Genomic DNA, 107,518 nt, shown 5'->3' with positions numbered 1-107,518 from the left:
AATTGTAATTACTTGATTTACTAGATCTGCTGTGGTGAATTGTCCTCCTTCATTCAAAACTTTATCCATAATAATTTATGGTAATTATATTTTGGGCTGATTATTCTGAAGTTGGCAAATACATGTTGAGTAAAAAGCACACTATTTGCTTCTGAGTTGCAGTGGAGTGGAAGTATAGAAGAGCATCCAATGGAAATACTCAAATAAAGTCCAAGTACTTTAACACTGACCATAAATGCAGTACTTACTTTCCACCACTGCAAATACAGGCTGTCATGACAGCAAACACCAGTTTCATCTCCAACATCTTAAACCTGTGGTTTCCCCAACAGTTAATGTCTTATGTATATTGATTAACATTTGATCACACATAAATGAATACATAAAGTATTCAATATGCTGTGCTCTGTTCGCATAGAACAATACGCATTTTATGAGACACATTCTACAGAGCCATAACACAATAAGTTATCTGCTTACAGATCATACATCTGATATTCAACGTTTAGTGTCTCTACGATAATGACATTTGAAACCATCAGGCATCCATATTAACACAAAACAAAGAGCAGACATGGCAACAATTATCAGTTTTTTTTTCTCATGCAATCATTTATATATGTGCCCAAACTCTTTACTATAAATTAAATGAATGTATAACACATTCAATGTATTGTGGCATTTGCCTATATGTTATTGTGGCCTTCAGCAGGCAGTTTTAAGCAGAAAACACTTAAAATTCAAAGCAAGCCTTTTTAAACACCTAAGTATATTGATTGTACCTTTGAGGTGAGAAAAACTCACTGAACACGTTCCCTTCCCTCAACAAATATGTTTATGTTAGATATGTTTAGGTCAATATCAATCACCATCACCTTTAAACTTAATATTTTCATAGAGAGGGCACAATTACAGGAGGACAGATTGCATACAGCGACAGTAGCAAGACATTTGAATATACAGTAGAGCTGTGTCACATGTCAGAAGCCGTTAGTTTAAATGGGGAAGCCAACGCTGTAGTCTGGTGACTTTGCATTTTATGTGCCCTCAGATTTATGAGGGCGTTACTGGGTCTCTGGCTTCCAAGATACCAAACTCCCACTTCAAACACTCGTTAGAGACAAATGATTGAGGCCTTTGGTAACAAATCAGAAAATATAAGAAAATTACTTCCTTCAAAGGGAAACTATAAACAGGGAAAAGAGGGTCTTCAGCTTAACGCTCACACGTTCAGCTTCCATCTTTATTACTTTCTTGGACCGGCAGCTGAGCTCTAATAATTTTCTCATAATTATGGTTTTCATACAAAGCATTTGTTCTGCTTATTCATTCACTCCAACGGTGCTCCCGTCACAAAGGGAAATCTGCACCCTGCTGGGCTCTACAGGGAAGTGGCCAATTTTCCATTTCAAACGTACAGAAATGTGCTGAAGTCGGTTCCTGACAGTCGCAGCTCTACAGTCGGCTGTGAAATATTTGTTCCAGCTGCAGGGACGAAAAGGACTCTGGGCCCCAATTTCTTAATAAAATAATCCCGTTGGAATTTGTGTGAGCCTCTCTCCAGCTGCGTACACCTGTAAATGTCACCTTTAACCCCACCTGCAAACTGCAATGTTCATGTGAGCAAGTAGCAGTCAGGTCAATTTACACTCCGGTTGACTATGTCGCACTGCACTCACCTCACAGTGGGGAAGCCTGACAGAAATATGTAGCTGAGTGATGAGTGGATACGATGCAGAAACAACTACACAGTATTACAACTGCCTTCGGTTCATTTACACCGTTGAGACTCTCATTATGGCTGAAACAATAGAAGACATACCGAGGGCTAGTGTGTAACAATTATGTAAATTGAGAAGTCAGTAATGAGAATATGGAGATTTCTCACCCCAATATTTTTTGCAGTTTTGGAATATGTTATGGGATACATCCCACTTACCACTAAATACATCTTTAGCTCCATAGAGATCTGTTGAACAAGTGCAAGATTTCCTCTTGAAATGACAAACACTCAAATGACAAATACCCAAAAAAGATATTGTCTCAATAGTATTCTTCAATTTAAGAATGAACCAAATGAATGGAGTGGATGAAAAGTTGCATAATTAAATCTGAGATTAACAATAAACAAATATTTTTGTATCTGAACATGAAAATATCAAGTTTTTATTTAATCCGCATTTTTCAAAACACAAGACATTTTGCATGTTTCTTTGACAAGATGTATCTACACAATCCAAGGCAAGCCTACACCACAAACAATAACCGTGTTATAGTCTTTTCTAATATAATTGTGGGGACGCCATATGTGTTGTTTGTCACGTTGAACCACATCCGCCATGGCTCTTTCAGAATTTTGTAAACCGTTGAACTAGTTCATGATAGTGAATCTCACCCTGACCTCCTACAGATTCATTTTAAAAATATTTCTCGTCCGCTGCAATAATGAAATAGTGAGCGTGGTAGCAGTAATTATCTCATTGTTAAGAAGATATCTATTGAAACTGGTGCTGTAAATAACTATCTTATTGAGCAACTCTTTGAGAAATATGACTTAAAGTCATTGTGAAATACTAGTTTTGATTGATCCATAAATAAAAATGACGTTGACCTAACTTTGCTTTTTGTTTGTACGGACCAAAAATGTGGTAGTTTATACAAAGACTAGTCTTGCTTGATCTACGTAATAATAATGAAAACGTTGCCTTCATTTAATTAAAAACATCAGTCAAGCATGATATTATACTATTATACTATATATTATATTATATATGATACTTTATCAGTGTGTTCAATGTTGTCAAGTCCACAGTTTTAGATTTTCTTTTCAATATGGGGTCAGACACCTCTTTTAGTTTTCATCACACTCAGAAGAAAATGCAAACCTTGGACTCCTGGTAGAGGGCTCCACCTGCTGGACAGGCCGCAGTACTGACGAGGGATTCAGGCAACAACCACAGAGAATGATGCAATTATGTTTCATGCAAACACCTTTTATTTTCACCTTGCAGCGATTAAATAAAAAACGGAGTGTACAATTTAAAAAGTTTTTGGTTTTATTTACATTGTTTTAGTAATAATTATGGAAGCTACTCGTGATGTTTTAAGGGTCATGATATTGTTTTCTTCATCGTCTGCATAACAGGGAGGTCAAAGGTCATGTCAGCATTAACACAGCAGCTGATGTGCATAATGATTTAGTTAACAGACACATTTGGAATAAACACAAGGAAATCAGTCAACTGCAAAATGTATTAATGCCATCCATCCAGTATGAATAAAACATTTTTCAATAGTTGTTTATTCTTTCTGTGTATACAACAGTGCTATTGTGGATTATTTGTACTGTTTTTATTACTGTTTTACTGTTTACTTATATTTATTACTTGTTTCTTATTTTACTACTATCTCTTGCTGCTGTAATCCTGAAATTTCCCCACTGCGGGACTAATGAAGGATTCTTTTACACTTGTCACCTTCACACTACGCTTACATTTAACCTTAAGTACTGTCATCTGTTGCCTGTGCACTTTATTTTCATTTTTATATTCTACTGTAGAATACTAGATTACATTGTAAATATCCCTCCCATTGTTACACTTTGTCTATCATTAAATGTTATGCACCTCCTGCCAGGACACATTCCTTGTATGTGTAAACGTACATGGCAATAAATGGTTCTGATTCTGATTCTGATCTTATTTTATAATCTTATCTCAGATGGTTATCCGGGTCAGGTCGCGGTGGCAGCAGGCCCAGCAAGCTGACCCAGGCTTCCTTCTCACCCGCAACATTTTCCAGCTCATATTAATGAAGCACCTCAAATAGTGAGGATGAACACATGCAGCATAATGTAGCCATCAATTAATGGCATCAAAGAAACCATAATTTACTGTCATAGACTGGTCGTCTGCATGCACAGACATGGAAACACTCTTTGATTCTTCTCCAGAAATGTCTCGGAGGATAGCATAAATTGTTTTATCACTATGAGCGACGGGCAAACTTTGGACAAACAGTAGAGTCTGATGATGAGCATATGTGACGCCCATGAGTCTGAATAGAGTGAGATGGACTGCACAAAGAGCGTGTTTGGACTGATTCATTGAAGAATTTACATGTTCATGACTGTGACCGGATTCCGATGTGTCTATTTCAGCTATGAAAGTGGAGAACAAACACTGAAATATGTCATGTAATACGTTACTTTTGAAAAACAAAAAATATTACCTATATTTGTTGATTCAAAGTGTCTAAAAAGAGGTTTTAGTTTGCCCCAGTCAAGTGGAGAAACAAGTTCAGAAACTCCTCTAATGGGAACCCTTCAACGTTTTTAAATAACTGACAGATGGTCATGTATTGCAAATGATTACTCAAATACTTACAAATAAAAAAAAACATCTGAGAAAATGATCTTAAAAGAGAAGAGTTACAGAAGTATGATAAATCACATGTGTGCAAGAAGATGTTAGTAAAGAGTTCAGCAAAATGTGCATCTGAAACCCAACAGATGACATGAAGAAAGTTACTTCTATGCCAAAACATATTCAGTTACTCACAACTTAATCAACGGCGTACATTTCAAACAATTGAAAGTGTCATTCTTATTGTGCTAACTGTCGGACCAGAATCTCTCCACATGTAAAAAAAACCTGTGCCTGATGAAAATGTGCCAAAAAGTGTCACTGTGATCAATCTTTGCCTTCCTCTGAAAAGTGTACAACTGAAGGGAATATATTTAACATCTAATTCCTTCCAACTACAGCCAGTTATGTTCATCTGCAACAGAAATGCCTTTTTTCTTTTGTTTCAAATTTCTCTAAAGAGCAGTACATTATGGGAACTAAAAACTGCTTAAACTACAAATATATTTATTACATTTAGAAAAAACCCTCAGAGCCAAATACTTTCTCCGTCTCACAGTGAGCATTCCTCTCACTCTTAAAGTCAGAACGGATTCAACCCAAGAGACGTTTGTGGTTTGAGAACATGAAGAGTTATTTTAGTTTCCAACATTTCAGTGAGTACAACAGGCCTTTTTCACAGCAGACATTTTTGACATGTAGCAGAAAAAGCACAGGTGAAAGGTTTTCAATTTAAAGGATGATTGTAAGTGTCACTTTTCTCTGAAGTAAAACTATTTATTATTATTAGTAAAACTATAAATATTGCACAGTAAGTCCTGCATTAATTTTTTACTTCAAGTGAAGAGGGAAAGAGACACATTAGCAGCACCAGATGTGCTTAACAAATTTAGTTTACTCTTTTTACTGTCTTCTTTTTTTGTAGCTTTTACTTATGTAGGTTAGTATAGTACCTCGCTACATTTTGCATAGTGCAAAAATCACCAGGAAAAAGTCTTGAAAAATCATTGAGAATGGAACAGAAGAAGCAGAAGCTGCAGGTGTGTGTGCGGCCGCAGGAGGGCAGAGCTCCAGAGATATCCATCAGATGTGTGAGAGGTGGCACTTCGTATATGATAGCTTATGAATGATGATTGCTCACAGGCCGAGTTCACAGTGCCGGGTCCACTTCAAGCACTGTCAAATAAAGGCCGTAGTCACAATTAGCATTAGGACTTGCACCTCAGTGTAGTTAGCAAAACAAACAAACATTGCCTTTATCTTAATTAATGATTTAATGCACACGCACAAACACAAAACCGGTCACACACAAGTCTTGTTTTCATGATTGTTGTACATAATCTTTCTTGGGGGGGACAGTCGACAAGTGGCCTGTATGAATTGTAAACAAAATGGTGTTAATAATGAGATAAATACAATTGTTTCAATATGGTTCAATATGGAGGATGATGATTTATGATGATTTATGTTCGATTTATGTCCGTGTTTTTCTGTCCTTGTCTGATTGTTCGTATAGTTGGTTGTTATGGTGTTATGTATTATTTTATTTATTTGTTGTTGTTTTTTGTTGTCTGGTAATGATTACAATGAAATGATTGAAAGAAAGTCTTGTTTTCTATGTATATTTCATCTTGTACACTGAGTGACACACTGCTGATGGGAACGTCAGCGACCACCTTTTTGCCTAGTGTGTGTGTGCACATTTCTGTGTCTCAAAACCTTAGATATTTGGTAAAACTGTGCAGTCTCTCCTTTACTGTAATGTGTTTGTGGCTGCAGCCGCTGTGAGTTTACATTGTTTACATTGTTTACACATTCACGGTGTCTGCTTTTGTGATGTATTCCTCTTGGCTCCTCTCATCTTCTGTTCTCGATCATTTCTGTTTAATTGTCAGAGTTTTGTCTGTTTGCGCGGCTACTGTGATGAAGGCATTGTTTCCTATATTTATAATTGATGATTGTTTGACTGCAGGGTGCCCGTCTGTTGGTTTGGATAGAGGGGGTCTTGTTGCTGATGTGTAAGTTAAGACTTATTGCAATCTGTTATGTATTTCTACACCATTTTTACATTACTTGAGTAAACATTTTTTTGAGCAACAGTACTGTTATTTGAGTACAATATTCTAGTACTATTTCCACAAATGATCAGCATAATGTACTTGAATGTACATAACCTGTTCAAGGTGGAGCTTTCAGTTCTGTTAAGTTCTGTTAATTTGGATATCGTTTTTAAAGTCTTTGGGGGCCTTTTGTAAGTTATTTCGGGGTATAATGAGTTAGAGTTAAAGTTAGATATAGTCTCGTTATAGTTTAAAAAATGTTAAAGCAAAATATGGCCCTTTCAGTTGGGCTCACTACTGCGGAGGCATCTCTGGGGGGTTTTCCCATGAACTAGAGTGTATTTCTTGGCCACCATTTGTCTGTATGATTGAACTATGTCATGGCAGGGGGACCCAAGGAAGTTGAAATTACTCCAATATGATGTCCAACAATGTTTTTAGTAACATTGTCCTGTTTGCCGTGAGGAACATCAGTGGTCAATTCCAAAATGTCTAGTTTTAATATTGTAACTTGCAGACTTTTGAACCAATGTATAGCTTGATTAATCCAGATGCAATAATAATAATAATGCATTTTATTTGTAACGCACTTTTAATTCAAAAGAATCTCAGAGTGCCAATGACAATGCAACAACTACAATAACGCCACTTATGCCATGTTTAATTATATATGTTTATATAGTATATTTGGATAGATTGTTTCTCTGCCATAAGGCTTTTGTTATGAAGACTGCTTTATGTGTGTGTGCCAAAGGTTTTCACTCTTAATGATCACCAAGGTGCTTTTTGGCAAACTTCAGACAAGCATTCATTTTTCTTCCCAGTGAGCAGTGGTTTTCCGTTTTGGTACCTGGCCATGAATCTCATTTTTCTTCGGCTTCTTTTTGATGGATGAATGCTGACCAAAGTCAAGAACAAAAAGGATCCTGCAGTTCCCTGTATGATGTATGTTCTTTTTGACTTTTTGTATGATTTTTATACATTGCTCTTGGAGAGACTTTTGGCAGGACGGTCTCTTCTTGGAAGACTCACGAGTGTGTCACGAACAGTTTCTCCACTTGTATGGCATGTAGTTGGCTGGGATTCAGTGGAACCATGCAGCTTTTGGAATAACTTTGGAAGAATTTTCAGACTGACAGGCGTCTGAATATGTTGAGGGATCATGTTTGATCTTGACGTGGCATGTTTCTCAAACCAGTGTGCTTTTCTGGTCAATGGTCTCAAGATCAATGTTTCTCAGATGTGTCAGGTCTGCTCCAAATCAGAGAGCACAGCTGGCACTTTTGGGAAAGAGTTGAGAAACAAGACTTGGCATTAACATTTAAAAAAAGAGGCACAATATTGTATTTTCTCTTACTCCCACATAACTAACCAATCTCAATGTGAGAAAATGGGCTAACCACTATAATAGTTTATTACAGTCGACATTTTTGGAAACACACTTACCGATATTCCTTTCTTGCTGGGTTTAAGAGAAGATTGATACCACTTTTATATTTTAATGTTTAATGGAAGGATATAGCAAGCGGAGAGGTAGCTTAGCTCAGCATAATTTCTGGCAGCAAATAAAGACTTTTAGCATGGGATTGTCTGAACATCTCAACATTACATTACATTACATTTAATTTAGCTGACGCTTTTATCCAAAGTGACTTACAAATTACAATACAAGTGTCTACTATGAGTACAGATTCAGAACAACAAGAATCAAGAAAGTACAATTTCTTCAAGGAAGCAACACTACAAAGTGCTATAAGAAAGTGCCATTTAGGTGCTAAGTCTCACTAAATGGACACGCTATGTCTTTGTTTGTTTAATCTGTACCAATGCTATTTTAGGAGGGCTTTTGTGATAATTACTTGAGTGAGCAGTAATTTCCTGGACTCGCTGCTGGTTGCCAGGCAAGACAGCATGTTAGTAAGTGAGCTTCAGAAGTGCTGGAAGATTCTCCTGAGAAAGATCCAGGCTAGCTCTTTCCTGCTTCAAGTCTTTGCACTAAGTTAAGCGGCTGCTGTACTATAGCTTCATATTTACCATGCTTCTAATTTTCTGTCAAACACAAAATGCATACTTTCCAAAATGTCTAAATATTATATAGTACAAGGCCACAGTCAGCAGCTTGTTAGCTTAGCTTAGACTAGGGGGAAACCGCTGGCCTGGCGCAGACCGGATGGTCACAAAATCCTCTTACCAGCACCGCTAAAGCTCACTATTTAATACTGATAAATCTGTAAAAAATAAAAACGATACATTTGGGTTTTAGGGAGAGTTATGTTATGTGCCGGACTATTTCTTGGCCAGGTGCAGCGACTTCCTGATGTGATGGGAGGCAGGTTTTGAAAAGAGCCAGGCTAGCTTTCCCCCTGCTTTCAGTTTTAGCGCTCGGCTAAGCTAACCGGTTGCTGGCTATAGCACATTTATCCAACAGACATGAGAGTGGTGTGGATCTTCTCAGCTAACGTTTGACAACAAAACAAATGAGCACATTTCCTCAAAATGTCAAACTATACTTCTACTACTTATAAACTAGAGCTATCAAAGGTCTCATATGACTTTTTGTGCCCATGTGTGTGTGGTTCCAATTGACCTGAAGCCCCTTTAAAAGCAGCCCTATGATGCGGCTGCTGTTTGACATATGGAAATTCCATCTTATTAGACCTAATTATCATTCTTCAATCTGTTTCTACTTAAATAAGGTCCAGACAGCAATCAGTGAAAGCACACACACGCACTCTCAAACTCAATGTGGTCTTAATTTTCATGAATGTAAAGAAGGCTAGTGGTTTGGCAAGGAGTCTCACGATACCTGAAACATAAAACATATCTAATCCTGTGATTCCATTAGCAGAAGACCATAACACATCATTTTTCTCAGCTTAAAACTACACGCAGGTGGTCAAACGCACTGCTGAAGAGTCATCGGCCGCTATAGTAATGCTCACTGCTCACCACAGGAGGGCAACAGAGGCCTATAAAAACAGCATGGGGCTACTTTTTACAAGAGAGGTCTATTTAACCTCTTTAACTACTGGCCAATCATTTAAGAAACTGTTCTGTGAGCTGAAACAAAACAGTTTTCAGTGAGGTTATTTACCCTCTGGTGAGATTTGGAGCAGGAGTTTTCTACTTAATGTAATCCAGTGCTCTCCTCAAACACAAAAAACAAAGCATGAATAGATATTTTATATGGAACCAATACATCGCCTTGGTTCCAGCTTTTTGTTCCCCTCAGTATTTGGGAGGCTTTTCTACTTCTTCTCTGTCTAAAGCCATATAACTCTTGCCTTATCCAACTTGGAACACGTTTTCCATTCGTTCTTCATTGCACTGATTCTCAGCAGTTGCTTTATTGCAGAGCTTCATACATCTTCCATAAGTGGGTGCAAGCTCGTCAGCCCTGTAAGATTAATGGATTTACCAAAAATCATTCTCACCAGTATGTGTTTTCAACACGCTAATGCACACCTGACAGTAATTTATTTAGACAATGATGGACAAGGTAACAACAAAACTACATGAGGAACAGATCACTTTAAAATGTTTTTGAAGTTGAGCTGAAATTTAAATTCATTTAAATTCATTTAGATTACATTAATTTAAAATCTCTTCTCACTCTCTTTCTCTCTCGACGTTCATGTCATATAGTATATACGTAGACGAGAAGTGACTGTGAATATGTGAATCTCAATCTTGGTAAAAATTACAATACAAGTGTCAATAAACAGCACTGACACTGCAACACTGACAGATACACCATTACAGTCAATTCAGTAAATTTGAAAGGATATCTGATTTATATCTGGTTGCACATACTGGTAAACTAAATACAACAAAAGGTAGTTAGGTAATTTAAGCTATTTATGTGACCTCAGGGTTGTGATTCAAATCAGAGGTTATCATATTTGTGAGTGTTCTGGAGCTGTATATTTTGCCATCACCCCATTAAAGAGAAACAGTTAAGACCCCGCCTTTGCATTATGTGGGACAAACGCAACACTATACAATGGCCCTCAACGGGTGTTTGAATAACAGCAAGTAATGGGAATCATTCTAACTATTAAGCTAGATATAGCTTGGCATGAAGCAGTCCGTAGAGTAACACTGAAGTTGACAGTGCGTCTCAAAGCAAAGTTGTCCATAAAATGTCAGTCAGCTGCAGCTGGAAAGGAGAAACGAAGGCTTGAAGCTTTGAAACTAGTTGTAGCAGTTTTCACAGACATTTCCAAACACAGGTTTATTCTCTTTTGAATAAAATGTCCACACTTGCTGCATTATATTTCCATCTACAAAAAAGGAAGAAAGTAGAAATTGTTTTATTATCCTTTATTACAGATCAAGCAGGTCCTGGGAGCTTTTTAGTTTGTTTTTTTGGAGCGAATAGCCAGGCATCCTGGCAAGAAAGATGTAAAGAGATTTATTATAAGCAAATACGACTTTGGTCAGAATTGAAAGAAGATGTGAAAATGGAGTCCAGGTTGAACGTGGCCCGGGATATGCTTTCGAGAGGCATTTGGACCCTCAGGGCATTCGGTGTAGACCGTGATTACCCTCCCTGCTGGTTCTGTGCACGCTCCTGCTCTGAAGCTCAATGGGCAGAGCATGGCACCAGCGGTGCTGTGGTTAGGGGTTAGACTCCCACTGTGGCTCCTCAAATTGAAACTGTATGTTTGCACAGTACTGAAAGACCAATAATAAATTGTATCCTGCAAATTGCTTATGGTGCATTTGTACCCTGTGAGGCGATGCCTTAAAGTAATTAGCACATTCATTGTTTGTCTGAAAACGACAGCCTCCACTGAGAACGGTGAAAAATCAAAGAGATCCCGCTGTGCCGTTGGGCCCGTGGGCCAATCAAACGTCTCCCTCTGGCTTGAATTATGACATGAAGCTTTCCAAGCCAGGAGCATGGAGTCACAGGAACCCTGAGTGTGCATAAAACCAATGCAGCTCTAGTACAGTACAGGCATATTCGCATAAATATGAGATAATTACACGACAGCGTCACAACCGCTGGCGACAGCACATGATGGATGAGCCAGGGAAAGAAAACATGTACAAGGCGAGCGGAGAAAGAGACAGGGCTACTGGTGTAACACAAACTGTGTTCGTAGGGATGGGAGTGAAAGGCAAAACAAAAGATGGATTGAAGGAGGAGGAGGGAATGGTGGAGGTCTTAGTGTCTCAGGCCTCAAGTATTACCCCTCTTCTATTTCTGCCTTTTAAGGAACTCCATAACTTCAAGTAGATAATGAGTGCCTTGAAGCAGGCTGAGTAAATCAGGCAGAGAACAACGGAGGGAGAGAAAAGGTGTGTAAGGGGGGTTGAGGGTGGATTGAGCGAGGCTATGGGAAACAGTGGAAGGAAGGAGAAGATTAGAAGTGATAACAAATGAAGCGAGAGAGGCAGAGAGAGGAGCTGAGCTGAGTGGAGATGTCTGATAAGATCTTGCATTAACTTAAAAGCATACTTTAATGAAACTCCACCAAGGGCTTTAGAGAGGGAGAAGCCAAGAAGGTTAGGAAAATACATGTCCACGGTAGATGTTTTTCAGTTCCTGATTTTTTTGTTTAACCCTTCCTCCCTTCATTCTTTTACACTCAGCATGTTTCTCCACTCACCGTCTGAACAGCCACAGTTGGATTCCCGTCTTGCTTTGCCGTTCTTTTCCAAATTTGCAGAAAAAGCAGTCTTGAGAGGGCACAGCTAAATTCAGGATTCAAGGAGGCTGCGGCCTCATCGCTGGGTTCAAACCAACAATTGAGTCAATTTTCTACTTTGACCCTTATTGGAATCATATGTTTCAGAGTAAAGGTCTCAGTATGCTTCAAACAGAGGCTTGTCAGGCTGTCTGTTTCAGTCTTTATACAACTGCTAAAATACAAATATACCTCAAAGAGCATTATAATATGTACAGCACAAGACAGACACCAAAAAAAACTCCCCAAATAAATCTATTTTACAGAGGAAAAAGGGAGAAACCTCAGGAAGAGGAATAGAGGTGGGATCCCTCTTCCAGTACAAATAACCAAATGTTGTAAGAACTACCTTCAATGTTTGTGTGTACATCTGAGTGCAACACAAGGAAAGCCTTTTGAGAAGAGACACTGAAAATGTGTGCTGTCATCTCCATTTGTACGATTCATTCACGTACAATCTAGTTTATTTCTGAACCCTTATAGCTGCTCTAATCAATATTGTCATGTTAACAATGGGTTTGATGACTATGTGTGTACTCCCCTCAGGTTTTCGGAGTGTTTTAGTGTATTTTAGCTCAAAAAGTTGTGATTTTTGTGGCCCTCAATTTCACAGTTTTGAAAAAAGTAAAAAAATAACCAATGCCTGTTTAGAGCAGCTCTAGTGCTTCATCTAAGCTTCTGCTGATGGGATCTGAAACTGTGAACAAAATGTCATGTTCAAGTAAAGTAAAGAAAGTAGGCACTATAATAAAAGGCTTTTCTCGGTGGCTCTGTTGACTGCAGCTGCTGTAGATTTTGAAACAACTGTACATCTCTGTGGTAAAGATCAATTTCCTACTATTCAGTCACCCTCCCTGTCAAAAATAACAACAGTCAGTATAATAGAAAACAAATAGCACCCAAGCTCCAAATAATACTCTCATGTGACGTCAAGGAAAAAAGAAGTCCTCTTCTTTACCCGTATTTCAAGCTCTGTCTCTGTTTTACAGTGTGTCTCTGTATTTAGCTTTCCCATTGGTTCACTTCTCTGTCCCTAAACCACAACAGTTGTGGCAAATAAGTCCCAGCTGTCAGCACTTTGATTTGATCGTAGAATGTGTCAATCAAGCCGGGGCACGTTGCGCAAAATCTCATTCTAGTCGCTCGTTATTTGGTCTCCCACTGAGGTCTTTGCCGAGGGATTAACTTTGACTGTCACACAGAGCCGAGGAACCTGGGGCGAAACTGACCAGCGCATCTGATCTTTGTTCCATCGACAAGTAAACCAAACATGAAAGCACACACTTATTCAAAACAACTTGTTCTGGATCCCTTTGAACGTCCTTGCTCCTAGCAGTAAATACTTGCATGGCAGCTCTTAGATTATTCTTTTTTATATTCAAGATGTAAAAGCTTTCTGCATTCAAACTGCCAGCACTGAGAGAAACAGACTCAGAACTTTGTGAATCTTTCCCCTGGATATGTGGTGTGGTGGTTTTGCAGGTTTGAGAGTTCAGATCTCTGTCAAACATCAAACTGGTGTCACAAATAGGATGTGAATCAAAAATGCTCAGACTCATTCATCCGTCTGGTCAGAAAGAAAAAAAAAAAAGCAGAATCCTGGCTCTCTTTTTCTAAACTTTTCTTTCTAGCTCATCCTCGTCCCTCCTGCCAGGCACCCACAAGCATGCCTTGTTTGTTTTGGTCCAGTCTTGTCTGAATGTGCTCAAATGGTGAAAGACCAAAAAGGAATTAAATGAAAACTCAGACAGCGTGACGGAATGAAGAAATAGTATTATATTACCGTGAGGTTCTTAAGAGGACCGTAAAAAGATATGCACTGTGAACTTTCCAGGCCTTGAACGGGAAAATATTTGGTTCTGCCTTTTCCTCCGCTTTTGAAATGGTGCACTGTGGGAGAGGAAAAATAAAATGGTCCAGTGTTTGTGAGAATTTCAGGAGGAAGAAAAGAGGAAGCTGGGAACTATATGAGTCTGAGAAAATGTGTGTTATGCGGAGGTGTGTATGAGGCATTGTAGAGGTGTGAGAATCAATTGGCATATACGAATGAATGTCTTTGTGTATCTGTGTTTTTTATTGTAATTACTCATGTTGTGAGAATGGAAATAATGTCACCTTGTGGCCAATCAGATAAAAAAAATCTAAAATCATACCATTACATTTTAAAGTTTAGGTTTTGGTTAAAGTTAAGTTGCTTGCACCAAGCCTGACGATTGTTCCTGAAGATGCAAATCTTTTCAAAACAGGTCACAAACATATCCTTTGATTCTTTAAAAATGCTTGAATTTCTTTCTTTTTTATTGGGCACTTTTAGCAAATTATAGGACTAAATAGTGCATTTGTTTGGGAGTATTTTACAGCTAGGCACTTAAACACATTGGTGCTCTTGCTGGATTGTTGGAGAAGAACTATTAAAAAATGCTAAATAAGTCAAACTAACTGTAAGATATGCCACAAACCACTGTATGAGTCCAGTGCAACAGTGGGGCTCATTGTGTTTTTAAGACAATGGAGGTGTATACGAAACAGAGAAATAAGATATCCGGATTTGGCTACACAGACAATGGTTATTAGAAGGTTGGATTCTATATTGGTTTTCTTAAGATTGGTTGACAATAACAAAAATGTAGAATATAAGCCTGAGTTATTTTGGGGGGTTAAGGTGGGGTTGTGGCATGTAGATTTGAGATTGTAGGGCAGGTCTCCAGGGAATGAATGTAAGTCAACGTCTCTTCCTAAGTGACAAAAACAAGTGTGCGACTGAGTGTGTATGTCTGAGGGAGTCTGTAGTTCTTCTATAATCTCCTGTCTTTGTGCGACCCGCGGACAGTTTAAAAGCTTTCTATTTACCTTTCGCACCATTCTCCCATTTTCAGGTCGCAGATAGAGGTGTGTGTGTGTGTGTGTGTGTGTGTGTGTGTGTCTGTGTGTGTGTGAGAGAGAGAGAGCGAGAGAGCGCGAGAGAATGACAGAGCGAGACAGAGCACTGTATAGTCCTCCTGGTGTGGGTGGACAGCTGGTCCAAAACAGGCATTTTAGTCTTTAACAAACCGTGACACGTCAAAGATATAACGTAGACCGCAACACAGCAACATGTAAAACGCCTCATTGACTCACACCCAAAGCCTCGGGGAAAAGAAAAAGGGGAAAAAAATATTTTTGCTCACACACAACTGCAGCCATTAATCATAAATGATTTTTTTACGAGTGATGGGGAGGAATATGATTGTCATAAATTGAGCAAAACAAATGCGCGGCGGGAAGTTCCTGGCTACAACTGCTGAAATCACCTCAGGATAGCTTGGCTCGGGGAACAAAGGGGCTGAGATATACCTTGAGTTGGATGAGTGTGTTTACCCCTGCTGTTTTGAATCTGTGCGACTGTGCTTTTGCCAGGATGCATGTCAGTTATCAGACTTATTAGATGCCATCAAACGTCTGCTCTATCATTTGTCTGTCATCTGGCTCTGCTTTCTCGCAGCCTTCCTCTCTCCTTTAAAGTAGCTGTTTTCTCTTTTCATCACTTTTCCCACAAACACATACAAGCATATGTTGAATGCAAACATTGGCAGACAAGCAAGAAGAAAGAGAAAGAAAAGCACAAGCACAGATACACAAAACTACAAGAAAAACACACATTGCTTCTCTGAAGCTGAAACGCCTGATTTTCAAGATTATTACACCGAGTCTAAACTGTTTTACAAACCGCATGAAGAGTCAACACAGTTTGTCTTGTCATATGAAGATTTCATCAAACGTTGAGTTTTTATTGGACTTGAAGCGGGACAAATCTGAACATGATACTAAAGTTTGAGGTGATTAAAGATGTAAATCTACACTCAGTGTAATTGTTCATGACAGTAATCTGCAAACGTCTTTGACATCATCTCTCATCACCCATCAAGTGAATGAGCCAAAGGTATTTTTCTTCGGCGCTCACAAAATCATTTTTGTCAACTCCTACAATGTGGATATGGGGCAGAGTCTTGCAGTGGTGAGGGAGATCACTCTGCTGGATGTGTAAATCATGTTGAAAAGGTATTTGTTGTCACATTACCCATATGACGTTGATAAGTTGACGTAGTAAATCAAATCTTGCGTTTGTGTCCAAGGCCAAGATTTGCCTTAAAAATGTGTCATGTCATGCTGAGTCTTCTGTGAGACACCCACACAACCGTACACGAACATCTACCCATACAAGCCATTCAACCATCCGATGAATGAACGCCAAGCCCCAGTTCTCCCTAATTGCTTTGGAAAACATGTCGGGGAGCTGAGCAACATGGGCAGTGACAGCTCCTGATGTTATCCTACGGAACTAAGTCAACAAGCACAGACAGTGACATGAAAGAGCTCACCCACCTCTGTGGTTTTGCTCACTCACACGGACGACCAATTGATTAACTCATAAATCATCCTCATTCAGGCCCCAGGCCCTGCAGCGCCCCTTCACCTCCCCCCAAAAAGAAAAACAGCGGTGAGAAGCTGCAGCCCAACCCTGTGCCCTCCAGCTAAGTAAGTGGAGGCGGGATGTTTCAGCTCATGGCAGAAGCCCAGCAGGAGGGAGAGGCCAGGTGGGGCAGGTACAGTGGGTGCTACTGCGGAAAAAAAAAAGAATTAAGGTGGGGTCATGGAAATGACAGGTATAGGATTAGTGTGTGTTATTTTACAGACATGGACGGGATGTAGAAAGAAAACAGAGAGGGGCTTAAAGAGGGATACAAATGTGTTAAGAAGACAAAGGAGAAGATCTGAATGAAAGGCTGTGTAGTGCTGCCAAAGCAGAGAGAAACAGGGGGAGACAGAAATGGAGAGAAAGAGGGAGAGAAAGCATAGAGGAATGCAGTAAATCCCAAAGCGACTGAACAATCCTCTGGAGAAAGAAAAGAGGAATTTTTATGTGCTGCAGGTGAGCAGAACAGAGAAGGAAGAGGAGACGAGGAGATAGACAGATGGAAAAAGAGGGAGAGGACGCGGGGGTGGCCGAGGGAATTTGAGGAAAGCTTGAAAGGGTTCGATTGTAGCAGAGAAAAAGGGACACATGGGGTGAAAATTAAGCGAAAGTGGCAAGAAATGACACAAAATGGCTACTTGTGCAGCTAGAGAGAGGATGACATATGGATGGACATCGGGGAAAAAGGCAGAAAGACATATGGAGAAAAGATTGGGAGACAGAGTGTGAACAAAAAAATAAAAGGATAAAAAGGAGAGAGACAGGGAGGAAGTCCAAAAACGAGCGTATCTGTGAATCCTAAAGGCATACACGGCTTTCGGGAAGATTGGTCAGCTTCAATGATGAGATCGCACGCACCTCAAAGATCACGCGACACAAAAACTATGTTAAATGATATCAGGGTATGAGGAAGATTACCTTATAGGCAATAGATTCTTCATTTGTTTGGCCTATTGACAGATGTATCATTACTTAATTTTTGTTTTCAGGTGTTTTGAAGGAGAAAGTGCAATCTGGTACATTTCAGTGCATTCAAACTAGGCTACTTTTTTTACTTTCTATAATATAACATAGATATTTTGTTATTTGATTCCCATTGTTACACAAGCACTGAGGCCTTTCTAAAGTGGTAACAGGTGTTTTACCTCTGCATCCAAGCAAAACCGCTTTTAGAAACTTATTTTAGGTTTTTGTGCCATGACATCTTCAATGTTTCTCAACATAAAAACAAACACATCTTCCGTATAGATACATTAAAGTATAAGATTACCTTCTGGCCATCAATCAGAATGATATACAGCCTCCTTTTAATACCACTGAGAAGAAGCCTTTCAGTAGTAACTAATTAAACTGCCTCATCATTAAAAATAGGAAAATAACACAATACCACACTCACCAAGCTCCTTCAAAATTTACTCAGTATATATCTATATTTCGACTGTGTACAAAGCCTAATCTTTAGCTTCAGATTATTGTTGCTGTACATGTGCAAAAATAAACAACTTGCGAATAGATGTTCTTCCCGAAATGCTTGAAATTTATTCTGACATTTATTCAGATATATCTAATAACATAGGTCTAAAAAAATCCTCAAAATATCAGACTGAAGTATTGGCAGTTGAGTTACCATGTGGGTAATATAGGTGCCAGGTTTTCAAAGCATAGACCGGGCACATGGAAGAATTTCACACAAAAAAGAGGTGAAGTGTGGAGCGATTGAGCCAGAAGAAATAGCAGAAGAGGTGCAGTGCAAGAGCAAATCAAAGTTATTCAACAAGATGGCGCGCATGTCGACTCCTCTGGAGGTCATCAGTCCTATATGATGGCCTGCTGGTGGGACAGACAGGACTGTCTGGGCACCAAAGCCTTTTTCTGTCAGCAGCTGCCTGATAGACCGAACAAGCCAATAATGTTGAAGCCTGTCACTGACAGTATGCGTTATTCTCGCAGGACTTGCCAGCTGAGTCATACAAACGGAGCTTGGCAATCCTGTTACTTATTAGTTACAGCAATTTGTCTGTGCTTAGCTGACAGAGGGAGAGAGACACAGAGAGAGACAATGCTGAGTGATGGCTGTTAGATAGCTATGACAAGCCTTATTCCAACAAAGTTCTGACACATAGAGATAATGATTCACACACGTGCTGCGCTTGCAAGCCCACACAACAATACACACACACAGAACAAACCCACACACACAGACAATACAAAGCTGCCTTTGTTGACTACTGGCGGTCCATCAGTCTTTGCTTACTAAATGTAAAAAACATACAGCGTCTTGTGTGTGTGTGTGTGTGTGTGTGTGTGTTAAGTCACGTCTCCGTCAGCGTTAACCCTTTCCCCCACTTAGTCAGAGTGTGTGTGACGATGTGTCAGCGTTGACACAGTCAACCTCCTATAGAAGTCACTTCCTGCTCAGCTAATGTTGCTTTTCAAGGTTTGTGTGTCAGCACATGGTCCACATTTGTGTGTGTGTGTGTGTGTGTGTGTGTGTGTGTGTGTGTGTGTGTGTGTCAGGGTGGACATGTGCTGTTGTGTGCAGGTGTGTACCTCGAAGGTGATGGAAAGGAGATTCTCATTGATCCTTTAATAACCCGGGGCGAGGAGAGGGAGCCAGTGAGCTGCAGAGCATGTGGGGGGAAGCAGTTGAGATAAATAATGCCAAAAAAGAATGAAAGAAAAAGGACAACAGATAAAAGAATCGTTGTGTGGTAGACAAGAGCATAGATGAGGCAGTGACAGAGGCATTGAAACACAGACACAACAAGAGAGCCGAGCGGTTGGTGGGATAATGTGGGGGTGGGTTTGTACCTGTGCCTTCGTGTAAATCCCTCACTGTCACAGGGCAGAGATATGTTGTTTTTTTTTGGGAAAAGGAGCTTCGTGAGATAATGTGATGAGAAAAGAAAGCAAAGTGGGAGGAGGTATGATGCTGTGGGAGGTGGGAAGAGAAAGATGAAAGGAAAAATGAGAGATCGTAAATTTTCACCATGACAGACAAATAAAAACTGTCTCTCATACCCCGCCTCTCTTGCTTTACTTTTTGTCATGAATGTGAGCCAGCCTTTGTTTCCCCGACCCCAAACTCCTCTCCCCTTGTGCCAATCACCCGAAACCAGCCCTATAAAACTGAAACCATTGCAAACAAGAATCCCATAAGCATTTGTTTTTTTTGTCTCCCCTCCCAATGGGCTCCCAAAAGACCAATAACACCACGCTCTGTACAAAAGCTAGTATTTATTCTCTCTTGAGTTACAATACAGTATATTCACACCGTGGAGAAAAATAAATAAACATCTTTTTCAATAAATATCATAGAGATATGATCCATAACCTTTAGCTACATCATCCAAGGCACATTGTAGAGACATAACAACTTATTTATTCTGGAAAAGAAATTAAGACATCTGTAAGTTTCCAAAGGAGAAAGTGTCTGATTTCATGTTCTAAAAGGCACAAAGGATTCACATCCATGTGTCCAATGTTTTGTGTTGAGGAGTGTGAAGTTACTGAAAAGAATAGTTCGACAATTTTTGCGTTCTTTCTGAGCGTTAGATGAGAAGATGTATTTCCACTCTCATATCTGTTTTAAGGATATGAACATGGTTCATTTTAAATACACATAACATTTTAAATACACATAACTCTACACAAAAGGACTTTACAGAGGGAGTTACATGCCACAATCATCTGTCCAATACAAGTGTAAAATTAACAGACATTGTTTCTTAGCTAAAAACAATATGTTTCCAAGACTGCAACATGCCGATTTCACCCTTTTAAACAAACAATATGTTACATGTTAATTAGTTTAGAGGTGCTGAAGGTGGGCTTCCAGTCTCTATGCTAAGCTAAGCTTACCATCTATATATTGTATTGTACAAACGTGAAAGTGGTACTGATTTTCTAATTTTACTCTTAGCAAGAAAGCATATATATTTCCCAAAATGTTAAACTATACTTCTTTTTACAGAAAACACAAAAAGGGGGTATTCTTTTAGGGGAAATTATTCTATTCTAAAACATTTTAAATTAAATATGTGTTGATATGGAGTTAAATCATTAAAAAGTGGCACAAATGAGTGCACACTGAATCAAAAGCAGCATAGAAGTGAATGGTTAGGGCGCCAAAAACCACAATTAGTGCATGTGTGCGTGTGCGTGTGTGCGTGTGTGTGTGTGTGTGTGTGTGTGTGTGTGTGTGTGTGTGTGTGTGTGTGTGTGTGTGCGTGTGCGTGTGTTTGTTTGACCAACTCTCTGTCTGGACAGTATGTGTAGCTCTGTTGTAGAGTTACTGTAACTGACCAGCCAACTTCTGATTACTCAGCAACACCCCTCTGCCCGTTATTTCCAGTGCTCATCTCCTGACTCACGCCTCCTCCCGTCTTCCTCTCCTCTCCTTGCCTCTTCATCCCCTCCTCTTCATCCCTTGGCCATTTCCTCCTCTCCTTTTGTCTTTGACCCATTCAGAAGTTTTCTTCCTTTCGAGAAAGTTTGCTGATTCACACATCTGGAGGTCACTGAATCGGTTTTCACTCAATGGCTGCACTGTTTGTCTCTCTGACGGTCACTTGGCTTACCCCCGTGTGCAGTGTGTGTGTACAGTGTGTGTGAGTGTTTGGTGTGTCTAACCACCTACAGTGGTATTTCTGTTGATCTATGAGCCGTGAAGTCCGGTAACTCAGCCCAGTCTCAGTGTGTCTGGCTCAATGAGCTGCTATGTGCATCAGGCGGGCGACAGTGCTGGTAATGTTTTGGCTTTATATTCCATTAATGCTTCTGGTGACCTGCCAAATCGTCCTTCATTCACTTATTGCAGTACGGTATGAATGAATGCGTTAAGAATGTGTTTATGTGCTTTTGTCTGTTTAACTTCTCAATTTGTTCCCACTCAGATTTTATGCAAATAATAAATTTTCCGATATACTGCACTTGTGTGTCTTAGTGTCTCAGCCTCTGAGTCTCTTCTTGAGGCGGTTAAAGTCCTTCGCCGACCGCCACAGCCAACTCTGCAGCTCCCTCAATATCCAAAACCCCTCCACCTTCCTGGCAAAGTCGTTCATTGTCGGCCGCACCGACAACAGTGAGGAGGAGGCAGAGGAGGCAGAGGAAAGGATTGGATTTAGAGGAGGCGAAAGGAGGGAGGTGCCCCTTTGTAAAGACAGAGGAACCGGCTGGGAGAGGAGGGTGTGCTCCTCACCTGCTCCAAACTGGTAGAGTAAGGAGAGGGTGGACAAGGGAGGTGGGAGGGTGGGAGTGAGGAGGGAGCGAGGGGGCCGACGCTGATGATGGAAAGTGGAGAAAGAAGCCTCCATGTATGTTTGCTTCTCCTCCTCCACCGTTAACCCTCTTCGTCCCTCCACAATAAATCCGTCTTCTTCTCTGAATGTGTCAGTGTGATGTGAGTTCAGGTTGTAGCTGTATTGATTGTTGTGGGTTTGGATGTTTGGTCGTCCAAGGGAGCTGGAGCCATCTGTGCCCGGGTACGACACTTCCACCCTGGGTTGAGGCTGACTCTCCTTCTCCTCTCCATCCTCGATGATAGTCAACAACCTTCTCCTCCTCCATCCCTCCTCACCTACTTCTCGCTCCTCATCTTCGTCCTCCCCTACTCTTTCTTCTTCGCTCGCAGACCGTTTCCCGCTCTCCGGCTCCTCCCTTCTCCCTCTCCTCCCTCTTTCTCCTCTTCCCCTCTCCCTCGATCCGCCACTCCCTCCTCCAGCTGCGGTCGCGTCCGCTCTCCTCCCCTCTCTCCCTCTCCTTTTTTCCACCAGGTCTACTCTGACGCCGTCCTCCCTCTCTCCTCTGACCACCGCCTTCCCGCTCCGTCTTTGGTTGTTACGCTGAGCCGACTCGGTCCTGGTCCCGGCTCTGGACCTGTAAAGGCTCTGGCTCATGAGGGGAGCAGGTCGGTCGCTCCCTGCCCCCCTCAGAGGGTACTGCAGCTCTGCAGTAATACTCCCCATGTTAGCAGAGGGAGGAGGAAGTGCGTAACCGAGGGTGGTCATCAGTGCAGATATAGAGCCCAGCAGCCCATCTAGGCCTGTGCAAAAGTGCAGCAGGGAGGTCTTGAGGGAGGGGCAGAGGGTGGAGCGGGCCAACTCCCTGACTGCTGCCAGCAGGACAGAGTAGGCCTTCTGGTTCTGGGCGAGGCGAGCTTGGTTCTCCAGGCCGTGCCACAGCTCCAGGCGGGTGGCGGCGCTGGGCAGCAACAGAGCGGTACTGTTGGGTCGAGGAGGGGAGAAGTCTTTCTCGTTGAATGGAGGACCTAGGTAGGTCAGCTGGAGGAGATACACACAAAAGAGATGAAAGGTTCAGACGGTTTAATGGATAACTCTGGTTTATTACTTATTTTCAAAGTTTGGGCATTCACCATAACACTTTCTACAGCTTCCTTGCTGCTGTTAAGTAGCCCAGAAACAAAATAGAAGTGTGTTGACAGTTTGTCAATTAGCCAACAGTTTAGATGATCTAAACAACTTTATTTTGGGTTAAACTGAAAGTGAGTGGTTCTGTCATGTCTGTAATAATACATCAAACACAACTGTGCTAGGTCACATACAGTTGATCATCATTAAGCCAGGAAGTCAACTTCTAAACTGTGATGGATTTTTACAACAATCACTTTGCCATTTATCTTTCTGTTCTCTTGGAATTAGTTTGGCTAAGTCCAATATCAACTCTCTTTCAGCTTCTACAAACTCCTGAGGACAATATGTACCTCTTTCGCTGCTTAATGCACCATCCACTCTGTTCACCAGCTAGTCTGTTTGGTGCTAAGTAGGTAGTGTACTGAGTGATTTTCAAAGTTTCTCACTGAAAACTAACATAAAGCAGAGAGGAGCTGCGGATTCAAGCGATAATTTATATAGATAGATAGATTTTGAACAGTTTTAGTGGGACCTCAAAAATAGATCTGAAACAGAAAGGTCACAAAAAACGACTCACATATATGTCTTTGATTTCCTTGAGCTGATACTCCAGGTATTTGGTCAGCTCGTACGTGCTTTCTATCGAACTCCTCTCGCTTGCCAGGTTGTGTGAAGAATCTAGGGCCGCCGCCATGACACCAGCCAATAACAAGATGAGCTGGTGTTGATGCACTGTGGAGAAATTAAAAATGATTAAAACTCAGACAGACATATGAGATGTTTCTTTAAGGACACTGGCATCATGGGTGTCCAATTGATAATTAACACACACTGCCGAGGAATTTGTAATCATAACAAGGAGGTGAACTTTATCTCTGTCATTATTTTCTCAACATTCGGTGATTTATATAACTTGAATGTTTGGTTTTTAATTAATATGATGATTTGAGAGCTCAACAGACAAAAATCACCTCCGGCTACGTTTCCAAGCGTCGCTCCGGTCGCTGCACCGTCACACTGTTTATAGTATTTTTTTATTTTTTACAATATTCTGGTGTATTTCTTTGTCTCTATGGCGATGGCCTCCTCTGTTTACATACTGCCAGGTCAGAGTCATCTGACACTGCCAATAAAGCTTTTTCCGTTTCCAATCTAATTTTAGAGGTTTCTGGCTGTCGGAGGTTTACTCTGGCTTCAAATAAAACCTCACTTAATAGCTGCAGACAGTCAGACAAATGGCTCCTATGTTCAATGCACCAGCCTGTCGGGCAAACAGCCTGTCGGGCTTTACCACACACACACACACACACACACACACACACACACACACACATAACACACACACACGCACGCACGCACACGCACGCAAACACACACACACACACACATACACACATACACAAACACATGTTCATATGTATGTATGCCAACAACACAGACATGTGGCTTTCTTTACGATCGCAAACATTAATGTGTTTGTATCAGTTGTGTGTTTGCTGTGGACTTCTTGTTTAGGTTCCAGAGTGTTTGTGTAGGTGTTTTATGTTACTGTGTGAGTGTTTGTGAGAATGTTTGTAGCCGTAATTTTATATGTGGATTTCACATTGCTGTAAGTTTATACAATGATTATGTGTGTGTGTGTGTGTGTGTGTGTGTGTGTGTGTGTGTGTGTGTGTGTGTGTGTGTGTGTGTGTGTGTGTGTGTGTGTGTGTGTGTGTGTGTGTGTGTGTATGTGGAACACTGGAAACCTTTTAGTCCCCTCATCTCTGATTTCAAACAGAGTAAATTGGAGCTGAAAGGTGGTTTTCAACATTAAGGAACCTCATGTACGTCCACTTATCTTTGTCCCCTGCTTGCTGTCTCTGCACGACTTCCCTATGCCACTCCCTCCTTAACTTTCTAACTCTCTCTCTCTCTCTTTCTCTCTCTCTCAACGCGTCTTTAGCCCTTCGCTCGAGCGCAACACACATTTCTTTCGTTTGTCTCTGTTCTCCGTCAACCTTTTCCATCCTCTCTGCACTCTGTCATCCTCCTGACACCCAGACGGTAGGCAGTAATTCATGCTTGTAATTATGGGCAAAACATAGGTGGGACAGGTGGGAAATAAGTATTGCACAATGTGTGTCAACTTTCTTTCTATCTCTCTGTATCTCTCTAACTCACCTCGGGCTTCTCGTTGCTTCATCAATTTAATCCCTCCCTCATCTCAAACTAGTCACTGCACTCTTTCTTTTCTTTGTCATCATACCTTTCTCCTCCCCACTTTTTTCTCCCGACGCTTTTATCTCTTTTCCGCCTCGGGGTAAAATAACAGCAGCCAATTAACCCCGATTAGCTCTCCTACTCTCCCTCTATTGCCCTTTTTTTTATTTTTCTTTCATCTATCCATCAAGACGGGCCCCACAGGATATAAATTAAATGATTTAAACATTCAACACGTTTTCAGTGTTTCTAGGAAAACAAAATCTGACCTAAAACAGTCAACACTTTTTTCTTCTGACTCAACCACTTACATTTGAAGCATCAGTATGCCAGGGGTTGGGTAGAAACGCCATTATGAACTCTGTACTACTTAATACACAAACATGTGTAGTCTGCTGTGTTATAATTGCATCGAGCATTACAAAATATGTCACTGAAGAAATTGTTGTCATATATGGTTTTTTATCTTCTGTGCCTTTACCCAAACATGTAAAGTGATCCGAAAGAAAGCAAATCATCAGAATACAGTGACGTTAACACCTTTGATTATGTTACGATTTGCAATGATGACATGGGAACAACGAGTAACTGTCATGACAATTTTAGCCTAACAAGCTCAAGCTTGCTGAAGTTGTACTCATCAATTGACTCGACAGATTGAATGACAGATTGGGAAACCGGCAGTTTGAAATTAAAACAGGACTAGAAATGCTTGTCATTGGAGTGACACGGACAAAACCTGAACAAACAACTGCTTGATTTAAAGAGGAAAATAAGTGCCTCATTCATGGCTGGTAGCTCTTCCATTACCTGTTGACCTCAAGTTATCGGCTGCATCAAAGCCCAGAATATTTTGGACCCAGTCAGCTCTCACATGCCCCTACACACACCTTGAAATCAGTCAACTAGGACAACCCCCGACAGCCAAGCCCTCTCCAATCTCCTCACCCTCAAAATCCTCATCACCCGTCAGAAGCAATAAGCATCTTTCAGCGACGCCTGAACATTTGGAGCTCATCAAGCCATGGGCTCCTCCCCCATTAGCATCTAAACACTCCGAAATCAACACAACATCTCTGAGTAAACAGCCCTGAAGGAAAAGGACACACACAAGCAACAAGGGTTGCATTCAGAAGGAATAAACAGGTACCCAAAAAAAAAGGAGCCTGGGACGCAGAAAGAAAATTCTCCCGAGCAAAAATCAACCCAAACTGTTGCAAACTGTTTCCTTTCGTCTGCAGCCACATGTTCAGAGATGATTGCCAGACGTGAAAACCTCTTGTTGTTGCGATTGAGCGCTGACATATTCTGAAAGCATCCTCCGCTGTGGCTTAAAACAACCGCTCTTTTGTACCAGTAAACTGATAACTCAAATCCATTGGGCCAAGTTGCTGTTATATAACATTACATTGAGCAATATACATTTTAGTCGGCGTATCGCCCGACTTCAAGGGGAGCCCTGCAGGCGTTGGGCTGTGTACCTGGCAGTGGAAGCACACTCCGCAGGGTAGGGTTGAAACCAGAACATTCTCCGTGGGAGGATTGCATTACAGCAACAGGGGTTCCCTACAACGGCCGACCATGACCCGCCTCTGTGCACTTATGTGTGTGTGAAACGTATTTTGGCACACATACCCATTAGGGTTTCGCAAATTATGCACACACTGGGAAGCTCCATTATTCACAACAGATCATATTTTTAACGTTCGCTGGTTTTAAAGTCAGCTCTGGCACTCTGGAGTCTGGCTGCCATCTGCATTACAGAGCTCAACACGAGGTGCGGGCGCCAGAGCTTCAGAGCTCCTAATAGGTCAAAACTAAACATCAGCGCTGGGTCAGGGTTCAGAGTTGAATTATAGGGTGCGAGGTTGCGTTCAGGGCAAAAAGAGCCTTGTGACACTCTTGACATTTACACTCCAGACGGTGTTTTGGTAAACCAGTGACCCAGAGTGTGAGGGCGTTGTGCTGCCTCCATCCAAGTGGACTAGTATTTCATCTTTTCCAACATGCACCACCACTTGAGGTTTCAAACAAGCGCTTAAACAGAATTTGGTATTGTGGGAAAACCATGTGCAAGTTAATCTTTCCAGTCTGGTCCAGGAAAAACTAGCTCCAGAGCCAAAAGAGGTTGCCCTTCATTGCTCTAACCACTTGAAAGAAGTCTTAAACAGAAAGAAAACATCAGTATCATGTCGAAGATGTTAGAATCCGGCCCAAATTAGATGTTTAATTGTTACGTTTTCCAGTGCAACAGTTCTTAACTTAACGACAGTTTAATGTCCAGCCATACTTTTGATGAGCCTACATTGTTAGACGTTGACATGATTTAACATTAATCAAGCGATGCAGCCTGATTTTGGAACAAAATGTTGAAACTGCAGCAGGTTTTTGTAGAACCAAAACAACAAGCTGCAGGCTACGTCCTCTCACTCCTCACTCTTTAGTGTCTATTCAGGACTCCTCTTCTACATCAGAGGACAATTTTAGACATCATTAGACAGAGAAGTGATGTATCAAGCTATGTTTCATGCCACATGCACGTTATATGCCATGTTGGGAGTAATTATGAAGACAGATTTGAATCTAATCATATAGTCGGGAGACACATTTCTTTAAATTAAATTGAATTCAACCCGTTAATCAGATTGAATCAGATTTACATGTAATGTTTTTAATGTGTGTTTTTCAATCCAGACTGAAATAAATCAGAATACGATCTGATAATTGTTGCAATTCTGTTCAGTTCATTTCATAACATGAGTTCATCTCCAAACTGCTACATGTTTAATAAATTGCTTATTTAGGCGAATTAAATTATCTGACTATCAGTGGGTGTGAATGCACCATAAACTCAAGCTTACCTACTAGCTTTTTCCAGAGGTTTAAATTGTATCCCAGACTGTTCTTCAGTGGTGTCACTAACCAAAACTTTGCACTGACACCTGGCTAAACCGGGAACATTTTCCAGACGGTGGGACACGGTTGAACACTCCAGAAAAAGCTAGCAAGTGAACCTGATATTCAAGATAGTTTATCACAGATTTGTGTTCCCAAGATTGTTACTTTTTGATTGTTTAGTTTATGTGTCTTTCCAAGAATGTGCACCCGTCTTGCATATCTGTTGTCATGTAGTTATTTTGTCAGAGACGGAGCCGGAGGATCATTGAGGCTCGTTGTGGCTTTGTTGACAGAAATACTCATCGCAACCAAACTCATACGAGCTGTTTGTCTCTTGCATAGTTATTTAATTATGCTGTGTTACTGTACCTAGTGGCAATTGTGCCTTCTGTCATAATGCTAATCCTAAACATAAACACACCTGTGCCGAGTGCCTGGGACATAAAAGCATCGGCAGGCTGATGTGAGGGATGAGCCAAAGTGGAAGTGGACGGAGACGCGGGTTGGATGCGGGGGCTGAGGAGGGTGGTGGGTTTGACAGTCTGGGGTCAGGGTCGGTGTTTTGTCTGTGTACAGTTATAGACCAGATTTATGTGCAGTCTGTACTCAATCAAATGTGCATTCCTTTACTAACTCAACACACACAGACGTGCACATACACTTGCATCCAGATTGTGCACTGGAGCTCCATGTATGCACAACCTTATCCTGAATAAATGCATATAAACAAAGACATTTTCCCATCTCTTGTCCCATGAAATTCCTTCCTCTGGAGTTTATTCATACTGAACTTAAAATTGATCCTCTTGGCCCCGGCCAGACACTGGGGTAGCCAAACAACATCAATGATCCAAAAAACAAAGATGAAAGAAAACAATTAAAAAATCCAATAAAATTGTTGTTTATGGCCAGAAACTCTCTGTGCAACTATGTCTCACTGGTCGTAAAAGCAATGTCCTATGTTTACTTCTTCTTCTTGCCCCGATGTCTGTCTCCCTCTTCACCTTATAAACCAATCCATCCATGTATATATATTTTTTTAATCTGTGGATTCCAATCACTCCAAGCTTTATCGCCATGTTTGGTTTCAATTTCATTGTCCCTTCATCCGTCCCCCTCTCCCTCTAAATCTTCCTGAAACATCAAACCTCCTTCTTAAAGTCTCCTTCCTTTCTCCCCTAATTACCGTTCCCCTCTCTTCGTTTCACTAATTGGCTCCACTCGTTCCCTCCATCTACATCTTTCACTCCCTCCTTCCCCTTTTTCAGACCTTCGGTTTTTAATTTACAGCTTAAACCCCCCTCGTGTCCCCAACTACTCCCTATATCTCAAACTCATGGTTTTCTCCTAAATAATACTTCAAAATAGAATCAGACAAGATTGAATTTCGTTTCACAGAAAGTAGCAAAGAAACTAAGTAATGTACTTACAGCTCAAACGTATAATGAAACAATTAACAGTCGACAGAAAATAAAATAACTACTATCCTGATAATGGATTCATCATTTAAGATTTTTTGTCAAATAAGAGGATTTGCTTCTTTGTCTAATTTGATATTATACTGAATATATTTCAGTTTTGGACTTTTGGTGGACAAAACAGGGGATTTGAAGTTAACTTTCTTCTGACATTCCCGACCAAGGAAGTGATTGGTTAACTGACAAAGCCATCGGCAGAATAATTGTTGTTAAAAATATTTCTTAGTTGTCCTGTAAAATATTTGTTAAAAATTGTTAAATGTTTTATTTAATATTCATTGCTTGTTTTACTAAGCAATTTATGTAGGTGCATCAGTTATTTTATTTTATCAACTTAAACATACTTTTAAACTTCCCAGGAGTAGATAAAAACTTTAAATTACCCCCACCATGACCTACTGGTCAATATTCCGGCATAATGAGTACTTTTGATGCTTTTAGAGTATTTAGCTGATTATACCGCATGAATCAATGAGAGACTTGAGAGTATTTTACGTTATGGTATTCAGGATCTGAATCGGGAGAGTGAGGAGAGATATCTTGGGGTCTTGAAGGATAGAGACAGCAGAGAGGTGGAGGAGGAAGAGAGGATTGAAAGGAAGGAGGGAGAGGAATAGGAGTTGGTGGAGGGGAGAGGGAGAGTTTTCTGAAGCGAGGGGCCATGTTAATTTGGGAAAAATGTAAACAGCATGTGTAACTGTTCAAAGCGTGACCGACTCATTTTATATCAGTCCCCCCTACTCTCTCCTCTCTCTTTCCCTCTGGGTGCTGCTAACTTCTGTCAATCGGGAATCTGCACTGCATTAACCCCTCTACCGCCAGTTCCTCTCTCCCTCTCTCTCTCTATTTACTTTTATCTGTCTCTACCTCTCTTTACTGTCTCTCGCCCCAACACACACCCAGCATCCACCCCCACCTCCACAAATCCTCCTGACATCCATATATATACCGTGAAGAATTGAGGATGGTGCTGAGCGAATCAAAAGATGTGAAAGGTTCACTTTTTCTTCTCTTTTCCACATACCCTGCTCTTTCTCCCTCTCTCTCTCTTTCTCTCTCTCTCCTTTCACTCTTCCTTTGTTTCCTCCTTTTGGCGGGTGTGTTTTAGGTCGCTATTCCAACACACACTAACGCTTTTATCTGAAGCACACCGACACTAATTCAACCCTCCCAGCAATAACAGGCCTTGCCTGTGTGTGTGTGTGTGTGTGTGTGTGTGTGTGTGTGTGTGTGTGTGTGTGTGTGTGTGTCTGTATCTGTTTGTGTGTTAGAGATAGAGAAAGACAGAAAAGGCTATGTGTATTTAAAAAGAGAAAATAACATGTGCAACTATGTGTGGGAACGTGTTGTATTGTGTATCTACCTGGTGAGGGTGTGTGTGTGTGTGTGTGTGTGTGTGTGTGTGTGTGTGTGTGTGTGTGTGTGTGTGTGCGTGCGTGCGTGCGTGCGTGTGTGTGTGTGTGTGTGCGTGTGTGTGTGTGTCAAAGGCAGAATGTTCTTCAACATTTGAGCTCTCGGTGTATTTATTTGCGCTCAGTATCAGAGGGAGAAGCAGTTTGTAGTGTGCTCTTCCTGTCTATAAGTGGTCACGTCACGCCGGCCATCAGCAAATTCGGCCTCATGGTGTGACCATCTAGAGGAGAGCAAGGAAGGGAGGGAAGGGAGAGGGGAGAGGAGGGAGAGGGGGGAGAGAGACAGAGGAACTTGGTGATCTTTAGTTCAGCGCATCATTTAATCACGCAGCCATCCTTCTGTATTGTCTTTCTTTCACCTCCTTTTCCTTCCTTTCATAGACATGGAGCAGCAGCCGCTCCAGTCCCATGGGGAAAAGTGTGTGTGCATGTGTGTGTGTGTGAGAGTGTGTGTTCACACCCTGACTAACGTGAATCATGTACTTTCTCATATCACTGACAGCTAACTAGACAGAGGCTTTAGCTGCCTCTGACCTCCTCAACCCCTGTCATTTTTTACTGTGAATAGGAGCCCCCCCTCTCTTTTTAACACACACACACACACACTCTCTCTCTCACTCTCTCTCTCTCTCTCTCTCTCTCTCTCTCTCTCTTTCTCTCTCTCTCTCTGTCTTTCAGTCCTTTTACTCTTGTCTTTGTTGTCTGTTAATCTCACATTCCCCCTTCACATTTTTTTAAAGAACAAAATCTCTAAAACTAAAGTTGTGTTAGTTTGTTCAAGTCTGTTCAATATTTTTTTTTTATGTCTATTATTTCTTTGGTAACCTTTGAGGTGTGTTGATGAGCCACCAAACCCATCTGTTTCTTCATCACACATATTTGTATGTAAAGAAGTTATTTGCATTCATATTTAAACTATTTTGGGATGTTAAAAACATGAATAAATAAAATAATTTTCCAGATTTTTTAATTTCTTTTTTCTAGATAACAAAAACAATTTGAATGGCATATACGACCATTATTGTAATTATGTATGTATCCGCACAATGCGCAAATAAACAACACGATGATCATATGTGCAAAAACAGCAAACACATAATTGTCTGCATCCAGTTTTTTTTTCACAATTTACTAAATTACTTCTTCTTTTTTTCAATATTGACGAACGACAGGAACATTGCAAAAATAATAATAATAACGTAAATATTAGAGCAGGACAGATGACTGAAGTGTTTTTTCTTTTCTTTTTTGATAGATGTACTTACCTCCGCAAAGCATTTTCATTTATCCCAATCCTTTTATTCCGTTCAGTTCGCTCTCACAAGTTCATCCAAGAGCTGAAATAACCCGATAATAATGTCTTCTTTCCTTTTGTAGATTAGTTCGCTGTCTTGAAACTGTTCATCAATTAGATCTGTTCTCCTTCCTCGCACAACTCTGGAGGAGCTGCAGGGGAAATGCAGGTGATGTCGATTAAATCTCATTGATCAGAGGATGAGGTTTAGACGTTGATGCTCCGCTGACTTTGGTGTGTGTGGTCTGTGTGACAGACTGAATGACGGTGGAGCCTTTATGTACCTCCGCCTCCTCCTCTTTTTACCCTTTTCTCCTTCCCCTCCTCCTCCCCATCCCCGTCTCTCCTCCTCGGTGCTGGTGATTCACCGGGTTGACGCATCACAGCCCAACTTGACAGAGCCGTTGAACCTCGGGACTTGTCACAACTCATATCTGTCTCTCTCCGCTCGTCATCCTCCTGAACGCAATCTGACTGCGGCCGTTTGATCTGTAATCCGCTTCCCTTTAATAAGGTGCGAGTCTTGCTGGATCAGATCCCTGCAGGCCAGGAGGACCTGGCAACCCCGTCGACCCTCAAATCACCCTGAAAATAAGGAATTACATGTTCTCTCTTATTTATCTGACCGTTTTCTCGCCCTTTTTATAATCGCCTAATTGTTTTTCATTTTCCACCATAGTAGCTTACCTTTATAGCTATTCGTGAGCCTTTCTCGAAATAAATAAAAAACAATAAACAATTAAGAGCAATTATTTTTTGTCCTAGTCTTTACGCAAAAGAAGGCCCAACGTAATCTTACAATATTTGTGGGCATGTATGAATCAAAACTTTAAAATATCATAAAATATAGGAGAAAAACCTGTGTCAATATACGGTTCAAAAATCCGGGTAAGATTTCATTGAGCAGCCCATAATGTGAATAGTTGTCGACAGGAAGATTATAAGGACGCTAGGGCCTATAAATTTAGAGGCCTCTCATAAACTGTGTTACGACACAAGTTATCAATGGAGCATTAAATACACTTAGTCCCCATTCGGAAATATTCCGTCGGCTTTTCTGTCTGTTTCTGAGAAAGGGGGAGGCTGAAGACAAGTGTTCGCCTGCTCTACGGCATTGCTTTCTTCTCCCCTCATTCCTCGGCTTTTAGTTTTTTATTGACACGTGGATTACGGTGATCTTCTTCTCTCACCTCCGGCTGTCACTCAGCATACCAACAGCACTCACACCGTGGCGCGCGCAAGATTGTGTGCGTGCACGAGGTGAGAAATTCAATAGATGACAATTTGTCCTGCGATCTAAATTAGATGTTTGTTTGTTTTTTCTGTAAACTGGTTTGATTTAAATTTAATTTAAAATATTGTTTGGGCTACACAATTTAATTTGACATTAGATCATGATTTAATATACTGTGGCCCTGTTCTTAAGCTTATTTCTTTAATTAAAATGTAAAATGTACTATCTAGTAAATTCAGATCCCACAAACTGCATAGACTAGTGGTTAGGGGGGATAGGCCCAAAGATTCTGTCTAAAAGCACAAAAAGCTAAAAGTCCAAAAGTCATGTTATTAAGGACATGAGTACGCTATCTTTTGAGTTGTATTTGATCCAGGGCCCTGCCGCAGTCACATCAAGTTTGCTCTATCATGCGTTTTCAAAATCCAAATAACTATATACTGTGACTTAGTAAATTATGTTATATCCACTTTTCACTCTAATAAACAATTAGAGATATGCGACCCATGTACTGGGGTACTGTAAGGTTGTATAATACACGTTTGACATTATAATAAAATATAATGGAAATGCAAACTATCAACTACTATACCAATATCAATAGATGTGTCGTGTGCCACCCAAAGGCGATGAGTGGTCACTGCAGTCTGCTCTGCAACAACTTAACGTCTTCAAACAGAAGTGTCCAGGAGCTACTCAATAATTAAATTACAATAAACACAGCTCCGGTGAAAACACGTCGCAGTGTGGAGGCTTTAAAATGTACGGTTTTAATGGCAAAAAGAGAAAATATTCACAAAACCGGAAGTACATACAAACCGCCCCCAATTATTTCCGGTGACGTAGCACTAGCTCCAGGTGCTACACGCGGGAAACAGGCGAAGCTGCTCATCACATTGACAGTAAGACATGAAGTTTAAAATTATGTTGTATCGCTTGTTTAGGAACTCAGTTTGATATATGTGTATGTAACAAGGGACCATATTCCGCCCACGTGCTTGATATGGAGCTATTTTGTTCACAAAATGAACTGAATATCACTTGATTTCTTTTCACTGGCCTAGTTTCAGTTTGAGCGCTCCATTTGATGTACGCTGCGTCTCCAGTGGGGCGGTGCCTGTCGTCAGTGTCGCCTATTACTCTGCTTGAGGAGTCGGTCGAACTCAGTGCCACAATGTACCAGAAAACAAGCACACCTTGTGCCAGAAAACAAGCGCACCTTGTGCAGTTTAAGTTAGCCTAGCTATTGTTACGCAGCATGGATGTTACTTACTGTTTTTATTCATAAACCGCTGGACCGGACGATTGGACCCATCGATTACTGATCGATTGGCTTCAGAAAGAAGTAACAATTGAAACGTGGGCACGCTGGATCTCACTGCTCGCTCACAGCCAGCGGAAACTGAGAGCTGAAGTTAGCGCACAACACTAACCGGTGCTTTAAATTGAGAGCACAGCAACGTTAGCTAGCGCCAGTCAAACATGCATTTGTGTATACAAAGCTCAAGTGAACGGAAGTAACCACAACACTGTGTGTAGTATCGACACCATAACATCGAGGCTTCTCTGTCTCTCTCCAGTGCGACGCGGTGCGCAGCCTCTAATTAAGTGTCCAGCCATCATTATCATCATCATCATCATCATCATCATCATCGTTTCATCAATTAAGAAACGCAAACTTCTAATATTACAAAACCTAAAGCAGTGGTTCTCAACCTTTTTTCACTCTGACGAGTGCAAATCATTTGTTGTCTCACGTACCCCCATTTGAGAACCACTGCACTACAGAGTACAGTGCTTGGTACAGCAGCCTTGTGGATGTTTGCTTCTGTGTAATTCCTGTTCTTCTGTCTGTAGAGGACCAGTCGCCTGTAGCTGAGATGGGAGACACGCTGGAGTTCAACGACATTTACCAGGAGTTCAAAGGCTCCTGGGTTAGTATCCTCATCAACCATCTCTGCTCTCAAAATTAGTAGACAGGAACCATTCACAATATTACTATCAAAGTCAAAGTCAGTTTTATTCTCTATTTTGTGCAATGTGCAAACATGCAGAAGATCGAAAGTATGTTTCTGTTCTGTCCAAAATATAGTGAATTGTGCAATAGTAATAATAATAAAGTGCAAAAAACTGTTTAAAAGTTTTTAAAAAACAATAACATATAGACAACATAAATTAGGAACTATTAAGACTATGAAGGACTAAACTATAAATAAATGACTGTAACTCCTTAGCAGCATTCAGACATGTGAGTCTAAAAGAGGACGGAGTTAGACTATGAAAGACTATAACTATAAATAAATGACTGTAGTTCTTAGCAGCATCCAGACATGTGAGTCTAAAGAAGAGGACGGAGTGGGACGGTGGGGAGAGAGTTCAGCTTCCTGAGTTTACTATAAGACACAGACTGATATGCACTCATAATAAGTATAGTTTTTACTCTCAATGTGTCTATTTATCAGTGGTGGGCCGTCAGTGCCTGTTAAGCCTTCTCTGCTGGCCTAAACAGAATCACAAAGTTATAGCTATTTTATAATTCCATTTTTATTTAATTAATTACATTTTTAATTTTCCATCCACAGCCCGCCACTGCCACTGTATAAAGGCCTGAGTCAGAAAAGAGTGACCTGCTTTGTATGTACTGTAACTTCGACAGCATGATTGATACAGTTAAAACATATCAATGCATTCCCGTTTTACATTGCTTAATGCTGAATTAAAAAGTTTCAGATGACAAAAAAAGATCATTATTACGTTGCCAAATCATTATTGTCAAGTTATCCTCAAGAACTAGTACAGCAACTGACAGCCATTTTCACTGTTCATTCATCTGCATATTATTTTCTTAAGTAGTCTATTAAATATCAGAAAGGGGGGGGGGGGGAAGACATATCACATTTTCCAGAGCCCAAGTTGCTTGTTTTGTCTAACAAACAGTCCAAAACCTGAGGATATTCTTAATGTAGAATACTTATTAGAAAGGCAGAAAATGTTCACATTTGAAAAATTGGAACCAGTGAATCTCTGGCATTTTTGCTTTGAAAAACAACCCAACAACTTGACAGTGACTCTATTGTCAAAATGGGCCGATTACATTTTTGTCAGTCGACTGTTGATTTGTAAAACTGAAAAGAAATTGATTTAAACTCTTTCTTGAGGCTTTAAGTCCCTTCATTTCAACACAAGTCCTATGTCTGTTTGTACCTCCTCCCTTTGTCGCTGCAGAATGATGGGCGGCTGCGTTTCGGCAAACAAACTGTGGTTTATAAGAGCAGCAAGACGGGGAAGGTGGACAGCATCCAGGCTGGTGAGCTCAACCTGGCTCAGTGGAGGCGAGTGTGTTTAGGTCACGGCATCAAGCTGGGCACCAACTCGGGACATGTCTACAAATATGACGGCTTCAGGGACACAGTGAGTGGTCTTTCAGTTTTTGAGGTTTATTAAGCAGATCAGGCTCTCAAAGCTTCTGTCATAATTTTTCCTGTTGGGATCCTTAAACAGACTCTAAATCTTTCTTCCTGGTTGTATTTTTCTGTTTCTGGGAAGTAATTGTTACCTTACTCAGAGGAGAACAACATCAGTGGAATATTACAGACTAGCACACACACTCTGCTGGTTTTTTCAGCGCTATGTTTATGACGAGAGATCTAACACGAGCAAGGGGACCAGCGGTAAAAAACTTCCCGTCCCATCCCGTGTCTGACATTGCCTTGAAAAAAACACTACCATCTTGCAAAAAACAGCCAACACTTGGAGTGTAGGTTGTTATCAAAAGTATGTGAATGAGTCGACTCTTCTCTCCAAAGCTCCTAATGGGATTAATGAGGGAAACCAGCGCTAGCATGTGTGTTCCATAAACAGTGTAATCATCGACTCATGTGAGTCAGTGTTTATATCAATCCACTGAAACAATTTGGCTCCGAAGACAGACAAGAAAAAAAAATTGTGGTCGCATTTGTTTTTATCACCCTAGTTTTTTTTTGTTCCTTTCCCCCCACTGCTCTGAGTGTATGTGGAATGTCAGCACGCAAGTATAAAATTGGGATGGAGGAATGGGTATAACCTGGATTCTGTGGCTGCGAGTGCTGGCGTCTCCTGGGGTTAATCAGCGTAGTTTTTTTTGTAGATGGATCCTCTCTTCCCGGAGCGCTTGGCATGATGTCATTGTTTATTATCCCACAGCCAGTGTCGGTAATCGGGAGTTGGCGGGAGGTTTAGCCGCTGGCGAGCCATACAGGAGCTTTGATGCATCTGTCCTTCTGAAGTGTCCTTGAGCAATACAACGAATCTCTCCCAGGGAGGCGGTTATGAAGCTGACCTCTAATTGTCTATTTGAGGGTCGGAGGCTGTAGAGGCGCATCTTCTGTTCATTTCACTTCAATGTTTATTGACCAGAGACCTCATTGTTTACATTAAGAGTGTGGCATTGAATGTACGCAGCTGCATGTTATGGTTGCATCTGGGTATTGAACCCTATCATAGGTACTAAATAAAATTAATAATTTCCAGATTGTCCAGAGCTGGTAATAAAACCTTTATGTTTTGGGGTTACTGGATGAAATGTTCCTACAATTCTGTAAAATGTTAGTTTCAAAAGCCATGTTAGATTTGTCTGCTTTATTTATTGACAGTTTTCCTATTTATTTTTGCCGGCTTCTGACTGTTTTTTATTTAGATAAAGCTCTTGAACAGGCGCTTTGCTTGTACACAACATTTAACATTTCAGAAGTCTGTCTTATTTTGTGAAGTAAACAAAAACATTTTCAGAGTTGTGCTTTACTCTGACACACCACACCGACTACAAGTGTGAATACATTTTACTCGAGAAAATGCTGATAACTCTTGTCACAAATGCAATAAACCCTCACAAGTAAGGGAGCTAATCCCAGCAATTTATCAAATCTGCAGAAATACAATTTTCTACTGTTTGTCGAGCAGCTGTCTGCCCTCGTTAACTGCAGGTATTGTTAGCGATGCCATACAGAGTTTTCTAATAAAAATAGGTTCATAAATTAAAGCTAGTCACTTCTTTTTTTTAAGATCTTGGTACCTTTTGTATTGCTGCTTGAGAAATACTATTTGTTTACATAAATGTCAAGAATATTAAAGCAATGTTGATTCTTTTCTTAAATGTCTTTTTCTCACAAAACAATCAAAAAGAACCAATAAGACTATTAATAAACTTACTAATACCAATAACGTCCTAACGTTACCCACCCCTACTGACATGGCTCGTTGTATAATCAGAATTTGATCTGTTAGGTCCCAAAGAAAAGTCTTGAAGAGCCCGATCATGAAATAATTTAATGCCATTCTTGTGCGCGGGGAGGCAACAGGAAGTTGGCCGGCTCTATTGGTTTGAAAATGTGGAAGTTTTTTTTTTTAAGAAATGAGAGGTTGAAGGTTGTTGGGAGAGCATGGTTGAAAAATGTTTTAATAAAAGACAGACTGGTAAGTTGTGTAAGACTGTGTGTCTGTAGTGGGTGGTGGGGGGTCTGTGTTTATTATGATTAAATGAGCTGAGCAACAACAAATCTGCCAAAACTGTAATGAGGAGTAGAGAAACACTCAACAGCAGGCCTGATGAGGACACTGGGAATGAACACACACATCGACAGAAACAGGCCACCTCTGCACAAACTCTTGATTTTTTTTTTTTTTTTTTTTTTTTTTTTAGTATGCGTTTACACATCTGCTCACACATGGTCTCGTATCTAAACGATGCCTTAATCCTGGCTAACGAACACGCTGATGAATGCACACACACACACACTCTCTGGGCTCTAATTGGCTCTAATAACCTTATGGACAGGCAGATATCCAGGTGCGTAAACTCTGTTTCCCACAGAGTCTCTACTCTGGCCTGCTCACTCACACACCACAATCACTTCCACATGTGTGTGTACAGCTAGGACAGTGCCTGTGTGTGCGTGATTGAGCATGTGTTTGTCGCTGTGTGTGACTGTGTGTCTCCTTTCCAGTTGTAAGCGAGCCTGCAGGATAAATAAACAGGCTGATTGTCAGCGGCAGTGTGGAGGGGAGGAGGACACAGAGGGCAGATGGATTACCTTCACCTCCAGTGTTCCCAAGAGGCCTCAGCGGCGGGCGTGGTTAAAATTGCTCTGTGATTAATTAACCCTCTATCCGCTCACCCTTTTTGGAGGATATTTTTCTAAGAATTGACCCATGCCGCAAAAGTGTGTTACTGCCTGACTAACATGAAGCCTTTTCTCCTCTTCTTTTCTTCATGTCCTCTCCTGTCAACTTCGTCTTCTGCCCCCTCTTACCTTTTATCCATCAGGATTTTGAGAAGATCTCTGAGTATTTCAAGGCTAACTACAAGGTGGAGCTGACGGAGAAGGACTTGTGTGTGAAGGGGTGGAACTGGGGAACAGCCAAGTTCTCAGGTAAAAAACAAACAAAACACTCGTAACAACCAGTTGTCTACTGAAGGATTAGTGTTGGCACAGGGTCACTGAAGTAATGTATACTAGATTATTTTCATTATCGATTAATCTGTAGATTACTTCATTCATTATTTTGTCCATAAAATGTCATAAAAAATAAAAAATGTCGGTTTAATAATTGATATGCCCGATAGGCATCATTTCTTCACATTTGAGAACCAGCAAATATTTTGCATTTTTGCTGACTTTTGATAATTATTGTTAATTGCCTCTTGGTTTCAGCTCTAATCGATACTATGTTCTAACAATGAAGAGCTGGATTCAAAGTGGCAGCAACAGTGTCGAGTCTTATTCTCAAAGATTCCAAATGTATTTTGATCAACCCTATTGATCTGTAACGAACATACTAAAAACTTTGTGCTGAGTACCCTGATGATGCTTGATAGTTTTTAAGCTGCCACTAACATTTGTTTGTCTCCACCACCGCAGGACCACTGTTATCATTTGAAGTAAATGACAGTACAGCTTTCGAGGTCCCGCTGTCCAACGTGTCCCAATGCGCTACGGGGAAGAACGAAGTCACTCTGGAGTTTCACCAGAACGACGACACCGACGTCTCCCTCATGGAGGTCCGATTCTACGTGCCTCCCAGCCAGGCCGATGAACGACAAGACCCTGTGGAGGTGAGGAAGGATGCGCGTCTTCCTTTTTATACTGCTAGCTCTCTCCCCGTAAAGTGCCTAAAAAATAAACAAATTGTAAATCTACTTTGATAATAATGCTTAAAGTGTGTGTGTGTGTGTGTTTTCCTGCAGGCGTTTGCAGATAATGTGTTGTCGAAGGCTGATGTGATCCAAGCCACAGGAGACGCTGTGTGTATCTTCAAAGAGCTGCAGTGTCTTACACCCAGAGGAAGGTAGAAGATCAACACAAAGTCACTCACAGATTTCTTCATTTATGTTATCCCATCAATTGAAAACAAATCTTAAAAACAAAACTATTGGTAGTGTTGGCTCTGGTTAGATGTCCAAACATGACCGGGTCAGTCATACAGTGATGTTGTGTATGCCATTCACCTTAGTTAAGACTGTAGCGAGAGTGCGATCTCATTTCTCTTTTTTCCACTCTCAGATACGACATCCGTATCTACCCGACTTTCCTTCACCTCCATGGTAAGACCTTTGACTACAAGATTCCCTATACCACCGTCCTCCGCCTATTCCTGCTGCCGCACAAGGATCAGAGGCAGATGTTCTTTGTGGTAAGTGGACTTTCGTTTCTCAGACCTTAGTTGTGCACTCCAAACAAGCATTTTCCTGTAGCTGGTACTCTCGATCCTTCTCAAACTCTTTCTCCCTGCTTGTCATTTTTTTTGTTAGATAAGTCTGGATCCTCCCATCAAGCAGGGTCAGACGCGTTATCACTTCCTCATCCTGCTTTTCTCCAAGGAAGAGGACCTCAGCCTCACCCTCAACATGAGCGAGTGAGTATGTGACAGTAAATGACACCATGTGTTTTCGGGCAACAAGTCGTCGATGTGCAATATGAGCCATAGACGTGTTGGGAAGTTTGTATAAAAGGCCTGTTAGGGGCTCTCTTATGCCAACAGCTCAATGATAAGATGAGCTCCCTTTTTGATGTTTCCACTAGGGGGGAGCAAAGGTCTGGAGAAGCAGTTTACATACATTTACAGTAGCACCAGCTACTTGTATGTTATTTGCATTGTTGCTTACAATCACTACAAAGCTGTGTTGAGTATTTTCGTTCCACAATAGTAAACATGTCCTTTCCTCTGTGTGTCTTCCCAGGGAGGACGTGGAGCGTCGTTTTGAGAGCAAACTCAGTAAAAACATGTCAGGGTCTCTGTACGAGATGGTCAGCAGGGTGATGAAGGCCCTGGTCAACCGCAAGATCACTGTGCCTGGAAACTTCCAGGGGTAAGCACCCGATAGACACATTCAGAACACATTTTCTTCTATGTTTAAGTAAATCCAGTTAAACGTGCCTAATTCACCCACAGTCACTCTGGGGCTCAGTGCATTACCTGCTCCTACAAGGCGTCCTCGGGGCTCCTCTATCCTCTGGAGAGGGGCTTCATCTATGTCCACAAGCCCCCCGTGCATCTGCGCTTCGAGGAGATCTCCTGCGTCAACTTCGCCCGAGGCACCACCACAACGCGATCCTTTGACTTTGAGGTCGAGACCAAGCAGGGAAACCAGTACACCTTCAGCAGCATTGAGAGGTGAGAACTCCTGTCTCTTAGTCCTCGCCCATAAAATGTCTGACCTTTACCGTACTGATTTGAATATGTGCAAAGTGTCTCACCAGAGAGGTGTTTTCACATTCCTCTACTGTCTGTGCACTTCCTGAAAAATCTGAGATTCAAACATGCCTCATGAATTTTCTAAGTCAATCGCTAATGGCAGCATAGAAACCTGAAACCGTCAGCGCAGAGTGGACTTGTTAGTACAGAGAGCGAGAGTTTGCACGAGCGGAGTGAACGTTTTGACAGCAAACATGGTGTGATGATTCTGGATATAAACCTGACTCTGGTGCTAAAATTCCTCTAGATATTATTGTATTTTTCACTACCACTAACACAGTCTTAGCCACCGCCAGTTACAAGCTAACAAGCCTTGTGAAAAAATAAAAGATGACACAGAAAACTCCACTAACCATTCTGAAACGTCTGCTAAAACAGGATGCGGTCTCCTCATCCGAGACAAATATGTAAGGCTGAATCTGTGCAATGTTTCCTAATGTTCCAAATATTTCCCTTTTTTATGTGGGAAAGCCATGTTAAACAAAGTAATAATAATAGCTGAGTATTTTTTTTAACCTTTTTTTTTAAAATGTGTCTGGGGGAACTTTAATGTTGCATTCATTGTTTTTTAGATAAGTGTGACAACTTATTGAGATATATATATTTCATCATATCATCCAGCCTTGAATCCATTTAGTGAATTTCAGCCGAGATAACCCCAGTCTTTCTCTTTCCCTTCAGAGAAGAGTACGGAAAACTGTTTGACTTCGTTAACGCCAAAAAGCTTAACATCAAGAACAGAGGGTTCAAAGAGGTAAACTCATTTGTCATTTCAACATCTCACAGTGATCAAAGACATTACATTACTTTTGTTGGACTTCCATCCCGAATATTGATGCTTGTTGCCCTTCTCTTGTGTGTCTGTCCTTGTACCCCTGTAGAAGAAGGTGGGTATGGTCACGGGCGTCATCATGTGTGAACTAGACACTCGATTTTTATCGGTGTGATTTCTGCTTGCATGGCGTGTGTGTATGTTACCGAGGATTGTTTTCCTAAAATCTTGCTTTTGGTTGGAGATTACCAATATGATTGCTACGTGATTTATAACTAATCATGGGACATGGGGGTGAAGGAGTGGCACTCCGATAACGGTGTGTGTGTGCGCGCGCGCGTGTGTGTGTGCGCGCGTGTGTGTGCGCGCGTGTGTGTGCGCGCGTGTGCGTGTGTGCGCGCGTGTGTGTGCGCGCGTGTGCGTGCGTGCGCGTGTGTGCGTGCGCGTGCGCGTGTGTGTGTGCGCGCGCGTGCGTGCGCGTGAGCGTGTGTGTGTGCGCAGTTGTTTGCATCGTGCTGACTAATGTGTGGCCCGGGGGTTTTGGTGTGCTTTAACACTCGACACAGCTGTCGGCATGACCACTGCTTAACATAGGCAGTGCTGATTGCATCAATGCTGTCAGCATATATATATATATATATACACATTATATACAAGTTCCTGGTCCGACTGACAACGCTGTTTCTCTGGGCCATCTGTTGCCATGGTAATGGGGTCAGTCGAGAAGGTTAATGAAAACGAATAGGCCTGCTCTCCGTGTCCTGTTGGAGGCTCCTTGATGCATGGAGAAGGGAAAGACCATGTGAGAGGAGAAGAAAACAGTTTGGTTGAAGATACCGTTACAACACAATGCTGTCTGTGGGTGGGGGGGTCTTCCTTTTACTCTTGAGTGACATCTTTTGTTAAATACAGAGGAACAGGAAATTTGCAGACTAGATTTGACCAATTCAAAAATGTCACCTGCTCATTAACATAAGATGTCATTCATCAGGTAGTTATTTGTAATTTACTACTTGGTTGTGGAGTTGAATGAGTTTACTGAATTTGACTTGGAACAATCCCATGAGCGAGCATCACGGAGAACAGTAAGAGATATTCTGTAGGTCGAGAATATAAGAATGGTCTTTGAATGGCTTGAAATTCATGAAACAAGGTGTGTTTTATATTATTGATTTGTCAATTAATCATTTAGTCAATCGAAAGGTAACTACACTATCAATATTGAGAATTAATAATTCCAGGAGTAAAAATCCCAAATAATTGACACTTTTCAAGTAGTAGTTTGCTGATTTCTGTAAATTGAATATTTGTTGGTTTTGTCCTGTTAATTGGACAAAACAATTGTGATTGGCATTTTTCAGTATCTTCATACATCTCATTGACTAAATGATAATGACCAAATAATCAATCATGAAAGTAATGATTAATTACATCTTCTGAAACTCCACTGGCTAATGCTGCGTTGTGGTTACTGTTGGGTTCGTGTCTCGTTTCTGACAATGCAGTTTACTTTCAGGGCATGAAGGGTAAGATTGACGAGTACAGTGACTCGGACGAGGACCAGCATGACGCCTACCTGGAGAGGATGAAAGCTGAGGGCAAGATCAGAGAGGAGGGCAACGACACCGACGAATCAGACGGCGAAAGCGGTGAGCAACAGTTCAGCATGCCGAGAGTTAGCGATACATGTTGTGTTCAGAAGATCAGCAGGTTTGAATTCCGGTCTTCTTTCGCTCTTTAGATGAGTCGTTTAACCCCGGAGAAGAAGATGATGACATTGCAGAAGAGTAAGTGACTCTGTTTAGGTGTTCGCCCTATTTATTCTTTTATTCTTCAAACCAGCTGACTTTCCTGTTCTGTTTCTTCACCTACGTCAGGTACGACAGCAATGCGTCGGCGAGCGACAGCAGCGACGGGGACGATAGCGGCGGCGATGACGGCTCAAAGGAGAAGGTGGTCAAGAAACCCAAAGTGGTCAAGGAGAAAAAAGAAAGGAAACCACGTAAACAGGTGAGAGAGCCGTGTGGGCAGAGAAAACGTGAGAAATATTTGGTTGTTTGGTTAAAAAATAAAAACTAGATTCAAGCAGCAATTGTTCGTTTTCCCGGTTCTGGAATTGCAAACTGATGCACAGTTTGAGTTACTCAAGGATTTAAAATCCCTTCCTTTTTTTAATCTGAGTAGAAGAAACCGAGAGAAGGACCCAAGAGGCCAATGAGCGCCTACATGTTATGGCTGAATGCCAGCCGCGAGCGCATCAAGTCTGAGAACCCCGGCATCTCGATCACAGAGATTTCCAAGAAGGCCGGAGAGATGTGGAGACAACTGGGCAAAGACGAGAAGGAGGTGAGGCAGGAGAATGAGGAGGAGAGATGATTTGGATTATGTGTACTCCATTGCTCTCACAACACTAGATAAATGTAAAACACAAACATGAATTATGTTTTCTTTGTGTGGCTGTGACCATAAAATGACATACAAGCAAAGTATGCAAGTTGTAGGTATGATCATTTTAATTTAGAGGGATTTAGATGCACTAGGAAATATTTGTTTCTTTCAAAGAATGAATGTTACTCAGTGTGTCATCAAGATTATAAATTGTTGAAAAATTATCCCAATTTTATATTTGTCAGAATGGTGCCTATGCTTGTTTTATGATCCATTTGTAGTATTCTTTGGTTAAAAAAATGTGTACCTATTTAAATTTTTCTAAATACATTTAGTTTTTTATAGTAATGAATGATATCAAACTGTTTTTTAGTGCGATATCTCAAAGAACTAAAGCCAGATCTGCACATCTGTGCCATTAGAACTTGTGCTGTGCAGAGAAAAGTTTCAACAAACCCTGTCTTAAGTTCTTCAATCCTCTCTTCACTTTCCCGCTTCTCTATTTCCTCCAGGAGTGGGACATAAAGGCGGCTGAGGCGAAGCGGCAGTATGAGAAAGCAAAGACAGAGTACACTGAGAGCCTCGGCGGAGGCGGCGCCGATGCTGGAGGCGGCAGCAGCGGAGGAGCAACATCCAGTTCCAAGAAGTAAGGCTTACAACACAGAAATTCATGTTTTGTTTGCTTTTTCTTTGAAAAAATCAGTCTAATATACATGTAACTCATTTCTCACCACCCTTCACCTGTTAGGGAGAGTAAAAAATCTGGAGGTAAGAAGGAGGAGAAGAAGAGGAAGTCTGCGGGAGGAGACAAGGACAAGGAGCGGGGAGGAACCAACGACAGCTTTAAGAGTCGAGAGTTCATCGAGACGAGCGAGGACAGCGCGTCAGAGACTGACCGCAAGAGCAAGTCCAAGAGGAAGAAGGTAAATTAATAACGGACATAATGATCAGCCGGGCTGCAGCAGGATCCATTATCAGATCCAACTTCTGTGCGTTTCCCTTGGTTCACCACAACATTCATGTATTGAGTCAATCTCTGGTTATGTCATATACATTTAATTAATCATAGATAATTTTGGGTGCAACATTGTTTTCAAACACTTGTAAGTTTGCGTTGCAGAGATTGTCTTTGTTTTGACTCTTTGGAGTGAATCTGGACGTCCGAAACAACTAGGAGAGGGGACATTTAACAAAAGCTAGACGGCATATCTGAGACACGACAGCGATGACACCGACACAAACACTTAAAGTAGTGGTTCTCAAACCTTTTCTGTAAATAACATCATTTTGTGACTCCATCTGTGCTTTTATAAATAACAGAATAAAGAAAATTGCAATCATTTTCAAGTAAATCAGATTGCTCCATCAGACAAAAAAATAAATAAAATTGCAATCACTTAGAACAATGAAATAAAGTTATATCTGTGCAAATATAACTATAAATACAAAATAACTAATATTTAGTTACTACTAAATAGCTGCTCATTGTGGAAAACAAGAAGTTAATTATTTTTTTGCAAAACAAAACGGAATGAGTGCAGATATGTGTGCACCATCACATTGTATCAGTATTATACAAAAACGCTAAGAATCCGTGAGTCGCGCATGCGCAAGCTTAACTTGTTAACGCCGTACTGTAACCATTTACCCGAAAGTACAGGCATTTCTCCATGTATTTATTAATGACTTAGTTTTATGTGCGTGTACTTTGTAATGTTTGAAGCCAGCATGCTCTTTGTTGGGTACAAAACACAAGCACTTTGGCTCGTTTCACTTGGAACTTGGTTCAGAGAGCTACTCCGGTTGTTCCTCGCAGGAGAGCTACTGTCTTCACCCTGGCAACGCAGATATAGCGGTCTGCTTTTCACGCGACATATTTTTCTGTGTGTGTGCGTGTGCGGAAATCCGCCGTGTGCGATACAGAGATCAGAGCAGAGGGAGGTGTTAACGCGACCATCTAGAGACATAAATGACAAGCTGTCGTGTAGATACGATCAATAAAACACGGCCGTTTAGTTTGTTGAATAACAGAACAAGTTGTAGACCCGTTCTATAGGAAAGAGAACCGTAAATGACTTGTGATCTGGCGCTATAGAGAAAATTATAGGGAGGCGGGGGGTTTCTTCAAGGAAGCGCCCCGCCCCCCTATTATAACGGTAGGGGAAACACTGATTTCAAAATGGAGAAGCAAGACCATAAAGTGAGAGTTTGGTATTTTGATTGTATCTGGATTTTTGTCAATGTCAGAATACAGAGATAATAAAAACATGTTGTCTTCATTCCTCATTACACATGTATACTTAACCCTTGTTTTTTTTAATATTTTTTTAACCAGGAATCGGAGGAAGAGTCTGTGTCCACACCTGCCAGCTCCGCGGAAGACTCTGACTAAACGATTACCCATCCGACACAAACCAAGGACCAGGCATTTATATGCTCCGTGTTGATCTCAAACAAATGAACTGACAGACAAATCAACAGACTTGAGTTGTATTTTTTTTTTTTTTCTACGACAAGTTTTGCTTTAAGAGTACAAACACGCCTTGTGACTCCGAAGGCTCATGGAATAATTGATATCCTAACTGGTTTTCATTGACAGCTTTGTGAAATGGTGGTATACTGGTGTACCACAGGGATGGCTGTAGTTTGGTAGTACTGAGGAGTATAGGAGTTGTTAGTTGATTCAATGTCGATAACAGAGAGGAGCAGATGTGAAGCGGTTTTGTTCTTCCTGTGTAGAGAATTGAGTGTTTGTTTGTGTTTTGCAATGTTATCTTTTCAGGCTTGAATTAATAAATGATTCATTTTTAATAAAGCCGCACTTTTCTGTTTTTGTTGTACACAACTTTTAGTATCATGCTGCAGGGTGATAATGGAAACCAGCTGCTTTACTTTTTTAAGATAGCTACTAATCCAGTTTCACGTTGGGGCCCCTCAAACCCAGAGTTCACCCACATGACTCCCTTATTTTGGCTGTAAATACCCAGCCAAAATAAAACAAATGTTAAGAAATGCTTTTTTCTTTCGATTTCTGAAGTGGTCTTGCTGGCGTTCATCACTTATACGCATGTGTTATGGATACATTTGCATTAAGAAATAAGAACCAAAGAATGGACTTTGAAGTTGAACATTTCAGCCAACTGTCAAACTCCATCTGCTGAGGAAGAGTATGTGACATGATAAAAAGCTCCAGAACCGTTATTAGAAGTACCTTTGGGGATTGTTTTGTCATTCATTAATGTGAAGGTCAAGAATTAAGTTTGAACCTCATTGTTCTTATCATACCATGTAGAAACACTTCTCGTGAACACCAGCAACAAAAATAAAATCTTCTCTCTGTTCTTTCAAACGCACCGCACAAGGATGAATTTACGTTTTGCTGTTATTTTTCACCACATGAAAGCGTCTACCTATCCACTGTAGAAATGGCACTGCACGTCAGAGATATATTAGCTCTTTATGTAGTCTTACTCAGGCAATTCCCATAAGAGCCCTATCCCCTGCTGTGTTATCAGGCCCATTTAACCAGGCAGGGTGGTTTGGGAGTGTGTTATCACAGGAAGTTAGATGGCGACGCTGATGAATGTTGGAGAGACATTTCAAACGAGAGGCAAAGGCCTAAGTACACAGCGGTTTGTAAAAGGGCTGCTATATTAGGGTCGAACATGGTGGTTTTTAAGAGCTAGAACACTCCCAATGTGTGGTACGCTTCCGAGTGAACGGTGTTGATTTTGATAAGATACTCTTCCTGCTGCAGTAACACAGACTGGATGTCCTCAGAATGTCCCCTCGACAAGTCCTTTTCCACATTTGAGTTGCTTTTTGCTCAAAGAGTTCCCTGTGTTCTCAATGTGGGAATATCACAAATCCCTAGTTCCAACTGCACCTTCTTTTCTAAGAAACATTCAAGGAAAACAAGAGTCTAAAGTCATGCAAGTGGATCTGTGAGGCTGGGTACAGCTGTGCTTTTACCTAAATGCTAATGTCAGCATGCTAACATGCTCACAGCAACAATGCGTGCTGACATTTACCCTGTAGTTTAGTATAGAATTGGGTAAAAGAAATTGGGCAAATTGAAATGTTGATCTGATTACAGTGCTCGACAAATAGTCTGGATCATTAAAGTGATTACCCTGATGCGGACATTAATATAAAACATGAATTACATGGCAATCCATTCGATAGTTGTTGAAACATTTCACTCAACATGACAAATGTTAACCTCAAGGTGGCGCTAAAAGAAGTGTCAGGTGATCAAAGTATTTAGGGTTAGTCGTCTGGGAACTATGAATATACAAAATGTTTTTCCAATGCCTCGAGTAAATGTAGAAACATTTCATAGGAAAGCTTTGGCCCTATGGTGGCGCTACAGGAAGCTGGGGTACATGTCTGTGTAAAGTTTCATGGCAATCCAACAAATGTAGATGCTGAGATATTATCAGTTTGGACCAAAGTGGTGGACTGACCGTCAGTACCTTTGTGTTCACGTGATCCTGGGGTGCTTGTGTACTGGCATGTCCTAAATGTAGCGGCCAAAGAATTATCCAGTGTGAATGTGTTTACATAGATCCCTTCCTGTTGAACGATGATGACCACTTTCACGACGGTGTCCCCTTTCACAAAGAAAATCCGACACTCACTCCTCATGTGTGTCCACAATCTCACAAATGGTGTCTCATATTTGTAGATGTACCACAGTATCATTGGCCATTACAGGAATGCAAAGACTAATCTTTGGGCTCAGTGTTACAGCAGTTGCATGCAGCCTGAAAGCTCGTGCATGTGTGTTTATCCTGTCTTCGATTACGTTAACAATAATTGACCACAAACATAATGGACCCACTTAAGAAATGACAAAGACTTTACACACACACACACACACACACACACACACACACACACACACACACACACACACACACACACACACACACACACACACACAGAGAGAGAGAGACAGACACTGTCATTGCATCATTACATTATCTCCCTGATGTAAGAGCCAATAATGCTGCTGGTGCTCGTGAGTGTATTGAGAAGTGGTCGTATCATATGTCGCAATAATTGCACAGTTGTCAATAACACAGTTGATAACTTATTACCGTGCATCAAGCCTCCCATAGGAGACTGTAAGTATAGAATCTGATTTATTTTCTTCTATACTGTTGATGTATATGAAAAAAAGTGATGTTTAATGGAGAGATATTGAACTTTGTATTTGTCTGAGTGGTTACATTTAAAGTTATGACATTTTCACAGGTTTTTACTGCGACTTTTTTAGAATGCAGCTCGGATGAACTGATGAGTCAAAAGTAGAAAATAAATCTTCTTGTATTCGTAAAACATGGTACTTTTTTATTGCGCCAGAATAAATAGGAAGACACAGTCCGCAGAGAGTTTTGTTGGCCGATACCAATAAAAGGTTTGGACATATTGATATTCTTTTTTTGTTTTGTTTTTACACAAATGGACAAACGTTTTTGATAAGGATCCCTTGAATTTTGACACATGTACTGAGGCATTTTACAGTTAAAGAACATCCAATATATATATATATATATGGTTATGACACTATTTCTACATATTTCAATAATATTTTGCATTTTAAATAGTTTTTTTGTCACTTATTAGTTAAGTTATATTTCCAATATGGCTAATATACAGCGAATAGGCTCAGATGAGTTATCTGTCAAACTCACAGGAAATTCTAGAACCCAAGGAAGGGGATCTTGTCTTAAGGTATTTGTCCATTAAGCCACAACTGTCGAAAAATGCCATTTCACTTTGTGAAGGAATTTGTTGAATGCTAAGACAGATGCCTGAATATGACTATGATCCAAAAAAAAGAAGAAGTTGGAAAACCTATTGGAGTAAAACTAATATACTTGTATCTTGTTTCAGTAACAGTCTTCAGGTTGCTGTGCAACATCAGACCAGAGGGAACAGATGAAAAATAACCTTTTCACAAACTGTCCCATTCATAGTAATCCCTTATAGAGCTTTGCTGTTAAATACACCAACCAAATAAACAGGTAATGCATTGAAGAAGCCTCGCCCTTATTTTCATTTAACAGCGTTCTGCTATCAAACAGCTTTATAATAGCATACATTTATAATGTATGGTTCTGTGAGTGAAGTGTTCAAGTTTCGGGGGTTAGATTCCCTCTGAGTCTCACTAACACTACCATGAATTAAGTGACGGTAGTGTACTTCAGATAAAAGCGCTCAAGAAATGCCAAATAACAACTAAAAAGGAGAACAGAAATGTGTCTGGAGCCAATGAAAGTGTGTGTATGGGATATTGATTAGTGGCTCTGTGTGTGCGCTTGCATCTCTGGCTTATTGTGAGTGAAAGAGGCATGGGAGATGGGGATTTGTGGTGAAGAAAGAAAGAGGGAGGGACAGTAGAACACTTTCCCATTATCCTCTCGCTAATTTGAGTCAAGGAAGGGGAGGTCCAGTTTGTGTTATAAACCAGTGACACAAAGAGGAGAGAGACAGTGAGGTCTAATCATCAAATATGCAAGGAAGCAGACGAACACAGGCCGCACCAAGTGAGTGAAGACAGGACCAGAAATTGTTTCTTTCAGTAGAATCAGGAGGGAGCTACAGTTTCACCACCTCACTTCTCTGAAGACACCTGTTGAGGCTGGACAGGTGTTAAACTCAGGCTCAGGAGGACCCGTCTCTTCACCCGTCGCTCTCTGACTTGCACTGACAAGCAGCCATGGGCTCCATAGTGAAGGGCTACATCACTGACTTCTTCACTTATGAGACCACCAAGTCTGTGGTGGTCAAGAGCTGGACTGTGGGCATCATCAACCGGATTGTACAGCTGCTCATCATTACATATTTTGTCGGGTCAGTGATGTGTTTTTTGTTCTGTTTTGTGCATGTTTAGTGGTTAATTGTGGTTTTTCATTCCCAAGATAGTTTATTTGTGAAATTACAAGCTCTGGGATTTCTCTTGGTATAGACTCACCCTAACTACAAACATTGTTTTTTAAATCTTTGATTTTATTTGGCCATATTTTGAGATTTCCTCCTCTAACAGTTTCCTTTCGACTACTGTCAGATCTTTTACCTTAATAAGAGTGACAATACCACAATGTAAACATATTCCATTACAAGTAAAAGTCCTTCATTCTAAATTTTACTGAAGTAAAAGAAAGCAAGTGTGGTCAGCAAAATTCAATTTAAGTATAAAAAGTAATCTTAGTCGTTTTGCAGCAGAAAAGCCCTCTTCAGTATTACATTATTGTATATCAAAATATCTCAGGGTTATTGCTGATGCATGAACAAAAAGGCAGCTTTTGATAGTTGCATGTGGTTGAGAGGGATAACTTTTCTCATTAATAAATAAAAGTAAAGTACAAATACCCTAAAACTGTGCAGAAAATTACAAAACCTGAGTAAATGTTCTAAGTTACTTAATAAGTGCTGTACAAACTCTATCATCTTGAGTAGAGGGACAGGACAAACAAAGGTCCCCAGTCAAAATTGTAACTGGGGATGGTGCGACATCTTAGACCAGTAGGTCACAGTAATGCCCAAAATAAAAAATTTGAAAATGACTTTTTAAGTGAATAAAGTATGCAACTGGCATCAATCTTTTGCAAATTAATTTATTAATTAATATTATAGTATATTAATAGTACTAGAGTGATCAGATTTACTTTCAGCCCCACTGCGTGCCCCTCGTGTATTTTCATTACATTCAAGAGTTCAGCATGCAATGAAGAAAAAAGATAAAGAAAAAACGTGATCTGTAAGGTTGTTTGACAACACTTACTCCTCCTGTTCTGAAAGTATTTCAAGACTCCCTAAAGACCTTCTGGATAAAATACATAATCCATCTGCTGCAAAATAAAAAAATGTTTTTACTATTTTTTTTTATATCCAAACAAAAATGGTAGCCGGAAATGACAAAATGGCTAGATAAAGTTAGCATAAACTCAAATAAAAAAAGTTCAATGCATTTTGGATACAGACGCAAAATCAAAACCACTTTTATATTAAAATCAATTGTAGGGCTGAACTTGATATAAAAATACTTAATTGTGTCCAGAAATGAGACTTCATGTTCTCTACTTCTTTCACTTAACTCTTGATCTGCTGTTAATCCTGTGTGTCCTGCAGCTGGGTCTTCATCCACGAGAAATCTTATCAGAATCAGGACACCGGCATCGAGTCCTCTGTGATGACCAAAGTAAAAGGCTTCGGTGACCTTAACGGCGAACTGATGGATGTGGCCGACTATGTCTTCCCCCAACAGGTGTGTGGCGCCCTCACAAACATAAGCGTGACATTTGATTCATTTTCAACTTGTTCTGAGGTTCCCTAACAGACGGACTACACCCATGAGGTGGACTGAAAGGTTTGGTGGTGGTTTGAGGTGCACATGAAGAATCCGACAGTTGACAATGCTATTGTTGATATCAGTATTGTGATGAACAAGCTGTCTTTCTGTCATTTCATAAAAATACTGAATATATGAATGATCTGCTGTGTTTCAGGGCGCAGGTATCTTCTGCATCATGACCAAAGTCATCCTCACAAAAAACCAAACTCGAGGAACATGTGCAGAGGTGAGGACACATTTAAATCATTCAGTTTCACTGCATTTGGAATGATGCCTTGCATGATGATGTAAGGCTTGCAGACTCGGAAACATCTTTTAAATCACGTCTTAAAACCTTTTCTTTGAAGGCCTTTATAAGTGTTTACCTAATGTGAATTTGTTCAGTTAAGGTTTAAACATTATTAGAATTATTATTATTATGTTTATTCCTCTATATTCATTGTTTTGTATAAATTCAAGGAAGGCAGTGCAACAAAAACATGGTCTCATATCTTATAGCTTACTTGCTGACTTCATCATCATTACATTTGTTTTATTAAAATGTTTAATAATTTTGTCCAAAAATACCTTTACATCCAGAATTACTGAAGAAGTGAAATGAATCTAAAGGGGTATAAGGGTTGAGTGTATGAATGATATCACGCTTTAGGTTCTATTGTATGTGTGTTTCAGGTGGGGAAATCGTTTAACTGTAGCAAAGCTGAAGACTGCAAGAAGCATTTTGGCAGCATCCTTTCCAACGGTGAGTCTAAACTTTCATTATCAAGGATTTTAAAGGAAATCTTCGAATTAAAATGTTTTAATATTTCCGCATGTTTTTGTAAGTGAATAATGGGCACAATCATTTCTGCAGTTGACCGAGTTTTGAGCGAGAGCTCTGCAGCCGCTAACCAAAGGGGCAAACTATTCTCAAGTACACTCAATATCATGTTCTTCAAAATATGAAAAGACTGCAGAGGCTGAGTGTTCAATCAGTTAAACATGCAATAAATCCCAGAATACAATTAGAACTTCCCAAGATTTTGCTTTGGCTGACAGATCTCCTTTAAAGTTAATATATGTAGAGAAAGTCCTGTTATAATAGTATATTTTAAATGATTCTGCTGGTGTGGGATTTTGTTTATAGAAGAATGAGTCAATTGTTGTCATTTTAAAATCCTATAAATTAAACATAAGGCCAGGGGTTTACAAGACCTTCAGGTTTTTTTTTTGTTAATGTTAGGTCAACTTCGCCAATATACACTAGATAAATCTTTGAACATATTTATTTTCAAACCTAAGATTGTCTGCTAAGTCATATCATTGTTCATTCTGATGACCGGCACAAGTTAGTTTGGCCAAGCAGTGGTGGTGAAGGTGGGCTGTCAATCAAGTGAAAACGTGATGTAAAAGCAGAAAACTAAGGATGTACGCATCTTTCCAAATTCACACACTCTGTAATAACTTGCATAGCTGCCTCTGTATTAACCTATACACCAGATCATCCCCATTTAACTGACATGCCTGCTTTTTCTGTCTCACCCACCAGGGGTAATAACAGGTGTTTGTCTTAACTCCGGCAATGACACAGCGGGTTATTGCGAGATTTCTGGATGGTGTCCAGCCGAGGATGACGGAGTAAAGATGTAAGATGTACACATACACACGCACCAGACAACGCATCCTCATTGAAAGACTTGATTGTCATCCTCACATGTCCTTCTCTGTCAACATCTTGCCAGCAAACCCATGATGGATGTGGAAAACTTTACCATCTTCATCAAAAACAGTGTTCGCTTTCCACTGTTCAAGGTCACCAGGTCAGTCACAAACAGACACACACATTATCAAATTTAAGCAGCTGAAACAACTGTTAAGAAAATGTTTAATAATCCCACATAACCTGGTACATGTCCCTCTAAGATTGTTTATTATCATAAACATGACATATTTTTCTCTCAGAGGGAACTTTGTCTCCACAATGACATCTGATGATATCAAGAAGTGTACTTACCATCCGAAGACGAACCCCTATTGCCCCATCTTTCGTGTGAAGGACGTGCTGACCTACACTGACCTGAAGTTGTCTGACCTGGCGTACAAGGTCTCATCCGTCCTCTATCTCCTCCTTCCTCCTATTTCTACTCAACATTTCCTTAACTCTTCATCCTCAAGAGTAAAATGTTGTAACTGTGCTGGAAACTGCACTCAGAGACACAGTTTTGTCGACAGGCATAGGAGTAGGCAGCTCATTCTCATTCCCAAAATCGATGCATTGTCACGTCCCTCAGCGTCTGATACCAACGCCCAGGGCACCTTTTAGCATCTGAGATGCATCGGGCTTTTAAGCAAGTGTTGGAGTATAAAATGCTCGACAAAAGAGCTTTCAGTTAAGAGACAGTATTCGATTGTACAAATGCATCTTGTCCCTTTGGCAACAGAGCTAAGCTAACAAGCTAATGTGTTTGCTAACTGTGCATTAGTTAGCGTGTTAGCTTAGAGAGCTTTATTTTCCCTCTTCAATGTATTTTCAATGAAAAAACTGACGTAGCTACAATAGTGCACAAAATGGCAAGCAGTAAACAGAATAGTAGTGAGAAAATAAAATCAGAGAATCCAGCAACAGCCATTTATGAAGTAGTCATGCAATTACTTACTACGTCACAGAGCTTCTATAAAGAAATATTTTGATTGTTTTCACGAGACTTCTTTCTGGTGTGACCTAACCCTAATTATAACAAGCGCAATGTGCATCTGTCTTTTTCTCACCCTTCTCTTTCAGGGTGGAGAAATAGGAATAAATATTGAATGGAAGTGTAACTTGGACCATGGCATTGATTATTGTCTACCCAAGTACTCATTCACACGACTGGACGCACCATTTGCCAAAAATGCCGTCTCCAATGGCTACAACTTCAGGTAGTGAGGCGGATTTCTCCTCTTTATGTCAAATCTCTTTATTCCTTTTAAATCCTTTGGTAACTTTTTTTTCCTTCTCTTCAAATGCAGATTTGCCAAATATTTTATGACAGAGAATGGGACTGAATTTCGGACACTTCACAAAGCATATGCCATCCGCTTTGATGTTATGGTCACTGGCAATGTGAGTTGTGTAACATTGTCATGCGTCCGTGTTCGCCGAGCTACTGGTAACCTGATTGTTCTGGTCCTATGCCCTGACCAGTGGGCTATCCTGACTCTAACTACTCAAGGCTAATTAATGCCAATCGTCTCTGCCTCAACCAGCTTCGCAGGGCGGGTCCTGGCATAAAGAGCAGTGGGATTCACGACACTGTATTTTTAAGAGTTTGGTTTTGTTAGGAATAAATAAAAATGTAACGTGTTATTCGTGAGCTTTAGAGGCTAACTGACTCCCTGTTTAAGCGTACCTAAGCTAGCCAGTTGCTAATTCTTAACATGACAACAAATAACTGTAATATTTCTCAAATTGTCAAACTATTTTTTTTAAATTTCCATTCATGACTGTAAAGTAATTCAAAATCATCATCATTTTTCAAGAGCAAGTTGTGCGGAACACTGTTTTGAAAAGTGAAATACAAGTATCATGTAATTTAAATGTATTATAGACTGTTATACAGTATATTCTGTAGAGAGCACTCCAGTTGGGAGCTGTTTGTACATTAACTTCTACTAAACTGACTCCATCTCTTCCAGGCCGGAAAGTTTAACACTGTCCAAACACTGATCCATTTGGTAGCTGCCTTCACCTCTATTGGACTGGTAGGACAATTTGATGAGGCTACAGACTGTATTTCTTTTGTCGCTGCCAGCTTTGATTACACTTTTTTTTGTATCTGTGTCGGCAGGGTACGGTTCTCTGTGACCTTATCCTACTGAACTTCTTGAAAGGGGCAGACCAGTACAAAGCCAAGAAGTTTGAAGAGGTAACTAATGTTTTTATAATACAGTTGCATGTTTTTTGACTATCAATATAGACACTAACGGTAGAGTGAGCTTCACCAAAGCCATGAGTCCAGGTGACCTTTCCTGCCGGAGCTTCATCACAGACATTGTTTTGTCATTGTTTTGTCCATCCAGGTGTCGATGGCTCAGATAGAAGCATCCCTTAGTCAAAGCCCAGACAGCCAGCTGTCACTCAAACCAGGCATCAAGAGCTCCTATGACTCTGGAGCCATCTCCCTCGCTACTACCTCTGACCAACCTATCTGACTGACAACAACAACAATCTGAAGAAATGGACTTTCCTTTCTCTTTCTCTTTCCCTTACTGTCTGATTACAATAGATGTGTTCTGCCTTTCCTGGTTGTCATGATCTTTCAGTCAGTTTTAGTTTGGCAAGCTTATGGAATTGGGTAAAAACATTGCTGCAATCTTTGCAATTTAGCAACAAGAAGTGGGAGTCAGAAGAAAAGAAGAATGGCCTTTAGCTGATAACAATAACTGGAGCCTTCTGGCTAGAAGCACGCAAGCAAAATTCCTCTGAGAAGATTTAAGATGAAACTCACAGAATGGCCTACTCTTCATTATTTAGATAATGCTTAGTTAATAGTACAGCAATTCAATTTGGAGGGAAATATACAGCAGTAAACATGTTATTTTATTGTCAGCAGTTTTATTTTTACAAGACATTATACAGCTACAATAAACTGAAACTTCATGTTTGTCAGCCAAACATATTAAAGCTGAATAAATCCCTTTCTCGTTTTTTGTTAGCTTTTGCTTGCAGAATTAACAAAACATGTACAATATAAACATTTTAAAAAGTGCTGAGAAGAAACTATTTGCATAACATTTTGGAGATTTTTTTGTGCGTCATGTTCACCCCCTCACCACCTTTCTTCACTGTCCCGCACAAATAAAAGCACTAAAGTCTCCAAATGTTGTAAAGACATGGTACACAATGCGGTGTGTGTGTTATGAGAGGGGTTTTCAGAGGGATAAATGTGTGTGTGGTTTGAGGTTTACAAATGGGCCATTATTAGTACACTTCATGGCGATGACACGCAGTAGATGTTACTGTACTGACATTTTTCTTCTTTTTTTTCAATCAAAAATGGCATTATGATTCTCTGTTCCTCTATTTATTTCTCTGGTTTACGTGATTTTCAGTATTTATTGCTCTCTTTGTCCCATGCTGTACTTTTTAGTACAGCATGGGACAAAGAGAGTCGTCCCCCCCCTCCACTATAGACTGTGACCAGGGCACTAATAGACCAGCTAAAGAGCCTCTTAATGGCTCTGACAGTGATTTACGAGAGGAGATAGCTGTGAGAGGAGGCCACAGAGGAATTGACAGCAGTTAGCCACAAACTTTAATGTACTAAATTAATCACATAAATCAATAAAACACATGTAATGTAAATGACAGGATATGATACACAGCACTATAAAATACTCTATGAATGTTGCCTCTGGTCAATCTTTCAAACAGCTCGTCTCTGCACAGAATGAACAAATCGTTTTCAGACTATTTTAACAGCACTGGGAGGCCAAGAAGAATTAATGAATGTAACTGGGATAATGATGTAGCTGGAGGATGTTTTCTTTTTAAATAAGTGTTTCATGCTGAGGGGACAATGTAGACAAACACACAGTAATTATGGAGGTAGCTTAGCACAAAGACTGAGGGCAGGGGTAAGCAGGTATGCTAGTGAGGTTTTACAGGATTTATGTACCAGACGAGCAGCCAGCAGAGGTCTGGATTAAACATACAATCTCATACAGACATCATACTGACTCATCTCGCTTACAGAGAGAAAGCAAACAAACATTATTACAATATTTATCTTGTAGCTACAAGATTTCTCAAATGCAAGCATCACTGTAGCTACAGTCCTAGTATGTAAACACATAACAGAGGCTGATAACAGTGTCAATGTGTGTGTACCATCCTATAAGTGATAGCTTCAAAGTAAGGTTTCAGCACTTCAAGAGCTAAACAGAGAGCAGCAGACAATCAGAAACCAATATAGTCTGCAGCCACTGCTTCAGTTCAAAGTCCCTTTCCTCCTCTGGGGTTAATTTCCCAGGATGGCTGGACAGGGAGCCATTACAGAGAGACAGTCTGCGGCCGGCCAGTGTGACATGGGAGGAGGAGCACAGAATTTCTGATAAAAGCTGGTATACTTATATTATCCATATTGACATTATATAATGTATTATCCAGTCTAGATAGACAGAAAGAGAGGAGAGCATGGAAAACAAAAACATTGAGGGGAAACAATTCTGGCTCTAGTTGCAAAGGTTTGAAATACTCTCAACACTTGCTCAATTATCATTTTGAGCGGTGGTGGTCTGGAGACAGATGAGGAGCAATAAGACACAGATGCGCTTTAAGTATCCAGAAAGAACCAAAAACAGTTGCAGTCGAGCAGTCTCTATCTGCGCTTCCTCCCTGTGCTCCTCCTCTTCAGAGCCTGTATCCAGGCAGGGAGAGCAGGCCGGCGTGCTGGTGCTGCCACCTCCTCTGTCGCCGCCTGCTCCTCCTCACACTCCTGCTCTGCCAAAGAGTCCTTCTCTTCTTCCGAATCCTCTTCCGAGTCTGTAGCATACGACTCTGGCTCTGGAGGCGCTATGGCAACCACCTCCTCGGAAAAATGAACGCGCCGGTTCTCCTCAAGTCGCCTCTGATCCAGAGGGGGATGAACGACATGAGAGAAAAGGAAAGATGAACAGAAAGTGGCAAAGATTGTAGAAGTAGTTGATAAAATGTCATGTTTACTTTTATTATTCTAAAGTGATATATGTGGTCTATGCAATATTGATCACATTATATGTAGGTACCTAGAAAGTCTTTTGAATTTTGTTCAGCTGAGCATGAACTGCCAAAACATAAATTCAACATGTGAAGTTTCCAAGTAAAAAAATAAAATAATTAATTAGTATTTACATGGGATTAAATTAAGCATTTCTATCATTCATATTTTTCCTTATAGTTAGTACCAAATTACATAGTTATTTTTAATGAACAAAAACGTAAATTGTTGCTAATAATAAGAAATAAAAAAAGACAGTTTTATCTAAGAATAGATGATATTGTGCAGACAAAACTAAATAAAAAGTGTCTATAACTAAATCAAAAGGTCTATAACCTCATCTGTTTGTCCATGAGATTCCTTTTTGCATTGCGTAAACTACTTTTAAAATAATCTAAGTTTCAAATAAAACCTTTGAGATATGCAGTTTCTCAACTTCATCCAGCTGCAACATATGCCATCTCCAAATTCCATAAACTACTTATATATATAATATATAATCTATAGTATACTGTGGATTTGCAGATAGAGTACAAGAAAACAACATACCTTACTTTTCTAAAGAAAGTATCAGTGTTCAACACACTGATACTTCCCATACTGTATCTTTACATGTTCTACCACCAGGAGGCAGTGTACTACAAATTCACTTTTTGTCAACTTACCCTTTTTGTCACAGTTTCCATTGAGGAATGTGAATCCTGGGAGATGCTGTGTTTGAGGACACCCCGGGGTGCAGGAGCAAGAGGAGTAGATGGAGAGAGAGATGTGGGAGGAGAGTTTAAGACGTATAAAGGCATGAGGCGAATACGCCGTGACTCTCCTGTCTCCATCACGTGGTTGCTTGCTTGGCTCAGTGAAGATATGAACCCCTCTGTGAGATGAGAGACAAGAGAATTGAGTTTTCAGCACCAACTAACATAACCTCTGTAAACTCTCTTGCTTGAAACATGTGATTAGACAGAGTATTCAGTTGTTCTGACCTCTGTCTGCCTCTTTTCCATCACTTATTCCCTCCATGTGAAGCGCCTCGTCTCTATGAGCTGAGTGATGCTGTCTCTTCCTGTTGAGGTGGACTCTGCTCTTCAGCACTAAGTTTTCCAAAATAACTTTAGGCTGCAAAAAAATTAAAGGTAACATGGTGACAAACTCATGAGCAAAAATACAATTCATTAGAGTGTAGGACATGTTCATGGGTGTTTTCATTTTGGTTATATTTTTAGAGGAACAGATTTTTAATGAAATGATACCTGTTAAAATAATACATAGCATTAGAATTTAAATCTAACCTCTACAAACAAAGGAGGTCTGCGGGTTTGTCCATGCTCCATTGGTTCTGATTGATCGGCCTCGCTGTAAAAGCTCCATACTGCAGCTTGTTTTCCTTCCGAAACGTCCATGCTGACAGGTTGGAAAGCTTCAGGCGATATTTGTGCCCTGCTGAAATCTAAATCTGGGGATGTCTCAGTTCCCTTGAAGTCCCATTGGTTGTTCACACCTCCTTGTTGATTCAAAATCACAGATGATTGATTACTATCATTAGGATTTGATGGGATATTGAGTTCTGAAGGTCTCTGATTGGCTGATTGGTTGGGGTTTAGGAACCTTGCCCACTCTTGACCCGTGACGATCTCCTCCAGCAAGCTAAAGGAGCCCAGGCCAAACTCAAAGTTGCTGCTGGTTGGTCTGGAACAAGAGAATAGATTCTGTAAAGTTAGTGCAGCACATTAAATTACCTCAGCCTCAAAATCAGGATGAACGTTCAAGTCAAGTCAATTGTATTCAATTTGAATCAATCCCACACACGCCTGTAAATAGTCACTAAAGCACCAAATGTTTGTCAATCATTTAAATTTTGTATACATATACAGTATATATATATATATATATATATATATATATATATATATATATATATATATATATATATATATATATATATATATATCAAATGAATACCAAGTGTTATGTTTTGTATTGTCCTTGCTTTTTGTTGGATATAATCTGTATATGTTTTGCTTGTTTTATCTTGTTTTATTTTTATTTTGTGTGTTATGTGCAGGAAAGCGATCCCCACAGAGAATAGTCCCAAACAAATGCACAGTTTACTCATGTTTGACTGACATTTGCACAACTACAGTGCCCAGCTGAGCTCAGCCATTTAAAAAGTTTAGATTTTGCAGCCGAAGCCTGACATTGCTGGTTTATTCCTTTGGCCATAGAGCCATTGTTGAAAAACTATTATAAACACATCATTTAGCCTCTCGGTTGTACTTGGTGGCATATTTCTTTGTTATAATGAACATAGAAACATGGTTTGCTTTGAGTCAGTCTCACATACACCTTGCTGCTGCTGTAAATACTCACTAGTCCACTATGTGTGTATTAATCCACGGCTGAAATTACTCTCCAACAAATGCTCTATCGAGTCCCATTTGAGTCACATTTGCTATAAACTACAGTGCCCAGCTGAGCTCAGCCATTTTAAAAGTATAGTCTTTGCAGCCATAGAGTCTTCAGTCTGAACAAATAGGATTGGTGCCGAGTACAGACAGGGTAGGAATAAACACATTGAAAGACTCATCCTCAAGAATCATCTTTAAGGGTGATTGAGGATCTCTGTGTGTATGTAAGCATGTAGCTGTTTCCTTTAAGGCATTTATGTTATGCTGTGCAGTTATGAGACTTATTAAGTGTGACTGAATATGGCTGATGACAGAAGCTGTCAGTGACAGGGGTGTGTTTGTCACAAAACATAAATCAGCCCAAACTAATATTACAGCTATGCTTGGAAACGTCTCAAACATACTTAACATATCTTACTCCTGGCTGAGAGACGAATCAACAAAAACCTGATTGTGAGGACTTTTAGCCTGTGTCTGCTGACTTCAGTAGTCACACAGTCGTAAGGACAATGTGTTTTCAGATTACCTCATATATCCTTCGATAGTGCCGTCTTCTGTGTGTGCAGGAGGAGTGTTACTGGGATCACTGCTGTTGAGTGAAGGAAGGGTTCTTTCTTCCACCATATTTGATGTGTTGATGACATTGTCTGCTGTCGTCAGTTGGTTTTGAGGTGAAATCTGCTAAATAAATAAGTTGCAGTTTCACTTTTCAGTTAATGTTCTTAATTTTGACGAAGTAAAATCAAAATCCACTACTCACTTCAGGTCCTTGCTTACTCTTCTGGTCTACTGTTCCTCCTTCTTTTTTCCCTTTATAGCCAAAACTCCCTGGCCTGTCCCTCCATCTCTCCTTGATCTTCTGAGTCCATCTCCTCGTTTTACTCTCAGATGATAGTTGTTTTCTTATAGAGCCGCTGTTTGTCGCAACAATCTGCGTGTCCTTATTGTTGGACAAAGCTCCAAATCCTCCGTTTACCACATGCAATGCTTCATTCTTTTGAATTTGTGTGGCAATATTTGCATCTTTGGGATTTAAGGACCACATGTAAACTTTGGGCGTAAAACTCTGGTCCTGGTTCTGATTCTGTCCCGTGCTTGTGACATCATCATTATTGCTCGAGATGGGCCTTGTCATTGCAGAACCGCCAGAACTCCACCTCGGCCTATCAGTCCTCTCAAAAAAAGTGATATCAGCATCCTTACGTGATTCAGCAGGAAACAGCTGCCCCGTTCCTGTTGGGGTGATAGCATGCTGAGTGGCCTGTCCCATCACCCTTTCCTCACCCGTGTCAGCATCAATGTTGTCTTTCTGGGAGTGGGAGGAAATAAGACCCCTGTCCACTTCACAGCCTTGACCCAGTGGTTGTATTCCCGGACTTCTGAGCATGAAATGACTTTCCGCAGCAGAGATCCCAAACTCTTTTGAGAGGATACCATTGGTACCAAGCTCACAGCCATTTACAGGACTGCTGTTTACTTTCTGGAGGTTGGAGGCTCCTCTTTCTCCATCTTGCCCCCATGCAGAAGCAGCTGCGGTAGACACAGGTGTGTGCAGGTATTCCTGGGCCTCTTTTCCCGGCTGCAGCTTCAGTCTCTGCAGCATGGACTGCAGCAAAGCTTGATTGTCTTTTGTTTCATCTGACTGAGACATCTAACAGAACTGCTGTTTATCAAATCCAAGATTCACAGAAAAACATTTCAACAATGAGTGTAAACACAACAATATAGTCCGCTAAACAGGTATAGATTCCACACAGCCTTATGTAATATGTCGCTTTAAAAAGAGACTGGAGTCCATGACAGAAGAAATTAGCTGTGTGTAAAATCAAATCAGCTCTTAAGATACCTGTGATGGTGAGTTCCCTTTGTTTTCATATTCCAATCTTTTTCCATTATCTTCTTCTAAGTTTCTTAACGTAAAAATCATGACAGGTCCATCTCTTACGGTTTAAATTCCTCAGCTAGATTAGTAATTCTTCTCATGTATGCTTTGCTTTCATACTGGCTCCAATCCTCCATAGTCCACAAAAGTTTCATCAGCAGTCTGTCTCTTTTTGTGTTGTTTTGGCAAAGCCTAGCCAGACAAAACTCTTCCTGACTTTAGTCCTCTCGTGTGTTTTCTCTTTCACCAAATGTCCGTGGTTTCAGTGCACAAATGTTGTTTTAGTTACACCTCTTCACCAACAGCCATTTAGATCAACGGTGATGGGAGGAGAGACGATGTGTGGCAGCGTTCCTCCCACTCTAAAGCAGGCCAACGAGAAAGACCAGTGAGGTGAGATAATTTTGCATTGACAGTCTCTCTCTCTCTCTCTCTCTCTCTCTCTCTCTCTCTCTCTCTCTCTCTCTCTTTCTCTCTCTCTCTCTCTCTCTCTCTCTCTCTCTCTCCACCACAATGTACAAATGCTGTGACAAGAAAAGTCCTGCATTCGAATATTTTCATAAATTAAAGTACAAAAGTATTCTCTTCAAAGTATTAAAAAAAGTACTCATCCATAATGTCCTCTGTCAGATTGTTAGATTATTGGAAATTACTGGATTATCATTACTGTTTCAGTCATGTGGAAGCAGTATTTTAATGTTATTGATGGAGGTGGAGCCAATTTGATGTATACAAATGCATATGTTTAGTGTTTAAAACACTAATGGAGGTAAAAGTAGGTTACAGTAAATATGAATTGTATTATATTGTCACCAAAAAACTGCCGCTTTAGAAACATACTGCGCATGCGCATGTTCAAACCACGCCTCTTTGACCTTCAGCCTCTCTGATTGGTCCTCAGTAAGGACGCGGGTAATGGTGGCGTAAACAACGCAAAGATGCCGCTTAGTCGAACTGCTGTTGAAAATATAACGTAAGAGAGTAGAGCTATAACGTTAAGTAAACGGAATATGTTTTCGGTACTAGGAGGATTCTTGCTCGATGTGCAAACTATTAAAACCCTACTGACTCAGTTATTGGTGGTGTTTAGCCTCTAGTTCCGGCTAACTTTTAGCCAACTTTGCTAGCTTAAAAGAAAAGTAGTAACCTACGCTATCAAACTTTAGTTTATTGAGATGGACTGCGTTGTGACGGGAGGAAACGTGAAAGGTAGTACACATTTCCTGCCTTCTCAAACCTGTCTTCAACTAGAGATTCAGTAAACAACAATAGTTGGCTATTAATGATGTTGTATATGTGTGTGTATGTACCGTACAGTGCTGGCCAAAGCCATCCATTCTCTGTCCAGGATCGGGGATGAGCTTTATGTGGAGCCTCAGGAAGATGGGGTGAGCTGCTCTGATACTGTCATAGACACAAACACTTCCTCCTGCCATGCATATAGTCTTGTTACTTCCTGTTGGTGCGAGCTTTGCGTCAATGGATGATGCTAATTTGCCTTTTCTTCTCTCTCTTGTAGCTGGCCCTGCGGTCTGTGAACTCCTCCCGGTCGGCATATGCTTGCTTCCTGTTCGCACCACTCTTCTTCAGCAGGTGCAGACTGTGTGCTTGTGTATAAACGGCACTGTGTTGTGTGGGTGTGGGTGTGTGTGTCAGAGAGAGAGAGAGTGAGTCACTGAACATCATATTTATTGTGTCATTTATAATAGGAGCTTTAAGCCAACAAAATCTCCCATTTCTTGTGCAGGTACACCATCCCCAGTGGGCACACCTTCCGCTGCAAGATTGCAATAAAGGTGTGTTGAGAGAAAGAGATGAGCTATGGATCTTTAATTAAATTATTTAACCAGTTTATGTGTCACATTATGTGTCACATTTCTTTTGTTTGGTCATGTTTGCGTTCCCGTTTAAATTATTTAGAGCAGAATCTAATTAATGAATCAATTTCTACTATCTAAAAGACTATCTTTCCTGTTATGTCGCTACTGTGGTACAACCTTGTTTTCTTTGTTCAAATTTGGCTTCCTTTTTTTTTTTAAACAGTTGTACATGGCATGTGTCACCAACCAGTTATATTGTCACATGTAAAGAGTGTTGTGCAAACGTATAGTTTTGGAGATGCAATACATGTCCAAAGATTTCCTTAAATGTAACTGAAATGTTGTTGTCATGGCAACTTCATTGTAGAGTATTGGCTTAATTTCGTTATTACGGGAATATTTCAGTGCACATTCACAGTCATGGTCTTATTCCCCCCTCTTCATATGTTCCTCTATGTGTGAGTCAGAGTGTGCAAGCCGTATTCAAGTCTGTAACGACTCTGGAGAAGACGGTGGAAAAGTGTCACATCGAGCTGGACGAGCAGAAAAACCACCTCACCTTCACCCTGCACTGCAAACACGGTATCTGTGCTTCACTTCCTGCTCAGAGAATTCACAATGCTTTTTGTTGATGATTTCAAAAGAATTACATCTTATTTATCCAGACAAATATTTGAGTAATTTAAGCTCGTCATTCATTCTGTGGATTGCATTCTACGTGCTTGTGTACTCAAAGCGTTCGTGTTGGTATTTTCTCTGCAGGCCTCATGAAGACACATAACCTGTCTTTCCAGGACAGTGAAAGCTTACAGGCTGTGTTTGATAAACACAGCTATGCAAATGTATTCAGATCCCATCCCAGGTCTGTGAAATCTTTCTTACCAAAATAATAGAGATCTAATCTTTCTTTCTCTTTCTGACTTGAACTCTTTGTGGTTTGCCAATTGCCTTGTAAGTGGTGTTTGAGAAATTTGTGATTTGGAAGCTGATACAGTTGGTTGGTTAAATTTAATGAATAACTTTTCCAAATAAAGGAAATGTATGTCGCTATTTATTTATTTTTGTTGTTATTCACTTACATCTTCTCTTGATCTCAGGCTGCTGGTGGACACAGTCGTTCACTTTCCTCCGTCTCTTGAAGAAGTGACGGTGTCAGTGAGCGATGAACGGATGTGGGTCAGGAACCATGTGGAGGATGAAGCAGGTGATTCTAGGTTTTTCAGAAGTTACAAAGTTAAGTTGTATACTGCGTTTTACAAAGTCATAACGCACTGTTTACTTATACAAATTGTACTAACCTTACATCGGATATTCAAGTAATTTAGAATAAAGAAGATCGTGTCCTATAGCCTAACCGTGTGTCTTTCTGGTCCAGGCCAGAAAGAACGCTGACCAGGTGATGGGAGGCGATGCCCCTCAGTGGCACGAGTATTGAGTATGTTTCATAGTTTGCTGGCACGTATATGTTATTGATTATGAGTATCTAGCTATCACCTGGATTGGTCTAATTGCAACTGAGGTGGCGTGTGCTGTCTCAGGAACTCTAGTTAGTGACAAGCTTGCTAGCTGGCTAGCTTGCAAACTAGTCACAGCTAGCTAGCTGTGACTAGTTTGCTACTCATAATCAATAATATGTATGTGCCAGCAAACTATAAAAACATACTCACCAATCGTGCCACGGACGGGCATCGCCCCCCCATCACCATCATATTAATGTTCTTTGTCACCTTGTGTTGTGTCTATTTCCTTTTTCTGTTAAGAAGATAACATACTTTTGTTAGCTTTGAGGCACTGCTGGCATTTCAATGTCATTTATAAATGCTTTGTAAGGCATAGATAGTCCTCACTTTAGATGGGGTCACACAAAATACTTAACTAATACTTAACTAACGATTAGTAACTACCTGAATTAATCATGAATTGCTGTGTTAAAACATGTTTATAAAGCACATGTTAACCATTAGTGCATCATCTATATGTCCTTAATAATAGTAATATAATACTATAATATATTACTTAATTGATTTGCAATATATATTACTTAAATTACAAATGAGGAATCCATTTATAAAGTATGAAAACCCAATCATGCATAATAGTCAAGCCTATTAATCAAGAATACAACATGTAAAACTGTATTTATGAATTGCATACTAATGAGTTACTAATGAGTGTTCATGTTGGAACAATGCTTTATAAATGATGAATTAATTGTTTACTAATGCTAAATAGCGTGTAGTTATTATAAAGTGTTACCAAAATACATATCTTACTGTCTGTTTAATTAGTTCATTACTAATTCCACAGGCGCAAAGAGTCGTTGGGTTTTTAACGAAGCTTTGTATTACTGAAAAAAACCCTATTATGTTAATTATATTAATTATTGTTAATGACATGGAGAAATAATGCTGAAAGAGGAGTTCAGTGGTGCCCCTGTGTGGTAGAAAGGCAGAACAGCAGAATTGCACTGTCTAGTCATGGCTGTCATTAGTCTTCTCAACTCTGCTAGCAGCAATGGAATATAAGACAAATAATTTGTTTATTCAAAAATGTGTTTCTGCTTTTCCCCTCCATTCACTCTTACTTTTCTTTTTGCTTCTCTTGCTCCATTGTTTCCTTCTCAGACCAGTCTAAAGCCATGCTGACAGAGCTGTGTCTGGCTTCAGACGAGTTTGAACATTTTGCTGTCCAAGCTCACAACAGCATCACTTTTTGTCTGAAGGAGTTACGGGTGAGACGGGGGCGGGGGGGAATGGATTAGTCTGAAGGCGAAGATTGTGAAATTTACGAGAGGGAGAGAATTCCTTTGAGAGAAATGACACTGAGGGAAGTCAGTTAAAAATATGCTGTGGTTGATCATTTAAAAACAAAAAAGAAAGACTTCTTGAATTGATTAACTTATCAAGGAGGTTTTTCTCAGTGAGTTTTTGTCATCTCTCCTCCAGGGTTTGTTAGTGTTTGCAGAGTCTACTGGTCTCCCTATTTCTATGTATTTCGATGAACCGGGCAGGTAAACATGTTCACATATAGATGTTAGTGTATCACTTTTGTAACTTTGATGTATTGACATTAACTGTGTGTGTGTGTGTGTGTGTGTGTGTCAGCCCTGTAGTGCTTTCAGTAATGGACAGTGTACTAGAGGGGAACTTTGTGCTGGCCACGCTTTCTGATGACCCTAACCACCGTAAAAACAACACTAGACGGTAAAGCTCTCACAAAACGGAATGCATGAAATTATGTGGGGGGAAACATTGTTATGCAAAGTAAAAGTAAAATTGCTTTATTATTAATACACATGGTTTCTTCAGTTCTAATGACAGGCAGAACATTCCCAGCAGATACTCTGCAGAGACATTACGACAATCTTTGACACTCTTGGAAGTCAACTTACTTTTGGCATCCTCTGAGTGGAATAGTCTGCTGTCCAGCTGTAGAACATTTGGTCTGTGGCACAGTCTAGTTAAGGTTTCAGAAAAATGTCTTTCTGTATTTGTGTCTGCCTCCACTAGTCGGTGTCACTTCTACCAATTCATGATAAATGCTAACGTTTTTCTGCCTGATATCAGGACTGAAGAAGCCATTTGGATGAGCAGTGAAACCTTTATGATACAGTAACAAGAGTAGTAGATAAATTCAGTTTTCTGTTCATAACTTCCATGAATTTAGATGCAAGTGTGCTGTCAGTGAAGTTCAGACTTTGATTTTTTTTTACCGTTCTCTTCTTCGTTCATGTCATATTTCTCTTCCTGTCTTATGTCCTCAGAGCATGCACGCCGCCGCTGCCGCCCCCTCCTGATGACTTCATGGATGACGACATAGACGCTTACCTCATCGCCATGGATACCAGTATTGCGCCAGGTCCCTCTGCCACAAGTCTGCTCACAACCCCATTAGCTGATTCTATATGTTCAAAACCGAGTGCTCCAGCCATTGTCAGGACAAGGCTACACAGTGAGGAGGCAGAGGAGGAGGCGGAAGAGGAAACAGACGATTCAGGCAGACCACCTAATAAGAAGGTATGGTTTAGTGTTCACATTCATGCATTAACTAATTAAAATGCTCCAAATGGAAAAAGCTGGTCCCTAAATATATGTCAGATGGAGCTGAGACTAAATTAATTTCCATATTAACAACTGTTCATCTACATATGGCATTGTGTTTTTATAGTTATTGATTTATTCATCCCAACCTGACTTACTTTCAAACAATCAAAACAATAAATTGCTAAATGTATTTATAGTCCAGGTGCCAAGACGCACCACCTGGATTAGACCGCCGTGAGTTTCCATGCACAACGATGACTGAAGCCTACTGCAGACTCCAAGACTTGAGAATCTCTTTTTTTTTTTTCCTCCTTGACTGAAAGTATACAACTAATCTAAAACAAGGTGTGCACGTTTACGAGCTTATTCCAGTTGGAGATGTCTATGACATGAGCAGATGTTTGTGATATTCATCCAAACCATGTCAGGACTAGGCTTTAGGTTACAGTTGGCTGGATAAAACCTTCAGGAATTACTTGATAGAAAACATTCTCATAATTTTCTTCCCTATTTCCTCTCACAGTTCTGTTCCTTGTTCTTTGGATCGGTGCTTCCCCCATCCTCTCAGATGACCACGCAGCCAGTGACAAGTCAGGAAGTGTTGGCCAGTGACAGTGAGGATGACGTACAATGAAGCAGAGGGACGGTGGACTGTTTAATTTACACACATGCCACCTCCAGCCCTTTTCCAGCCTGTACAAGTGGTGTACAGGGTTTTCTTTTTACATGGGCAAAGATATGCAAAGACGGTAGAGAACAGGATATTCCAATGTTTTATTGGACTATAATTTTTATGGTGGACTTGAAAATGTGAGATTATGTGAAACTGGACATGAAGCACTTCCTGTTTATTTTTGTTCAAAGTCCGTTGGGTTTGTGATTTAGGTGCAACAAAAAAAAGCTCCTCTAAATAAAATAAACATATTTTTCAAATTATGTAAACATTATTTATGATTTATTTACATGCCAAAAGGTTCAAGTGTGACGAAGATTTTTGATGAGGGACTTCCGCACGACAGAAAGACCAATGAGACAGGATGTGGAGGTCTGAAGCACTCAGTAAAACGCCTCCTCATTCCTCCAGATCCGATAACACATATTTTTTTTTGTCAAAAGTAAGATTCAGCATAAGAATGATTTCTGAGCGTCTGTGATCCAGTCTTTGCAGGTTGAGTCACATCACTGCTCCCTTTCTCTCTTTGCACCTGGAAACTCTGCCCCCTCGTCTGTGGTTTCTTCCTCTCTTGTTCTTTCTGCTTCCCCAGCTCCTTCACTCTCTTCTTTTTCAATCTCTCCTCCTCTTTCTCTTTTCTTTCTCGGTCCCTCCGCCTCCTCCTCCTTTCCCTGGAGCTCAGTTTCTCTTCCCCCTCTTCCTCAGTCGGCTTCCCTGTCCCTGTGCCATCACTGTAGTCCTGAATCAAGATTTTGGGGATTTGCATTTTGGGTGCTTTTTTGGCCTGCTCTCCTCTCAGTCTGCGGAAGAGACCGAAACGTTTCGGCTGAACCGCTGGAGTCACTTCTGCACCCGGGGACGACGAGACTTCTGAAGTCACGTCAGAAGGACTTTGAGTTGGGTTTACTGCTCCAGGATTGGACTGTAACTGACTGGGTTTAACCTCTGGGTGATTAGGAGTAGATTGTGATTGGCTAGTTTTCTCTGACATGATAAAGAGATCTTCAGACAGCCGACGTGCTAACCTAGACCCACGGGAGTTGGATGACTTGCGGACGCAGAAATCCCCAGAAGCCCTGCTGCTGCGCTGCCCGGGGGCTTGTGTCAGGCCGCTGTTCACCGGCTCATCCTGGTCTGTCACAAGGCGAGAATCTTTGTCTTGGCCTTCTGAGATTCTGTCAGTATTTGGAGAGTCGGTTGGTTGAGTAGAAATGAAGATGTCGTCCTCTCCTACTGTATTTTCTTGAACAGTTTCTAAGTTTTCTTCCTCTTTTACGGCACTGACAGTGACCTGGCTGAGTGGTTGTTCAGGTGCAGGTTTTTCAGTTTCTACTGAACTAGTCTTCCCATCTGGCCTGGCTTGAGTCCTTGCTTCTGACTGTGTTACGTCCTCCTCCTGTGGAGGTGCTATCAAGTTGGTAGTCTCCATTTCTGTTGGTGTTTCTTCTGCTTGTGTTTGATCAACTTGTGCCTCTGAGTGTTCATCTAAACTTTGTTCTGCTTCCTCCTGTGTAGTTTCAGATGCTGCTGCATCACACTCTTTGCCAAAAGCTGCACTTGACTCCGTCACTATGTCATTTGCAACTGGTATTTCTGCTTCAGTCTCTGTGTCAGCTTCTAGGTCAGCTCCTTCTGGTTGAATGCATTGAGGTGAACACATAATTAATGTTTCTGCTTCTCTCTTTGAGTCTATGTGTTGTCCTGAATCCATGTGTACTACTTCACTCTTGGATTCCTGTGTGGTTGCATTTTCCTCGAGTTTTTCTTGAGTCAGTGCCAGTTGATTAGTTGCTGTCTCTGTTTGGATGTGGGACTCGTCTTTTGTTTCTGCTAATGATTCACTGCTGTGGTATTTTTCTTCAAATGCATCTCCCTGTGAGATATTGTCTGTCTCTGTGATCACTTCTTGCTGTTGTGTCTCTATTGTAGGATCTTTGATAGTCGGAGCTTTGACTTTCCTGTCTGTCTCTGAGCCTGGGCTCATCTCAGTTGTGACTGCGTCCACCTGCGTCTGTTGCACATTTTCAGTTTCTGTGCTCTCCTCTGGTTTCATGTCCATCTGAATCATCTGTTCCTCACTTGGATATACACTCTCCTGCGTCTCCACCTTTGTAATTTTAGCTGCATCAGCATCTTCTTTTAACTCAATCTGATTTTCCACCACAGCATTTGTATGTTCGCTTTCTGCCACTTCTGTCTCTTTATTTGAGTCCTTCCCTTGAATTTCTAGGTGCTTGATTTTGTGACTCTGTTGTTCCAGGACTTGTGCCTGGCTGTTAGAGTCCAGCTCGTCTCCCTGTTTGTGTTCAATAGTCCGATCTTCGGTTTGTTGTGTCTCCTCATTTGTTTCTTCCTTCTGGTCTGAAAGCACTCTGCTCTCCTCTGTCTTGTTGAGTTGGCTTTCCTCCTTTTCAATGATTCTTGTTTCCACTTGTTCAATCTGTTCTTCTCTGATGACCGTTTCTTCTACGTGCTCTGTTGGTATGTTTGGGCTTTCCATCATTTTTTCTATACGTTTTTTTTGTTCAATTTCTTGTGTCAGTTTCAGCTCACTCTCTTTTTGATGATCCTCTAAAACTACGTCTTCCTCCTCCTGAACGCGCTGCACCTTCTTAAAATTGAACTCAGTCCAGCCCCTCCAGTCCTCCTTTGCTCCCATTGAGAGATGCCTCACAACTTTGCCTCCGCCGCCTTCCCATTTGCGTGAATTTGCCTTTCCCCCTTTCCTCCACTTCTTGTGAAGGAGGGAAGGAGACAGCGAGAGAGTGGAGGCTGAGCGAGCAAGTGGGACAGACAGGTTTCCTTTCTCTCTCTCTTTCCTGCCTCGCACTTCCTCGTTCTGTCGTGCCCTCGCCCATGCCATCCGATATCCATGGCAGCGACCTCTGGGGTCAAATGTTGATGAGGGTCTGTCTTTTCTCCACTTTTCTAACTCCTTCTCCGTCTGCTTCTCCAGATCTCTGGCGGACAGCTGCACCGAGCACACCTGAGACAGGAAGAAAGACACTGGTCTCACTTTTGTTTTACTGTAATCTACAGAATTTAAAATAATTTTGTGATTTCAGCACAGTGAGAGTGGTGAGAGAGATCAGGGCCAAATTGTTCAGTTTGGTTTGTTATGTTTCTCCACTTGTTTATTTAGGTTTTCCATTGAATTTCTATGAGGTGCTGTTTAAAAGCTTCTGAAAATGCAAGTAAGTGAACCTTGAGTTGAGTTGGGTTTGTTTTGTTAAACTACTGTGTTAAAAAAACCAGGAGTGACGTTAGTAAGGAAAGCTCTTAGTTTAACTGGTAACTGACTTTCCTCAACACCACCCACATGTTTCATTCTAACCTCTGCTATGAAAGTGTCATCTTCCTCTTGGACCTGCTGCATGACGGCCCTCAGCCTCTCCAGAGTCTCCATCTGGCCCTGACACTGTTTCCTCTGCTCGGCCCGGCCCAGCACCCGGCGCACCAGCACAGACGCTACCTGGAGCAGCACCCGCACCCCTGAGAAGAAGAGGGCAGGAGGACAGAAATAGGACCGTGCCTCAATAATGACATTATATGCTGGAAATGGTTTCTGAGGAAATCATTATTATAAAAGTCCCTCTGTATATGACCGTTAAGTTCTTCATCTTCAACATAACTAGACTTTATTGTCCCAAGGGGGCAATTTCTCATCACACATACACGTCAAATAATGTTATATACAACAGTAGCAACATGCAATGACAGTACACACTCAGGTCTGTTCAGTGAGGCCTGTTTAGGGCGGCTATGGCTGCAGGATCAGGCTTTTCCCAAAGTGAGCCCTTCTGCATTTCAGTGCTCTGTACCTGCACTGGTAGCCCAGAAGGGTGAGGTGGAGATTGAGTGGGTGTGGGATGTCCTGTTCTATTGAGGCTGCAATGCGTGCAATGTCCTTATTGTTTTGCTCCAAAGATTGGGTGTGAACTTAAGAGACCAATTATTCTAGCCCCTGTGTTGGTGATGTGTGTGAGTTAAAGAAGCATAATGGGCTGCTTCTTCTTACAACAACAGAAAGGGATGGTGGACAACATAGAGGACGGAACTAATACTCTAAATCAGGTTAAATATACCATACCATATCATATTATGTTATATGATATGCAAAAGGTATTTAACAAATTACATTTATTTTGACTCCCTTTCACAACATAATTTAGTTGTTATGACCCACAGCAGCATATATGGAGGACGTACCATAGCAGAAAAAGAGATCCCAGACTCGGAGCAGTGTGTTGAAGGGCAGGTGACGTGTGAAGAGACACATCAGCCAGTCAGTGGCGAACATGAGGGGCTCCACTCCGTGGTGCTGCAGGTGTTTGTGGGCAGCAGGACACGTCCTTTTCAAAACCCAGTTCAGCATGGCCGCATCAAACAGGACTCCCTCCTGCAGAGGTACACATGCTTAGACAGTTCAGGAGATCTTTTTCAGGTTTCTTTTAAAGATTACTACAGTAATCGGCTACTCATTGATGGCAAATAGAATTTTCTAGAGAACTAAATTGCGGAACAAAAATCTGCTTTCAAATTCAATTGACAGCTAAATTATCTGTCTATAATATAAATAAGTGCAGTGTCAGGTACACTGTATATGTGCAGGTCCTCACCAACAGAGGGCTGTAGTATCCAGGCAGATACTGCTCACTAATCTGCACCAGACACCAGAAGGCCTCCTGCCAAGGTTGGAAGAAAGAAAGAAAGTATCCTTTATTGATCCACTTGAGGAAATTTGTCTCTGCATTCATCCCATCCATTACGGAGCAGTGTGCTGCCATGTAAGGTGCCTAGGGGAGCAATTGGGAGTTCAGTGTCTTGCTCAAGGACACTTCGACATGCGAACTATGGGGAGACTGGGAATCGAACCGACTACCTTGTGGTCTCAGAACGACCACTCCATGAGCTACAGCCGCCAAATGGCAACATGATGGCAAATACAACAAGTCAACATCAGATGCCACAATAGCCTCTTTATGTTTTGGAAAATTATATCTATACAGTCTTTTATTCTGATGTGTTTGTGGGACAGAAAGCCAGTATTTTAACAGATAGATGAAACAAGATTTGATACTGATTCAAGGACTGAAATTGCTTTTCTTCTCCACTGAAGTCTAGGTTAATGAAATGTTTTTGAGATGCGTCTGCAGCTTGTTTACTGGACATAATGGTTTACGGTGTTATTGATTGCTACCTCAGCAGGCATGTTCATCAGAAGCACTGCAGCCACGGGCCCCTGTGCCTGGCAGTAACCCTCCTCCGGTTGGTGCTGAGTGAAGGCTTTCAACACCCGGAACAAACCTCGCTGCCTACACACAAACCACAAGCACATGATTCTGTGTATAATATCTGGTATGAATCATCTTTGAAAAGAGAGGGGAAATCTTCAAGGTAATAATGTAGCCCAGAGGTAATTACTTTTATTTTGCAACAGAAAGACACAAAGTTGGCAGAGACACCAGCTGAGGCACATGAGAAACTGTCGTACTGTAGCTATCAGCTTGTCAACAGAAACCAATAGAAATAGAAATGTTTCCTACCCATGTCCGTCCTTGGAAAGGAACATTTCATGGAAAGGGAACTGTCGGTCCAGGTCTCTCTCGATCACATCCACCCAGCTCTGCAGAGCGGGCTGCGAATCCATAGACTAAAACAGTAATAAGTGACATGGAAATGGACTTCCATTATCTACTGTATGAATTGAAAATACTTAATACATACAGTATATTGCACTATGATGATCCTAATTTGGACTTAGTGCTGCAACCAACAACTATTTTAACTGACTTTTTGTTTAGAGTGTAGAATGTAAAGGGTAAATATATATCTATAGATATCTATCTCTCTCTCTCTCTCTCTCTCTCTATATATATATATATATACATATATATATATATATATATATATATATATATATATATATATATATATATATATATATATATATATATATAGATAGATAGATAGAGAGATATATATATCTCTCTATCTATCTATCTATCTATCTATCTATCTCTCTCTCTCTCTCTCTATATATATATATATATATATATATATATATATATATATATATATATAGATAGATAGATAGATAGATAGATAGATAGATAGATAGATAGATAGAGAGAGAGAGAGAGATATGTATATATATATATATATCTCTCTCTCTCTCTCTCTATATATATATATATATATATATATATATATATATATATATAGATAGATAGATAGATAGATAGATAGATATCTATCACTATTAGATTCACAGTGATATAACATTGAGAATAATAGGAATTCCTCACATTTGAGAAGCTGGATACAGAACAATGATTATTGCTTGATAAATTACATAAACAATTGATTGTCAAAATTGCATCCTTTTCATTTTAGATGCCAAAAACAATATATTGTTGAACCCTACTGTACATAGTTACTGCTGTTTTGAAAGCCTTAACTCCAGTGAGAGTGTTTAGTTTTCTTGCCTGGTAGAGGTTTTCGTTTTGTTTCATCTTGTCAGTCGCTCCACACAGCAGAGGCCAGCACTTCGCTCTGAGTGAGGCTGGGATGCCTTTCTGACACTGAACTTTGACCTGAAGGGACGTTGGTAGCAGACACAGGATCAGATCAGTGCAGTCAGAAACAGATGATGACAACATTTCATTGTTGTTTGTGTGAATGCAGACAGGGCTTTTTCAATGCAGACATTTTGACTTGTAACAGGAAGAGCACAGGTGTGTTATAACATGAACAAGGGCTCTGTTCTATTCTGTAAGTGTCCCAGAAAGACGTGTCGGTGAGCCAGCATGAACAATAACAGGACCCTGCAACTGAAGCAGCTAAATGGAATTCAGCCATCATTCATTTTATTGTTGACTGTGTTTTTCCTGCAGTGACAAAACGTTTCATTGAGAAGGCCTATCATTTTTCAGGAGTTGATTTTCACTATATTTATTGACTTTAGGTGTCTAAAACGGGTCACACCTTACTGGTCTTCTTCAACAAGATGCGATCCCATTGGCTCATGATCTGTATCCACTTGGTCTCCCTTTGCCTGACCAACTCAGGTGGTGGGCCCAGACTCCTGACACAGAACAACATACAGGTAAGTATTTTAAACATTACATATTCGATACACGAATGAGAGCCTTTTTGTGTCAAATGTGTCAAATGTATTGCCTGTACAGCATTAAGGCTCGTTGAGCTGGAGACCTCAAGGTCCGTGTGCAGAGTCGATGCGTGCACTTTTGTGTGTTGTCATTACAGAAAGACAGCGCTACAAAAAAACAGACAGGAAACAGGAAAACCACACGGTAGCAGTGTGATGTCTCCATGGCAACAGGTCAGGATGTTTTCAATGGGTTAGGCAGATAGCAGTTGGTTCAGGTGGTGCTTCATCTGGTCATTGCAGAAATGTTTGTTTCACCGTTGATTAAATGTTATGTAAATATGAAGTCAATTGATTCTGGAAGAGTTTGCTGGTATTTGAAAGCGAACATGCTCAGTATTTTTCATGTACACTTAATTCTAGTGTGCACTCTATCTGGCATGGATTTTACACTTTTCCACATAATTATAAAATCCACATCCTAGTAATTTGCAGTAGATTTTTGGTTTCTTTATGAAGTGTTTGCCAAAACGTTCTCTTGGGTTGAGGTCTAACGACTGCAGTTTAGGACTCTTGCACTTCAAATGGGTCTGACACAGCCTGGTGCTTCAGCTTGCTTAAAAATGTTTCCTTTTCTACACAATTTAAAATAAACAATATAATATGACACTCGCCTTGAGGTGCTCAAAGTGGCCAAAAATAAACTTTCAAAAAATCAACAGCAATGCCTCTTTCCAGAAATCATGACCCGGTTAATCCACAGACTTTGTGAGCAGTTTCATGTCGGAACAATTTTCTTTTAACCATAGTTCATACATGAAACTTCAAAATAAGCACTTCCGGCTAGAGGGAAACATGTTTTTTTTTTATTCTGGGGTGAACTGTCCCTTTAACTGTTGGTTTTATGTACTGGTTTACTGACATTTCATGTGGCTGTCGTCTCATTTAAGCTCACTATGAAGTTCAAACTTGACTTTCAGGCTTCTTTCACTCCTTAGCAGAAACATTTTGCTCTTGTTATATATATTTCAGCATTCAGGAGAACAATTTGTTTTGAAGCTTAAAGTGTTGAAAGTTTTTTTTTTTTTAAGAGAACTAAAACAGGGAGCGAGTAAATCTGCTTTTGACAACAGTACTGAGATCATTAACAGTATAGTAGTACACAAGCACACATGTGTAACTGCTCACCCAGCGGTGGATCCATTTGTCAGAATGAAGCCGAAGCGGTCCGTCTCAGGTTCCTGACTGACCTCTGACCCTGCATCCGATCCAGAGCTGTCCTCTTCACTGAGGTCCTTCTGGGCTGGACTCGTTGGACTTAACATCTTACTGGCAGAGGAGAGGAGGCTCTCATTATTCAGCATGTGACTGTACGCTATCATCATGACTATGTGAAGCTGACTTTACAATGTCTCCTATATGTAGAAAATAAAGAATACCGTAACCCCAAAAACACTGCTCTGACTGGAGTACGTTTAGTTTGTTATTGTTAGTGATCGTAAGATTTTTTTAATTTCATTTCTGAATTAAAATGTTCTGTTACGTTTCATAAGATCTTAAGAGAACATGCTTTACCAAACCTCTTTAATACAAGCCACGCTTATGAAATCTGCCTCGCTTCTTCTTCTTTTTTAGCATTAGTGTAAACATCTACTTTCTTCCCTCCACCCACAAACATAACTACAACAAAGGGTCAGTTGTAAATCTGTTTAAATATCCATTTAAACGAAATTACCTTTTACATTTCCGTCATGATTGATCACTCGGTTGTTGAAGAGGGAAAGTGTGAAATCCTCCAGTGATGAGGAAGACAAACTTCCCCCCTCTCTCTCTCTCTCTCTCTCTCTCTCTCTCTCTCTCTCTCTCTCTCTCTCTCTCTCTCTCTCTTTCTCTCTCTTTCTCTCTGTCTCTCTCTCTCTCTCTCTCTCTCTCTCTCTCTCTCTCTCTCTCTCTCTCTCTCTGACGACTATTGCATGAAGTCCCTCAAATCAACTTCCCATTGGCTATTATAGCTGTAAAATCGACTATTTATGGATTATAGTTTTTATTTTAACTGACATGGAAGTGATACTCTCTTGTCTCTCTTGAAACATGATTAATCAAACATGACATCAGAGGAAGTGATACATGTGTAATATTCTCCGATGATTACGTTTTTTAAAGTGCTTCCTCTTTTCAAAACAACGTGTATGCTGCTTTTGCTTGCTGTAGGACATATTGCAATTACACGTGTTTTAAGGCAATTTAGATGATGTGGAAAATATCATATATTGCAATTTCCGAACGGAGAATAACAAATGAACGAGGATCACCTGAATGCAACATAAACACAATTGTGCAGTTCAGGGACCGCTGTCTGCTGCTGATCATCGCAAACTTGTGACAGAGGTAAGTCTAATAAAAGGCCATTATTTTAGACTTCGGGAATAGAAACCATGTTAAGTCAATTGAGCTAGTCGTATTCTGCGAAATGAATCATGTTAATATGTAATGTTATTATGAGAGTGGAAGTGGTGAGCGACGTGGTTATACCGTATTTGATCAAATCAGGGGTCCCAAGTTAGTGTTACGAACATGTACCTTGTGCACAAATTGAAGTGAATAACCAAACAAACGTTTTTGAGGAAACTGCGTCGTCTTGTAACGTCAGTGTGATTAAGGCCACATTTTGATATTGTATTTGTAATGAGGAGTTAATGTCATCGTAAACGCGGTTTGCTGGATTAATATTTTCGCAGAAAGGATTGCCCACATGCCTGCAAACCGATTGCAACATGTCGGGAACAACTCTGTCTGACATTGTATACAAGCATGTTTACAGTCAAGTCAGCTAATTGAGTAAACTATATAAATCCTACAGTTTGTTTATATTTTACTTCACTTGCTCAAACGCCTATATTCGGCACGTATGTTATTTCCCGTTTATATGGGGTGGCTGCTGTCTAGCAACAGGTGTAACAATCTTGGAATAATTCTTGAGCGCTCCTAAACGATAAGAACTGGTTGTGTCCCCGTTTTTCCCATTCTGCCGGTATACCGTGAATGTGGCACATCGGTGACGTAAAGCAGGGATTTGGGCCGCGCGATTAGAGGATACATGTGCGCAGTTAGCGCAGTTAGCTGGCAGCCTTCCTCCCTGCCTCTCTGGAGTCCCTCCCCTTGTTTTCAGTGTGGAGCTCTTTACATGGGTTGCATCAATAAAGGTGCCCTTTATCTACTTTGTACATGTCTCCTCTGCGCAGATGTCTACTACACTGAGTATGCGTCTTCTCCACTGTTATTCAAAGCCAGGTAGGCTGCTACTGGAGCAGGTGTCATTAAAACAATAATAACGATATGCACAAAATGAGGCATTATCCTATCACATTTGTTTGTATCTCCAGGTACATCCGGATATGGTCTTGGTGCCATTCGCCCATTCAGTCTCAGCGTGCAGAGAGAGGCCTACAGTAAGCACTGCTACATGGGCTATTCATGAATGGCCTTCTCAGTGGAGTCACCATATGTGATTGTTGTTTGAAATTATCTAACCATACACTCCCCTCTCCCTCTGTTCTCTGTATGTAGAGTATGTAAATGCTCAGGAGCTGCCGACAGACCTGAGGTCCATCACTGACCGGGCTGCCACAACCCTCCTCTGGACCGAACTCTTTAGAGGTCGCATATACTGATATACTGTGATTGTTATGCAGAACGCCTATATACTGTGCATATCGTCGAAGGCCTACTGCTATTCTATATTGTTGTTGTTGTGCGCCAACAAAAGATGTATCCTACTAAGTATCGTCTGTGTGGTCAAAGCCTGATGAAGTTCGTTCAGCTCCAAAACTATAAAACATACATACATTAGGTGAAATGTTGCTCCATCACAAGAAACACAGCAACACCTTCTGTTGCTGTTGCTGTAAATGCTCAGTAGTGCACCAAATGTATCATAAGTAGAGGCTGATACCGACATTACCTAAGCCAATACGATACATGTCTGGACAATTTGAAAAAAAAATCCTAAAAGTTCACATAAGATTCTATATGAACGGATGAGCTTCGGGGCTGTTTGCCACAGACGGGAAGTCAGAATGTATCAAGACAAACTAATCCTTTGGTGGTTTTGGTCCTTTTATGTTATTTCTTGATGATAAGGAAAATAATAAAGTAAGTTATTACTTACTGCAGGTCTGGCGATGACTATGAGTTACCTGTTCCGTGAACCGGCCACCATCAACTACCCGTTTGAGAAGGGCCCTCTGTCACCCCGCTTCAGAGGAGAGCACGCGCTACGCCGCTACCCTAATGGAGAGGAGCGCTGCATCGCCTGTAAGCTGTGTGAGGCCGTCTGCCCTGCTCAGGTGAACACAAACACACACACAGTTCCAGCTATTAGGATATTAGCAGTTCTTCTGTAGTGCATTTTTAGGGGCCCTCATTTATTATCATCAGCTGCTGTTTGGTGTTTTCTGTCTTCATTTTGGTTTTTACTCACTGAAGGACGACCATGAAGTTTATTATAAAGTGTCCGGAGCTGTATCCTTAGGCAGAAGCAAACTCTACAAATGTGGGATTCTTGGAGGGAAGCAAGTTTAGACTTTAAAAAAAAAAGTTTAACCTCTTAAAATTTCTCGGTATTTTTTCAGTGAAAATCTGGAAAAACACAACAGCCAAAAAACAGCCTTACGTATATATTTGCATTCTGTTTATTCTGCATTCCAGTGTCTTTTTTTTTGCACTTTTTCTAATCTAAACATGGATTTTATATTGAGCAATATAGTCACAGATTTATAAGAACTTTGGTATATCTGGTGGCCCTCGGGAGTTAAGGTGTTGCAGTCCCATGTTGACCGCATCATCCACCGAACTGTTTGCACGGTAGGCAAACTGCAGGGGGTCCAGTAGGGGCCCTGTGATGTCCTTCAGATTGGTCAACACCAGTCTCTCAAAGGATTTCATGACCACAGACATCAGGGCGTCGGGCCTGGAGTCATTTAATTCTGTGATGGAGGATTTCTTGGGGACCGGGGATGATCATGGAGCGCTTGCAGCAGGAGGGGACTTCACACAGCTCCAGTGATCAGTTGAAGATCTCCGTGAAGATGGGGGCCATCTGGTCAGCACAGACTTTCAGGCAGGAGGGGGACACACCGTCTGGACCCGGAGCCTTCCTGGTCTTCTGTCTGTGAAAGAGCCGACTCACATCCTCTTCGCAGAGGATTTCAGTGCCGGTGGGGGGTTGGTTGGGAGAGGTGAGAAGGAGGCAGAGAGTGTAGGTGGTTGTTTGATGATGGGGCAGTTGGGGGGTGGAAGTGGGCTTATCAAACCTGTAGGAGAACACATTCAGGTCGTCATCTCCCTCGTCAGTGTGTTCCTGGAGGTAAAGCAGGACTGTAGATCCAGCTTGGCCTCATTTGTCTCGTCTCTTTCCTCCCTTTGTGGAAGTCAGGCCATCACCATTGAAGCTGAGACTCGAGCTGATGGCAGCAGGAGAACTACTCGCTATGACATTGATATGACCAAATGTATCTACTGTGGCTTCTGCCAGGAAGCCTGTCCTGTTGATGCCATTGTTGAGGTAATACTATGCTTACCCTGTACACTGAAAAGGAGATTATATGGAGCTGTTGGCTGACTAAAACTGTATTTATGCCACTTGAAATATGTATTTAATAAAAAACGATTAATGTGCCAGTGGATCTTTTTGGCAAATAAGATGTGTATCAGTTTCACATGTATTATTGTTATTATTTATTTCACATTTTACATTCTCAAATGGGGCATTTAGCACTCAACCCACCACCAAAACATGAAACTACAATCATCTGTGTGTCTTTAGACCTATCTTTAATGTGTATTTTTTTCCTCAATCCCTCCCTCAGGGTCCAAACTTTGAGTTCTCCACAGAGACCCATGAGGAGCTGCTGTACAACAAAGAGAAGCTGCTCAACAATGGAGACCAATGGGAGGCTGAAATAGCAGCCAACATACAGGCAGACTACTTGTACAGATAGATATGTACACTGCCCACAGAAATGTTTCATTCATGAAAACGATATATATATATTTTATCGACCTGCTATGTATTACATAGATTATTTGTAGCTTTAAATATATTCCAGTGAGTTACAAATAAGCAGTCAAGAAGCCTTGCAGCCTCTGATTCTGTAAAAAAAATATAAAAAGGCACAAACCATATTTATTTTGTTGTAAAGATGAATGATATTGTACTTTACGATGTTGATTGTAGTCTGTGACCCATGCAGCCTATGCACATGTCTATGATGGACTATTTTCTGATGCACTTTAAAAGCTTTTGTTTTCCTGCTGTGATAGAGAGACTTTCTGAAAGAGTATATTTATGTAATGTAAAGATACTCAAATAAATAATGTTTTAAAACTTTAACCATTCATTCGTCTGTTACCATTCATTAAAGCTGTTGCTGAAGCAATTCGTTGATTAATTGATTATTCAATTCAAACAATTCCTGGATATCTAGTTGTAGAAATGTGGGGATTTGCTGCTTCTCTTTTTATATCACAGTAAATATCTTCAGGTTGACTGGTCAACAAAACAAATAACTGAATCAATTTGACTGCTTTTCTCTGTCTTATATGATTAAACAAAGTTTTGGAAAATTGAACTATGTGAAGTTGTGATGAGCATTTGTTAATTTTCAGATAGCCCAAAGAAGTAATTTATTGATCCTGAAAATAACGATAAAAAAACAAACATTATTTGTTAAATTGAGTTAAAATGGCAAATACTAGTACATGTGCAAGATATACATAGACAGTCTATTATCTCTGTGCAGGGACCAGACGTCACACCCGATGCTTGATATAAGTCTCTTGTTAAGATTAGCTGACATGCTGAATCATGGTCTGGTAAACGCTTGTTTCCCATAGGTTTTTATCGCTGCGGTGATCACATGATATGGGCGGAAACTGACTCATACGCCACGCTGAATCTCCCGCGAACGCAGCCATTTACCTCCTTCCTCTCTTAGTAGTGACACCGGCTTGCTGTGTCTCTACATTTCCCTCTCGGAACAGGCCATCCCATTTATCCAAGTTAGTTTGTCGGGTAAGTGTTTTAAAACAATGGGAGAACTTAAAAGTATTGTTGGGGGTGTCTGTGGCGTGTGCAGTGCAGCGCTGTGAGGCTTCAGCGGTTACGTTAGGCCGTTGGGTTTCTTGTGCTAACGTAGCCGTTAGCTCTGCGAAAAGAATGGCTTCCATGCGTTGCTAGCTAACAGGTTAGCTTTCCGTCTTTTCACTGCTTTGTTCTTGAGACCAGTTTATATTTCTCTATTTAAGTGCATTTACTGCTGTTAAACTAAACCTATATTGAACGTGTATAGTCGGGTTGACTTGGTACGTTTTTGTTTAAGTTGTCCATCAACCGCAACATGGAACACATTAGCTGGTGATCCAGGTCGATTGTTCCAGTCGAACGAGAAAAAGTGCGCTCGCGCGGCGGATGGCGCACTCTGACTCAAGACAGTAACGTTAGCAACGTTAGCAACTGGCCCGCCTTTATACAACGGGTCCAGAGTAAGTAGGTTAGTCGTTTTCATCATTCGTATACAGCAAGCCGCTTTCCATGTGTCTTTTTAACAGTACAAATTGAACACAACGTTTGCACGTTAGCCCGGGACCTTAACGTGGACAGAAAGTGCTAGAATTGGACATCAGTAGGTAAGCTAAACGTGCGTTTTGGTGGACTTTAGCGTTAGCTGTTTGGCTGTAAAGTAAACTGCTTAAAGGGAATCAATTATATTAAACCGTGACATAAGTCAGTTCGTTATCCCCACCCCGCTCCTTCCAAATTTAACACAAAATGCGGTAACGTTAATTGCTAACACTGCTAGCCCACCGTTACAAGACGACGGTTAAACGACTGTTGCAACGTGACCAGCAGGAGGAGGACGGAGAACGTGCTAAACATCCCGCCTTGTTTTTCTCAGATAATTCGCAACCATGGCGGATTCAATGGCACAGTGCGCACCGGTGGCGGTGTTTAAGGTAAGAGTTATCTATATAACGAGTGTGTTGTCTGTGTGTGTTGTACTTTACGACGCGGGTGACGATACATGTGGTGTTCAGCTAGCTGTGCTAACATTCCGTGTATATAACCAGTCTCTGTTTCCTGACAGCTTGTTTTGGTCGGCGATGGAGGCACCGGGAAAACGACCTTTGTGAAGAGGCACATTACAGGAGAGTTTGAGAAGAAATATGTTGGTAAGTCCCTCTGGTAATAAGTGAATGACAACAGTATACTAAAGGTTTAACTAACTTGAAATCAGGCAGGCAGGGCCCTAGCTCAGGCCTGTAAGTAACAAGAAATGGCAGCATAGAAATGACAAACTAGGTTTGAAGTAACCAAGTCACCAGTATAGTTTGTCATAATGAACATGGAAATGCAAATCAAAGAGATCCAAGCACTATTTGTTTACAAAGTCCAATAGATGGATATGATACATTGATATAATATGAGATAGATATGTATGCATCTCAGAGGGATGTTTTCCTAAAATTCCATATCGTATAGACTGTAACCTCATAGTCTGATCCTCTGATTGTGCTGACCCAATAAATCTCCATTATTCTAATCATCCATATTATGTAGCACTTTATTTAGCAAAGGAAATCTAATCCAAGGCAATCTAGTGCAATTTTTGTTGATTGTGATTTTAATTGTAATAGTGTGAATTAATCATTCCCCTTTCAGTTAATTCTACTCATTTGTCCAGCACTTGCCTTAACTTCCCTTGAAATGAATCATTGTCAACATAGTTTTCACCTTTCTTGCGCTCATACATCTTTTTTTTTTGCTTGTCATTCTAGCTACTCTGGGAGTAGAGGTGCACCCACTGATGTTCCACACCAACAGAGGAGCTATCAAGTACAATGTGTGGGACACAGCTGGTCAGGAGAAGTTTGGAGGCCTGAGAGACGGATACTACATTCAAGGTGCGTGTCACAATCCTGAACAGGTTGTTCTGGTTATTAAACCTTGCTCACTGTGCCCGAACACTATGGATTTAAATTGAATAGTGTGTTAAAACTTCTCTTCTACCTTCACAGCTCAGTGCGCTATCATCATGTTCGACGTCACCTCTCGAGTTACCTATAAGAATGTGCCCAACTGGCATCGTGACCTGGTCCGTGTCTGCGAGAACATTCCCATTGTCCTTTGCGGCAACAAGGTGGACATCAAAGACAGGAAAGTCAAAGCCAAGGCCATAGTGTTTCATCGCAAGAAGAACCTGCAGGTAACAGTGTTCACAAAATGCGAAACATTTGTTGATGTGTGAATTATAGAAAACATTGGGTTGAGTCTCTAATTTCTGTCATAAACTTCTGTCCCCAGTACTACGACATTTCTGCCAAGAGTAACTACAACTTTGAGAAGCCCTTCCTGTGGCTAGCAAGGAAGTTAATCGGAGACCCCAACCTGGAGTTTGTGGCCATGCCTGCCCTTGCTCCCCCAGAAGTCCAAATGGACCCCAACCTTGCTGCAAAGTATGAGGAAGAGCTTCATGTGAGTATGACCATCCAGGTGCAATGTCAAAAAAAATAACCCTCAAACAAAATTGACATTGGAAGTCTGACATTGCATCTTGTCTCCTCCTTTCCAGGTTGCATCACAAACAGCGCTCCCAGATGAAGAAGATGACCTTTAACCTGTTACCTAAATGTTCCCCCTCTCACCCCAATTGTGGACAGGAAGTTGTTGGAGTTTTGCCCCTTACTGTAAAATCCCTTTTCAGATTTTTTTATTTTTGAATTTTTTTTGTTTGTTTTAAAACTAAGGAAAATCTGGTGGAAAAAGTTGTAGTTCTAATTTCACTGTATAAGACACACCCACCCTAGTGTTGTTGTAGGCATGGCAGCGTGCTACTCTTCATCAAGCACCCTTCACTGCACTTGCCCAGCTCACATAATGCTGTTGTAAGGTGTATTGGAAGCACTAAGGGGAGTAAACTTTGAATAAAACCATTCTCAATATAACATGTCTGTTTTTAATTTCCCTGAACCGCAGAGTAACAGACACTTTGTTAAAAGTGTTTCCAAGAAGGCCTTTTTAAGGGAAGAGTTTTGACATGTAGTAGGAAAAGCAAAGTCGTTTTTAATAATGATGATTTATGAAAAAGGCCTATTGTCATACAGTAGTCTTAGTCTTTTGATATACATTAATCTACCCTGAATAAAGTACTGGATGGGCCTTGGACTTGCCATGAAGCTCAGCTGCCATTTGTAGTCTGTGCGCCACTGTACTTTAGTAGAGATTGAAGAGGAGTGGGGGAGGTCTAGTGGGTCATGATGGGGCTTTAATACATAAAGATATGATCAACATGAGACTTACACAGGTCTTTTGAATCATTGAAGACTGTTTACACATTGATGGCCACCAGGTGTCAGGACTGTTCTTTCATTCAGAGCACAGTGGACGATATCAACAGGATTACGTAATAGACTTAAACTGCACGTTCATTGTGACGTATGTCCTCCAGGCTGTTGGCTACAGGTTCAAATGCTACTCCGTACATCCTCGAGATTGCAGTAATTATAACCCATTACACAAACTGATAGTTCTTGCTTCCATTGTGTCCACTTGATCACTGGTTGTAGAGCAAGCCCCCTCAGTATATGTAAAGATATACACAGGGGCCTTCAACTTCAGGCCCAGAAATAAACCATTTTTTTGATTTTACATCAATTTAGTTTGCCTACAAAGTTTTCTACTAACAAGCATTTACATATTTAAAAAAAGAATATTTCTCCCTAGCTGACCTGTTAGCATCATGAGTCTGCCAAACTTAATAAAGACAGGTTGTTCTCTAACCAAGTTAAAGTGGTGTAGTTTATGTTGCAGACAAAAATATATATTAGTTTGCTGATGCTTTGAATGCGCTGCATACAACTATTGCCTTACATTTGCTATTATGATAATCTTGGGCTCTGCGTTTAAGCAACATAAAGATGAATTGAAAGTTTCTATCTTATCATAAATGCTTTGTTTTTTTTATTAATACAAATTGGGTCTTGATTTGGAATATGTAACTGATACAGACAAAATCAAAATATGATCATTATCAGCCTGCCATGATCCTTTTACTGAGAAAGATATTGAGATAAAATCAAAAGCTCCAGAAGCTTTCAAACTGCCTTCATGTGTTGTTCAACAGTATGTCCCCTTAATTAACTGGGTAGAACCAAAAAAAAAAACCTATTAAAACTTTCAATATTGATCATTAATTTAAACTTTAATTTGTTCAAAATTTGCAGGAATTGAAGAGCCAATTTGTATGAATGAATGAATATATACTTTATTAATCCCCAAGGGTAAATTTAGTGTCACGTAACAGCCATTTACACAGAAAATAAGATAAGATAAGATATAAAAACAACAGGGATGAAAGATATATGCAATAATAATACTAATAGAATAAAGATAAAAAATAACAACAACAATAAAATAGCTGTATGAAAGAAAGAATAACAGAGTATTAATTTAGGAATTAAATTAAATTGACTTAAACTTAAGCAGTAGAAGTGCAAGAGTGCAAGTATGTATGTGCAAAAAAATATCAGGGACAGTAGATTCATTGCCATCATGACAGATTACATTTTTGTTTTTTAATCCTCTTTCCTCGGCAGATCCGTGTTCAATTTAAATTTAAGCAGTGAAGACGTTGAAGAGTTTATCATTCCTACAACACCTGAATGCATCACTTGTGCAGGTGGCTCAGGGCGTGGCTTCATCTCAGAGGATATGGATTTGTCTGCGCATGCGTGAGCCAGAAAAGTGCGTTTTAGAATGATTACTGTTGGCCAGCGGAGAGGCAGATTATAGGGCTCTACACAACTGTTGTTTTAATCCCCTGGGCGAGGAGATTTAGTAAAGGAAAAAACATTGGTTTTAAACCCAGCAGCCATATTGTATGGAAAAACGACGGAAAGACTCCGCTTTTCTGAAAAGTCGTTTACTCATACACCTCTGTCAAGACTTTTTGGGAGTTTAATTGTCTTTCTTACTGGCGGTGGGTTTCTGTCGGACAACTAGCTTGCCAGCTGGTTGAGGATTTCTCAGATTGGGACTAGTTTTTGAGCATTTTTTTACACAATATTGTGGTCATCTCTTTGGTGTAAAGGTGTAAAAAATAACCGTGTGAAACATGAAGGACCGATTGGAGCAACTTAAAGCGGTAAGTAATGTCCAGGAAATGTCAATTTTCCTTCCAGTGTCTTTTTTTCTCCTTCTTCCAGTATTGTCTCTCCGTACACTTAATCTGCAAAACGTTTCTCATAGGAAGAAATGACAGGTGAACATTAGTAAAACCATTTTCCTTTTTTACTATTACAAATGTAACTTAAAATAGCGGACACATAACATACTAATGATTTGAACTAGTGTTGTACCAGTTGATGACATAACTCCTGATGGAGATGGTAACGCTGCAGGTTGAAATGGGGATGAAAGGTCAAAGGGATTCAGTCATACTGACATTACTTTACGTTTCTTTACATGCAGCAGCCATGTTTTGCGATGTGACAATTCCGTGTAAAAGATTTATTGTATGTAGTATAATTAAAAGTGTAATTGGAAGGCTATTAGTTGAACTGTATCAGGGGATACTATTTGTGTGTGTGGGGCATTCTTAAATTGGTGCTCTTAAATCCTAAATTTAGCTATAGGTCTGTAGCTCCACATGATACTCGCCTCAGCAATGGTCTAACAACAGATTAGTCATTCTGTTTTAATTGTCACGGAAGATGCCATAAAAGATGAAAGATAAGTCAATTATTAATTTTGTTCATCGACTATGATCGTTGAAGGGATTTATCATGCAAGATGATCAAAATACTCTGGTTACAAATGTGTTTTAAGTATCTGTTTTGTATGAACATCTTTGGATGTCACCTTGGACGTGGACATTTTGATGGACATTTTTTTAAAGTATTTTCTGAAGTTTTCAGTCAGTAGTTAATCAATGATCGCAGTCAACAATATATACATATATATATTAATCAATAATGAAATGATCGCTGGCAGTCCGACTTGTAATTACTGCTAGAAACGTACCTGCTAAAATTATCTACAGTTGGGATGCATTGAACCAGAATACTCTTTACCTTTTTGTTTTCAGCCATCACAAATAAATCTTACACAAAAGCAAACATCCCTAGTATTTATATTTTCTCTCTTCAAAATTGAGTTAGTGACACAGAATACACTTGATAGGGAGGCCTTGATCCAGTTGTAACCCAAGTTGGGATATGTTGCCACAGCTACCTGAAACTGCTTGCCAAATATTTGCTGTATTCCCCCCCTCCCCTCTTTAATCTCACACAGCTGGCTTCTTTTCAAGCAAAGGAAGTACAGATCGTAAGTGAAGTGGGCCAGTCAGTATAAGACTGTATATGTCAACACCTGTAAAACAACGATAAAACTAAGTTCTCTTGTCCTAGTGGCCTCAATCACACACTCAGTCTTTTTTCCAATCTTAACTCCTCTCTTTGTTTGTCATTCTTCTTTATCCACATTCATTGCCCACTACCTTTATTTCCCTCCTTGAATCTAATGTGTAACTTGTTGGCAGTCATCTATTTGTGTGTGTGTGTGTGTGTGTGTGTGTGTGTGTGTGTGTGTGTGTGTGTGTGTGTGTGTGTGTGTGTGTGTGTGTGTGTGTGTGTGTGTGTGTGTGTGTGTGTGTGTGTCACCTGTTAGACTTGGAAAAGATGAACAACAAGAAACGCTAAATTGTGGTTTCACCCGGGGCTATAGTCCCATGTGATAGTTTATACTGTATGCTGTTAGACATTTTGTAATACACTTACTTGCAATAACAAAAAAATAACCAATAACATAAATTGATGATGGTGCCATGTAGTTTCATTGTACGCTGACATTAACTTGACAGCCGGTTTCTGTATTTCAGGCTCTCTGTTCCCTTCATGTTATTTTCTAATGTTTTTTTCAGTAAAAGCCTTATCCTCAGTTTTGTGTGCAGAGTTGTTGCCTTGCTTCCATGCCTGCTCACCGATCGGCACAATGAATTGGGGGAAAGCTTACATGGCTTCTTCTGTGGCACATGGAGTTTTTAAATCCCGTGTCAGATTTTAGCGCTGCATTAACACACGTCCTGATGGAGTGTTTTGACTTTTGTCATCATGATGCTGTAAATCTGACCCCAGGTCCCTGTCCTGCTGCTGTTTTTGGCTTAGTGGCTCATTTTCGAAATCATCCCGTGGGAAAATGTAATGAATTGGCCTTCAACTAATTTTGATTATTTATGAATCTGGCAGAATTTACTCACTTTATAGGTTGGTCTATAAAATGTCTCAAAAACAATGGAAAATTATACGGTGCACTTCTTCGGTGTTGCACTTGGCTTTATTATCACCCGCCAGTCGTGAGTGGGAGTCAGCAGGATGTAAATGGCAGTATAAAACTGGTTTAAAGAAGGGTGTTTTGAGGAAGTTTGAATTAATGTGAACATAAGAGGTCTTTGGACATAACTGGTGGAATGAGCTCCCAAATGACATCAGGACAGCGGACAGCATGAAAGTCTCTACATCTTCTGTCGCATACTAAAAAGGCATATTTTCCGACTATATCTTGAATAAAAAAGTAATACTTTAGTAGCACTTAAATGGCACTTATTATAGCACTTTGTAGTTTGGCTTTCTGGAAGAAATTGTATCTTCTTGTTTCTGGTTGTTCTGAATGTGTACTCTCATGGTTCAATGCACTTATTGTAAGTCACTTTGCATAAAAAATAAAATAAAAGCATCAGCTAAATGAGATGTAAATGTAAAAAATGTTTATGCAGTTTGTGCAGCAGAATGCTACATCAACCGTGGACAGACACAGAGGTGCACACTCATTCACTCACATGCAGACAATCACATGACTCCTGGTGGAGATACTAACCAGCACAATTTACCGACCTTAAAAATTCTTTAACTTAGCTTACATTTTTACATACAACTAAGCAATTCCCTTAGAAAGCACTCGCTCAAACTCTTGGAAGTTTGGCCTTTTTTGTTCAAAAACATTACTTAAGTGATTAATTAATTATCAAGATTCTTCTTCTATTGATCGACTAATGATTCATTCAATTGCAGCGCTACAAGTGTTCACATTATTCTTATTTTCTATGACCACCGTTTCAGCTCAGCTTAGCCTTTGCACAATCCCACCACCCATCGTCATTTATGATCCTCAGAGACAAAGTCTGACCGTAAATCACCTCCCAGTTTCTGAAAGATGACGGAGTCACAGGAGAGATAGTGAGGGAGGGGGTTGGGCCTTAAACATGTCGATGATTGGAGTATGACTTGCTGGATTGTGTGTTTTGTAGTTTTGGATATGTGTGCCATAGTCGTGTGTCGAGGCTGATAGGAGGAGCTCAGTTTGTCATGGGTTTGATCGCTTTTTACACTGTTGCACATCTGACTTTGACAGATCGACCAGTACAACACAAGTCTTATAATGTTGGCTCCAATGAAACTGTGTGCTCAGAGAGCTCGTCAATTTATGTTCAAAAGGCAGAGGATTACTTTGTCTTCCTCTGTTTAAAACCTCTGTGTAGTCACGCGTTATGCAACATGACATATGGCGCTTTGTATGCAGAACAAGCGTAATTAAGTGATTTGAATAAAAGGAACAAGCCAGCATCCAAGTGCAGCCTATGCTTTGTTTTTCTTATTTGTTTTTGATGATTACACAGTCTTCATGTAACAGCATGAAGCATGAGATTAAAGCATTTTTGGACAAAAGAGAGAAAATCTAATTTGTTACTTCTTGGTTCATTCCGCCAGTCAACATTTTTGACACAGTAGCACAGACGTGGCCTTGGATCTAGTTTTTTTTACAACATTTTTTTTATTTTTTTTTAAATGATAAGGATGTGCGTTATTTTCCATTAACATTCAACACATTACTGGCTAAAGTGAATGTATTTCCACGTCTTAAACATTAGATCATCTCACACTACCTTTTCAAAACCACAACTAAACATCAAGGCTGTGCATTAATCGACTTCCAACCCCCATGTAGTGGTCAAAAACAAAAAAAGGTTAGTGTATATGATTATGATGAGTAACATTTTGATCCAAAGTGAGGAAACAAGTCTCAGTCGGTCTTCTAGGTGTTTCCAGGTTGAGTCATATGATGAGCAAGTGAGTTTAATGAGGAACGTTGTAAAAGGTTTTCTTCATGACGTGGATAAAGTCACTCACTTTGATACTGTGTGTGTGTGTGTGTGTGTGTGTGTGTGTGTGTGTGTGTGTGTGTGTGTGTGTGTGTGTGTGTGTGTGTGTGTGTGTGTCCGGTTTGTTGCACACAAACGTCCTTCTGCCCTTTTTTCTGCTGAATGAGAGACACTGGAAGGAAGTTGTGCTTGTTCTTATCTCGCTGCTGCAGAAATGCTGTGTGAGGGAGCATGATGTTGAGGCCAGAGCGCTGCAGCTGTATGTTCCCTGAATAACTCACAGAGAGCTATGAAAACAAGCAGCGTGTTTGTGTCCAGGGATCTCTATGTTACTTCACAACTGTTGTTAGTTTCAGCAGCCTGAACCAAATAGCTAGATTTGCAATTCAAATTTGAGATGAGGGGAAGAAGGTTAAAAACAGAAAGAACGACGTGCTGTTGCATTGAATGTGAGTTCCCACTGGGGCGGCAACTGCCTCTTATTTTCATCATTGATTAGTCTTTAGTATTATTTTCTTGTCCCAATAAGAACAAATGGTAATGGTGTTCTTTTGGAAGTCAAAGAATAATTATAGTTACGGAGTTGTTCCAGGGAAGTGTGGCTGAAGTCTAATATATATATTCAGATTGCTTGTTTAGAGATTGAAGTGATATGAGAGAGCAGGGAAGTCGATAAGGCATTTTCCATGCTTTGACTTTGATCCAGTCTGACTTTCTCCAGGAAAGTCAAGTGTCCACACACTTGAGACTCTGTCGCCCTTTATAAAATAGAATATCTGTTTAGTCAGCCAGCAACACTCCGTATGCTCAGAGGTAGCACATTATTTTGTGAAATGCAGAAGTAATTAAAAGGGAGGGAAACAAAGTGAGCTCACTGTCTCTTTCCACTCATTGTTTCAGTCGTATAACTTCGTCACAGCATGGCCCTATGATGTCTGTTTACACTGAGCCTTTGCTGTGGTTTCTTGCAGTTCCTGGAGCCCGGCCCTAATCCTCCGTCGTGTAAATATTCACCAGCAGCCAATGCCCTGTGTTTACTGACTGTACCTTGTGACATATTTATATCAAGGGGAACTTTCTGATATATGTTATTGGGTGAAGGCTGCTTAAGATCAGACTAATATTTCTGGCAGATGTGTTTCGCTGAGCTGCCAACCAGGAAGCAATTTTATTAGTGAGATTTTGTTTACGGTCTAAATGCCATTCAGCAACTTTCTACCCTGAGAAGAAATACATTTCTGGACAATGACTCAGTGTTATTAGAAATGAGAATAGTCAAAAAGAATTGGCTGTATTTTCACAATATATCAGTCTATGGGTATTGGTCTATAAAAAGTCAGATGATTATAACAATGTTTATTTTCTTTTTTTATTGTGGTTATGTAATATTTGGGGCTGGGTATCCCCACAATACTTATGGAGTATGGATAACTGTCAAGTATTAAGAGTTGGCATTTTATTTACTTGCTATTTGACTTATTCTTGTGAATTGATTATTATATTTCCTGGTTTTAATAATAGCTTTGCTAATTTTATTCTGTATTTTATATGGACAAAGTTCTTACAGTGTTGATACAGAATTAGAGAAGGTTACTTCCACTCTCATGTCTGTGCTGTAAATATGAAGCTATAGCCAGCATATGATGTTAGCTTAGCATAAAGACTGGAAACGGGGTAACAGCTCGTCTGGCTCTGTGCATAGATAACAAAGTCCACCAACCCAATAATTAACGCGATTTGTTTAAAAACGATACATTTATGTATGTGCCGGTCTGTTTCTTGGACGAGTGCACTGATATATATGTATGTATGTATGTATGTATGTGTGTGTATGTATGTATGTACCCTAACCCTATGTGTGTGTATATATATATATATATATATATATATATATATATATATATATATATATATATATATATATATATATATATATATACATACACACACACACACACACACACACACATGTATATGTATGCGCCATTTAATGTATATATGACGCACACACCATGTGTTCTGAAATATACATACACAATTTTAAAAACATTTTAACTGAAGATAATAGCAGAAAGAGTTATCATAGGCCTCATATGACTTTTTGCATAAAAAAAAGGCAGGCTCTGTTTTAGTTAAGTAGTTATGTGCCGGACTAGTTCATGTGGGGGACCTAGAGTCTCTGCTGTGCCTGGAAAATTAACTGACATGACACAACTCCAGAAAATAGCCCTGATGCTTCTGAGAAGTTGGGATTGTTTTGTTAAATATATTACAAATGTATGTTAAAAGCATGTTTATATCCCTTAAACTAAGGTATTGGAAACAGTATTGTTTTTGTATCTCTACTGAAACTCATTGTTTGTATTGGCACCAGCATCAAGCGGGTGTGTTTGTAGAGCTCCGTTTAACAACAAGGGCATACATAAAATCTAGAAGGGCATTAAAGCAAGATTAAAAAAGACCTAACTCTGGATTGAAACAGACTTTTCTTACTTTACTTTTATTCTGATAGACGTGTGATCAAGATGACGAAGAGGTGGAGATTGCTGTGGACAACATGGCCTTCATGGACGAATTCTTCTGTCAGGTCAGTGCTACTCTCAGTGCATTCGTGTGTGGGGGCGGTTTTAAGTATTCACTTGAATTTATAAAGGCACGCGTGGGTTAATGTCTTACTTTTTGCCATTTGCATGCATTTCTGATTGATGTGTGTCTGTGTTTGTTTCAGATTGAGGACATCAGGAACAGTATTGATAAAATTGATGAGAATGTGGCAGAAGTCAAAAAGCTTTTCTCTGTCATCCTGTCTGCTCCCACATCAGATCAGAGTAAGAGACTAGCTTTTCTTTCTGTACTTGCTCTTTTTCTCTCTCTCTCTCTCTCCTCTGCAAATGTATTCACCCCAGCTGTTTCGCTTACGGTCAAGGATATATTCTTACCTCACCCTAAAAAAATACACATTCAATTGTTTGTGTCCCAAAATGAATGAAATCAGACTTTTGTGAAAGCCACCTTTTAAAAATATTGTGACTATTTTTGCTTCACTGGCCTGAACATTTTAGAAAATCAAGAGACAGCATTTTGACAAACTGAAGATCCTTCCCTACCGTAATTTAAATGTTAACTTCATTTGGGAGCATTATCAGTTTATTAGTACTTGTAATAAGTGTGTTTCTCTCACCCATCGTCACACTTAGCTGTTTATTGACACGTTTCTTTCTTTCTAGAAACACAGGATGACTTGGAGGCGATCACCAACGACATAAAGAAGATGGCTAACAATGCAAGAAACAAACTCAAGAGTGAGTCTGCCTGACACACACACACACACACACACACACACACACACACACACACACAGCTTGTCAGTCTATACAATAAAATGAATGTTAAATTGCTTTAATGTGAACTGTTGTGGAAGAATTAAACAATGATGCGATGCGAAGTTGATTTTAAAGCTGAGTCATAAATCAGTAGTTTGGATTGCTTCCCAGCCATCGAGAGGAATCTGGAGTCAGAGGAGCAGGAAAGGGTGTCGGCTGACATGCGGATACGTAAATCACAGGTAAATGATGTCCAACTGAAGTTTCCTCTATTTTTTTCTCAAATTTAAACTTGACAGGCTTATGGGCATGACATAAAAGGGGAAGAGAAGAAAAGCAATTGGCCTACATGTATTAATTAATTATTTATTTATTTTTAAATCTGAAAACAGAGCTTTCAAAGCTACAACAGCACATTTTAAACATTGTATTCATCATTATTATTATCAGTAGTAGTTCTTCTAAGTATTATTTTATTTATATATATATATATATATATATATATATATATATATATATATATATATATATATATATATATATATATATAAAAGTTTGTCTTTGACATAAAAAAATGATGTTATGAATTATGAGATGTGTCTCAGCTTTGAAGTTTATGCCTGCTTTGACACAAATGGTCACAGTACCTCCATCAAGCTTACTTCTGTGCTAAATCCTCCCCCCTCCCCTGTTGTCTCCCAGCATGCAGTCCTGTCCAGGAAGTTTGTGGAGGTAATGACAAAGTATAATGAAGCTCAGGTGGACTTCAGGGAGAGGAGTAAAGGACGTATTCAGAGACAACTAGAGATCAGTGAGTGACGGCCATAAAACCATGCGATGTTCTCACAATATTCTTTGTCATAATCTTTTTCCTTTCCTCTGCTTTCAGCTGGAAAAGCAACAACAGATGATGAACTGGAAGAGATGTTGGAGAGTGGCAATGCTGCTGTGTTTACTGCAGGCGTAAGTGTGTGTGTGTGTGTGTGCGTGTGCGTGTGCATTCATCTCCGCTATTTATAGGGCCTCGACACTGGTCACAATGTGGTTGAACTGAGAAACGGCTCTGTAAAACTCCAAGTGCCTCGTATCATCTGGTTAAAGATTAGCTGTGCTTGTGATCTGTCCCGTTGGAGTCAAAGTCAGTTTGCTCTCTTGTACTTTCTCAAGTGCTGCAAACCCCAAACAGCCAATGGGCAATGACTAAGTGTTTTGTGAGCTGCTTTAAACAGCTGAGAAAATGAGCACCAGTGTGTCTAAACTGATCACACTACCACACATGCACCAAGCATTTCAAGTGGCGAGAAAGCCTCTCCATGCATACTTTGCTCATAGAATGGTTGTGTCCGGTGCAGTTTGGGAAGAATGTCTGGCACAGGGATGCACATGCCTTTTCACTGAACTAAACCGCAGCCACAATGATCAGAAACAAATTAAGATGAAGTACTAAAGACCCAATGTGTAGGATGGATCTGTTTTTTACCACGGTTTTTCACTTTTTAGTTCACGTTATCGAAGACTTGAAAAGGGAGAAGTGAGCCAAGGGATTGCAACCACACTTCAAGATGCCTACAAATCCTCCACACTGTCCCTTTTTTAAATGTTACCCGGAGACCAACCGTCATTTAGACTTTTTTGTTGTTGTGTTTGTCTGAGTGGTAACAATAAACCTCTCCTCTCCACAGATTGTGGACGCTGGGATCTCGAAACAAGCTCTGAGTGAGATTGAAGCCCGACACAAAGACATCGTCCGTCTGGAAAGTAGCATCAAGGAGCTGCACGATATGTTTGTAGACATCGCCATGCTTGTGGAGAGCCAGGTACGCTCCTCCACGTCCATCTGCCCATCATTTTGTCCACCCGCCAATTACTTCAGTAACGTCTCATTTTCATCCATTTATTCATTCATTCTTTACTTTTTCCCCATGGCTTTGTGTTTCATCCTGACTGTATTCAACTTTTTCCTCCTGTTTATCTCTCTTCCCGTCTCCGCTGTGGTCTGACTTTCAACCTGCATTTGTTTCCTCTTTTCCAGCTCCATGCCTTTCTTACTCCTCTTTACACATTTTATTCTCACTGCCACCACCATCTCATCCCCAAACATTGATGGATCAACACAAATGCATTTAGTAAGATGTACCAGTAAAGCATCATCGTAGACATGAGCGCAGACGTCGCACTACAATTCATACAAATGCATGTTGTCGATCGGTCAGTCACTGTTTATGCGTACATAAGTCTAACCACATATTTCTTACTGCTTGAACCATGCTTTCTGAGGGAAAGGCTTGTTTGAGGTAAGGGCCACGCTGCAGCTGTCTGTGTTGATTTCCTCATGATAGTCTTTGTTTTCTTAGCCATTGTTATTTCAAGCTTTTAGTTTGAAGAGGTCAATTTCATCATGAACATAATGCTTCTCTTTGACATTCAAAACATAGCTCCTCATGGAGTCATTATTGAAGCTGTCACTTTATTAACAGTAGACAATAAACAAATACAAATGTCAAAATATTGGTCAGTTTGTTTCCTGAAACCAGATGTATTACTTTGTGTATTTAAACCAATGTTCCAAACTGCTCTTCTGCTTGTGGTGTGATGCTCTGTATCTTATTGATTGTTCTGTGTTTTTCAGGGTGACATAGTTGACAACATAGAGCTGAATGTATCTAAGTCAGTGGACCACATCATAGTGGCTAAGGAACAGACCAAAAAAGCTGTAAGGCATCAGACCAAAGCACGCAAGGTAAAGTAATGTAGCCAACGGCGGATCCAGTCTGCTGGTGACCTCTTCCTGTTGTTTTTCTGCCTATTATCTTGTCACAGTTGGACACATGTAAACCACACCGTGTATATACAGATCCCACTCCCTCGCCCTGCAGACAAATCGCCAAACACACACACAGACACAATTGTTGCACTATATCTGCTTCGACTTTTGTTCTTTCTTTCTCTGTACCCCCCCACCCTTTCTCTCTCTGGTTGTTTTTATTTATCTTTTTTCGTTGCTGTCCGTCACCTCTGACGCCGTGCCCCATGTTAGGGCGGAATGATTGAGAGGATTGAGAGTAACATGGACCAATCAGTGGGCTTTGTGGAGCGGGCCGTAGCGGACACTAAGAAAGCTGCAAAATTTCAGCAAGAGGCTCGCCGTGTGAGTGACCACAGTCAGGAGTGGTCCGGTTTCCCAAAAGCAGCAAAAATGGTTTTATTTTAATAGTTTACAATAGAACAGTAATTACCCTAAGATCAATACTCTTCAAATTCAAAGCAGTACAAAGAGAAGAGAGATAGGGAAAAAAATGAATGGACTAGATTTAGTAACACAGGACAATTATTGAGTCAGATTTGAGTTGTAACTCTGACCTTGCATTCAAATATGATTTTGTAATTTAAGCCATGTTATTCCGTTGACCTTGAGCCAATGTGAACATGCATCAGGGACGTCAAAGATGCCCCTGCTTAACTACAGAGCAGCAGTTAACGTTTATAGCTTAGACGGCACTATCCCAGATCATAAGTGTCAACAGTAAAAAAATAACAGCCCCCTCAATGATTTGTGCACTGCTGCAAAAAGACCGACCTTTTGCCGCAACGCAATGTGACGTAATTCGTGAAGGTGCAATGTCGGCCAATCAAACACATGTTCCTGGTGAATTACTTTGTAACATAAATGCCTTAGTTATATGGTTTTCCTTGTGATCATCACATTGAAAGATCAAATTATTCTTTTTATGATAAATTGTGTTAAAGAGTTGTAAACGCTCTTCTGCTGTGCAGTTTTGTAGCATCTGAAATGCCTTCAAACTCATCATTCAAGCTGGCCATCCTATTCGAAGCCTAGTTAGTTTATGAAATTTCAAAACAAAAATGCTTTTGGGAAACCTGCCAGAATGAAGACCATCCCCACCATCAAGACCCTGATCTTTACCGTGACCCTTACCTGTGATGGCCCAGTACTCTCCTACCTGCTCTGGTCCTGAGCCTCCAGCACCAAAATCCAGAACCAAAACCACCCCTTCCCACCTGCTTACACACACAGACACACACACACACACAGACACACACACACACACACAGACACAGACACAGACAGCCTATACACTCTTCTTTCTTTCTCTCTGTTCGATCTCTTCAGCTTTAACCGTAACTTTGTCTTTCTTTACAATTGGCTCATGGCAGCGACATTATTCTTTGGTTTTGCCTGTTTCAGGATATTGCTTGTTAGCCTCGGGCTGTTTACGCATGTCTGTGAAAATAACTTTTTTACTGATGAGTTAACATAAAGTCAACAGTGTTGCACCAACACAAAACTGGTTTATCAGACTTTAGCATATTTAACATATTACCTCATACAAAACTAGCACAAATACTATACAACTTACAGTAGTAGATTTTATAATTGTTGCACAAATTAATAATGCACTTCTTGTTGTTTCCCACTGAGAATTGTCCTGATGGAACTGTATGTACTTGGTTGTTCCCAACAGAAAATGGTGATAATAGTGGTGGTTGTGGTGGTCTTGCTGGCCTTACTAGCTCTCATAATCGGGTTGTCTGTGGGATTGAAGTAAAGCTGATGAGCTATTTGAATAAGAGGAGCACTAAGGGTGAGTAACTCTGGAGCAAATAAGCTCTGTAGTGCCACAATGGGTGTGAGTATGAAATGTGCTTTGGAAAAGGGTTTGCACGCTTATTTCCACTGGTGCTCTGCATGTGTGTGTGTGGTGTGTATGTGTGTGTTTGTTTTCTTTCTATCCACAGGGCTAACTTGAGGTGTGTTTGTGTGTATTTGAAGTTCTTGGGTGTGTGTGTTATTCTGCAGCACTCGCCTCTAGTTACTGCTGAACAAACAAAGCAGAGCTAGAAGTGAGTTACAATATTAGCGTTGGGTTTCTTTCAATGTTCTCAAGTTCCCCATCATTAATCTCCCTTTGTTTCTCTCTATCTCCCTCTCTGTAGAAGATGATCTTAATTGTTGTAGTCTGTGCTGTGGATGTTCCCATCTTCCTCATCGTCATCCTCCCCAAGACACGATCACAGGACTGCTGTTTTTATCATCAGTTATTAATCATCCACTCCATCCTATCCTCCGTCAGTTGCGCCGCCAAAGAAAAAAACTGATGCTGATGGCTCCACATGGCTAAAATGTTTAACTTGCCGATGTACAACTTTTTTGTTGAAGAACAAGTGTTACATTTTATCTCTGGATGAGAAAGAAGACCTCCAAGACTTGGGATATTATAAAACCTTTTTATCCAATCAGACCCGTCCTTCCTGGTCTGTTAGGGTTCGTTTGAGTCCCGCAGGTGACTTGGACAGTTTGAGGATGCTCTGCTGCAAATGAGGAAATGAGACTGAAGCGGACAATGCATGGAGGGGAAGAGAGAATTGAGAAATAACTGATCATAACACCACTCCAGTGTCCCTTAACATTTCATTGTCTAACATTCAATGCCCAAGAAAGTGTTGAGTGAAATAGATTTGAATGTCCAGTGAGTGGGACCCTTGTGAAGCACATCACCTCCCTCATCATAATTATTGCCTTTTATGAGCCTTGACACATTCTGTGATTTTAAAAGCTAGTTACTGTATATTCACTGTACTCGGAAGTTGTTTGTTTAGGGGAGTTTTAGCACTTTCACATTTCATATTATGTCTTTTTAAATTAAGCTCAGACAATCATGTGAATAATAGAATTGTTATTTTGTGTGTCGTTTAACTTGAAGAGGATCGGTGTGCTCACTTATGATTCTTCAGTTAGAGCCCTTGGTTCTTATTTTAAATATGAAGGAAATCCTCATGGAAATACATTTCAAACACCGGTGGAGCTTAGATGAGCAAAAAAACAAAACAAGCAAGCTCGGTCCATTAGCATGTATCTATTGCTTTAGGGCTTGAAATGCCTGACTATTTGTTTTGTATCTTTGCTAACTTGAGACAATGTTAGGCAGCCACCTTCTACACTGAAAGACATGATTTACTTCATTGTTAAAATGCTGTAAAAACATAATGTCTTCATGCCAAAATAGAGATTAGTAGTAACACTAGCTATTTCAATCTCAGTGCCAGAATTGAGTCATTAAGTCATAATAATATATTTATCATACTTTTTAAGTTTGCTCAGTAAGTTGCACAGACAGATGAAGTGTAAAAGGACACTCTAACCTACAGTAAGATCCCCCTGACTGGTGGGTCTTTACTAGTCCGATATGCATTTCCTGGCATATTTTAAATCTCATTATATTTCTACTGTAAATTGTACCTCAGTTGCCAGTTTATTGGATACTAACTATCTGAAACTAATGCATTAATACAGCAGCCCCCTGTTGTGTTATATACATCTATGAGAATAAACCAAACCAAATACAGAAAGGATTTATTGCAGGGCTGTTCTATTAGACTTAATTCGTTTTAGTGCGCCTAATAAGTTGGCTTGAAATCCGTTTGGTCATCGTCATTTTAGTAGGTATTGTTTTCCTTTGAGGGAATGTGTCAATTTGAGAGATTTTTGAACCACAGTGCACATGTTGTCACCCACAGGCTTTAATTTGGTAGTTAAAGTAATTAAAGGTGACGCCAGCTGTGCATACAAAGACTGTATCAGAGACTTTATGTCCCATCATTTAGAGACGGGCATCAACAGGTATTTACAACATGTAGGAGTTCTGTAGCGCAAAGACATCATCTTTAAAATGTCCAATGCATTATGAGGGCAGCCATCACTGAGGGAAGTCTTTGTTTCTGTTCGACCAGAGCCGGAATGGTTCCTTTTAATTCTGGTTGAGCAGGCAGCTCTTGAAAGTGAGAGCCCTTCCCAGCTTCGGCCTTTTGACCGCACACATACCGCCATCGACTGTTTAATCCTAATGCTTCTATTCAAGCTTTTTTTCTTCACACACCACGAAGAGAATGAGGGGAAACTGGAGCAGTTGTACACTATATAAATGAAAGTGCCACAGATTTTATTGAAAATAAAAAGATTTTATGTTTTTTAATGACTTTGTTGACTGTCTACTTGTGACCACATGCCTGTCCCTTTATGAGTGACCGGAGTGTGTGTGTGTACGTGTGTTTATGGGATGGTTGTAGCTGTTGTCCGCAGATTAACCAATGTTGCAAAGTACAGTTTTTAAAGCCTGGTGCACAAGTTATAAAGAGGAGGTAAATGTTTCACCTTTTCTCTCTCTTTACACACAAACAAGCACACACACCCTGATCTCTGTGACCTTTGTTCTCCTTCTGATCCATCATTTCCTCAAATCAATGTGTCCATTAGTTTGAATAATTGTAAGGTGTTAGATGCTGTCTGACCATCTTTTTTTATTTGTATTAAATCAACAGAAAAAGATGATGATTACATTGTGCTGTGCCATCATTGGAATCGTTGGATTCTCCTATCTCTACAGCTTCTTCGCATAAAAGGTTTTACACAGGTAAAACAGCTGCCTTTAACACTATGCATTCAGTTCTTCCAAACTAAATGTTAAATAAGGTCATTTTTTGTGTTTGTGTAGTGTTTCTATGGAAGAGTGTCAAGAAAAAGAAAACGTCCTGCGGCGCTTCCCTGTGTTTACCCTGACCATTATTTAAATTGATTTAAAATCGAATAAAAGTATTAAAAAAAAGGAATTGAACCAAACCAGTCCTGTGCACTTACCCTTTTATTAATCATCTCGCTGTATGAAGTGTTTGAAAACGTGTTATAAATGTGTAGATTTTTCTCAGTCTGCCTTTCGTTACCAGATGGATCAACATGAGACTTAAACTCATTTTGGACCATGCTGGTCGGGTGTAGTCTACCGCCTCCTGGTGGTGTTTGGAGAGGATAATCATATTTATTTATTGTCAGAAAACTATTTCTAAGGATTCATTTTAAAAAGAGATGCATGAAGATGGATTTTTTTTGTTCTGAATCTGTCGTTGGTTCCAAAAGTCTATTCATGCTCATACACATAAGTATGCTCTGGTCAAAAATATCCAATTAAGTAGTATTTTCTGACTTATGTGTTGTCATAACTTGAATACATTACATGTGTTTTTTCTTGTGTGTGATGATCTGTCTGTATGCGTCTGTGCGGCTGAAATGCTCGCACTGATGGTCTTTCTGTAACAGCGGCTGCTCGCTCATTGGCTGCGTGTCAACCCTGTAAAGCCTGTTATGTAATAAATGATTTCTGTACGTGTGATGTAGGTGTGTGCTTTGCTTCTTGTGTTGAAGATGTTTTTACATGGCTCAGTCTGTATGCATGGGGGCTGGCTTCCTCCAACCTAACACCTTTTACATTTACATCCTATACTTTGTGTGTGAAGCGACAGGAAATGTATGGCGAAATCCGGCGTAACATCTGTGCATGAGCGGCTTCCCTGACCTCATTTCAGCCCCCATCTCGCTGTTCTTCCTAACCGCAGGCAAGCCCGGCCCATTGACACCCCGTGGGGGCGGGGTCTATTCAAGGACGCGCTCGTTTTCCCTCTTAGTGTTCGCAGGATAACCAGGATTGGGATACAATTAGATTAAACTACGTATATTGATCCCTAGAGCAGCACAGGGACATAGGTTAAATACATGTAAGATGAAAAAAGTAAAATAAACCAATCAAGTCAGAAGAGCTATAGATTATTACAGAATATTACAAACCAGTCTGCATAAATATAAGACACATGCAAAACCTCAGGTGCACAAACCAAAGTGACGGGTACAGTAGAAAATGTGCCAATTTGAAAAAAAGTATAATTATGCAAAACATCCAGCAGAACGGGAATTACCTATCAATATAACGCAAGATATGTACAATGTGAATGTAATATATTAATATATACAAATTGAGCAGAAATGTAGCAAACCTATAACATATTTATAAATGTATATGATGTATACTTTGTAAAGTAACTTACTCTACATGAATACAATTTTAAGGTAGTACTTACATTTTTTTACTACATTATTTCAACAATAAAATACTGCTTATGCTAAATGACGATCCAAGAAACACAGGCGTTTTGCATAATGAGCGGTTTTAATAATTTAAGTAGATTTTGTTGCAAATATTACCTTGCACTTCCCTGCAAGGTAATATTTGCAACACAATCTATTGTAAACGTTTACAGTAAACAGGGAGGGACTATTTATTCCATCACCGTCAAACCGGGGAAGACAAACCGAGCACACTTGTATGTTAACATATTCTAATCATGTTTAAAAGGCACGTGCTTTGTCCAATGGGAGTGTTGCATGCTAATTATTTGCAGTGTAGAGGTAAATAGGGGGCGTGGCCACGAGCCCCTTTTTTTTCTTCTTTTTTTTTTCCTCCTCAGTTCGTGTGTTGTGTGTGTGTGTTTTCTCACCAGCTGAAAATGGCGGCTCGGAGCGTCGGATCCTTCTAACTTTATCGCACAATAATAAACACAAAAATATACACAGCTGTTGTCACATAACATGGGGAGAAACTTTACCGAGAGCCCTCAGACGCTCTAACCGGGACATACTACTTTCACCACTCCCTGGCCCAAGGAGGCAAGAAGACGCAGAGGTAACGATAAAGAAGCGTCCGGAGGCGAACGTCAGCTAGCTTAGCTCGCGAGCGTCAACGTTAGCCGACGACTTAAGAAAGGGTTCGCCTTCT

The 107,518-nt window shown here is 40.4% G+C and overlaps 9 protein-coding genes across 9 annotated transcripts; 6 read left to right on the top strand and 3 right to left on the bottom strand.

The window, feature by feature from the left end:
* Positions 1-19,793: 19,793 nt before the first annotated feature.
* clcf1 (cardiotrophin-like cytokine factor 1) lies at positions 19,794-23,638 on the bottom strand (the record flags this gene model as incomplete). Its single annotated transcript, XM_079228788.1, has 2 exons — positions 19,794-22,854; positions 23,522-23,638. 2 exons carry the CDS (start codon positions 23,636-23,638, stop codon positions 21,523-21,525), a joined length of 1,449 nt encoding a protein of 482 aa, XP_079084914.1. The 3' UTR covers positions 19,794-21,522.
* A 10,706-nt stretch (positions 23,639-34,344) lies between these two features.
* Positions 34,345-48,144, top strand: ssrp1a (structure specific recognition protein 1a). Its single transcript, XM_079228225.1, has 18 exons — positions 34,345-34,364; positions 35,320-35,396; positions 36,688-36,873; positions 39,764-39,869; positions 40,359-40,552; positions 40,685-40,785; positions 41,001-41,130; positions 41,249-41,352; positions 41,678-41,806; positions 41,890-42,111; positions 42,874-42,946; positions 44,481-44,613; positions 44,706-44,751; positions 44,842-44,974; positions 45,149-45,310; positions 45,865-45,998; positions 46,101-46,275; positions 47,688-48,144. Exons 2-18 carry the CDS (start codon positions 35,343-35,345, stop codon positions 47,742-47,744), a joined length of 2,139 nt encoding a protein of 712 aa, XP_079084351.1. The 5' UTR covers positions 34,345-34,364; positions 35,320-35,342; the 3' UTR covers positions 47,745-48,144.
* Positions 48,145-52,079: 3,935 nt separating this feature from the next.
* p2rx3a (purinergic receptor P2X, ligand-gated ion channel, 3a) lies at positions 52,080-60,086 on the top strand (the record flags this gene model as incomplete). Its single annotated transcript, XM_079228787.1, has 12 exons — positions 52,080-52,213; positions 53,492-53,627; positions 53,869-53,940; positions 54,387-54,456; positions 55,243-55,339; positions 55,436-55,513; positions 55,656-55,797; positions 56,476-56,612; positions 56,703-56,796; positions 57,369-57,434; positions 57,521-57,598; positions 57,753-60,086. The coding sequence occupies 12 exons, from the start codon at positions 52,080-52,082 to the stop codon at positions 57,882-57,884; spliced, it is 1,236 nt and encodes a 411-aa protein (XP_079084913.1). The 3' UTR covers positions 57,885-60,086.
* A 5,759-nt stretch (positions 60,087-65,845) lies between these two features.
* rad9a (RAD9 checkpoint clamp component A) lies at positions 65,846-71,240 on the top strand. The gene is made up of 12 exons (XM_079229092.1): positions 65,846-65,926; positions 66,035-66,105; positions 66,237-66,310; positions 66,465-66,513; positions 67,005-67,119; positions 67,300-67,399; positions 67,635-67,741; positions 69,162-69,268; positions 69,483-69,547; positions 69,642-69,740; positions 70,301-70,553; positions 71,104-71,240. The coding sequence occupies exons 1-12, from the start codon at positions 65,893-65,895 to the stop codon at positions 71,212-71,214; spliced, it is 1,185 nt and encodes a 394-aa protein (XP_079085218.1). The 5' UTR covers positions 65,846-65,892; the 3' UTR covers positions 71,215-71,240.
* A 449-nt stretch (positions 71,241-71,689) lies between these two features.
* On the bottom strand, positions 71,690-73,321 carry LOC306746213 (uncharacterized protein; the record flags this gene model as incomplete). Its single annotated transcript, XM_079229091.1, has 1 exon — positions 71,690-73,321. One exon carries the CDS (start codon positions 73,319-73,321, stop codon positions 71,690-71,692), a length of 1,632 nt encoding a protein of 543 aa, XP_079085217.1.
* A 76-nt stretch (positions 73,322-73,397) lies between these two features.
* LOC306745922 (carabin-like) lies at positions 73,398-79,746 on the bottom strand (the record flags this gene model as incomplete). Its single annotated transcript, XM_079228786.1, has 10 exons — positions 73,398-73,402; positions 73,501-74,239; positions 74,588-74,745; positions 75,463-75,652; positions 75,873-75,938; positions 76,454-76,568; positions 76,800-76,906; positions 77,742-77,849; positions 78,241-78,340; positions 79,553-79,746. 10 exons carry the CDS (start codon positions 79,744-79,746, stop codon positions 73,398-73,400), a joined length of 1,782 nt encoding a protein of 593 aa, XP_079084912.1.
* Positions 79,747-81,606: 1,860 nt separating this feature from the next.
* Positions 81,607-84,656, top strand: ndufs8b (NADH:ubiquinone oxidoreductase core subunit S8b; the record flags this gene model as incomplete). Its single annotated transcript, XM_079228679.1, has 6 exons — positions 81,607-81,655; positions 81,748-81,813; positions 81,932-82,021; positions 82,538-82,710; positions 83,799-83,927; positions 84,232-84,656. The coding sequence occupies 6 exons, from the start codon at positions 81,607-81,609 to the stop codon at positions 84,361-84,363; spliced, it is 639 nt and encodes a 212-aa protein (XP_079084805.1). The 3' UTR covers positions 84,364-84,656.
* A 689-nt stretch (positions 84,657-85,345) lies between these two features.
* Positions 85,346-88,366, top strand: ran (RAN, member RAS oncogene family). Its single transcript, XM_079228241.1, has 7 exons — positions 85,346-85,436; positions 86,320-86,377; positions 86,509-86,593; positions 87,200-87,325; positions 87,440-87,627; positions 87,726-87,896; positions 87,994-88,366. Exons 2-7 carry the CDS (start codon positions 86,333-86,335, stop codon positions 88,036-88,038), a joined length of 660 nt encoding a protein of 219 aa, XP_079084367.1. The 5' UTR covers positions 85,346-85,436; positions 86,320-86,332; the 3' UTR covers positions 88,039-88,366.
* Positions 88,367-90,467: 2,101 nt separating this feature from the next.
* On the top strand, positions 90,468-103,024 carry stx3b (syntaxin 3b). Its single transcript, XM_079228916.1, has 11 exons — positions 90,468-90,564; positions 97,088-97,162; positions 97,304-97,403; positions 97,803-97,877; positions 98,070-98,140; positions 98,601-98,709; positions 98,788-98,861; positions 99,581-99,715; positions 100,528-100,638; positions 102,383-102,502; positions 102,855-103,024. Exons 1-10 carry the CDS (start codon positions 90,535-90,537, stop codon positions 102,464-102,466), a joined length of 864 nt encoding a protein of 287 aa, XP_079085042.1. The 5' UTR covers positions 90,468-90,534; the 3' UTR covers positions 102,467-102,502; positions 102,855-103,024.
* Positions 103,025-107,518: the final 4,494 nt, after the last annotated feature.

This window comes from Taurulus bubalis (genome assembly GCF_910589615.1).
Source record: "Taurulus bubalis genome assembly, chromosome: 13".
NCBI lineage: Eukaryota > Metazoa > Chordata > Actinopteri > Perciformes > Cottidae > Taurulus > Taurulus bubalis.
Note: the sequence above shows the minus strand (reverse complement) of the source record. Positions and strands in the feature narration are given on the sequence as shown.

Excerpts from the sequence above, each read along its gene's own strand:
- ran (XM_079228241.1), top strand. The coding sequence starts at position 86,333 with ATGGCGGATTCAATGGCACAGTGCGCACCGGTGGCGGTGTTTAAG. Across the intron at positions 86,594-87,199 it reads GTTTGAGAAGAAATATGTTG|CTACTCTGGGAGTAGAGGTG; the intron begins GTAAGTCCCTCT and ends TTGTCATTCTAG. Across the intron at positions 87,897-87,993 it reads AGTATGAGGAAGAGCTTCAT|GTTGCATCACAAACAGCGCT; the intron begins GTGAGTATGACC and ends CCTCCTTTCCAG.
- stx3b (XM_079228916.1), top strand. The coding sequence starts at position 90,535 with ATGAAGGACCGATTGGAGCAACTTAAAGCG. Across the intron at positions 97,878-98,069 it reads TGCAAGAAACAAACTCAAGA|CCATCGAGAGGAATCTGGAG; the intron begins GTGAGTCTGCCT and ends ATTGCTTCCCAG. Across the intron at positions 98,862-99,580 it reads CTGCTGTGTTTACTGCAGGC|ATTGTGGACGCTGGGATCTC; the intron begins GTAAGTGTGTGT and ends TCCTCTCCACAG.
- rad9a (XM_079229092.1), top strand. The coding sequence starts at position 65,893 with ATGGACTGCGTTGTGACGGGAGGAAACGTGAAAG. Across the intron at positions 66,514-67,004 it reads GCTGCAAGATTGCAATAAAG|AGTGTGCAAGCCGTATTCAA; the intron begins GTGTGTTGAGAG and ends TGTGTGAGTCAG. Across the intron at positions 69,741-70,300 it reads CGTAAAAACAACACTAGACG|AGCATGCACGCCGCCGCTGC; the intron begins GTAAAGCTCTCA and ends TTATGTCCTCAG.
- ssrp1a (XM_079228225.1), top strand. The coding sequence starts at position 35,343 with ATGGGAGACACGCTGGAGTTCAACGACATTTACCAGGAGTTCAAAGGC. Across the intron at positions 41,131-41,248 it reads AGAGGCAGATGTTCTTTGTG|ATAAGTCTGGATCCTCCCAT; the intron begins GTAAGTGGACTT and ends TTTTTTTGTTAG. Across the intron at positions 44,975-45,148 it reads AAAGGAAACCACGTAAACAG|AAGAAACCGAGAGAAGGACC; the intron begins GTGAGAGAGCCG and ends TAATCTGAGTAG.